Source organism: Melozone crissalis, unplaced genomic scaffold (genome assembly GCF_028551555.1).
Source record: "Melozone crissalis strain CALT ecotype California unplaced genomic scaffold, PUWL_Pcris_2 ptg000361l_1, whole genome shotgun sequence".
Classification (NCBI taxonomy): domain Eukaryota; kingdom Metazoa; phylum Chordata; class Aves; order Passeriformes; family Passerellidae; genus Melozone; species Melozone crissalis.
The window spans coordinates 544,804-668,420 of NW_026536104.1; the positions used below are offsets into that span (position 1 = coordinate 544,804).

Genomic DNA, 123,617 nt, shown 5'->3' on the forward strand with positions numbered 1-123,617 from the left:
ATTTATGGCATTCATGGGATTTATGGGATGGGGTCCATGGGAAAAGGGATAATGGGATTTATGGGAATTCTCCGCACATTCCCAGAGCTCTCAGAATTCCCCAATTCCCGTTTTTTTTTCCCAGAGAACAGCGAGGATTCCCTGGAGCAGGAGCAATGGGAGGAGAGGCTGCTCCAGGTGGGGATCCCGCAATTCCAGGGATGTGGGGAACGGGAATTTCCCCGGGATTTCGCCTTTTGGAAAAAGGCGGGAAAGTCAAATTCGGTTTGCTGGGAATGTTTCCCGTGGAATTTGGGAGCTGCTGGAATGGGGGAATTGGGGAAATCTGGGATTCCGGAAGGTTCTGGGAATTCCAGGAGAATTTGGGATGGGAAAACCGGGATTCCAAAGGGATTTTGGGATGGGAAGTGAGGATTCCAAAGGGTTTCTCCGTGGGGATTTGTGGTGGGAAATCAGAATTCCAAAGGGAATTTGGGATAGAAAACTGGAATTCCAAAGATTTTGGGATGGGAATTGAGAATTCCAAAGGGATTTTCCAGATAAATTTGGGATGGAAAACCGGAATTCCAAAGGGAATTTGGGATGGGAAACCGGAATTCCAAAACAATTTGGGGTGGAAAATCCAGAATTCCAAAGGATTTTGAGGTGGAAAACCAGAATTCCAAAGGGAATTGGGGATGGGAAGCCAGAATTCTAAAGGAATTTTGGAATGGGAATTGGGAATTCCAAAGGGATTTTAATGCGAATTTGGGATGGGAAATGAGAATTCCAAAGGATTTTGGGATGGAAAACCAGAATTCCAAAGGGATTTTCCATGTGGAAATTTGGGATGGGAAACCGGAATTCCAAAGGGAATTTGAGGAGGAAAACCGGAATTCCAAAGGGATTTTCCTTGGGATTTTGGGATGGAGAATCAAAATTCCAAAGGATTTTGGGATGGAAAACCCAGAATTCCAAAGGGAATTTGAGGATAGGAAGCCAGAATTCCAAAGACTTTTTCCATTGGAATTTTGGGGTGGGAAATGGGAATTCCAAAGGGATTTTCTGTGGGAATTTGGAGTGGGAAAATTGGAATTCCAAAGGATTTTGGCGTGGAAAACCTGGAATTCCAAAGGTTTTTTCCAGATAAGTTTGGGATGGGAAACCGGAATTCCAACGGGAGTTTGGGATGGAAAATCCAGAATTCCAAAGGGATTTCAGGATGGGAAACCAGAATTCCAAAGGGATTTTCCTTGTAGAATTTGGGATGGGAAACCAGAATTCCAAAGGGATTTCACATGTGGAAATTTGGGATGAGAAACCAGAATTCCAAAGGGATTTTGGGATGGGAAATGAGAATTCTGGAGGGAATTTGGGATGGAAAACCAGAATTCCAAAGGGATTTTCCATGGGAATTTGGGATGGGAAATGGGAATTCCAAAGGGATTTCAGGATGGGAAACCAGAATTCCAGAGGGATTTTCCATCGGAATTTGGGATGGGAAATCAGAATTCCGAGGGATTTTGGGGTGGGATAACCGGAATTCCTAAGGGATTTTCCATGTGGAAATTTGGGATGAGAAACCGGAATTCCAAAGGAATGTTGGGATGGGAATGGGGAATTCCAAAGGGACTTTATTGCAAACTTGGGATAGGAAATGAGAATTCCAGAGGGATTTTGGGATGGGAAATCCAGAATTCAAAAAAATTTTGGGATGGAAAATCCAGAATTCCAAAGGATTTTCCATGGGGAATTTGGGGATGGGAAACCAGAATTCCAAGGGGAATTTGGGATGGGAAATGAGAATTCTGGAGGGAATTTGGGATGGAAAACCAGATTTCCAAAGGGCTTTTCCATGGGAATTTGGGCTGGGAAATCAGAATTCCAAAGGGATTTTGGGGTGGGAAACCAGAATTCCAAAGACCTTCCATGGGAATTTGGGATGGGAAATGGGACTTCCAGAGGGATTTTCCTTGGGAATTTGGGATGGGGAACCAGAATTCCAAAGGGATTTTTCTGTAGGAATTGGGGATTCCCAGCTGGAATTCCCAGAATTCCCACCTTCCCCCCCATTCCCTGTCCCAGTTTTTCCAGGATTCCCTGGAATCCCTCCCGGATAAATCCTGGATTTGTCCCTTGGTGACCGAAACCTCCCGGCGGCTCCGCGGCTCCGACGGATCCCAGCGGGAAAAGGTGGGGGAAAATGGGAAAATTTGGGAATGGGGAAAATCTGGGAATGGGACAAAATGGGAGTGGGTAATCTGGGAATGGGGAAATTTGGGAATGGGGAAAAATGGGAATGGGAATGGGGAAAATGGGAAAATGTGGGAATGGGGAAAATCTGGGAATGGGAAAATTCTGGGAATGGGGAAAAAATGGGAATGGGGAAAATGGGAAAAATCTGGGAAATCTGGGAAAAATGGGAAAATTTGGGAATGGGGAAAATTGGGAATGGGGAAAATCTGGGAATGGGGAAAAATCTGGGAATGGGACAAAATGGGAGTGGGTAATTTGGGAATGGGGAAAATGGGAATGGGAAAAATCTGGGAATGGGGAAAGATGGGAATGGGAATGGGGGAAAATGGGAAAAAATCTGGGAATGGGGAAATCTGGGAATGAGAAAAATCTGGGAATGGGAAAAGGGAATGGGGAAAATCTGAGAATGGGGAAAATGGGAATGGGGAAAATCTGGGAATGGGGAAAAAATGGGAATGGGGAAAACTGGGAATGGGGAAAATCTGAGAACTGGAAAAAATGGGAATGGAAATGTGAGAATGGGAAAATGGGAATGGGGAAATCTGGGATTGGGAAAAAATTTCCCATAATTCCCAATTTTGAAGGATTTCAATCCCCAAATTCTCAATCCTGAGAAACTTCAGTCCGAAAAATTCCAAACCCCAACAAATTTCAATCCCAAAGTTTTCCCACAATTCCCAATCCTGAATGACTTCAATCAAAAAATTCCCAATCCTGAGGAGTTTTTCAATCCCAAACTTGTTTGTTTTTTTTTTTTTCATTTCCCATGCCAAATTCCCATGGAAAATCCCTTTGGAATTTTCATTTTCTACCCTAAAATCCCTTTGGAATTTTCACTTCTCATCCCAAATTCCCATGGAAAATCCCTTTGGAATTTTCATTTTCTACCTCAAAATCCCTTTGGAATTCTGGTTTCCCACCCCAAAATTCCCTCTGGAATTCTAAGACCCCTTTGGAATTCTCATTTCCCATGCCACATTTTCTTTGGAATTCTGGTTTTCCCATCCCAAATTCTCATGGAATTCTGAAGATCTTTTGGGAATTCTGGGTTTTCCACGCTGGATCTCTTTGGAATTCTCAAATCCCACCCTAAAATCCCATGGAAAATCCCTTTGGAATTCTGGGTTTTCCACCCCAAAAATCCCCATGGAATTTTAAGAACCTTTGGAATTCCGGGTTTTTTCCGTCATTCCCAGTTAAAATTCCCAATTTTTTATTTAGTTTTATTCCCTTCCAGGTGTTCCTGTACCGGCTGCTGGGGCTGTCGCTGTCTCTGTGTCCGCGGGCGGGGCCGGTGCGGGAGCAGCTCCAGGAGCTCCTGGACAGCGCCCGGGGCCGACAGGGAGGTCAGGAACCCATGGGAAAATCCTCTGGAATTCTGGGAATTCTGGGGGTTTTCCTGCTGGGAAAGGGCTGGGAGGCGCTGATTCGGGAATTTATGGGGATTTATGGGGATTTATGGGAATTTTTGGGGGTTGGGAATGGGATTTTTTTGGAGGGGATGGGGAGGGGAAAGGGGGGAATTCTGGGGAAATTTGGGTTGGAATTGTGGAATTGCCAAGGGAATTGTGGATAAAATCGTGGAGTTCTGTGGAGTCCCTAGTAAAATTTTGGGATTCCCAGCTGAAATCCTGGAATTCTGTGGGAATCCTTACTAAAATAATGGAATTCCAAGGAATCCTGGGTAAAATCGTGGAATGTTGTGGGGTCTGACTAAAAACCTGGAATTCTGTGGGAATCTCCACTAAAATCCTGGAATTCCATGGAGCTCCTTCTAAAATCCTGGAATTCTGTGGGAATTCCATGGAATCCTGACCAAAATCCTGGAATTCCTTGGGATTCCCAGCTGAAATCCTGGAATTCTGTGGAAATCTTTCTGAAACCCTGGAATTCCCTGGGATTCCTGGCTGAAATCCTGGAATTTCATTGAATCCCAAGTAAAATCCTGGAATTCTTGGGAAATTTGGGATAAAACCGTGGAATTGCCAAGGGGATTGAGGATAAAATAATGGAATTGCCAAGGGATCCCTTCTAAAATCCTGGAATTCTGTGGGATTCCCAGCTAAAATCACAGAATTCCAAGGAATCCAACTGAAATAATGGAATTCCAAGGAATCCTGACTAAAATCTTGGAATCTCTCCAAGATCCTGGAATTCCTTGGGATTTCCAACTAAAATCCTGGAATTCTGGGGAAATTGTGGGTAAAATCCTGGAATTCCTCTGGATTCCAATTAAAATAACGGAGTTCCAAAGAATCCCCTCTAAATTAACCCTGGAATTCCAACTGGAATCCTGCAATTCCCTGGAAATCTCTCTAAAATCCTGGGATTCCCTGATAAAATCCTGGAATTCCAAGGAATCCTGACTAAAATCCTGGAATTCTTTCTAAAATCCTGGAATGATGTGGGATTCCCAGATGAAATCATGGAATTCTGTGGAATCTAAGATCTTGGAATTTCCTGGGATTACCAGCTAAAATAATGGAATTCTGTGGGATTCCAATTAAAATCATGGAATTCGAAGGAAATCCCAGCTAAAATCCTGGAATTCCTTGGGATTCCCAACTGAAATCCTGGAATTCTGGGGAAATTGTGGGTAAAATCCTGGAATTCCCAAGGGAATTGTGGATAGAATCATGGAATTCTATGGAGCCCCTGCTAAAATTCTGGAAATCTGTGTGAATTCCATGGAATCCTGACTAAAATCCTGGAAATCCCATCTAGCCAAGAATAGAAAAGAAAGAATCTAAAACAAAGTTGTGTCCAGGGACTCAGTCCCCTAGCTTGCACTGGTGATTGGCCCTTAATTATAAACATAGAAAATGAGCCAATCAAGAAACCCCTGTTACATTCCACAGCCTCTGATAATAATTGTTTACCTTGTCTTCTGAGGCCTCTGGCCTCCCAGAAAATGCAGAAATCTGAAAGAAAGGATTTCTGTGAAAAAATGTCTGCGACACTGGGGAGCTGGAGGATTTGTCCCAGAGGTGAGCAGCCTTGTTCCCTGGTTTGAATTCCCATGGTTAAATGACATTCTAAATCTCTGTTATATCTTCACCTTGTAAGTTGTCTGTTTTAAAGCTTTCTTAGAAAACTCATTCAATTTTAAAATCTTATTTACACCTCTAGTTCACCTTGTCTTCCTATACAGGTCTTTTCAAAACTGGTAACTTCAATAATTTGTTGTGTCTCTGTTTTTGCTGAACTTGTGATTTCCAAATTGAATTGGTACAAGGTTTATTTGCTGCTGCTGTTTTAGTTTTCCGCAATGGAAGATAAAACACACAGCAAGACAGGATTTTTCAGGCTTTTTTTCTGACTAAAATAATAAGCCAGCTCCAATTGCTCCTAACCAAAAGCTGGTGATGCATTTCATATTAGCCCTTCTGGGCAGAAGTGATCCACCCTGCGTGCTTGCAGACTGCCTAGCACCTCTGGGTCCTGCACACAAATTCTGATGGATATTGGGATTTTTCATTGCAAGATTCTTACCTTGCCTGAGGTAATCTCTTTTGTTAAGCAAGAAGGGACATTTAGAGTTGTCACTGTGCACAAGAGGTTTCTCACTTCTCTAACAAAAATAAACTTGCAGTTCTGATGGCTTAGATACACAGTCTTCCATATTGACCTAGAGCTCCAAGAAGTGATAGGGGTTTATTTCTTAATAGTTTCAGTCAGTCCTGCTTCCCAGCTACTAGTTATGCTACTTGTTTTTATCTATTTAGGGCCTGATTCTGATCTGTGGTTACTAACACTGTTTTCTTAAACAAATGGAATATTCATTGAGCTACTGTTCAAAGAAGGTGAGAAGGAAGGGAAGATCACTCTGTTAACTAGTTTGAAAAGTTAAAACTAAAACTGACCTTTATTTTGCTAGTTCAATATTTATTAGTCTTTTGTAAACATTATGTGTGGGCAGCTCAGTCTCACCTAATTCAAATGAGATTGTTTGATTGAGATTTACTGATGAGCAGATCTGAATGCTGATTTTAAGTATTCTGGCACTGAAACTATTTCCTATGGTGTAATGGTAACCATAAATGTTAGCCCCATAGGTTAATAATATTATACCACGATCGCTTTACAACCACAACTATTTTTTTAAAATTCATTCCTTCTATTCAGGAGTTTGTATTGTATATAAATTGTATCTATATTGTATATATATTGTATATATATTGTATATAAAACAATCTGTCCTCTTAATTTGATATGGTTCCTGGTTTCCCAATGTTTTGATAAAGTTGCAAAATGTTGTTCAAGAATTACGGCTGTCCACATGACCTCTGTTTCATACTGAATAGCTTGATTTGAGTGATGTTGCTCTGAATAGCTTTCAGACTTTCCTAGACCCAGAGTTTAGCTAATATTGCCATAAGTAAGAGTATCATATGAACATAATTAGGTGTATCAAACTCCAGATGAGTTGTGTGAAACAAAAAGGTGTATCAGATGATTTCTGAACTTGAGGAATTTAAGCATCCCAGACATAGTAAAGAGAATGAAAGAATGGCAATTGAGTTTAGCCAGATTTCTAAAACACTTCTGTCTCCCTTGGGTCAGTCTGCTTTGGATCCCTTCATCGCATTCTGTAGGAAAGAAGTAATTTTGTGCCTGTATCCATTTAATGGCAGGTACCATGGAGTCCACGTCCTTGATTAGAGCTTCTGTGTGGTATTTCTGTGCATATAAGAAATACCTCACACAAAGCATGGACAGGATTTGTTTAGAATAGTGTAAAACTGGCAGCAGCACCTCTTTGCTGGCACTGATGTAATACTATGTAATGGTTTTCGCAAACACACCTTCTGATAGCTGTTTTAAATGATTTTCGCAGACAACTCAAAAATCTGCAAGATGAATACTTTAGCATTTACCAATCAGGGCTTTAGCCTTCCACTCAGTAGAGTGGTGTGGGATTTCAGTTTTTTCTGGATGCATTCCAGTGGTAGTGATTTCCTCTGTGGGGTTTATATAGTCCTTGTAGTAAGGTAAATGCTGAGTTGCCAAAAGCATACTCTTTTCAAAACAGGAATACAGCTCATCCAGCATAAGGCAAGATTCAGCAAATTCCTGCCTGGTATAAACTTTCTACATGGAGAAAATTCCTTCATGCAGGAATTTTCATGCTTTTTCCATAAGAATCTGTTGTACAAAGTATAATATTTTTTTTATTGAGTGGGTGAAATAGGGGCATGGCTATTTCAGAAAACTTCATAATTCAAAGATCTGAATTGCCACAGGTTAATCATATATGATAAAAGAATATTTCCCATTGTCTTATTCCAACTGTAAAATGTAAGCAGCTTAAAAAGAAGCAACAGCACATGGAACTCTCTAGAAGTCAAGACAGATTCAGCAAATCCGACAGTAGGACTGGAGAAATGAAATATGTTTCTAAAACATATTTTTCTGATGGTGAGAGATTGTCAGAAAGTGGGGAGACGTGGCTAAGAGTAAAATGACAGAAAAAGAGAGGAGGAAAGAAGGAGACTGAGAGATTGTCTTTGAAACATCTCACATTTCACTTTGCAGGGCACGCACACATCCCTTTTCCCGATCTTGTTTGCACTAGATGGACTCTGAAGCAGAGAAGACTTCCTAAAAAAGGAAGCAGTGGCTTCCCCCTTACACACAGGCTGCAGCCTATAGGATCTAAGGGGCTGAGTGATCTCTGCACCTCTCTGGCTTGCACACCTTCCCCTGAAGAGCTGGCCCATGCTCCAGGCCCAGGGCTTGTGCTGGTAGGGAGCTGGAGGGCACTGGGGGACTCAGGGCTCCAGCCGTCTCCACTGGCTGCAAACTTTTAAAGGACTTGTTCTTTTCCCACACAGTTTTTATTGCTGCTGTCGTACATGGAACGAGTATCAAAGGCTTTAGATGCCTTTAAAATGCAACTCAAATACTGTACAAAAAAGTCTGGTACAGTCATGGATTAGAATTTCAATCCATTTCAATAGACAAGACTCCAGGCAATTACCAATTCGGTTTCAATACAAAGCAAATGGATGCTGAGACATTTAGAGGCAGTGAAGGAAAGCAATACCATGCTGCCATGGGGTCATGTAGAAATAAAACTGTTTGCCTCTGTCTTAAGAAATGTTGACAGATTTCAACACCCCTAGGGAAGGAGTGGTAGACGATGGATAGAACAGAAAGAAACTTGTCTTAAGCAATAAGTTGGAGCCCACCAAAACGTGGTTGCCTAGTGATGGTGCTTTGTGAGATCCGACAAAATTATGCTGGGAACTTCAGAAGTGAATTGATGTAGTCTCCAAAGAGAGGAGGTTTTCAGTTGCAGGCAGCTTTTTACAATGTGTCTGTCTGTGACTGGACTAGTGTTCAGAGATGGAGGGCCAACATCATAGCATCAGATACTCATCCAAACCCAGACAGCACATGAAGATGTGAATAACTTTTTTTAAAAGTTGATCTGCTTTTCTACAGAAGGTTGTTTTGACACTCATGTTTTTGATGGATCCCTGGTTCCTAGCATTTGTTGTACTCCTTTACCTGTACAATTTCTTCTGTCCTTTCATTGCCACAGCTGTACTTGTTGGCACTGGTTTTTATTTAGAAAGTGGGAAAATGGAAGGGTCCATGGCTCAACCCGCTCCTTCTGTTCCTTTACTCCCCCACGTGGAAGCAGAGACAAAATTAAATTGCAGAGCATGAGAATTGCTGAAGAGCAAAGTGCTAAGGCAAGATTATAATTGATACAGAACAAAGTTGCCATATGGTGGAGTGATGTTATGCCAAATATTTTTGCAGCCTTTCTAAAAGTGGGAGCATAACTTTGCAAACAACTAGGAAATGCCTACAAATTGCCTGATGTGAATTGCTTTTCTTCATTTAGCAATTTTTTTTAGGAGAACAGAATGGTTTTGCTCAATTTTAGCAGTTAATTTGATATAATGCAATTGATGTAAATCATGTAGTTAGCTTGATTTATGTAATTTGTACCAGCAAAAAATTGTTTATAAACCAGGCCCAAAGTGTCTTTCTTAACACGAAAAGTACTTTTCTGACAACTGCTGCTGTGAAGTAGAATACATATTGCCAGGCAAACAACATTTCAATTGTATTTTTGATTTCTTTATGGTTGGGGTAGAGAAAAGACTTGAATTATTAATTACAGAACTGTGACATTTTGTGGTAATTTCTTAGCAGATTTGGGAATTTCATTTTCAGAAAAAAAAAAAGCTATTATGTTCAAAAGACATTTGGAGAAATAGAATGTTGTTTTCTCACTAATGTATTTCCAGTAAACATGGAGATTTAATGATTTTCAGAGATCTATAATTGTATGCTGACAGTTCCTCCACTGAGGGAAGACCACTTGACTGAGGAACAATTGTCCCACATGTGGATGATTCAGAATTCCTTTTGCAAGAGATTTTGTGGCTTCTGTGGGCATTTATTACAGCATTTTAAAATCATGTCTTAAGACAGTGACATTCACTGGATAGTTCTTCTGTCTCAGGATTCTCTTGCAGTGAATCTGTAGCAATTTCTGTGGGATCAATGGCATTACACTGGTACAAAACTGCTGTAAGAGGAAAACCAGATTAGATGCATGAAGTTATTTTCACAGTATGCCTCTCTATTGTCATCAGCAAAGGCACAATAATTAATATATTTAATAGTTTTAAGTATTTGAAAAAGAATGGCTGCTTTTCTTCGTACGGAATGCTTTGAATAACACATCTAGCAAGTGCTAGTTTAAGAATCTCTGAAAACCAGCGTATGAACAAACAGCTTAGGGTTTCTGCTCTCTACTGCATGTATATAGGTCTTCTGAGGGGCTCCAATAGCAACAACATGCAGTATGCTCCCAGTCACACCTCTCCTTTCCATATGCACAGAGCTGCCATATGTTTCTTCAGTTTCTCTGTCAGCTTTGCTCTTCTTGTTCCTGTTAAATGCAGAGCCTGGAAGCTAGATGTGATTTGCCTCTGGAGCAGGACAGAAGTAGTAAATGTGACCCTCTGGGAGGGAAACTCATTATGTGAAAAGGCTGCCCAGTGGCACAAATCAGCCCCCATGGAGTTTGGGAGGAGTGTTTCACACCCTTGAATCTCTGCCAACACTGGTTAAACTGAGAGTCAGTTATAAGCTTGTTGCATACATGCTCGTCCTAAAGAAATGTTTTGGGTTTTTTTACCCCAAGATTACTGTGTCCTTTCCCACTGAATAGACCAAATCCCATTCCACTATCCGGACAAATTGAGTAATTTGGTTTCTTGCATTCTTGAGACGCTGTCTTCTTGCTGTGCTGCCTCAGCGCCTTTCTCTGGGGAGCTGTCACAAAACTCCAGCTAATGCAAGTTAGGAAAGCAAAGTTACTGTCAGGGCTAGTTCCTAGGGTTGTTACTGTCCCCAAATTCTGACTCCATCCAAAATCCTGATGATGCAGTTCATTTGGCTCAGGGCAAACACACACTTTGTTTTGCATAACACAGACATGATTACATTTTCCATTTGGTAAAGTCATAGAGTAGCTCCAAGTCTGCTAAAAATAGAGACATGATTCAAGTTGCAAACAAGATGGAAGGGTTTCAGATGGCTCCATTACACACAGAGCAAGCATAGTGAAATTAATAGGAAAAAGCTGGTTTGGGGACAAGGGCTGCACTCCCTTTTTCGAAGTAAATGCATAGTCGTGAGGCTGTGCAAATCAAGAGTTCCACTGTTGCAAGTAGAAAGAGTCTGATTTACTTAAAATGCAGGCTGTTGCAGGCTTTACCCTCCTGAAAAGAAACCATTTTTCCTAACTCACTGACCCATTTGTTTATCTGCTGAGTTGCCAAAAATGCATTTACAACAGATGTTTGCATGCATAGTGTGTCTATCTACTGCATGCTTTTGCATCTTTTCTTAGGGGAGATTGAGGCTATTTTAATTGCTAGTTTTCCACTCTCTGTCCCATTACCCATAGCAGCCTCACTGACCTCCGCAAAAAGAAATGTACAATTTAATTGCAGTTATCACTCTTTAAGCTAGGAGCATGTGAATAGGGTGTTCTTCTTGTCTTTTGGTGCAAGGGTCCAATATGCCAAGTAGTATTTAATGGATAAATAGGAACTGCATCTGTCAGGCCAGGATATCAAAGCCTTTTAAAATAATGCCAACATTAGTTTTACAGGGAGGGAAAGACATCACTGTTTGTTCAAAACTGCAAAACAAGGCCTGAAGAAGAATTGTGAGTGGCAAGTCCCAGGCTCATTAAAAAAGAAGAGATGCTCCTTAAAAGACACTCCTGGTTTGCATGTTCGGGTGCTAGGGCAGTAGACTCTTTGCTCTCTGAAATTCCAAATCCCATTTGGGGATCTGTCTGGGCTATTTGTGTGAGTAAGTCATTCTGAGTCTCACACCTCTAAAATGAGGATATTAGCCATGTCCTAGTCTAGAGGTCTGAGTGGTTAAATTCAGGTAGGAAAAGAGAGGAGGTGTCTACATCTTGTTATGGACATGAGGCTAGAATACGGGTTTGGTGGTGTGTTTGCACTAGAAAAAACACAGAATCACATAATTATTTGGGTAAGAAGGTGCTTTAAATATCATCTTATTTCAACCCCTTTGCTGTGGGCAGGGACATCTCCAGCTAAATCAGGTTGCTCAAAACCCCAGCAAACCTGATCTTGAACACTTCCAGGGATGGAGCATCCATAACTTCTCTAGGCATGGTTTCAGTGCACTGCTAGGCATTCTCTTTCATTGTCTCACCCTCATGATGAACGATTGCTTTTCAGTCTAAATTTATGCTCAATTTAAAGCCATCACTGCTTGTCTGACTGCTACATGTCCTTGTAAAAAGTCCCTCTCCAGATCTCTTGTAGGCCTTCTGTAGGTACTGGAAGGTGCTCCCTTGGAACATTCTCTTCTCCATGCTGAAATGCAGTCTACTTTCTGCATAAAGCTTGGAAGTTTTAAAATGAACTGGACAGAGATCTGGAATTTTCAGGATGAGAGGACATAGCCTCAAGTTGTACCAGGGGAGGTTCAGGTAGACATCAGAAGGAATTTCTTGATGGGAAGGGTTGTTAGACAATGGCATGATGTGCTCAGGGACATGGTAGACACCCACCACCCCTGGAGCTGTTCAAGAAAAGACTGGATGTGGCACTTGGTCTGGTTGTGTGCCATGGTCTGGTTGGCATGGTGGTGATTGATCAAAGGTTGGACTAGATGGTCTCAGAGGTCTGTTCCGAACTTAATGATTCTGCGATTTTCCAGAGACTGAGAAGAAGGTTCCCTCCTCCTCTCACTGTCTCCAGTGTGCTGGTCTGCCTTGCTTTATCTCCCCTTAGGAGCTGCGGATCCTGGTGAGGGAAATGATCCACTTAAAGTAAAATGAATCTTAGGTAAAGAGTAGCTTGTAAAATAGCATATTCATATAGATGTAATCATTGCATTCTATGATTAACAGTGAACATTATACTTTCTGCATAATAAATATTTTAAAATCAGGTATCTATTTCTATAGTATCAAACATTTGAGTTTTCAGAAAGATGAAATCCTGGGCTAAGATTTTATTACATCAAAATAATATTCATAGATGCTGCTGTTCATAAGCATTCAAGTATAATCAGTGTGCTTTTATAGATGTTATGTATGTTAATTTCTTCACTCTGTTCACAGTAGTTTTGGTGTTGAAAGAAAACAATAAGAAAAGCAAAAATGTAAATATTCCAATTTAGGTATCGGTTATTTTTTTCCTCACTGATGCACATGAATAAAAACTATATTAACAAAATAAGGAAAAAAAAAAAAGCCTGAAAACATAGAACAATATTCTGCAGCACACACAAGGTTTCCATTGGAACTTTAATGAGGTTTATTGGTTTCTGATTTGTGCCAAAGCTCAGGTTATGACCAACCCTGACTCCTTGCTGTTCCTGTGGCCCAGCAGTGCCTCACTCTGCCTGTGTAGTTATCCATTTTTTTCTGTCCTACTCATTCTCAGGTGGCAACCTGGCTCCTGGGAGCCTCTGATCTACCTGGGCTACAATGCCTTGTTCTTTCAGTCTCACCTGCACAGGGGGTCTCCTGAGCGTGGCTGACACAGCAGACACCACCAGACACCCCAACACACTTGTAAAAGACAGGCTGGTGTCAAACTAATCAGTTTGCTCAGGGGCTGGACCTAGGTGTACGTTGGTGGAGCACAAGGACACCAGCTGGGGAGTGCTAGTGTGGGGAGTCACACCAGTTTGAAACTGGACTTAAATGGATGCCAAAAGTTTGGTTTGCAGGGCTGCATTTCTTCATTGGCAAAAAACCTGCAGGAAAGTACAGTCTGTCTGCTCTGCTACCACAGAGCCTTTGCCTTACTGTGTGCTGCCTTTGGAGTTTGAATTGTTTGTTGACTTACAGGGATATAGCAAAATCCAGATTAAAACAAACACCAAGTGTTGCTCCGTTTGATCTTGTCATTTCCTGTTGCGAGCAGTAGATAATGATGGAATAATTTGTTACTGTGTTCGAACTCTGCAGTATTGAGAATTCTCCTAATCTAGTTTAGCCCATAGTTCGTTCATGGGAAAAGAACAAGAAATTTTCCAATGATTCTCTCATTTCTCTTTTAAAGAATGTTGAACCTGGTTCTGTGCTTGAAAGCAATTAGTATTGAGACTGCTAGGAATAAATTGCTGATACCCTCGAATCCTCTTAATTGCTATGCTGATCAATGACACGCCTGCTTAATTGGGATGATTGTCAGGCAATTAATCCTGTGCAATGCATTTCAATTACTCTAAACAATATATTAATGGCTTACCTCTGTTTAAATGACACATCTCCTGTTGTCTTCTGCTGCTGTAAGCTTCTCACAAGAGCTATAGAGAGAAAGATGGAAGCTTGAGAGGAGACATGTCCTACTTATGCACCCCTTTGCTTTCTTGCTGTTCTTCTCCCACTTCTATATCACTCAACTTTATCCCAAATATTTAATACAAAATTATTATGTGTACTTCAAACACAATTCACAAACTACAGTGAAGTATTTTTCCTCATCCCTGATACCCAGAAGAACCACTTAATTAGTTGTTTTCTGTTTACACTGGGTTCTTTGTGCTAACCAGCGTGTGCTGTTACATGTAGCTTCTCGCTTTGTTTTCTAATGGTATAAAAATGTGTAATTGGACAAGCCAAGGTCTTAACTATTAGAAAAGAATACTAATCAAGTATATTAATGTTCTCCTGTTATTAGGGGAGCTCATTTAAAAAATGTCAGTGTCTTAATGATGAAAGAGAAAGTTGTCTAAAAAAAAAAGTAAAAGTGCATTTCATTTTAATTAGCTCTAATTAGAACATTAATAGATTTTAAGGACTAAAGGAGTCATTGTGATCTTTAGGGCTAGCTCCACAGGACACAGTGACATTAAAGAAACCAGATGCAGCCTCTGATGGTGCATCAGTGTGCACGCAGCAGATATCTGCTGCTTCCTGGTCATCTAGACCCATTCTTCTGTCAAGAGGGAGGATGTGACTTTCACCTCTTAAGTAAGATATCCAAACCAATTTAAATTGACTGTGTTCTAAAGATACCTAAGCTAAAAAGAGCCATAGACTAAAAAGAGGATTGAGAATGACTAGGTCAATATGGTGGATAGCAAGCCATAGAATAGATTAATCCTACTGTGTGTCATATATCTCACAAATAAGGAAATAAGGAGTGAGCCTTCAAGCCACTGCCATAGCCTGAAGGTGCCTGAAGTTCCATACAGAGTATTTTGTCCCTGAGAACTCCCCGTGCTGCTGTTCTCTCTAGTGTAAGTGGCCAGGGCTGCTTTTGTCTGACCAAACATTTTCATACTGACACAGTGGAAACATTCAGTGAAGGAAAGCCCCCTGACTGTGCAGGTGCCATGCCTGCTGCTGCAGGTCCTTTGATGGAGGACTTGGTGATGTGGGAGTGCATGCTGGTAGCTCCTCTGCTTGGGATTATATGGCTCACATTTCTTCGGGTAAGAGGCAGCTCCTTGGCTTTTACTTTATACCTAAACCCTGTGCTCCTAAACCTCTTGTTGGTACCCACACTGTAGGTTTGCTGACTTCCCCCTGACACAGGCTGGTACACCCAGGTCCTTCACAGAATGACACAATAGTTTGGGTTGGAAGGGACTTTTCAACTCATCCAAATCACCTGCAATGGCTAGGGACATCTTCAACTACTTCGGGTTGTTCAGAATCCTGCCCAGCCTGACCTTGAATGTTTCCAGGGATGAGGCATCCACTATACCTCTGGGAAAATTCTTCCCTGTATCGAGTCCACCCAGAGGCAGAAATGGCCATTATCTTTTTAACTCACTGGAGGGAGAAAGGGAGCTATTTTCCATACAAATATATAATGATCAGGAGCAATTTAGTACTTTTTTTTCAGTAGGAAAAACAAAGTCACCTGCTGTCCCAGTCTGGGTTCATTCAAACCTCAGTGCCCTGCATATAAAAAGACTTAAATTGAGGCTGCTGTAGGTGAAAATTCATCCCTGATTTTCTTATTCTCTACTGTTACAAATCCTGAAGCACACAGTAGTTGTGTTTGTGTGAGAGAGGAAAGGTACCCTTAGTGTTTCCCCTGCCATCCCTCCAGCTCAGCAGGGAAACCTCTCTCTGGTTCTCACCTTTCTCATGAGTTCATAGGAAGGACAGTGTCAGTGTCACATCCTTTTTCACAATGCTGCCCAGTTGCTTGCTCTAAAAGTATGATAAGGGTATGGATTATTTTGGATTGCCTCTTTGAAGGGTTGTCCTGGTGTCAGCCAGGACAGGGTTGATTTTTACAAGGAGGGGGCATGGCTGGGACCTGGAGATTATTCTATATCACCTCATGTCATTGCTGGGGATGGGGGAAGGGCCTTCTTCTGGGTCACTGTAGCATGGCAGAGGAAGGGGTTGGGTATTTGGCCTCTTTATTTCACCCTCTTCATTAGTATTCTTGCTGCAACTGTTTGTCTTATGTCACCGCTGTTTCCAGTAAATTGTTCTTATCTCAGCCTGTGATCCTCAACTTTTGTGCCTCCAGTTCTCCTGTCCATCCTGCTGAGGGAGAGGAGAGGGAGTAAGCAGCAAATGGTTTGGAGACTAAACTGGAGAGCACCATTCCTAAATCATTACATGTGTGTATTTCTTCACATGAAGAAAGATTCCATACATAAATCTGGTGTTTGGATTCAGCCTGGCAAAAGGAAGGGACATCAGGTTTAGGTTTGGAAGATCCTCATAGGAAGTCTTCATGTCTCTGGGTTTTTTTTTTGGCCTCATCCTCAGTTTAACACTCCATCATGATTCTTGATAAACTTATAGCTAAATTATCTGTGCCACATTTCCAGGTTTCACTTACCTAACTCTGTCTTTTCTGAACAGCAAGGAATTTGATATAACCCAATTTGACTCAATTAAATTCTGCTTTTAGAAATCTTTATCCTGCCTATTTGCTGATGTGCGATGTGAAGTATGTAAAACAATGGTAGAGTGACTATTTAGCTTTGCTTTGTTAGGTCACAGATCACATAGCTTACATCTTCAGCTTTACAGTAACAGATAATAGCTCTGGTGTATATTGTTAAAAAATACAGCTTAAAAAATGCAAATAGAAAAAAATGGGTTGATTCTTTATTAGGGATGTTCATTTCTGTGCATCCCTTTCATAAACATTTTATATACGTATTTGTTTCTGCTTATCCTCTTACTGATGCATTTCTGTGTAATTTGTGATGAACAGGCAAATGCATTGTTTTCACAGCACTTACGTGTGTAAAATAAGATTTGTTTTTTTGCTATAGATTAAACCTCTGGAGAATTGTAAAGACAGACTTCAAGATTTCTACCTTTGCTACACAGCTTTGCAGCCCCCAGTCTTATTATTGTCTTTATATGTATAATCACTACCTCAGGGACAAGCTTCCTTCCAACTAAGAGAGTGTAGTTGCTGAATCTGTATTTTTAAAGAAATCTTTCTTTTCCTGACAGTTACTCCAGAGTAACTGGAGAGAAAAGAACAAGAAAGAGAAAAGGACCAGTGTTTTCTCAGATGTTGATTTGGTGACAAGGGCAGGAGACGGAGGAGGTTAGAGTATTTATGTGTTCTTTTAGGGGAACAGCGGAGAAAAGGGAATAGTGAGAGGTAAAAGGAATAAAAAAAACACCCCAAAAGACCAGAAGGATATTGTGTGGATGTGTAGAAGGTAAGACAAAAGGAACAGGGATGAAATTGCTGTGACACTTCAGGGAAGTTGACAGTGGGAGCCAGTATTGATTGGCCACTGCTGGGGCAGAAGGGCACTGAGACAAACTTCCATGCCATAGAGGGATGGGGTGGTCAGCTACCAAGATTTTTGGTTCAGCTTTGGTTCTCTATGATGTTGCTGTCACAAAAGCCCGTTTCTTTTGCTTGAAGTGCTTCTCTGTATGCACAGCACTAGGCTGCGTGGGCTGGCCCTGAGCAGTGAGTGTGAGCCACCAGGGCTGGAATTTATGTGCAACAGGAGATGGTCCTAGCAGGGAAGACAAGTGAGGATGTGTGGGGAGGAGGAATGGGGGCCTGTGGGCTCCCTGCATATGTGTGTGTGTATGCTTTGTATCTACCCAGCGCACAGGGAGGGCAATCTCCAGCCCTGTCTTTCAAAATTCTTCTCTCTGAGGAATGGGACAGTGCTTCAAGCAGACTTTTGGTGGCTGTCTTCATGAATAATGCTAATTGCATCATAATACAAAAAGTTTAAAACTTTAGCTTTTTTACAGTAGGAAATGGATGAACAGTGCATCAGAAACATCTGTCAGGTTATAGAATAAAGGCTTAATTAGCATTTTTGTGTGGTGCAGAATAATTCATGCTGGGACATCAAAATTTTTCTTCTCAAATGCACAGGAAAAACACATTTTTTGGTCTTGTTATTCTCAGGCTGGAGGGAAGGAGAAAACAGAGTTGTACCATGCTAGCACCAGTGAAAGTCTGCAGGGTGCAATGCAGTAGTATGTGCATCTTCAAAGTGCTTTAGAAACAGGAACTAACACATTGATGTTGCAGTCAGATTCTGTGGCTAAGGGTAATGCTGCAGTCTTATCCAGAGTTCAAGGGTGTGATTTACAAAAGCACTTAAATGACTTTGTAGCACAAATTCAATTCAGTGACACTTAGGATTCTGTTGCCTAAACCCTGTCTTGAGTTGGCGCTGAAATAAAGATAGCAGAAAAAGAAAAAGAAGAGAGAAAGACCTCTCTGAATGATCTGTACTCTGGAAAATCTGTCTCACTGTCACATTGCAAATTCCATGTGGTTTTGTTATTACAGAATTGCATGTATGGCTATAGAGAAAGTAGCTGCCTATTGAGTCTGGGAAATGAAGTGTATTGCCAAAGACAATAGTTGGAAGGAGCAGCTATCAGTAGGAGGAGGATCTTGAGCAATTCAGAACAGAAGTCAGTGTAGGTATTTATTCTCCTAGTCTGCTTTTAGCTCCTTCAGCTGTCTCTGACTCAGTGTGCTGAAGCTGACTGACTGCCTCCTTTCATTGACTAGGCAGGGAACTCCAGTCCTTCACTTTGATCTCTTGAATCATTCCTAAGCTAGATACCTAACATGGGCATGCATATATGATGAGAAAACCTGCCAGAATGTATACTTTTACCTGCAAGGCTATGTTACAAAATTGGAAGAAATAGATGGAAATCCCTAAATGAAGGTTGGATACTTGAAAAAAACCCAACTCTTCCAGAAACCATTAGCTTTATGAAAGAATCCTTGTGTTAAATACTATGGCTCATGCCTTGTGAATATTAGAGTCGTATTAGAAGGACAAAATGTTCCCTTTGGCCTTAAAATGAATACAAAAATAATTTTAAGTTCCTCTCGGGTCCCTTATACTCCTTATGTTACATGCTGGCCTATAGGGTTTAAGGAACAGAATGCAACAGATTCATGCTGTGTCTTGTCTCCACTGTGGCAGAGAAGTTTAAAAAAATATAGATAATCAAGAATTTATTAACCCCTTGGTCTCAGTTTTATTTTCCCTCCCCTTTATGTACTGTAGACACATACAACATTTTAATTGAATCAATTATAAGTATGATGGGCTAGTTAATAGGATTTATATGCTTTGTATATCCTTCATAAATTCTGAAGCGCCATAATGCATTGGTGTTATAGATAAACTATATGAAGAAGCTGGTAAATTGAATAATAGGAAGAATAATAGGAAAACAGTAATTGAAAAACCTATAAACTCCATTAATGTGCGCCCTTCCTTTATTAATTTGTAATAATAATGTAGTGGCTAAATCAGTCAAAGATATTACAATAGCTGACTTAAAATGTTCTCTTCTAAAGAGATTTTTTTGCAATTTTATTCTAATTCCCCATACTGAGTGAATTAAGGATGGAGTCAGTTAGATATTGTTCTGTGTTACACCCAACTGATTTTGAGTGGAGCCATATTAGTGTAATTGGTAGCAGAATTTGGCCCTGAACTCTCAATTCCCATGCGAGGAAGGAGAGGGGAGAGACCCTCCCCAGATTTGCCCGTAGTTTTTTAATTTGAGACTTGCGCAGAAGGAAAGCCTGAGCCCAAGTACCTCTGTACCCACGGCAGCATCCATAATGCATAAGCTGTTAAGTGCTGTGAAGAGTGCTCTGCTTGTTGGATAGCTGCAGAATAACATGGCTAACAGATGTTGTGCTTCTAAAGCAGTTGAACTCCTGAGTGTGTTTTTCTCTTCTGATCTGCAGCGCACTGTGGCTCCCTCGCTGGTGCATACACAAGGCAGACAGATTAGCGTTAATTAGAGATAGGCTTTGCTCATTTTTCCTTGCCAGTTTCAGTTTTTTGGGAAAGAAAACATTTCTCTCCTTTGCAATTTAAAATAAAGGCATTTTAGAGTATATGTGGAGGGGGAGGGGGATTAGGCATTACTCAGTGATGCTTAAATTGGCTGGTCCAGGTCTGGGAGTCAGCTGTCAAAGTCCCAAAGTGGATGAAGGCTGGTGGGGAGGATGGGGAGGGCAGGGCCAGGCTTGGTGCTGACTTCAGCACAGGAGTCCCAGGAGGGGAGCCACAAGAGCCAAGGAGACGTGCCATTTTGCAGCACGGCTTCCTGAGGAGAAGCATTAGCTGATTCTTCCTTCTAGGACATTGCTGAGCTTTATTAAAGCATTTTGCATTGCTGCTTATAGTGAGAAAGGAAAGGGAGCTCTCTCCACCTTCTGACCCCCCTCCCTCCAGCACCAATGCAAGGGAGGATTTATTGCTTCATTAGCAGCATGATCACGCTTCACAATGAGTATTAAAGTATTGGCTTACTGAGTTATTTAGGGAATGAGTCTCCCCCCAGCTATTCCTCTCTCCCACTGCCACTGCACCCCCATTATTTCATGTGTTTTTGCCATTTACCCATCATGATCAAAATATCACTGTTTCCCTTTCAGTAGTGATAGGACACTGGCAATAGAACAAATATTTTTGGGTTGACAGTATGTTGCAGAATTGTAATGTGGGCTGGGTAAATTGAAATCAAAGCAAAACCAGATTCCACTCATTCTTCAGATTCCCAGGCAGACTGAGACATCTTTTGCCGTTCATCAATCTTTTAGCATGGGCTTAGTGATCATTCCCAGACAAAGGGGTGTAAGTTCCCAGATGGTGAAGGCTGTACTGACTGCTTCAGTTGTACTTGTTTGTTTGGCATTTTTTTCCCATCTCCACAACTCTCCAGTTGTGAGAATATGGCAGGGCCTCTGCAGTGCCTGCATTTACCTACCCCCCTTTTTAATGACCCCTATGATGTGGTATTTAATCAAATCTCATAATTCACTCTATCTAGTGTCCTCCTGAATATATCAGTGACAGAAAAGAATGTCAGCTTTTGCAAAACAGTTATTGTGGTAGGCTGGTGAATGTTGCCTTCTTCTCTCATTAATTTCAATTATGTTCTGTTAGGTTTCCACAACAGCTGTCCAGCAGTGAGGCTCTGTAGGCCACCATGCCTTGGCGCTTTAAATTGTGGTTATGTTTAGGAAAGTGAATTCTTATTCAGCCTGTCGGTTGCCTGTGTGCTTTGAGTCATATTTGCTTACTTTACTGACACAAACACATTGTTTATTACCACTACAGTCACAGTGCCAATATACCTCCAAGCTGCAGGATGACCTGTAATCTGCTCTGTCTCATGTAGCCTCAACAACATTGTCAGCAATGCTTTAATTGTAGACGATATTTTGGCCCTGGTGCTTGGAACAGATGCAGCTTGGCCTCCATCCACAAAAAAAAAATTGTAACAGTGTGGTTTTTTCTTTATCTGTAAGGAGGCAATTCACTACTTGGTACTTGTTGGTTTTGTCACAAGTGATCAGCCTTTGATAACTACCAGAGCTGCAGTCAGAGAAGAGAGGGTTCAAGTCACTTTGGTGAACCTCAGGGCTGTTCAGCAGATGCATATGCTCGCTCTCTGAAGCCTCTTCAGAGGCAGCGTCCTTGTCGGACTTGCTGCATTTGTATGAACCAAATATTCTGAGCTGCCTACCTGTTTTCCCGGTTTGGTTTTCTTTTTCCCTTGGACTTGTAAGACTGCTGTGCACGCCGAATTTTACTATCAAAGGGTACGATGCTTGTTTTGGCTCTGTAGTTGATACTTCTTCTGGTTGTGTAGTAGCGAATGGATTTATTTTTAACTTTCAGCCAGGCTAATTTGACAGCGCTATTTCAGTTTAACAAATTAACACTTTAATTTGTCATTGCTACCATCCCTTAGAGGGATGGTATGCCTCCAGGTAAGAGGCTCCAGGTAAGAGGCTCCAGGTAAGAGGCTCTTTGGGCAGTATCAAACTTTATTATCCCCAAGAGCTCGGATAGGAAAAGCAAGAAATAGCAGTGCTGTTCTCGGTGAAGGATTTTGATTTTCCTTCCTAAGCATTCAGCAGGAGGTCCGACTCTGGATTTGTCTCTTAGTTAACACCTATGTTAACCCCATTCAGAAAACTATCCTTGATTCTCCAGAAAGAAAACGATATCATCAGATCAGTTTTTTTCATTAATATGAAACTACTGTCATTTTGTAAAGTTCAGCAAAAACTGTGATCCAGTAATGTACTTCTATAGACAGACAAATTTATGTTCTCCTTTTTCTTACTTCCTTTTAAGTAGCCTTAAGAGTATAGATTAATTAATTTTTTAATATAGAAACAATCCATAGTAATAATTTGATTCTTGCAATTTTTGTGCCCTTTCCCCAGTCGTTCCCTGATCACTATAATGTAAGTTCATTTGCTTCTATCAGTTACATCTTTTTTGCTTGTACTGTCAGATTAATTCAGAAATATTTCCATTGTAGGAGGTATTTAAACCTTCTTTCTTTAGATCCATACCAGATAATCAGGGCAATTTGATTAAAATGGAAGGCTGACTTTTGATTCATGTTTCTTTTTTTTATGATGAGGGAAGAAAGTTCAGGTCATCTTTCAACCACACATAATACTAGTCAAAAAACAATATGATAATCCTGACTCCAGTGGTCTTCATCTCAGCAGGAACTTAATTCTCTTTATCTACGTGTAATTCCTATTTAAAATATGAATTAAAACAATGCAATTTAAAAAATTACAACTGTTCACACAAAATGCAGAGACAATTATGCTGAAGAATCTGTAGAGACATAAATATTCTGCCAGTGCAGCAGAAATAAAATGTGTCCATAATTCCCTTTAAGAAAAGAGAATGAAAAGTGATACAGCAAAATGGGCAGAGGACAAAGCACTATTTTGATGTGAGATTTTTGGAAGGTACTTAAAAATTCTAGTTGGGTGATCAGCATAGCAGCCAAGAATTTTTTGTCCTGAAAAATGTAGATTAAGGCATGGTCAAAGGTAGATTGCTTATTTCTAAGCACTTGGGAGGCAGAGCTGGACAGCACTGCAGGCAGTTCTGCATGCAGAAATGGTCAAAAGACAAACAAAAGACTTGCTTCAGTAGCTTTCTTACTGTCCCTGGAACTGGGATGTTTTTTTCTCAAACTGGATGGAAGCTTTTGGGTTTTACATTTTTATGAAACTGAAGTTGTTTTAAGGGACAATCAGTTCCTGCAGGTAATAACTTAATTATTCCTTTAATTTCTTCAACACGTCAAGAAAGGAACTAATTGATGCCTGAAAATATGACTGACTTCTGCCTCTGAATTTCTGTGCATTTCAAAAATAACTTCTTTTTAAATTAATTTTTGTTGTGCATGATTCTAGATAACCAAGACTTATGGAATACAAGTCAGTTTTTCAGAATTATGTTTATATATTCACTTTAGTTACAGTACAGTTCAGAAGAGGACTGCTGGGATGATGTTTCTCTTTGGTTTCTGTTTGGGTTAGATCTGCTGGCTTACCAGTATAAGTTGAATGTCTGCCTTCCCAGAAAGGGCCAGAAGACCTTTGGGGTTGTTGGATTGCAGTACCAGATGCAGTCAGATGAAGGGACATTTTCCTAATTCCCATCTATGGACAGAAGAGAATGGCCAAAGCAGTGTGGCCAAGAGGGCAAGGGAGGGGATTCTGCCCCTCTACTCCACTCTCCTGAGACTCCACCTGGAGCACTGCATCCAGCTCTGGGGCTCCCAGCATGAGAAGAATGTGGACCTGCTGAGGCAAGTCAGAGGAGGCCTGCCAAGGTGATCAGAGGGCTGGAGCATCTCTCCTAAGAGGATAGAGATGAGGTTGTCCAGCCTGGAGAAGAGGAAGCTTTGGAGACACCTTAGAAAACCTTTCTGCACCTTAAGGGGCCTGGAGAGAGACTTTTTACAAGGGCATGCATTTATAGGCTGAGGGGAAATGGCTTTAAACTGAAAAAGGGTAGGTTTAGATTAGATATTAGGAAGAAATTCTTTACTGTGAAGGTGGTGAGGCTTGAAACAGGCTGCCCAGAGAAGCTGTGGATGTCCCATCCATGGAAGTGCTCAAGGTCAGGTTGGACAGGGCTTTGAACAACCTGGGCTAGTGGACAGTGTCCCTGACAGGAGGGTTGAACCAGGTGATATTTAAGGTCCCTTCAAACTCAAACCATGCTACAAAGCTATGATCTTACGACACTGGAGTAGTTACCTGATAAATAGGATTTCTTGTATTTCCCATTTTCAGGATTTTGGAGGAATATTTTGTTGCTTTAAGAGTGACTGACCGTGCGTTGCCAGTGCGGCATGGCACGTGTTTGTGCCTGCTCATGTTCAGGAAAGCAGTTAAGCGCATTCCTAAATTAAAATATGTGAGTAAAGTTAAGTATGTGCTTCACTGCTTTATAAAAAGTTATGGCTGTCTCAATCTTGGCCAGTGAAGACTAATTTTCTGACATCTGGGCAAGCTACAAAGGCCTGTCCAGCTGGGAGTTGCCATCTCTCATTTCTGCTGTGATTCAGACGTGTCTGCAAGAGGTCAATGTGGCTGAGGGACTGCAGATTGCAGATTTTCTAGTGATGCCTGCATTTTCTCCATTACACCTGGCACAAACAATCAAATAAATGCAAACCAGAGAAGCAAAATAAATCAGACAGAAGCCTCAGAGGTAAATGAAGAACCTTTGTTTTCCATTTAAAACGGCTGGAAGCAGTAGTCTGTATGCCAGACCTTGGATCTCTTGAAAATGACTTATTCTCAGCATAATTTGCCACCTACATTAGACTGAATGAAAATCCATCAGCAAAAAGCTTCCAGATAGAGACTCTGCAACACTTGGATTTAGTTCCAAATTTCAAAGGTCATTTAGAAAATCCAGGTCAGGATACAGAGCTGAATTTCAAATGTCCCTGAAGTTCATGTTTGTTCAGACCTAAGCCTAAAGATCTGGACCGACATGATAATGCAGATTTAAAACCTGAGCTTGTAGGTTTATGCGGAATCATTTATACAAACCCTTGGTTACTTTTTTTCTCTATGGTATTATTTACCACACACAAGGGCATGTAAAATAACTACTTAATAATTATGAACTGCTAAAACCCTTCATTATGCATTGAAAATGTGTGAGTGCAAATTCTCTAAACGATGTGGAAGTTGGACTGTTGGGAACATTCAGCTTGTACATTACCAGAGTGTAGGCTACTCTCTAGTACATTTGTCTGATATACAAGACAATTTCATCTCAGCTTGGATGAGATACAGAAGTGTAGGCTCTGTGGAATATGAAGCGGGCTTGGTGGAGCAGAGGGAAATTCATGTTATGTTCAATGTGCCTAGTAAATAATGAGATATTAAATTATAATGTGTTCCAGGAGTTTTCAACTGTATTTTCTCTTTAATCATTTCATTACTCAGAGTCCTTTGTTTCTGACTTGTGTCTTTCATTAGTTTTTTAGTACTTGAGTGTGTGTGTGGGGAGCTCTGGGTCCCTGTGGCACCTTTGCTGTATTGATCCCTCAAGCAAGGAGATTTGTCCATAGCAGAATCACTTTTTTTGTTTCCTGAGCTACAGATTTCTGCTATGGGCATGGGCTCTTGGGCAAGCCCATGAAGACAGGCTTCACCCACAGCAGCCACCATGTGTAGCCAAAGCTCCCTTGGACCCTGTCCCACTTCCGTGGCCCTGCACTCTGAGCGGGCCGATGTGAGGCCTTTTCCAGAGACACTGGCAGCAGAAGTGACCTGGTGTGAGTGCAGGGCTGGGAGCAATGGAAAGGGCTCTTGTAGCCTCATGTGAGCAAGCAATGACCTGCTCACTGTTCCTGTCCCTTGGCATCGCTGCCTGAGCATTGGATCAGCAAAGCAGGATCGGTGCCTTCAAACAGATGGGCCTGGGCACAGTCTGAGCCAAGGGAAGCAAATATGTGAACCACTTGTGGATGTTAAGGGCAGGATTCCCATTCAATGTTCTCAGCATTGTAGCAGGTATTAGGGTCCAAGCATTTAAACAGTAGAAGTGACTTGAGCTTATTAAAAATGCATGCTGGATAATTAGATTCCTCAAAGTGAGAAGGGGAAGGAAGTTTCTGCAGGTGTGCTCACCAAGCAGCAGAGGATTTGGGGATGTGCACTCTGGTTTGTACCAGTGAGTCAAAGAAGCCCTGGTATGTGAATTTGTGACCAAATTTGCCACAGGAATGCAAATAGGCATCTAATGCATGGCCTTAGTGAGATTCAATAGCAGATTTTTCAGGTATTCCCCTTTAATTACCAGGTGCTAAAGTGTCTATTACAGGAAAGCAAAAAAAGTGCCTTTATTATGTTTCCATAAACAAGGTCCTGATTTCTTGGACTGAAGCCTCAGGGAGCATTACAGTGTGCCAATTGGTATGGGCTGGTGTACTGGTGGTTTTGTTTGACCTTTTGATGTTCAGAGGAGCCTAAAGTTGTTGGATCCCTTGTTGCTCATAATTTTCTTATGTTTCTTTGAAAATCTCCTCTTTAATGTTTGCTGTAAAATAAAACCTGTTGACATTGGCTATGTTTATGGTACCAGTCTGCAAGAGCTCTCCTTTCTGTGCTTCACAGTCTGGACACACAAAGAATTTGTCCAAATATGGGAACTTACTTAACTTACTGAGTAACCTGCCAGATTATTTGTGAGAACACTTACTCGGGGGCAGTTGTTTCATTTCCATGCACATGCCACTTTTATTTTTCTTAGTGTGAGTGAATGGGCCAGCATACTGGTGTAGTTGTCAAAGCCAAAACTGGAACAATTTAATCAAGTGTAAATAAAAAGCCAGGAAATCTTTGCAGTCTTGTATTTTAGTGTGGGTCCAGGGTTGCCTCCAAATAAACTTATATAATGGCAGTGAGAATGCAGAAATGTTGCAGAGATTCCAAAACTGGAAATTTTAGACCATGTGCTGCTGGTTGAGTGCTGTGATGTACAGTGGTGTTGTGTTGTCTTTAACATTAATATATAGGCACACATACACTGTCATTAGGAAAATGTGCCCATAGAAGGCACTCAGAAAAATGTAACTGTGCTTATGACTTATGCAGGATCAATAAAGTTCATTGTTGTGCAGTTCAAATGGCTTCCCTCGATGCAGCTCTCTTTACAACAGCTTTGAACAATAAAGCCCTTGTTGGACGGTTCTGAGAAATTATAATGAATTTTCAAAGATGCTCATATTTAGTTAAATATATATATATTTATATACCCACACATGTATACCCATACATATGTGTACACTTATGTATTTATATTTATATAAACATTAAAGTTTAAATGTATAATATATATTCATAATATATGATTATAAACATAATATATTTTAATACATATTATCTATATGTTTACAATATAAATATAATAATAATATATTAATATACCCACTCATATGTCCCCATACATATATATGTGTACACTTATGTATTTATATTTATATAATACAAAAATTTAAATATATGTATAAATGGAAACATTTGATAAATAATAGAAAGCCAGCACAGAAAATGGCAAATGTCTTTTAATTTGGTTATTTTAATGCAGGGTGTTGTCAAATAAATATGCACCTTTATTTCAGAAGATCTGTATTGCTTTGCTTAGGTAAAAAAATATTTGCAGTACTGCTCTGAAAAGTAACTTGACACTTGAAAATGTAACCTAGAACTAGCAAAAGGAGTAAAAGAAAAAGCGTTGGCCTGCCAACCTCTTAGCTTAGCACCTGACTCAAAGACGCCCTACATTTAAAATATTTATTTTTTTTAAATGCAGACTCATGGATTTATTTATAACATGACTATCTCCATGTCTTCCTTCACATTTTGTTCCTTTTGTAGACAACTCCTAACTGTGCTCTTGCATACTATATGGTGGCTTGAATCTTTCACAAAGAGTGCGGTCAAAACCTAATTGTATGAAGTTATCTGGGAGGCAGTTGTGTCAGTCTTTTAGAGGTCAAGACTCCTCTGTTTGGCAGAGGTTCTTGACTGCATTTGTTGTCTCTTCTGCACCCCAAATCTGCAGTCGGGTGTCAGACAGTGTGTGCCCTGTTCATCCTGGGTTGACGACCTGTATCATCCAGATTCAGTGCCCTGCTTGCATGGCCCTGCATCTTCTGCAGAGAACAGAGAGGGAGTTTCCCCAAGAACTGCTGTTGATGGATGGGCCGGACAAGTGTCAGTAACCTTTTCCTTGGCACATCAAACACAGCACGTGCTGGGCTGTGAGTTCTATGAGGCAGTATTACAGTCACCCCTGCCCACAGTTCAGTTGTGTGGTTGACAAATTCTCTCCGAACACTTCATGCTGCAATACTCCATCCTTTTTCAGTATGGCAGGAAGTCAAATCTCTATGTGCGTACCTCTAAATACAAATGCATACAAATAATAGGTGAATATTTTCATTTGATATTCTGTTCAGCGAAAGAATCAGTCAATTGATTAACCTATTATTCAGTCCATTATTCAGGATTCTATCACCATGAAGTCACAATTATTTAGGAAACTTTGATGAATTTTAAATCTGTTCCTGGCTTAAGACTATCAATTAAGCTATATAAAAAGAAGCAATTAGTCACTTTACCTTTTAAGAATTTTTATTGAAGTTCACACAAAGATCTATCTCTGTTTTGAAAAGATTATAGCCACGTGCCACTGTGTTTGTCTCTCTTAGGTCTATTATTTCATGTACTGTTTTCATTTAATTCCATAAAATTGCTGAAAGCTGTGAGTACTCAGCACCTTCCCAAACTGGGCTACTTCAGTTTCATTGCCTAAGTTTGCATTCAGGCATTTCCTTCAGGTAGAAGTGTTTTGATAAGCTGGGCAGTGGTTTCTGGCGGGAATGTTAATCTTTGCAAGTGCCACCACTGAGATTTCGGTCTTTGAGGGCTACCCCTTGTGGTAATGAAAGAGCCTGTGTTTCAATAATCCTATCATCTCTGCTGGCTGGAGTTTTAACTCCTGGTATGGCCACTTAAGTCTAACAGGTCAAAGAGGCCAGATGAAATGAATTTCACTGTTTTGCTAGACTGGCAGGTGATTGATAGTTCTATAACTCATTAGCAAATAAAGTCAAGCATCAAAAGCATGCTAAGGTAGTCACACAAGAAAGGTAATGCACTCGGCAATTTTTCCACGAATTGTTGGGAAAGCCAGGTCTCCACAGCAGACTTTACTGAAGGTAAGTATGTATGAGAATTTCTAGAACATTTGGAGCTATAGTTGCAATAATGAAAGTTGATAGCGGCAATGAAAGAAATGGACAAATGCAAGCCCTAAATCCTTGTAGCGTGCGAGCATCACTGCTGACAAAAAGCATTTTAAAACTGAGGAAATCTGCAATATATCCAAGGGTGCAAGATAGTTACTATTCAGTGAGCATCACATTAATGCAGAAACAGCACCATCACTCGTAGGCTAAGAGCCAGTTATGACTGTGGAGTTACTCATCAGCGTGCTCCGACTGACAACATTGCTAGGCCAGGATCTCTGCAATAATGGCAATAACAAAAGTTGAGGCAGTCAAAATATATTGAGAAATGCAATCAGCAAACACCATCCCTGTGTTTTAGATCAACATGAGGAAAAAAAATAATAATCAGTGCCCAATGTCAGAGTTCAGAGTGGGTGGAAATCATTGTTAAATCTGGCTGTCTAGAAGTCATAGGAGTCATCCAAATAGAGTCACCAAGGACTGCTTTGATTGTTTTAACTTCTACTGAAAGGAAATTTGGGTCAAAACTCTTGAAGATGTGAGCTGGTGTAGTTGAGTTGATGCTAGAAGTTTTTTATTTTGGTAAGAACAAATTCATAAAAAAAGCACGCTCTTTTATTATGATGATGCAAAAATATGAGAATGAAGCTGTGAGATGTTTAAACTTTTTTTTTCTCAGTGGCAGAAAATGTGCTCTGCTCCTCCTGAAACTGGTGTAACTGCAGCTGAAATATGGTTTTTGGTAAACGGGCTTAAGAGTAGACAGCCTGGATAGACCCCAGAGAAGAGTAACAGGAAAAGAGGATTAGAAAACCTGCTTATGGAAATCAGGTAAAGGAACTGATTTGTCTAATTTAGCAAAAAGAGGCCTGAGGGGAAAATTCATCTTCCAAAACATATATGAATGATGGGAAGGAACAGTGAGCAATTGTGGCACTGGGACACTCATTCAGGGCTCCTTATTAAAGATTTTTAAAAAAGTGGTTAAAGGAAGCTTTGCCAGGGCTAGACTGGAAGGGCTTGATCCCAGCTCATAATCCAAAGAATGGGGCCAAAATTTCCTTGGAATTCTTTTCCAAGTCTTTTTTTTTTTACAATCTTAGAAAGCATAAGGAAAAGGCTTTTCAAGACACAAACCCCACATATCAGGTTGTACCAATGAAAGGAGTCCAGGTGTGTTGAGGCTCAGGCCCTGCACAAGTCAGCCCTGATGCGCCATTGTATTTTTTGAATGACCATATCATAGATGCTGCAACAGCTGTTACTGATTTTCAGAAAAGTGTCTCTGAAGTGTGCATAACTGAGGAACAGCAAAGAAACAAGACAAGAAAAATATTAACTGTTCAGAAATACCTTTGAGAAAAGGGACAGCAAAAAGTTTTAAGGACAGCATAGTACAAGGCAACCTGAGTAGAAATGAAGGGAACAGCATGGATAATTTAATCAAGAAGGCCAAACTGTTGGTTAAGCTGCAGTAAAGGATTCTACCAGCTCAGCTATTAATGCTTTAAGACTTTGACTGCTCAGAAATTACTATTACTGCTCTTGCTTTACATGTACAGTACAAAAAATATGACAAACATTCAGAAACTTGAGAAAACTTCAGATGAAGCTCATATCACTAGGGAAATGCTTGTGGGAACAAGATGGCTGATAAATTATGGAACTCTTCTGCAAAGCAGGGAAATAGGAAAAAATCCCAGAGAATAATGGGGAATGCAGCATGATAGCCAAAATATCAAAGAATAGAGATGTAAAAAGTGATAGCACTTAACAAAGTAAGCAACTATGTTACACTTCTGTTGACAGGCAAACTCTTCCACATTGATATATGAACCAAAATGAAAGAAATGGCAGTGCTGCAGCCTGGATTTTGATATGGAAAATTAACCAGGCAGATAATTTTTCACACAAGGTTTAATCATCAAGAGAACATCCAACAGCTTCAAAAAAACCTTCACACTTTTTCTGAAATCACGTGACAGATCTCTTTACAAATAACTCTGAAACATCTTGATGTGTCACAGTGTGTCGCAGACATTTTTTCACAGAAATCCTTTCTTTCAGATTTCTGCATTTTCTGGGAAGCTGAGGGCCCCAGAAGAAGAATGTAAACAATTGTTATCAGCTGCTGTGGAATGTAACAGGGACACCTTGATTGGCTCATGTTTGTATGTTTATAATTGAGGGCCAATCACAAGAGCAAGCCAGGGGACCGAGTCCCTGGGCACAACTTTGTTTTGGATTCTTTCTTTCTATTCTTAGCTTAGCAGCATCTGCAAACTTCTCTTTTTATTCTATTTAGTATAGTCATAATGTATTTTATATCATATATCAATAAATACAGCCTTCTGATCAAGAAACAAGATTCATCGTCTCTCTCTCACCAGCAGCGACCCACTCAGGCGCTGTAACATCTGGTGACCCCTCGCGTCAGAGCAAAAATTAATTTGATAAGACCAGAGGAGCAAAATTGCTGCACTGGGTAAAAATCCTGTATGTGTAGCATTTGATGGTTGCTTTGAAGTGACCACAAAGAGAACCTTCTTCTGGAAAACCTTCAGGAAAGATGATGGAAAAGAGCAGCAGACCTGTGGAGCTGGCCAGAGCAAGCTGGACTCTTTCAAAAGGTACTGTGGGCTTTTCTATCCCTGATGAACCAGCCCTTCGTAGTCTGTGGCTGTTTGTATGGCAGACACATGCCTTGCCAGAAGAGATTCAATTCTCCCCTTCAGAGGAGAAACTTATAGCCCTCTGGAACCATTGGTCTAGAGAAGATGGTTGCTTTTTGTCAGAAACAGATCTCTATAAATTCTTTAGATGGGCAAAGCTTTTTGGGTTCTTTACTGATGTCCTGTACGCTTTAGATGCTTTTGTCTGGGAGTGCATGGACTCCATTTTCCAGTTCGTCTGGAGCCAGGGACGTGTCCTGCCTTCTATCTACCTAGCATTTATACAGCTTTTCCCACTTCTGAAAGGCAGAGCAGCTTGTTTCCAATGGATTTCTAATTGTTATGGCCAGGCACCGTTTCCCCCCTCCTTGGCAGAAGACCCGGTGGGTGATGACTTTGGGCTTTTCCCCCCGCCCTGCTTCGCGGCGGGGGGGGCTGAAACTTCGCTGGGCGAAGAAGTTTTTTTCACTCTTGCTCCGGAGCATGCTCAGATGGAGTTTTCTCCTTCCCCCCCTTCTCTCTCTCCGGGGGGATGGGAGTGGCCGCTCAAGCCAGCGCCGGCCTCTCAGACTCCGCCTTCAGACATGGGGGCGGCACCGGTCTCTGATGTTTCTCCGGTCCTGCCAGAGCCGTCACTCCAGGAGATCCCGTCTCCGCCTCTCCAGGCTGTTCCGCCCGCGGTTTCACCGGCCTCCCCGCCCCCTGAGCTGTTGCTAGGCAACGACGAGGATGCGTCTCCAGCTTCCGGCTCAGCGTCGGAGAAGGCAGAAGAGACAGCACTTCCTGTGCTTGAGCTGTTGCTAAGCAACAGCGATGCTCCGCCGCTTCTCCCGGCTCCGCTGCTGCCTGTGCCGTGCCTGCCGCCGCTTTCAGAGCCAAGGGACGCAGCAACAGCGTGTTCCCGCGCATCCCCGCCGCCTCAAGGCGAGACAGTTCCTGTTCAGGATGGGGCTGAAAACGGCGCTGAACCTGCGGGACTCTCCGAGCAGCCCGCGGCTGATCCCACTCTCAGCGCGGTTCCCTCCCCAGTTCCGGCCCCCCCCTCGCCGCTCGGACTGGCCGCTCCAGCGGCTCTGGCGTTGTCGGAGGCTCTGTCCTCCGTGTCGGCGTCAGAGACTGCCATGGCACCGGCGGCTGGTTCGAGCCCGGACCGTCCCGGACCGGCTGCCCCAGCAGCTGCCCCGGCCGGGGGTCTCTCCTTCGGTGGAGCGGGGGCTGCCCGCCAGCTGACTCTTGCGGCAGCCCGGCTGCCGGCTTTCAAGCTCGGTGGTTTGGGGGGTGGTGTTTCGGTTGCTGTCCCATGGAGGCTGCCGCCTCTCCTGCGTCCTAGTGGCATGGGGGGGCAGGTGCATCCCGAGAGCCCTGCCTCTGATCCCCAGCCCGGAGGGGATGGGGATGGTGATGCCACGGGGCAGATGAGAGACAAACCCGATGCATTGCAGGGGAAGATGGCACAGCTGGAGGAGACCATAGCTGGTTTGCTGTGGGAAACAAACATCTCCAGACCCCAGATGGGATTGCTGGGGAAGGCTTCTATTTCCTCACTGCTGGCATGCCTCAGTGGTTTTGGGGAAAGGAAGCGTCTCACTACCCGTGCTGCCATTGTGCTGGCAGCAGGGTTCAGGCCTGCGGGAATGCAGAGCCTCTGTCATGGGTTTGGCCTGGGCCATTGGGCTGAGAAAGTTTCTGGGCCAGGGCCAGCATTTGGCCTCCTGATGTTTCTGGGGGTTGTGGTCTATCCGACAGGCCCTGGTCCCCCTTTGTGAGCCAGTTTTGGGGTTCCTGGTCCAGCATGGGCCAGGGCCCCCAGGGCCTTTCCTTCTCTGGCACTGCTCTGCTCGGCTTCTGCTCTTTTGCTCTTCAATCAAAAAAAAAAAAAAAAAAAAAAAAAAAAAAAAAAAAAAAAATTTAAATTAAATAAAAAAGATTGAAAATAGCGGGCAGCAGCTCTGAAGCATTGAAGGGCCAGAAAGGACATTCCACAAACTGTTTAAAATTGTGTTATGACTGTCAATGGTTTTTTGATAACTATTGATAGGATTCCTTTTGCAGCAAGTTTGTTTTCAGGACCGAAAAGGACTCTCAGATGTCCAAAAGAAACAACTTCAGCTGATGGACTGTTCCTGAAACTCAGCTGCATGGACTTGAATTCTCTTTGCATTGTTTTTTGCATTTTCTTAGATTGTAGGATTGTTTTTAGTGATTTGTTAGTATTGTATATTTTACAGGTGAAGAAATTTCCTGTTCATTCCACATCAGCATTTTTCTTTTATTTTATACAATTTAGAAAGGTGAGATGTCGCAGACATTTTTTCACAGAAATCCTTTCTTTCAGATTTCTGCATTTTCTGGGAAGCTGAGGGCCCCAGAAGAAGAATGTAAACAATTGTTATCAGCTGCTGTGGAATGTAACAGGGACACCTTGATTGGCTCATGTTTGTATGTTTATAATTGAGGGCCAATCACAAGAGCAAGCCAGGGGACCGAGTCCCTGGGCACAACTTTGTTTTGGATTCTTTCTTTCTATTCTTAGCTTAGCAGCATCTGCAAACTTCTCTTTTTATTCTATTTAGTATAGTCATAATGTATTTTATATCATATATCAATAAATACAGCCTTCTGATCAAGAAACAAGATTCATCGTCTCTCTCTCACCAGCAGCGACCCACTCAGGCGCTGTAACAACAGTGTACCTGTAAAAATATTGAGGTGCTAAATCAGTGTAATCTTGAGCAAATGATTTGATAATAGATAAATGTCAAGCATTGTGGCATGATCTCACCTCTGGCATTTGACTGGCCATTAAAAGAAAAAGTAGATGGACACAGCCCAAGCACCATATGACTCAGAAACTCACTGGAATCAGATTTTGCTGGTTGCAGAAGTCCTTGAAACGGCAAAAAAAGCCCCAACATCCCCACACACATTCAAGACATCTTAGCATTGTAAATATGAGCTGGTTATCCAACAGGTGTGAGTAACCAACAGATATTGCAGCAAGAACCCCCCAGGTCCCAGCTCACATGTTATCTTAGGAGGCAGAGCTTACAAATCCTAATGCACATCCTTTGCAATAGATTATGGATCAGTACAGATGTATAAAAGGATCTGCTGTCAAATAGCCAGAATGTGCCTCCACTTGAAAGGCAATTGAGTTTCAAGGGTCTACAAGTGGAAGGCTAACTGACAAATCTTCAGCTCAGAAGTTACTTCTGATAGATAGAGTGCCTTAAAAATATGAGGCATTAAGTGGAATTAATTTATAGCAAATAGTAGAATTCATCAGAGTTTTCAGATAATTGTGCTTTATCATTAATGCTATTTAGCAAGGAAAATGGGAAATATTTGCTGGGAGTTGTGAATCAAAGCAGAGCATCAGCTGTGACAGCTCTGCCATGGGGCAGTTGGAGGAGCACAAGAAAAAGGCCCACAGAAAGAATGTTTCTAATTGAACTTTATGCAGTGTGGGAAATAGTGCAATATTTAACAATTCTGGGAATATGTAGAAAGCTGTCCAAATTAAAAAAACCCAAAAACCTGTCAAGGCCTCGTTCTGGCCTGAAGCTACTTTGGATGGTACAGGAAAGAATAATGCAGGAGTTTTAGAATCTCTTGTGTTTCTACAGTTCTCGCAGCTGTAAGAGGTTTGTGTATGGAATGGAAGTATTTCATCACTGAATAATATATTACAGAGGGTAACTAGCTGTTACTAGTTCATTTAAGAAAATATTTTCAAAAGGCACTGTGTGCCAAAATTGCAAGAATAAATATATTGTATTGTAAAAAAAAAATATTAATAATTGCTTCCTGGAGATGAGCATTATAGGTTTCAATTTGTAGCTACAAAGCAATGACACTTTCAGTGCACTCAGAAAATTGTACATTGTCTATTTAGTCAATTGAAGACTTTGAAAATCGATATGGGTGTTCAATTTTTATCTCCACACAACTGTTGAAGAGTTAGGTAAAACCACTTGCTTGGACATGACTCCGGAAGGAAAGTACTGATCCAAAATGGTTACTTACAAGCAAAAAAAATTCACACACATTCCCCCAAACTGCTCAAATGTGTTCAGCACAGTCTTTCTATAAGCTAGCAGAATTACTCAAATACTTTTAAAAAGGAGTAGAAAACTGAGCAGAAGCTTTAAATCAGTACAGTCTGGGCAATCACAGACTCCCTTGTCACTTCCAAAAATGACTTGCTTGGAGTAAATTGAAGAGTTTTGATAGTTCAGATAGCTGTACAATTCACATGTTCAGAGTGGTGATCACCTTCAAATTTAAGCACTTAATTTAAGAGCTTCAGTAATTTTAAATTGCTGTGTTTCACTGAGTGGCAGGCAGAGACTCAAGTGCGACACTATTTTAAAAAACTTTGTGTGTTCTGCTTAATATTTTTCTTTCAGGGAATCCAGAGAGGATTTCTGTAGTCAAGCATGGAAAATGGAGCAGATTTCAAGATTACTGTAGAAAAGCAGGAGGCTGTGCCTTTTAAAAAGCAGGGCAGAGGAGTTCTTCTCCGGGGAGCGTGCAGCTCCGAAGCTGCGCTTGCCCTTTTCTGTGAACTGTTTGGCCAGTCCTTGTGTGGGCTGCTGCAGGAGGTACAAAGAGAGGTAATGACGTTTGCATGGGCATCAAGAGACTTCTCTGTCTATTTGCTCTCCTGAAAGAGCCTGCCCAGGTTAGGTTTGTTTCCATTAGGCATTTCTGCTTAACACTACTTGCACAGAAGCAGATAGGAATGAGAGTTTACTGCTGTTTGAACGCTTCACCACTTGTGGATTCGGATATTTTTACCTAGCTGTGGGTTTCTTCATTTGTTATTTTGGTTTTACTAGGCTTCAGTTTGATGTCACGATAAATCCTTCCTGTGTGCTTTTAACTAGCCTGGTACAACATTTACTGATTAAATACTTGGCCGAGGACTGTGCTGAACACTGTAAGTGGTTGCCATGAACTTTGTCTCAGCAGCTGGGAGAGGTGCAGACGATACCACAAAAACCCTCACAGCCCCATATCCCGATCAGATGTGTGGAGCAGGATTTTGGAGTGTTGTGAGAAAGTCAGGCTTCAGAGCTGGTTATTCAGGGGTGCCTGGGAGGAGGCGCAGCTCTTTGGAGCAGGAAGGTGGCACTGCAGCCTCCTGCAGCCTGGCTCACCACGGGTGCTGCTCTTCAGGCTGGAAGGGAACGGGGCAGGGAGCCACAAACTACAGCCTCCAGAAAACTTGCAAATGAAATGTCAAGAATTTAATATTACCTGAAGAGCCTAGGAGAGATTCATTGGAGCTGATACCTTGTGACCTCTCATTTAGCAGGACAAGACCAAAATTAGTCTCCTGTGAGGTAAATGTAAAGAATATCTTTCACTTCCAGAAAATTACAATCCAGCTCAAAGACATTTTATTATTCAGGGTGCCACTTTAAATGCTAATTACCACTTTAAATGCTAATCACTATTTGCAGGCTCATTGCAGCTTCAGACTGGCTTCTTCAAAGGAATGAAGGGGTATTTCACATTCATCTATGCCTGAAATTTGAAAATCCCAGCTCCAAGGTGTACAAGGGGCACAGGCCAAATTGAGTGAATTTGTCAGCCGTTATTTGGGACAGAGTTAGGTTGCTTCCTTGTTTTTATTTAAGGAAAATCAGTAGTCTTTGCCTTGTCTCTGAATTTTCACTGGCTTCCTCTAATTTTTCAAAATGAATGTCTATCTCACTGCCAATGTTCACTTCTTGTGCTCTTTCTCTGTTAATAAACTTGCATGTGTTCATTTACCAGTTCAAATTCTTTATACTCAAAGTTGCTGTCCATAGAAGAGTTCTTACTGCTCCAGTTATTTATTTTATGAGTCCTGGAAGGACTCAGTGAGCTGTGATTACAGCTTGTCACTGAATGAACTGAATTGTGTAAGAATGTGGTGTTAACTTTTGTAAGTGGTATCAGACAGTTGGGTTACAGTTCACTTTTGATGCCACCTCTGTAATATTGAAGGGCAGTGGGCTTACCTGACAAGCCCTCTCACTAGCCTGGACCTGAAGGCAATGGAAAGACTTGCATGTGTGAAAAGACCAGTAATTTTATATAAAGGAGGCTTATAATGCGTTCTGCAAAAATGATTTCTTAGATTTTTTTCAAGTCTATTAGCCTTGCCTGTTACAAGAAAGATGCTGGAGCTATCTTGTCCAGCAGCCTTTTAATTTTAGGATCCTTGTTTGAGTTTTCCAAGAAGTCACATCAGGTACACAGCTGTGAGGGCAGAATTGTAGCTCTGTATACCCACAGCTGGAAGGAATACTTGGGGTTTTCCCAGGGATATGATTTTGTCAGGGAAACTGCACTCCTTACCAGTAAAATTGTGAACATTTTCATTTTTCTCATGGGAAAAAGTAGAATAAAATTAATTCCAAAGCTGAAAATGTTGAATGGCATTCCCAGACTCACCAGTGGCTTATATAACGGGATCTGTCACTTCAGAAAATTCATAACCCAATCTCTCTGCATAGTACAGGCAGCCTTATGATTTAATGGCCTAAGAAAATTCAAGAATGCCAATGTGGACACCCCTGTGTTTCACTGCAGGAAAGAATTACAGCACAGTTCATAGGAATTCTATTGTGCAAGAACTAGCAATAGTATAAAAAATGCTGGTATTCAACTAATATGCCTTTCTTTAACACTGTGTCTCAATTGAATGAAGGAAAAATACCCAAACAAAGCTGTACTGTGTTTTGATTATTAAAAAATCATGGTTATATTTGACATTGAAAAAATTTCCATTGAAATAATTTAGTAAGTGTATACTACCAAATCACAGAAAATACCATTCCTATAAATAAAGATAGCAGCATGAGAGGTGGCTGAATCAGTGTGAAGAATAACAGGGGTTTACTGGCAAAAGAGTGATATTTTGAATACTCATAATTTATTTACTCAGTCTGTCTTAAAATTTCAGCCCATCAGTTACACATGAAACTGAATACCATAGCGTAGGAGGGGACTAAAAGGCAAGTATTCATTTCCAGCTCTAACATCTCAGTATTTAAAAAAGACCTACTCCTTAGCATAGTGGTAAGACAGATGGATAAGTGTTGGGAGATATGAGATTTATAGTTTGACATTATTTAACTGCTCTGTAATTTGCTTGTACTAGCACCCTCGAGACACATTTTTTCAGAAAGTCTGATTTTTCTGCATTTATTCTAGTAATGGTACACTGAGAGTTGTTAAGGAAATTAAAGTCCCATTTCAGGCCTCAGTTCAGCAAAGCATTTAAGTAATTCTTAACTTAAAGTACATCTTAAACCAAATCCTATTTAACAAAGGGGAAAAAAAGGCCCACAAGTCTTCAGAGAGACTTCTTCACATGGTTAAAGTTAACAGCATGGGGTGTTTTTTAAAGTGAACTTAGAAATACTGCCTGTTTCACAGACTGAAGAGACTGCCTGTGCAAAGGGACATGATAGATGAAATTAGCTGTTGTCCAGAAAGCCTTTATGATGTGGTGAAGGAGGAACGAAACATGATTCAAAATTTTGATCAGAAGATAGAATGAATTGGACTTACCATGCTTTGAGTCAAGATTAAAAAAAAAAAAAAAAAAAAAAAAAAAGTTGTTTTGCAAGGAAAAGAGCAATCTTGCAGTGACAAACTTATTGGGCATTTAGGTGTGTTCTCCTGAGACATCATGACGTTGGAGGCTTTACTGAAAAGCTAGAAAAAAGAGCTTTTCTAATGAATGGAGAGACTTCTATCAAACTGGCAACTAAATCCCTTGTTATCTTTCTGTCTTAGGACCATCTTTTGGTAGAACGGTCTCTGCTCCCTGCTCCCTGCTCTGGAGAACTTTAGTGGGCTATATTGAGAGTTAATGGCTGTTTTGTCTGGTACAGTTCCAGGCCCTGGTAAAGGTCTTGAATAATGTGGATAGATGAGTATTAGATCTGGTCTTGTGGAGCATATGTATTTCTAGGTCTCCTCACAAGATTCTATGATACAGCTTTCAGTTTTCCAAGTAAAACACCAATAATAAATATTTATGTCCACCTCACCTCCCCAGTAAATTGGAAACTGTTATTTACAGTCATTAACCCAAATACAGTTACTTACTTCATACAGGTGGTCTTCCTTATGAAAATTCTATGATATGCACCAGGAAAATACCTGGTGGTCTTGTGTTTTGCCACCTGGTGTGATGCAAGATTAAAATCCAAAATTTCACCTGTGAAGACACTCAGATGACAAATAGCAAGGAAAAAGAAAAAATTACTTTTTGTCTAAGTAGGCTGTTTTCTAGTTGTTCATGAATGAAATTAAAAATAGCCATCAAGTAGAAAGCACCAATCACGATGACAAAGACTTTTTTCCACTCACTAGTTTAGATCATTAGGGAGATCAAAACCTATCTAAACCCCAAGTTTTGTTGGAGGAAAAAAGGCAATTTTATCATGTTTAATGAAAATTTCCCTGTGACAGAAATTCAGTGCTGCAAAATGTGTTATTTTTCCATATGACAGCACAAAACATGACATAGGGAAAATTCAGACTCAATAAATTTCTTAATTAATTATGTATCTATATTTCAGCATATGACTTGAAGTATAGCACCCTTACAGAAACAGTATAAATGGGTCTGTTGTGAGTCTAAAAATCCACTCATTAATGTGTAGCTAATGACAAAAAATGCTTTTCTTTATGTGATAGCAAATTGTTATTAAGCAGAATAAAGTTAATAGGCTAATATTGCACTGCACAGTTAATTTCACCACATTCTTATTTTAACTTCAAGACATTCAGAACTTCTTTGTACCTTTTATTAAGTTTGTCTGAAGAGGGCAGCCTTTCCTAATACACTTGGAATTTTCTTAATTTGACAAGGTTACCGTATGCTGAACAAATTGACAAAGGACAAGCTTGCAATCTGAAGTTTGCCTCTTATTAGTGCCTGTGTTTTCATTGAAGTTTCTCTCCATGTATATTTATCAACCAACTGCAAAGGATAGTATTATTTTAAATATTTGACCCCTCTGGTAAAATACATTCCAATTTCACTTACTCTCAATGCTAAATGAAGGAAGACTTTCTGTGATATTTCTGAAAAGAAATTTTAGGAGAATGTTATTAGGAAATTTCTGGAAATATGGGTGTGGTTTATTCTTTCTGAAGTCTAAAAATAAGTGTTATTCACATGCATTTTTAAATGCTAAGACTGCATGTGAATAGAACAGGAAAATATCTGTCCCTTTGTGCTGACAGTCCTCCTAATCTTTCATGATTTTCATGCTGAACTCCTCTCCAGGCTTCAAAAAAAGCATTAGCCTCAAAGTAGACAGTGATGTTACATTTTCTTTTATTTTATAGTTTAATGATAAGGAAACATTAGAAAAAAAAAATCTTACAGCAAATTCATGCATTGCCATGTTAGCAGGAAAGATGAATGGCTACTCTGCATTTAGCAATTAGTGTGATAGATTTAAGGGCTCTTAGAAGAATTTATTGCTCTGGTGTGCCTCGATCACGGAGCAGGGAGGGGCATTTGAAGAAGCCGGGATGATAAACTCTCGCAGTTACTGCTGCTCTCTCCACTGTGTTGCATCTCTCCTCTTGCAGTGGCAGCCAGGTTTGAAATCCTGTCTCACCTTCTGTGGTGTTGGGGTTTAGATTGCACAATGGGAGAAGGAATGCTCCTGAGCACAGGGAGCGAGCACAGGGGTTTGGAACAGGGAGCGCCCGGCAGCTGCTGCTGGTAGAAGAGGAAGGTAGGTCGAGACAATAGGTGTAGGATTTCACAGCATTTACATAAACGAGCATCCTGTTTGCAAAAGAGTATCACCTGCTTGATTAGAATCCCGATAAAAACCGTGTTCAACACATTGCTTGGGCAGTAAGAGTGGTGGTGTGAGTCCTGTGCAGAACAGTCAGCTAAGCAGTTCTCTCTAGAAATACCTACAACAAAATCACTTCATGTACCCAGGAGCTCAGTAAGTTTGCTGTGGCGGTTGGCAGCCAGCAAACTCTGTGCCACATCCCAGCCACAGCAGCTGTCGCCCATGCCAGTTAGATTGTGCCTGCACTGACTGCAGTCAAACTGCACTACACTGTCACTCCTTCCGTTTCTCAGCTTTTCTCACCTCATGATTAGCTAATACCACTGCCAATCTAGGCAAGAGATCTCTTTTTTTAATTTGGTGACTTTTTAGGGTCTTTTGTCCAAAGTAATTTTTCCTTTTGTCATTAGGTTCAAAGCAGCAAACAATTGAATTTATTCCTCCCATGAACTTCTACTATTATTTAAAGCCATCAGCTGTTTAGGCTACCAAACTCATTGCAACCTCATTGCCTGACAGAAAGCTTGCTCAAAATCTTATCATTACAAGACTATTTACCTGTTTTTGCAATCCTTGAATATCATTCCCATTCACTGATCTAAACCTACCATTTTTTCTGACCTTGTCTTTCCTGCAGCAGTCGCTTAGCCAGAAGTTGAGGCAGATTGCTTCAGTGCCTTCCGAGCAATGACTGGACTGATCTGAAAAGTGTGGGGCTTCTTCATCTTCCCATTTTAGCATTGGATTGCTATGAAACAGCAGAAATTTCATTGTATCTCTACTTGAAAAGCGTCATATTTCTTACATAATAGTCTCATACTTGTCCTGTGATGTTCCAAGATGTCAGATGCTCTTCTTACAGGCCAAGGACCCACTAGATGATTGCCAAATCCTCTAAGAAATTACACTTTCATTGTCTTTATATCATCATTTTTCCTAGAGACAACACCTAACTAAAAGTGATTGCTTGTTTTCATTTTTGTGACTAATCTTGGAAATATTGTCTCTTTGTCAGACACCAATATTCACCATCACTCACTGTTTCCTGTGTTTAAAGAGTATGTGTCTGTAAAAGGTATGAAAGCTGGATTTTTGAGGTTGAAATAGGAAGAAACATAAAAACAACTCCTACGTTTCCAATACATCCTGGTTTTGAAATTGGAAATGTGACTTTCTCTTTCTGCTCTTAGGAAATATTATCAAAATTAGGTTGTAAAAAATTTGACTAAGCTTATTGTATCCGAGTCTTAATAATTTAGTAGGAATTGCCAGCATTTTTCCTGAATGTCTAATTGCCTTTAAAAATTTGATTCTTCTGGGAATGACTCCTTAATCTGGAAAATAACCATTTGTTTTTCACTTTTATCTCTCACCATTAAAGGGATCATTATAGTACCTCCTCCACCTTTCTATGATTGCATTGTTTGCAAATAAAGATTTTTATCTTTGCATTTTACTGAGCCTTCATGATTCATGTCCTTGCCTCCCAGTCCTGAAACACATGTAAAATATTCTGATTATTACATCTACTGTATGCCATATTTTACTTTAATTTCTGCATTGTTGTCTTTTGCATTTTCTTATCAAGGCTATTCTCTGTTCTAGCTTTATTATAATCTTCAATGTAAGCATTAATAAAAAAAGAAAAAGTCCCCCCATGCCTTTATGAGAGCATTCATTGTCTTTATATTTGCATTTGTTCTTCCAATGTTTTTTGATACTCTCTATAGTGCATGTCTGATGGTTTCCTACTCAGTACCAGTTTTCAGTGTGGTCACTTTGTTATATTTTAATACCTCCGATCCAATATTACTCAAAGATTCTGGGTCACTTTTCATATTTCTTGTCTGCTATTAAAATGGAACAGATAATCTTTCTCAGATTAGCTGCTCAAATAGAACAGCTCTCATTACAATCAATTTATTTTACGTTCTTGGTGTTATTCCTTTATCTCAAATCAACACAGACCTGTTAATTCCATTTTTACAGGCCTATGCAGGCTTCTGAAGAAAGCTGGGTCTTTTGGTCCCACAAAACTAATCCCATGTTGCTCTCTACCATAGCCAAGACTGTCTGTGTCGTAGAATCATAAAACCACAGAATATCCTGAGTTGGAAGGATCCCATCAGGATCATCAAGTCCAGCTCCTGGCTCTGCACAGAACCATCCCCAAGAGTCCCACCGTGTGCCTGAGAACACTGTCCAAACACTTCTTGAACTCTGTCAGTGACTTCCCCTACATCTCCTGTGACTTCCCCTACATCTCAATTTTCCTGAGTAAATGAAATGCCGGGGCATTCATTTACTCAGGGAAATGGTGAGAGTCTATAGGATAGAAAAGATGTCAAATGTTCCAAGTTCTTCTGATAACACATCTTATACCTCCTTGAGCATTCTTTCAACAGGAGTGGGTGTCCTGGTGATATCCAGGACTGTGGCATTCACTGACTCCTTGTTTAAGTTACTGATTGATGATAATAGAACATTGCTTGGCATAATACTGCACTTAGTTCCACAAAGGCAGCTGCTTTAGAAAGCCACTTTATGACTAAATTTTCTATCATATGGCTGTGTTGTGCTCCCCTACCTTCTCTGTAGCACTTGGGGGAGTTCTTGACGTCAAACAATTGAATGTGTCGATTTTTTTTTCTTTTTTTCTTTTTTTCCAGCTGATTTCTCCTCCTTACCTAATTGCATGTTTCTGTGTCTTGCAACTTTCTTACAATTTCTTAATTGTACATTTTATGGGGCAAGAATGCCAACTTTATGTCAACTCCATCTGGAAGACTTGAAGGTTGTTCCTAAATCTCTTTGCAGCTTATCTTCAAACTCTCTCTGGCTTTGGAAAAAAGTGCTGACTGCACGAGAAATCATGATGTCTATAGCATCTCCACAGATTTCTTTCCAGATAAAGTTCCTAAGAAATATGTTATTGCTTCTCATCAACAGCAACAGTTGTTCAGGTTGTTCATGATTTCAAGGATGCTGCACTTTGTTTGATTGATACAAATAGGAAAGGAGAAGGAATTAGTGGTAACAGTATTGCTGGCTCGAGCTTGACCAGTCAGTTCTGCTAAGGTAGATGTGGTTTGAGATGGATTTCTAATACACAATTTTTAATATCAGTTCTTATTTGATTTGTGAGGTATAAAAGGCCTGTGGAGTTCATTACCATTGAAATACATACTTTGAAACTTAAAATACATTAATTATTACTTTTAACAATCAAATAGGATATGGGAGTTCGTGTAGGGAAAGTCTGGGGTTTTTTTAGCACAAAGCTCCTGGTTGTTAAGTGTAAAGAGAGTTTGTGAAGACATGATATTTTTATCTCTGGCTTTGTCTAGAAGGTTCCCTCTTTTTCTTCTTTAATGTCTTTATTAAATAAGTAAACAGGGGTGGACAAAGAGAAAAAAGAGAGGGAATCACAGTGTCAGGAAAACCCCTGCACCATGGTTCAGAGCCCATGTCAAATTGTTAGGTGTCAAGAATCCATGGATGGGGCTGGGTGAAGGACATCTACTACTTTTGGCAATTTCACCTCAAAAATTATGAGTCACTGTGTTGATGGTTGTGACCAAACAGTGGATATGAAATGTGAGTACTTTGAGTGAGTGCCTGAGTTTCTATAAAAGTGTCTGTGGAATGCATTTGCTTCATCAAAGCCCAAACCCACAGGTTCAGAGAGATGTACTCCTATGGTTGACAGCTCAGTCAATATCTCTCCTGCTCTGTCTCTTCCTGTCATAACATTGATTTCTGTGAGCTAGAGGAAGTAATCCCTAATGACATTGTGTAACAGCGCTAAGGAAAGATTGTTTTCCCACTACACACTTCTTCATGCACAACTTATAAATGCATTTCATTACTTGCAAACTTTACCTCTTGCAACTCTGGTACATTTTATGTTCTGCCATTCTATCCAGATTGGCTGATTTCTTAATGTTTTCTTCCTGATTTTACACTTTTATGGAGCACCATACTTGGTGATTCCCCTGCATCACCTCATCACTGCAAAACAATGATGTCACTCCGACATATGCTATTCTCTCAGCTGCCAGGTAAGCTAAGGGATGCATCAGGCACCCTTTGCATGGAGGAGAAGACCATATTGTCACCTCACCTACCATCCTTCCACTGCTGTCAATATCACTGTGCTTTGCTTCGTGTCCTAACCCCATGATCAGCAATGTTTGCTGTTGAGGGGTAAAAAATGCTGCATGGCTGTAATGAAATTACATTCCTGTTATTAATCTGATTATATAACCTTTTCCTGTCTTCTGTCTTCCTTTTTTCTAACAAAAAAAAAAAAAAAAAAACATCACTCTGCAATTTTGTAGAGCTAGCATCACTAGGAAGCAGGCAGTTTTCCAGGAAATTTTGGAGGATTTTTAACTTGTATGGTTTTGAAGAAACCACGGATATTTAAAGTACTTGGAATTTGTCTAGTCCTATGTTCAGAGCACTAGCTATGAATTTCCAGCATGGTATTGGTATTGTTGAAAAATGGGCAGAGGTTTTGAAGGGAGCAAGGAATTGTGTGTATTTATTGCACAGAAGTGAAAATGGCTTCACGGGTGAGCGGCACTTTTGTAATGAACAGGCTTTACTGGGGTTTGCCTCCCTGTGGAGCCAGGTGTGGCACCAGATTGGAAGCACAGAGCTACCCTTTCCACTGAGCTGACTTCTCTGATCCCTTGAGATGATGTTCGTGAGGAAGAGGCTGTAAAGGATTTAGTATTATCAAGTCTGTGAGGTCTCACCTCACACAGAGAATCACCATGGCCTAAGGGTGTCTGGAGCCAGACCAGAGGCAAGTATGGATTGATATGTAGGCATGGAGTCTGTGTTGTTTCATGAGATATTACTGGTTCAAATTTCAGACCCTGTAATTCCTCTAAGCACCACTTTTGATCAGATAGTATCAGATAAACTGTCACCATTTCTATTTGCCATGTATATAGGAATTAATAATGTGTAATTTTCTGTACTGCATTGTGATGGGATAAGCTCAAGAAGTGAAAAGAAATAAAACTCAATACTTCAAAAACCAGCTCCCACTGCTCCAGTCTGCTGTGGTTAATGTCAAAAGGACTTTGCTCATTATTCCTTCCTGGACAGTCATAAAGGATATTATAGCCCTTTATAGTATGAGAAGTTAAAACTTTATTTTTCACTCATGTTTTCTTCATAAATTCCTGCTGTGAAAAAAAACCAAAACAAGTTAACCCAAAGGCCTGTGTCTCATAAGAAGCACCCCCTGAATATTGTTTCTTTTTAACATAACATTGCTGGTTCCTCTTTGCAAAAGTCACATATATATAAAACTCCATTAAAAAAAAAGAAAACAAACTTCAGAGAAAGAACTTCAGTGCCTTCACATCTTACAGAGTTATTAGCTGTCTTTGTAACTTTGTTCAGGAAATTACTTTTTTTTAATTTAAGAGAAAATCAGGAAAATTCTGTAGCAAATACAAGGAAAAAAGAATTCTAGATATTGGACAGCGCACAATATATCCTCAATTTCATATTCATCTATACATAAACAACTGGAATCTACATTCTTTAAAGAAGCAGCATCTTTTGTAAATCAGAGACCAGCTGAATGCCATCAAGGTTTTAGGCCAGAAAGCCAAAGAGCCCAGGAATTGGTGGTAGATCAGGTGTTTCATGTAACTGTAATTGTATTCTCAGAGTACTACAGGTGTATGTGTAAGTGGATTTTCTTTGAAGAAAAATGGTTTTGGTACGTCTAAGTATTTAGTATACATTCCATTTCTTTTCATATTTTATTTTCTCTATTTATAAAGAAAATAATTTTCTCCTCTTCTTGCCCAGCCAAAAATTTCTAAGTCCTGCAAGTCAAGACAGTGTTTCATGTCTTTACCAATGAGCTGCATTTTGAAGAGTAACCCAGTTTGTGGGAGTTCACAAGGCAATTCACAAGTACCCTGAGTGCATAACAAATTTGCTACCATAATAACCCTTTGAGAGGTAGAAGAGGGCAAATTGCCTAGGTCCCTTGGTAGCAAGGAGAACAGGGACTGTGGGTAGATTTAATTTCACCTAACATTAGCCATCCCCAGTTAGATGTCTCAATTAAAGTGCCTGCTTAGCCTTTCTCTCCAGTGAGTGGATGGAAAGAGACAGGTACTTCCAGACAGTAAATCATCCCATTTCAGGATGCTTTTCCAGACTAATGGGATGAATTGCCATGCTCATCACAAGACTTTATAAGTTTATTTGGGTGTAGAACAAGTTATAAACGTTGCCTTTGTTATCAGAATATATACTCCTTTTTTTGCTTTTAGAGGTATTGTCAGAGTAATGACATTTGTCATTCCGGGCTCTGCTTTTTTTCATAAATTTGAAGTGTGGCCTTATCTTGGAGCTCTCCTTGACTGACTGAGGAACTGTTTAGGGCCTGTGTATGCTCTTGGCTTGTATTGCATGCAGTCACTGCATGCAATAAGCTCATGGAGGAGCTTGTACAGCCTTATCTCAAGAATGAAATAGTAACATGTATTTCCCTGAACCCTCCTGTTGAGCCATGCTCCATTGTATTGACTTCCATGTATTCTTTTAAAAGTTTTTATTTTCCTGGTTTCTTGCTATGTTATATACTGTGTTCAGTGGTAGGAATCTTCTAAGAAAACAGTTTTCTCGTGAACTGCATATAAAAAAAGCATCTTTGCACATATACTGCATCATTTGCTCTTCTTTTATCTGTGCCACTTCAGGAGAGTGAGAAGTACTTTGTTTTCTTGGTCTCACTAGGATTTGGAGGCAGTCTGATGTTTCATTCAGGCTCAGGTTTGGCTAAGTGCTTGAAGCATTGCACCTGCATCTACATCAGATTTTCTCCTCTCACACTGACTGCTGCCTGGGCAGCAGTGTGCAGACCACCAGCTTCCCTCTCCATTTTTTCCACAACTTCCATCTCAGTTACAAAGCTCACACATCCAGTTTCCAGTCTTACTGCCTTTGGAAGTACAGTCTACTGTGAGTCTTAGACCTTTCTAAAATTTTCAGCAAAACTTTGTGGTCTTTTAAAACAACAGGTGCTCATCTGCAGCTCAGTGAGTTTGACCTCTGTTCACAGGTGGAGGGAATGAGGGAAGGGCCAGGACATGAGGAACAGCTTGGACAGCAGGTAATTAGGGCAGTCAGTCTTAATTAGTTTTTAATAGTTGGGGAGGAGCTTTTTGTATCTGCATATGGCTGAGAGGCAGCTTAGGGAGCAGGAATGAGCTGGGGAAGCAGAATGGAAATAAAGGTAGCTAAGAGTGGGACTTGCTGGAAGCTCTGGAGGTGTTGATGGCTGTTTGGTTTAGGTTGTTTCAGTGATGCTGTTAGGGAGCCCTGCACGACCAGGGAGGAAGTTTATGTCCAGGGCTTGTGCTAAAGCGCTAATTGTGCCACAGGGAGCATTCTTAAATATCCTGTGTTTGTGCTCCTTCTTTCTCAAAAGGAGGAGTGATGTGGGAGGTGATTTTAACTGAAGAAAGGGATATGGTTTAAAGGGCTGGATGCAGCCTGTGTTCTCCCTGGTAAAATAGCTTGGGAAAATGCAACACCTTGAGGTCTTTGAGGTGCAAGCTGCATGCAAAAGCTGCTTATCCAGCAGTGAATATGGTCTGGCTTATGGCCTATTCTGTTAGATATCAAGAGACAGAGGTAGGTGGGTGTCTAATTTCTACTGGTTGCAGCAAAATAGGGGTGGAGGTGTGTGCATTTGCAGTTTGCTCACCCATAGCTTTTTCACTTGCTTTAAATATTTTAACCATTGAGATGAGCAGGGTTTGTGATCTGGCCTTCAGATTTTTTCCTGTTGCCCTTTAGAACTGGGACAGAAGCTTAGATGAAAGTATTTTCCAGATATTTCAGAATCTACTCTGAATAGTCTGTGTGAGCAGTGCAAGCCTTTGCTGTATGATCCGGCAATCTGGTTGTCTTGCAACATGCAAGTGAGCCTGCTTCTTGGTCTGTGAATGGAGAAGGGCGGGGGGAAGGGAAAATAAAACTCTTTTATACTACTATTTGCAGTTTTTTAAAAATACCATCTTAATCATATTGGAAGATGAAAGTCATCTAATAAGTACTTCTGAAGTGCTAGTATTTTCTTTTTTGTAATGTTAAAAAAAGAGAAATTATCTTCTGTCCTTGTCTTGGAAAGTATTTGTTTGCTGGATGTTTGTCCTGGAAAGAGTTTGCCTGTTTCTCTGTAATATTGCAGTACTGTTTCTCTGTGGGATATTTATCTTTCGGATGTCCTTGAAACTGAGACAGAAAAGTTCAAAAGAGTGATTGCTGTGTAGGAAATGTACCTACTAAAGGTATTGGAGTGAGTAATGAAACCCCAGACTGGTATTTATGAGTTTAGACAGGAGGAAGATGCAGCTTTATTGGATGATACTAAAGGCAGACATCATTACATATATATTAATTAAGAAAGGTGTGTGGTGCTGGTGGGAAGGGATCTTGCTGGAAAACGGTTTCCAGGTGCTTCTAGAAAAAACCCCAGCTATCCCATTATTCAACTTGTTGTTCAGAGATTGGCTGGTCATTCTTCTGAAGCAGATGGAGATAGTTTTTCTCGAAGCTGAGACCAGCATAGAGTGCACTTCGTCTTTTCTGAAGTATCTATCAAAAAAAAGTGTTGTTCTGTTACATGGTGGATCTGTTCATTAAAAATGCCCATCCTTTTAAGGGTGTCTAGCAGAAGATAAATACACTATACAGTAATGCTAATAATTAAATTTGTAAAATTACTGCTTTTTGATAGACTAACACACAAATACAATTCCAGCAGTGGCTGTTTTTCATTAGTTAGAATGACATGCCAGCTTTAGAATATGTAATGATGTATAAGCCCTGGTGGTTATAATTGGCATAGAAATGTACTATATCCTTGGGTGTTAAAAGCCATAAGCTATTTATTTTCATACTTACAAAGACTGTACTACATTGTGGTATAAATCTCACATGGTTGTCACAGTTACATTTTTTTTTAGTAATTTATGTCCATATGGTTCAAATATGAATCTGTCCCCCTTATTAGCATCCTGCTGGTCACATAATGTACTGATAAATTAATATCTTATGTCTGGAAAGCCTGTTTGAATTCAGATCTCATGCAAAAGAAACTTAAACCCACCTGGTCTTCCTGATATAAGTAGCCTTGTTGTTATGCAGACTTTGTAATACATGAGCTTACACAGTATAGTAGTGATATGCTTGCAAGAAACTTGGTTATTTGCTGTGGTATCCAGTGGGTTTGTTTGGTTGTTTTTCTTTCTTTCTTTTTTTTTTTTTTTTAAGCACCACATTCACATAAGTAAGGAGTGGACTGGAAGCTCTTCTATTACACCAGACTCTAGCTTAAACTGGGTGTAGATGGTGTTGAAGTTGATGATATAAAATAGTTTTGAAACCAGAGATAATGTGTAACAAAATAATTGATGTAGTTCTATTAGATGCCATAATGCATTGATTTTTCTTCAGTATCAAAGGCAGTTTGATTTTAAAGTCTGTATGTGACACTCATGATATGGATGTGAAAGTATGGCCTTCGTTCTTAGGGCTTTGGGGGAAGAAAAATAGAGAAATGGGTGAAAGAAATGTAGAGATAAATCATAAAGGCTGTTTTTCTTTAAAAGAAAGTTGGTATATAAATAATCCACTGCGTATTCCAAAAATATTCAAAAATGAAACTTAGGTAAGGTGAAGTGATTCTGAAAGAACAAGTATTTTGTTTTGACGCCCTCCTTTCAATCTTCCAAACCATAAGAAACACCGTGTGTCCCTGTTCTCCACTTGAACAGTGAGCCATTGACCCCAGCCGAGTGTGACCTTGCTGCCAGTTCTTTATCTGCTGGTTGATCTGTCTGTCAAATCTGTGTCTCTCCAATTTGTGAGAGACAAGGCTCTGGTGTGGGACAGTGTCAGAGGCTTTTCACAAGCCCAGAGAGGTGATGTCAGTTGCTCTTCCTTTACAGCATGTTTGCTTAATCTGAGTGAATTGTCTGCCTGATGGGTAGTGCTTTGTACCCCCGGTTTAGGTTGGGGTTTAGCATTTAAATATGCAGTCTAGGAGACAAAGCACAGATTGAAGTGAATATTGAGGTCCTGAGGTTCGAGGCTGAACAGAGCATTGGTTGCAAATTCATCAAGCTTCCATCTATGTGATTTTAGTGCAACTGTCTCATATTTGTGGTTTCTGGGGCTCTTGCTTAGGGTTTGGGTTTTTTTTTTAATTATAGCTATTTACATGGTTGAGATTGGTGAAGTTGCCTGTGTGTACGACAGACGTGGGGGTGAATACTTGACATGTCCTTCTTTTATTTTGCAGAGACCTACAGCCAACAAGACTTCTGGTGCTCCTTCCTACAGCAGATGGTCCAGTTCACAGCCCCATCAGGTAACATGCCCTTGTCAAAAAGGATATGCAGCTCCGGTTGACACATGCATCCTTTTAAAGTGAATTTGTGAGGGGATCTGGGAGCGTTACCTACCTGCACCAGCCCAACTGGGTCACACTGCTCTCTGAGGTTGTTGCAGGATATCCTGCGGCAAACTCTTGGATGCAGCTGCTGCTCATGGAGGATCTTGTACAGCTGTGCCTCCTCTAGTGCAGCGGTGCCTCTCTGGTTTGTCAGGGGTGGTTATTGTGCCTGGATCCCCCTGCCCTTTGCATCCTGTCACTTAAGCTACAAGTGTGGGTGTTTGATGCCCTTTGGCAATGCATGAAGTCTGTTCTCATATGCTAGCCTTCCTCCCCCACTGCCCTAGGGTTTCTTTGTGAAGTGGCTGCAATGATCAAAACTTCAGGAGAACTTGCCGAAGCCAGAAACTCTTAAGCGATAGCCAGGAAACAATATTCTAGTTAATGATTCTTTATAAGAATTTGAATGGTATTCAGGGTTTCTGTTACTTACCAAAATTGAAAGACTTTTTTGACTATACACTAGGATATGACTTGCCTTTGTTATTAAAGAACAATGTATTTCAACTAAAGCAACTTTGTCTTCAAAAACTCTTCAGGTGTCTCTTCAGTAATGATTGCATTGGCTTTGCTTTCTTCCAGCCTCTACTTTTGTTTTTTCATACCTCTTCCTACATACGCATTAAAAAAAACCCACAAAAACCCCAGTAACCCAGAAAAACCGAAACCACCACTCCCCTGTGGTAGACAGGGAAAGGCGCTGCGGAAGATCTCGCGATGTCACGGAAAGGCAGGACCCTCTGTTCCCCTAAGATAAGACCCTCTGTTCCCCTTAGATAAGAAATTAACATAGGAATGTAGCCTCCCTCAACCGAATACCAGTAGCTTTCCATCCCCTACTCAGTAACTTTCCACTCCTTACTAACCATAGATGGTAAAGACAGACCCACTTTGACGTAGAGACCCCTTAGACTATAAAAACCCAAGAGACGAGATAATAAACGCCTTTGGACCGTCCATCACATTGATGTCTGCGTGTGTCATTGGCCCGAGTGGCCCTGGTGAGTGGGCCACCGTGCTGTTCCTCTGAACCAGGTCGCCTGCCTTGCATCAGAAGGCAACAGAATTTTCATTTGGCAAGCTCGTGTGTGAGGTGGCAGGTGTCCAAGGATCCTGCACTCCGTACCCCGCGTGGTTATTTTTTTGCTTATGTGCTATTATTGGAACCAAATTATCCCATATTTAAACCAAATTATATTGTCAATATTTCAAGTGTGTCCGATTTTATATATTTTAAGCTATTCAATTAAAATTCCTGCTACCTCTAATATTGTTTGGTTTTTTTGATGATGGGATAATTGGGCAAATATAACAAACTGAACAAGAAATGGGGAGGAGAAAGGGGGAGAAAGAAATCTGGAAGAGGTCTCAGAGAGAGAAAGAAATAGGAAAGAGGTAATAAAGGGACAGAAAGAAATAGGAAAGACGTCTCGTGGGTGAGAAAAAGAATAGGGACGAGGTCTCAGAGGGAGAGAAAGAAATCTGAAATGGTCTCAGAGGGAGAGAAAGAAGGAACAAATGCTCCGGCCCGGACTCCGCAGCTCCCAGGGTCACCCGAGGGCGCAGCGCCTTTTACAATCCCAGCCAATCAGAGGAGGCGCTAACCAATTTCCAGCCAACCAGAGCTTTTCTCTTCGATGACTCACCGGTTGCCAGGCGGACCCGCAGAGCCCGGCGGCCCCGGAGCGGAATTTGGGGCTCGGGCCGGGGGACGGATCCGCCCCGGGGGGGTCCCCGAGCCCCCTGCCCAGCCCTGGGGCCGATCGGGGGCTCCCCCACCCAGCAGCCGGTGCTGCGGGGCCGAGCGGTGGGAAAGGGGGGTCCGGGCTGGAGGGGAGGGAATGCGGGAGGAAGAGGAGCGAGAGGAGGAGCGGGAGCGGGAGCGGGAGAAGCGCGGCGCTCGCAGCGCCCGCACGCCGAGCCTGCAGCGCCCCCTGCCCCGGGAGCAGCGCCCCCAGCCCCGAGCCGCAGGGGAGGGCGGAGGCCGAGCTCGCCCCGGCTCCAGCCAGGGGTCTCCGGGAGGATTTTTTGGAGAGTGTTCGGAGCCGGCAGATCCGGGACTCGAGCCCCGGGTATCGCCGGGCTCCCTAAGAGGAGCTTTTTCGGGGGGAGAGGAGCCGCGATCGCCCCTCGGAGGGTCCCGGGGGTCCACGTGGGGATGGCCCGGTACCGACGGGGCGGGACATTGGTTTTGGGGATCCCCGTGAGAGCCGGGGCAGTGGAACGGGGGACCCCCGGGGCGGGGAGAGGGGAAGGGGCGATACCGGAGCTGGGGGACCCCCGGCAGCCCGGAGATGAGGCGGGGACGGGACCCCCTGACCCTGACAGGGGCGTGTCCTGGGGTGACTTCAGGATGCTCGTACCCCATCGGTCTGTTTAGCCCAGAAATGAGTTCTGCACCTTTCAGGCCGGTTCTGAGAGCGAAGGGGAGGAGGAAGAGCAGCAGTTCGTTTTCAGATACTGCGCTCACTCCTCCCCATTCCGGCTCCTGGACTGTTGTGATGCCTTAAGGAGCTGGAACACAGCCCAGACAGAATTAAAAGGAATAAATTTGATTTTTATTGAAGTGCTTTCAAATGCCACACCCTGGCAGTACCGGAGCCACAGCTGTGGCTCTGCCTAGATGGCCCCAAGATAGGAGCAAAAGAGAGTCACGAGATCTCACATTTTTATAAGTTTTAGTCCATTTGCATATAGGAGTTAACAGCCCAATTAATAACTTCAAATTATGAAGTTTCATCCTCCTTGCTTGCTTGCCTGCTCTCCTCTTTTCACATTGTTTATGCTTTGGGGCTGAAGTTTGAAGAGATTATCCTTGAGTCTCCAGGTAGAACAGGATTGTTTTGTCTTCACCACCCTGAGAAAAGATCCCAGTAACACTTAATATAAAGCTAAGAGCTGCACACCAAAACACAACAAAAAATCTTAAAACCTAAGGTATCAGAATTTTAGCAATGTTTCCTTCATAATTGTGGCCATTATTAGAATTTACTTCAAAGAAGTCTGACATACTATGTCCTATTGCTTTAATATAAGCTCTGTATTAGAAAATATGTTTTTCTCTGTGTTACATGGCATTTGCAGCAGCAAAAGCAGTTGCATAACATTGTAAAAGCACAAAGAGGTACAGCACGTATGCCACTGTGGGCAAAGTGAAAGGATTTTTGACCTACACTCGGACAATCTAAAGAAAAATTACTATGATAAAAGACCTTGGGAAATCTGAACCAGCAATGAACAATGAGTAGAGAACAAAATGCCTGCACAACAGTCTAATGGGGAAACCTCTCAAACTTTCTCTGGGGAATTGGAACCCTTGGGTGTGGGTAATGTTTCTCTGCAATGCTTGTACACTGATGTGTGCAGCATGGGGAACAAACCAGAATCAGAAGTCAGTGTGCAGCTGCAGGGCTGTGACCTTGCTGGGATTGAGAGGATATGGTGGCAGGGCTGACAGGACTGGAGTGCTGCAGCTCTGTAGGAAGGGTGGTACAGGAAGGCAACGAGGCAGGGCTGCCCTCCTTGTGATGGGGAGCAGCAGGAATGCACGGAGTTCTGCTTTGGGATGGCTCAGGAGTCACAAGAGACATGAAGGGGGAAGATTAGTGGGCAGACCAATACAGTCTGCTCTTTTAGTTGGTATCTGCTACAGACCCACGATCAGAAAACAAAAGTAGATGGGGTCTTCCTCTAACAACTGGAAGAAACCTCACATTCACAGACACTGGGGAAAGTCTCACAGGGGGCGCTTAAACCACATGATGCCTGCAGCTGGTAGAAGTAGAGAGGGATTTTTAGAAAAATGCAGAAAAACGTTTTCATATTTGATGCATATTTAGAAAAATTCCTTACCTTTTGTATTGTTAATCTGTTTCCACTTGGCTGAGTTACTAGAGTTTTATAAATATCATTTTTTCAAGCAAGTATTTTTTTTATAGAAAGTGCTTTTTACAAATTATCACTTGAAGTTTTATCGGTACTGTACGCACGCAATTAGCTGAAACTGAATAGAACCTTCGATGATCTGATTCAAAGAATGAAAAGTAGGGAGTGTCCCTAGATTTTCAAATAAATCTATTAATTTTGCTTTTATCTGGAATTATTTCAGCTAGATTTATGATTCCACTTGCAGATATAACGACCTGAAATTACTAGTAAAGAAGATTTCCCTGTAATCTTAAGAGTCAGCTGCAATTTCATTTCTTTTTTTTTTTTCTGCTGCCTAAACAGAATAAACAAAAGCCTGTCTTTGGTCCTCCCTCCTCAGAAGGTAACGTAATTTGCCATCTCTGGAAAAGGAAAAAGTGTCACTGAAAGCATCTGCCAGAGCTGCCCAGGGCCTCTTGCAAAGCCTGGAAGCTCTTTGCTCTCCCTATGGCAGGCATCTGTCTCCAGTTCAAGGCAACATTCTGCCCCTCCACTGCAGTCTAGGTGCCTGCAGAGAGCAGGGGAGGGACGCGGCAGGGACTCCTTCCCAACTCAGAGCAGAGTCACAGGGCAGAAAGAGCTGAGGATGTGGAAGTAAATGAACATTTAGTATGTGCTTAATTGCACAGTTCTCACAAAATCTCAGAAAAAGATCCTTTGAGAGCCTTGTTGTCTTTTTCCTTGCACATGTATTCCTGCACCCCAATTGCTAGCAACTCATGTCCTGGGAAAGAATACTATTTTGCAAGTGACTTCTTAGCTGTTAAAAGAAAATAGTAGAACAGATGATGCTGTTTCACCCCAGCAGTGAACAAACTGGTAACACAGGTCAATTTAATTTCACTGCAAGTAATAGTATGATTTAGCCATTTTTTTTTGTTATGAAACCCTGTATGTCAGCTTGAACTTAATTTTCATGATTGAAGTGTAGTTTTTGAAATGCTTTTGTAAAAGTGTTCTGTTCTTCACTGAGATGCTCAAGTCTACCAATCAGTGAAATTTGAAGCACTTGATAAAATTGCAAAGCTCCTGTTAGTCTAGTATAGGCTGTTAGTAGTATAGGCTCCTTTTTGATGGCCAACTTGATCTTCCAATCACTTCAGAGTATGAAGTCCTCAGTGAAGAACTGAGCTTGAACATTCTACATTAGAAGTAGTTGTACTTTTTGGCCAACATACTCTTAGGGTTAGATTAAAATTTAGTGTTAAACTATGATTTTAAGAAGCTTATCACTAATGAAAGCCAGCTAAGACTTGGACACATAAAAGGCTTTATAAAGGAGATTTGTAATTCCCAAATTCACATGAAAAATAATCACGTTAGTTTAAAAAGTTATGCTATTGCATTCATTAATAATTCATTTATTGTTAAAAGTTAAACTTTACACACAATGGCTAGTGAAAATTCACTGTCAGTACTTTAGCTAAGAGTGCCTTTAAAAGAAAAGTCCTGGGATAAGGTTACTTAGGTGGTAGAACCCAAGTAACCTAATCTGTCAGTCTCAGAAGAGGAAGTTTTGGATGAATGGATCAAGCACAGGACAGTTTTGAGACACCATTGGTTCAATTTTGGCTGAAACTTAGAAGAAGGTTCTGACTATCAGCACAATCAGGCTTTGAAACAATTTTCAACAAGAAGAATGGGAACAAGCAATCTAATGACATTCAGATACTACTGGGATGGCTACACAAAACAACTGTAAGATACCACTGCCTGCGGTGGCCTGGAACAGATGTCTTCCTGTTCTCTGTTTTCTGTATAGTTTTACTGCCCCTCCTTAGAGGGCAGTAAAATTCTTTTACTAGGAATTTACATTGATGTAAAGCAAATCCAAGCAAAATTTTCATTTGCTGCTCAGCAAAGAGCTGAATGAAATATCACAATCTATATATTTGTGATATAGTGAAAACAATTTAATACCTCTTTTGCATTAGCCTCCATGAAAAGATCAACTGCAAGCAGACACAATTAACACCAGCAAAAAGGGATAAGGTCTCGCTATGTAAAAAGAATAGCAAAGGTTACATAGTGCTGAAATAACATAGATGTTCTCAGATCATCCATGCTAATAAACTTAATTCATCTTAGGGGACTTAACTGATTAAAATAGACTCAGAGGGCTTAGTGGTCTTTGAAAAATTATGGAGGATAGATGAAATGCTGGAGGACTGAAAAAGAGCAAATGGATTGCTGTTTTTAAAAAAGGGAAAACTTACAGTTTGGTCTGCTTTATTTCACTCTCTCTCTGATAAATCCAACACTGTTCAAAAATAAAATGGAGGTGTATTATCACATTGGCAGATGTCACACACTTGGTGAGACTGTAAATATCTTGAGGAGTGGGATTAAAATTCAGTTAGGTCTCACATAGATTGAATGGTGGTCTGGGGAAGAAAAATGACTTTGCAGTAGGGACAGGGGAAAGTGTTACACACAGGCAGATATACCCAACTGCACAAGTATGGAAGGGGATCAATTAATTACACAGTAATTATTCAGAGAAAGATCTCAGGGCTAAAGTGGAAAGTGATGAGTCAGGAGTGAATATGACAACAACCTTACACTGTGAAAAAGGCAAGTGAGAGAACTGGCATATATGAACAACAGTACAAGTGACAAGACAGCAAGCACATAAATAAAAGAGGATAAATAAATATATTTATATAAATAAAACTTGTACTGTTTTGTAGTCTAGAAGACAGTAAAATTTGGGGTATTTAGTGTGTCATGAGAATAAAAGGGAGTAAAAGAGGAGAAAGTAAATAACAGTATTCCTGAATTAAGAGCTGTAAATTCTCCTGATGTTTGGAAAAGCAACATTCAGGTGGCTGTAGCTTTTTTCCTTTAAGTTTTTGCCTTGAGTTAGTCACAGAGAGGAAGGTTTGGACAGACAAGCGTCAGTGATGGAGTTAATCCGATGTATTGAACTGTCAGCCATTAGGTGAGCTAACAATCACTGGGCAATTGTGAGGTAAATTAGCTAGATCAAGAGGGCACTTGTAAAATTTATTCATTTTATTTCCCATTTGTGAAAGCTAATGCAGTTCACACAGGGAATCGTAACTCCTTCACCTGTAGTAAGGGAGCAGTTCCATCTTCAGAGCGAGGGAAGCAGGGTGTCAGTGGGACTAACTGTGTTTAACATAGGGTTAGAAAATTCAATAAAGAAAAGCAGCGAGGCTGCAAACACATTAACTGGCATTCTCTCAAGATTTTAACCCTACATTGTCTTGACAAAATGTAATTGACCTCACGGAATTTCCACCCCTGTGTGCTACCTTTAGAGCGGCTCAGAAATCGGCCATACCTGAAGCTGCACCGACAGCGAGAGATTTGGCGGGAGGGTGTAAGTTAAACTTCGCCTCAGCGCGACTGCAGGAGGGGCTTCCTAAATTGGTTTTGGAGGAGAAAAAAGAATTTTTTTTTTTTTTTTACTCATACTTTATTTAAGACAGGGACTAAGAATCCCACAAGTGAGGCGGCGGCGGCCCCCGTGTGGGAGGGGGGCGCCGCAGGTGCCGTGAGGGGCGGGCGCCTTGGGCCGCTGCGTGCGGGCGCAGCCTGAGGGCGCGGGGCCGCAGCCGCCCCCGGCCCGGCCGAGCCCCGGAGGAGGGCGGGCGATGTGGGAGGCGGCGCGGCGGCGAAGCCGCTCAGCTCCGCGCCCGCCGGCTCCGTGCCCCCGGCAAAGTTGTGCCCGAGCCGCCCGCAGGCTCCCGCTCCAATGCAGGCACCGCCCGGGCCGGGAGCGCGGCGGGACGGGGCGGCTGCCGCCACAGCCTCCCGCTGCCGAGGCGGCGTTTGCGGGGTTGTTCTGTGGGCTTTCTTGGGGTTTGGGTTTGTTTTTCTTGTTTCCCGGCGCACTGAGCATCTGCCTGGCGCGGTCCCCGCAGCAGCCCTTCAGGGGCTGGGCTTTTCCCGTTCGCTCTCCTCGCGGAGCTGTTCAGCGGGATGCTGTTGCCCTCTAGTGTCTGCGGGAATTGGTTATGGCTCTGTTGGGGCACAAAATTAGTCAGCCTAGTGCAGTAATTATTCATAACTTAGGGTGGTTGTAGCTGCTTGGATTCCCCAAATCCTGTCAGAAATTCATGTGTGCTGCTGCTCGGTTCAGCTGTCATGTGCAGCCCTCGGGAAATGGCAGAAAACTTGTATATTACTCATTTCGATGCCTGATACGCTGGATAATTGCTTCAGGTTTTGGTGTGGTGGGGTTTTCTCTTCCTAATGGAATGGTAAGTGAAAGAAAGAGGGTTTCTCTCACTGTCAGCATCCCCAGTCAGGTGTCATGGAAGAAATGGTTCTGAACTCTGCCTTATTATTAACTCTTTACACTTGGCAGTTGTGGGAGAAGGGAGAGGGGAAGTAATGGTATGGTCATGGACCAGACGGTGTGCTGGACATTTATCTCAGAGACCTTGAGCAAATCATTTACTCTTTAGATAGTGATGTTTTTGCAATTGCTGAAAAGTAACAGCGTTTATCTCAGAAAAATTGTGTGATGTCAAGAGCTTTAAGATATTTCTATACAAAGTGTTGTATGAAGGCAGAGTAATTTGAAGACTAAACTAAACTTTTGTGTTCTGTTGAAGTCTTTACAACCTTCTTTTAAACTATTTTAAACGTTGTATATTTAATATTTATAAATATTTTTCCTTGACAAACTGTAATGCTTGAATCCCTATCCTGTAAGGGTCTCTAGTACTGCATTAAGCAATGCAGCATGGAGCTTAGGATACCACAGGTACAGTAGAAACTACAAACTGCTTACCTGAAGGACTTGAAAAAGAATTTCTATCCATCAGAATTGCTGTGCTGCCTGAACCGTTCCCTTTTTTTCTAACAGCTGTGAGGGAGTGTAAACCTTTCAATAATCACACATTCCAGGGTTTGTTATGTGATACTAAAGGGTTTCAAAGGCTTCCCTTGACAGCTCATGTCTCATATCACCTTTTTACGAGTTGAAAATCTTTTTGATATGCAGTTGTAAGGTCTCATTCTCAGCCTGGATTTACTCATTTGAGCTGTTAATGCTTGAATATTTTAGTCAGTGGAGTAATGTTGTAAGTAGGGGTACTCAGAGGTTATTTTGGTGTTTTCATAACTGATTTAAAAGTCTGAGCCTTGCTCTTTACCCCAGGTTTGGTTGTGTTCGGTTGTGCTTTGCTGCTTCCTACCATATCCTTTGTATATCCAAAGATTTCCGATTTAGTAACACTAAAATGATTTCAGAATATTTCCTGTGAAGTTGTATTTCATAGTGAGTGGCCAGAGCAGACCTTTATGTTTAGAGCAGTTACGCAGCATTCTAATCAGTAGAGATTTAAATGTCTGTAGTAATATGCTAAACAATATGCCTCCTTTTTTTCTGCTCTTTGTTTAAAGCATTTAAAACTCATTTTCCATGTAATGCATCCCCAGCATGTCACCAGCACTGTGGTAGTGTCCAGGCTGGTAAAGAACAGAATGGGAATATAGTGATGGGGATTATTAGAAGAAAGTGATTAAAAATATGTCTCTAGATAAATGTAGTATACCTCAATAATACTGATGACTACTCAGTCCAGAACTTTTTAGTAGTTCTTGATGAAAAGGGTTTTTGTTACCCTTTAAGAGTATGTTTTTTACCTTTAAGTATGACCCAACTTTATTGTTTCTAATCAAGGGTCGCAGTAAACAGTTGCCCTAGCACAGGCCTGAGGTAAGACTAAACCAGTGTTTTCTTACTGGGCTTTGATAAATTTGATCTGATAAATTGAGAACAATTTCTTGCTTATTTATGGGTATTTTAGTTGAGCCCATTGTTTTAATCTTGATATTAGGACAGCAGAAAAAAGTTGCTTGTCATTTTAAAAATTGTGTTGATACTCATGATTCAACTTTATCAGACATTTTTTAAGATTGTGTGCAGTTTTATGTGCCTGTGCAGTTTCTGGATTGAGAACCTCTGTGAAGAATTTAGTAGGCTGCATTTCCAACCTGCATTGTCTTGTGGAAGAGTTTCCATGAGGGTTATCAGGGGGAAATGATTTACAGAAGCCAAGAGTTTGGTCATTTATGCTTAGCAGTGAAACAACAAACTAAAGAAAGCTGCAAGTGGTAGGAACTCGCTTATGGTGTCCTTTGGGTCTTTGGGGTTCCTCACAGTATTTGTTCTATCATCAGTGCTACTTTGGTAGTGAATTTAAAAACCCTGAAACCGCAAACAGAACAAGTTATAAACCCCCCAAACCAATCCAAATTGAAGATCCCTATTCAAATGCATCTGTTTCATGCTGGCTGCCTGCAGATGCCTGTAATTGTGACTGCCCAGCAGTATGTTCGGAATGGTAAATCTGCTGCTTAACAAGGTGATATTTCTTTCCTGTACCAGCGAGATTTTCACATGAGCAGGTTCTGGGCTGCAGAAACCATTTCTGCAGCAGATGACAAGAGCATTGAGCCTTTCTGTCTGTGTTCATAACAAAATGCAAAACTTGCTTCCATGACTCAGCTTTCTCTCAGCAAGATCTTCTCCATAGAGAGTCTGTAAGTTAAAAACCAAATTCTGAATATTCAAAGATGCTAATTTTCACCTTAAGAGATCATTTTGATACCTCCTGCTTTGAGCAGTAGAGGTAAAAGGTCCTGGTCTGAATTTTAACACAGTGGCATGAAAATGTAAAATAGGAGATGAAATGCAGGTTCTTCTAAAGAAATAAAGTTCTAGATAGAAAAACAAACAGGCAAATTTTATTGCTTCAAACCATGGCAAAATACCACACAAGTTATTTTATAGGTAAAATTTATTGCAACATCAGCATTACAGAACTTTGGATTTATTTAAATCTGATTCCTGTTTTCAGGTGATTTGAAGTGGTTTGGGGTACAGGTGGGACCATATTCCTCTGTCACTGAATTCCACATGACTGTAGAAATCAAAAAGAGCTGAGACTGCTGATGCAGGCAGCTCTATCTATGGTCAGCTCTATCTATGGGTGTTTTTCATTGAAACAATGCTAACAAGCTTGAACTCTTGTGAAGACTTTCTAGACTCTGTTTTTTTTTTTTTTAATTTAAGCCTTTTTCTTATACTTAGATATTTTTTATTGATGTTGATGTTATCACGACTTCTCCTTTCTTTGGTAAATATTGCATTCTTTGGTCATGAAAGGAAGACTCCTCAAGCACTCCTCTTCTGAAATGCTGCTTCTCACAGCTTACTCACTGTAGGTGCATTGAGAATTGCACTTTTTGTCTGGTTGTACTGTAGGAAATGAGAGCAAGCAGGGAGCATCTTCCCTGAAGCCACTTCTAGAGATGTGGTAAAGGTCACTGTCATGATCTCCATAGGTCCCCCAGTGTGTGGTGTGGTGAATCCCAAGGATGTCACTGTCAAGGGGGTGCGTTGTGAGTTGTTTTAGCATGCTGCTGTAATACAGCACTAGAGTATCCAGCAAGGATTATTGCTCAGGGGAAAATGCTGCTGTCCCTCGAGGAAAGCAACTGTACCTGGTCAAGACTTTGAGACTGTTGATATTGCAAAATGCATGTTCTCTTTGACATTTTTGTTTTCTTCTTTCTGTGTTCTTTGGAACTCCTGCCATGCAAACCAGTCCTTAAGCAAGTGAAAATTACCTAAGCCTCAAGCTGATACTAGAGAGTGTGAGAGTGTGCATTTAAACCTCGTTCCTTGCTCTGTTGCATCCCAATTGCTGCCTGCCTTCAGCAGGGAGTGTGCCAAGTCTGGCTGTGTCCTGTGCCTCAGAGAATTCCTCACTCCTCACAGTCGAACCTCACATCTGTCTTGGCAGGTCCAGCCACTCCTCCTTACAGCTGCACTCTGTAGCCCCAGGGGGCACCTGCAATTAGGAGCCAGGATACAATGACAGGGCTTTTCTTGAAGAAAACACGGGTGTCTGGGCTGGCTCCAGATTTTCCTCTCTAAGGAATGGCATTAGGAACCGTGTCCTTGCTGCAAATGTTTCTTGGGTTGCAACCCTTGTGAAATATCCTGTTCAAACAGCTCTGTCTCATCAGCCCTTCCTTGCTATGAGCTTAGGTCAGTGTCAATTCTCATTTTTTCTGTACATAGACCAGCCAGATCTGTGGTTATCAAAGAGAAATAGGTGTGTGTACAGCTTTTCTACAGAATGCAGTCAGTGTTAAGTTTAGGCACTAAAATTATGTGTTTCTTGGCGTTCAGGCAGCTGAATTGGAAATGCGAAATGAAGAGAACCCTTCGTGTGTGTAATGAAAAATCATCTGTCTGGAAACCTCTCTCTGGTGTTAACTCATTCAGGATAAAGCTTCTCTTTGTCACCTGACTTGTTACCATGTTAAATAGCTCTGTTATGCCATCCAGACTGATATTCGTGAAGCTAGTGTGGCAAGGATTGGACGTTGCAGTTATTAAGAATGTTGAGTTCTTCTGAAGGTTCCTTCATATCGTTACTTGCTCTTTATACATAAGATAAAACCCAGGAAGTTGGAGTTATGTTATTTTGGTCTAACACTAATTAGTGAGCCTGGGTGAAAGGCAGGTCTCCTGCCCAAAAGCTTTGAGCAGGACTTTGTGCTGCTGCAGGGAAGGTTCAAGGCTGAATTTAAGGCTTCCCAGAAGAGGAGGGGTTGATAAACAGTTATCTGTGAGTAGAAGGTGAGGAGACTAAAATCCATCTAAAGCAGAATCTATCCAGACAGAAGGAATCTTGCTCTGAATCTTAACTATGAATGAGACAGCTCTCGGCACTTGCTGGTCATGCTGAATTTTGCAGTTTTGATGAATAGAATGACTTGGAGTTTTTCTCCCTTCATCTGATTTTTCTCGTTTATTATTACTTTATGCTCATCATGACACTAGGAAGATCTGTCTTCAGGGTTTAATTAAATTTCTGGACGTTACATGGGTATTGTTAAGTATATAACTTTTTTTAGCCTTTTTGAAAATCTGGAGTGAAAGACCAATTTGCTTACAATGTAGGATTAAAAAAAAACCCAACCAGGAATGGAAGGATTAACCTCTCAGTATGGAAATGACCACATCAATGCCACACTTTATCCTAATCCCATTTCCAAACGGGCCTGGGTGCAAACTACACTGAAGTTACAGTGGCATGTTCCAGATCTTGACACACTAAATATTTTTCAAAATCTGCTTTGAATCTTTGTTTATGACTTATGATCATTATTTTATGCTTGTCACACCAGCCAGTTGTTTTACTAGGGAGTTTTGACAGCAGTTGTACTGCTGGTTTGAAAAATTGCTCTTTCCTTAAGTACAAGATAGAACATAAGTATATCCTTAGGTGATCTGCATGTTAGGTTCAACTTTTGATTTATTAATTTCTCTTCTCAAATGTAAGAGCTTGATTGTTTTATGGGTTTTTTTAATACAAAGAAATGCTTCTAACAGCTTACAAATCCACAGTCCAGAAAAATGCTTTGTTTTCCTCTAATGTTGCAGGAAGCAAGTTTTGCTTAAAAAAATTCCTCTAATAGATGTAATACAGAGTGTATCAGTACATGTTTGTACAGCAGTTAAGATGTGCATGTTCTTGCTTCTTTGAAAAACTAATACAAGATAGAATTTGTTGAATCATGTTGCCCCAGCTTTTTACAGGTTATAAATTTTCTTCAGTACTTTGGTTGTTAGCAGTTGTCTACTTGGAGTTAACTTTTATCTTTAGGTTAAAAGAATTTCTAAAACACTGTAAATACTTTCCTTTTATGTCTTGCTTTTCAGTGCCTCTGCCTGCTTTATTTGATCCTCTGAGTTGAGGAACCTGTGAGATTTAGAGACCTTCAAATGCACATGGCAAGTAGTGGGAGCAGAAAAAAATGTTATTGCAAAATGTTGAGCCATTGGTCTCCAAACCTCTGGCTGGCAGTGATTTCTTTGCTCCCCATTAGTTTAAGCAGGTGATTCTTCACAAGGTGGTGTCTCATTTAAATCTCTGATTTTCTTTTCTTCTAGACTGTACCTTCAGTAAAGCTCTGTGGAAGATAGATGTGTGTGCTGCAATGGTGACATAAATATTTCAGAGGACTGGAACAAGTTGTTGGGAATCTGTGTTTGTTTTTCATGCTGCTGTTGAGAGCTGTCTAAGGCAAGTAAACACCATGAGTTTTATCCTGAAACTTCACAGACATTTTCAAAGAACAGTAATTTTGCTGGCCACTTTTTGTATGGTGAGCATAGTTATTTCTGCCTACTACTCGTATAATGGCTACAAACAGGAAAATGAACTCCCTGAAACCTCTTCAGAAGTGGAATGTGGTGATGCTCAACTGTTGCCTTACAAGCTGATGGAGGCGAAGACCACGAGGCCTGTTGATCCCCTGAGGACAGATCTTGTAGTGCTGGTGTTTGTGGAAAGCCAGTACTCAGCATTAGGCCAAGATATCGTAACCATTCTGGAATCTAGCAGGTTTCAGTTTCACACTGAGGTTGCATCTGGGAAAGGTGACCTCCCAGTGCTTATAGACAAGAACAAAGGCAAGTACGCTCTCATAGTGTATGAGAATATCCTTAAGTACGTGAACATGGACTCGTGGAACAGAGGCCTTCTAGATAAGTACTGCATAGAGTATGGTGTGGGTGTGATCGCATTTCACAAAGGCAGTGAGAACAGCTTGCAGAGCTTTCAGTGGAAGGGTTTTCCTTTCCATGTCCACAGCAATCTGGGTATTAAGGACTGTTGCATTAACCCTCATTCCCCACTGCTCCATGTGACTAAACCTTCTAAGCTTGAGAAGAGGCCCTTGCTTGGAAATGACTGGGCTGTTTTCCAGATTAATCACACAACTTATCAACCAGTGATATTTGCAAAAGTAAAGACGCCAGAAAACCTTTCTCTACCTGCTGCTCTCTATGCCACAGTAATTCATGACTTGGGGCTCCACGATGGGATTCAACGAGTCCTTTTCGGCAATAACTTGAATTTTTGGCTGCACAAGCTGATTTTCATAGATGCCATCTCTTTCCTCTCTGGAAAGAAGCTCACACTGTCCTTGGATAGGTACATTCTGGTTGACATAGACGATATCTTCGTTGGCAAGGATGGAACAAGGATGAACACCAACGATGTGCAGGTAAAGTATGTGCACAAAATAATGGTCATTACAGCAACGTGATTTTTTTAATCTGAAAGTGGGTAGTTGTTCATACTTGGAACTTCAGGGCTCCACCCTGGAGCTGTTCATATTTAATGCACGTGTTGAGAGTTTTACAAGCAGGAGGTAAATGCAGTCAGCAACAATAAATGTCAGCATAAACTTTGAAGAGTGGACAGGGTTACTGGCTGTTTGAAATAGTTTGGGATGTCAGGAGTTGCTTGCAGCATTTCACCTCTTCATCTCTGTTTTATGGCACTTGCTTGCAAGGAGGGTTTGTGTTATTCATGGTCTTAAATGCTCATTCTGTCACTAAATGACTTGACAATTTCCATTTTTATGTTTAGAGTTGTGCATTCCTGAAGGTCCTTTTCCACTCTCTTGTGCTGTTCAAGTGAGGTGATAGTTGTTGGTCAGTAGCGCTAACATCTTAACATTATTTCTTCCTGTAAGTATTTCTGCTGTGCTTTTTGGGGGGAGTGTTGTCCCAAATCAGGTAGTAGGTGGTCGCCTTTCTTAACTTGGTCTAGAAGCCAATAATCTGTATCATAGTGATTGTTGCCCTATTTGTGCTAAAAATAAGGGAGAATGTTTTCTTAGAACTTGGTTAGTGGAATGAGGAACTGCAAGAAGGAAAGACGAGGACAGCACCGCGTGCAGTGGGTTATTTTTGTTTCATTTTTAACCATGTTTTTGGGTTTTTTCAGTGTTACTATACATGTCAAGCTACAGCAGCTCTGCATACAGTGCTTCCTTAAACAAAAGGCTCGACCCTGCAGTTCAACTTTTAATTTGCTTTAAAATTGCGGCATACGCTCTTTTCCGAAACATCCTCTGTACATGCAATTGTAAATGAGATTTGCCTCCTTGTTGAGTTGGTGCTTTCCTTAGGCAAACAAATCAGGTGGGAGAGAACAGAAATCAAGGTGAAGCTTCCTAAATGGTTTTCCTGTGGAGAGTACAATGGCAGCGTTTGAATTAGATAAGGGAGCATGCTTGGAGAGTCTGCTAAATGCAAACTCAGGTTGCAGGAAAAGGGTCAGATCTGACAAACATCTCTGGCAGAGCGTGTGTTGTTCTCCAGCAGCACCACTTTCTGGTAACAAAGTGAGTGAAACAAAGCCTGAATAAATCCATCACTGTGTTGTGCAGCAGCAGTCGGAGACAGGATGTTTTGTATTGTTTCTCTTTGTAAGTGACACCTTAGGGTTGTCATTTTAAAATAAGTTAGGGTATTAAATTGCCAGAGTTATATACCAGAAACAGGAGACTATTGAGACAAATTTGATTACAGCAGGTACAGAAGGATAAACCATATTGTTTGGGAAAATAATTTGCAGTATGTCAGAAAGCAATCTTGCCAAAATAAAACTGTCAAGTTAAATAGAAGTTATATCAAAGTGGAAATAACTTTTAAGTAGGATAATTTCTTTTATACAGGACTGTGTTCTGAAACAATGGAACCTAAAAAAAGTGTTCCCTTCGGATTCTTCATCTACTTGTAGTTAAAATGTTGTATTAAACATGTTGTTAGGGCTGTCAGATGCAATGCATCTTCATTACTATTAATATCAAAGGAGTTATCCTTGGTGGCACAATGACGTGTGGAAGGAATGAAACAAAATCAATTTGCAGTAGTTGGAAATACATGATTGTAAAGTGTATTTGCAGATAAATGACATCTCATTAAACAGGAGTTTTACTGAGTTTTGCTGCAGTGACTGTGATGGAGAATTGGGTGCTACTAGTGTGAAAAGAGGTTCTAAATGTAGACTTTGTATCCTTTCAGTACTCGAGATTTGCTCATTTCCACCAAGCTTACATTTTAACTACTGGCACTACAGAATTAAGGAGGATTGTCTTTTGTGATTTAATTTTGTTTGACATATCTCCTTGATAATATTTTCTGGGTATACTCAACAGCTGCTAGGGCTGTGAGCTGGGGGAGAGTCAGGTGAGTGTTTCTACCAGTATTCTATTAATGCTAATCAATCTGAAACTTCAGGAGTCTCCCAAGAGCCACAAGACCTCTAGGGTTGGTTCTGGCTGCTCTGTGGATAGGATGGAGTTCAGAAACTGGATGGTTAATGCAGAACCAGTAGCAAAACTCAGGTGGTCATCTGCTCTAAACCCCCTGCTCAAGCTGGGCCATGGCCAGGTGCCTTTTGAGTGCACCTGGACAGAGGTGAGATCTCTCTCCAAGGAGAGAGATCCTGACTGCATGTAAGATCATGGTTTCAAAGGAATTTCTTCTTTAGATAACTAAAATAGATTTCCAGAGTGGCCAGGATAATTAATATGTGAGGGCTTAACCCATTAAAGCTTAACTCCTCTCTCCTTTAAACTATGTGAATTGGAGTTAAGTACATAAAAAAATTACTATTATAAGGTTTAGTGGTAATATTTTAGCAGTGTTATATATTGAGCTCATAAGAAGTCAGATTAAAAGCAGGCTTTCCAAAATGAGTGTCTTCTGTACCTCTAAAGAGGAGGCAAAGTGGTGCTACTTCAGCTGGAGTACCTGTAGTGTCAGGAACACAAGTGTAAAGAGTCCTTCTGAAAATGTTTTACAAACTTCGTTTATCCACCTAAATTCTGTTGTAAATGCTTTGTTTTGTTAAACAGCAGATTAAGTTTATTCTAGTTTCACCACAGCTTCTTCAATTACAAACAAAACAAGGAGGACCCCAACAACTTGAAACAGTGGTTGAGATTCTTTGAATAAGTACCTGTGAGAGACTTGCCAGTCTGTGTGTAACAGCTGGGCTGATGGAACACAGTTCTTCGATGTGAGATAAGGAGTAGCTGTCACTGTGCATCAACAATTACCATCCATCCTTATATTTATGTACTTTATCTTCCTCTGGTAAAATAGAGATAATGGAAGAGAATGTTTCCATGGTCTAATTGCCTCCCACTTTGAAAATAAGCTTGGTAATAATCAACTCAACATTCATTTTTCAGTGGTTTTTTCTCTCCTATTGTCTGTCTGGCAGGAGGGACCATTAGGCTGTGACAATGTTGTATTTTATTTTCCTTGTTTCTTTTAGAAAGACTTAAGAGCATGTGCCATGCAAATAATTCATTTAAATGGACATACAGAGAGAAATCTATCTAGATATCCACAGAATAAGTTTATCTTAATAGACCGTGATTGTCCTGGCTGACAGTCTACTAATTTAATATCTTCTTTTGTTAGAGTTACTCTTGGTGAAATTTTTATTACTGTAAAGCATTGAGATTTTTCAAGGGAGAAGCAGATGATGAAAGAGGGGAAATTAAATGTGGGTTTTTCTCCTGATGACAGTTAATCTGTGCTGGTGATCTAGGCCATGCACCTTTCCACCTTTCCCTTCAGTTCCCCAGTATGTGCACTTGCTGGAGTTCCTTGAAAGTTAATCACGTTTTTCAAATGAAAAATTAGAACACTACCAAATTATTTTGTCCTAATAATTAGCTGTTTGAGCTCCTCTTGACTGCCTGGTCCTTTGTGTGCTTTTCAAAAGAAACTGAATTGAAGTCAGGATGGGGATCTCTTCAGGTAAGCCTAACCTTTTTCTCTACCTGTAGTTATTCTTTATAATTGCCAAGGAAAAATCTTCATATTAACCATATCCATTGTTGGAAGGGGCTGATAGATCCTTATGTATCATTCTGGTTTGGGAGTGCCTGGGCGGTGCATCTGTTGGTGTACGTGTGCATGGCAGTGGGCAGTACAAGGCTCAGGCTGCAGTCTCCCAGCACTAGCACTGGAGAAAAGAGCTGTGATAAACGTTGTTCTGCTAATGGAGAGGGTGCAGCCAAAAGGAATCAGTTCCTAGCCCTTCAGTCTCCATCCAGTCTCTCATCTCGCCTGCATGTTGAGGTTTATAAGGCAGACTCCTCTAATGGAGCTACTCCTGTAAATTCCCACAGTAGACATAAACACAGAAAAACAGCTGATCTTCAGGGAGGCCCTGGTTAAGTGAATTGCACCTTAAAAGTATGTGGCCTTGTTCATAAATTGTTTCCAGAGTGCCTGCCATCAAATATAAACATTTGTATTTGGTTGGATCAGTCCTCTTCCATTTTCCATAGCCAGTGCTGTCGCTTCTTTGTTGCTTTCTTAGTCACATTGGTGGCCTAACCTTTTGTTTCATATAGTTCTGTTTAATAACAGATTTCCCCACTAAGAGCTAATTGTATATTCCCTGTATTAAATTCATCCACATTACTCACCACTGCTTAAATTATTGCAGTTTTTTAAAACCCATTAAGTATCTTTTCACCCTCTGCAGCATGCATGGAAAGGAACCAGAACTTCCCAAGGCAAAGCAGACCACTTGGCTGTAAATTTTAAAAGTGCAGTCATTCGGCTGTTCAGCTTTTTGTGCACAAGAATGACCTAAATATTTTCCTTGGAACAGAATTTTCTCTATATATTGTGTTAAGGCAGAAGGACTAAAAGGTTCAGGCAGAAAGCTTGAATTGTCAAGACAAAGGATGGTCCCTGTCACAGGAGGAAGTCTAACTCTCTAAGTTGATTGCTTCTTTATCTGTAGGATCACGTAGAAGGTTATCAGAAAGAAATGACAGATGTGTCATCACATGTGTCAGCTGCAGAACCACTGAGCCATAAATCTTTGCTTCGGGGACGTTAAAAAATCTTTTTAATCACATCTTTAAATTACATGAGACATTAATGATGATGAACTTCTGTTGTGCTAAATCATTCTGGGTTCCCAGTTGGTTAGCTGTAATACCTGTATACCATTGTGGAATGTGTCTGCTGTGTGTGTGCATACCTTCTTCCTTAATTTGACCTGAAGCTCCTAAGCTGTTTCTTACTCACTTGTTGGAAATAGCAGGTAAAAAGTGCATTCAGTTCTTCAGAAGTGCCAAGGAGAAGGAAAATGACTGACTGGGATATCTCTGTGGCTGTCTGATGCCCTAGCGAGACTGGTTTACTTGAGCATATTGTGTCAGCTGTAGTAGTGTGGAATATTGCACACTGTGAGACAGTAGAGAGATAGAATTAAAAAAAAAGTTCTAAAAATTGTCTTACATATTTTATGGGCTGCTACCAGCATATAGTACATTCTACCAGTCAGTCTCCATAACATCTAACTTCTAAAAGCAGTTTGGTTTATGTGCCAGCCTCTGTGAATTTTAGTCTAGTAAGATGAACACAACTGCTGCTCAATAGAGCCCAGCTCTTTCTGTTAAAATCATACTGATGTTTGAAGTTGAAAGCATGATAAAAATCCTCTCCCAAAGCAAGAGGACTGCAGAGGGGTCACAGGGATGCAGGTGTGCTGGTTCTGCTCTGACTGTGACACTTCTACGGCTGCCAGAGCAATGCTGGTAATTCCTCGTGCACCTCTTCCTCCTGTTCTGCACCTGTGTGAGCTGGACACCTCCAAATCCATGGAATAAGCTTGGTGCTGAGTTTAATTTAGCAGTTTACCCATGGTGGATTATGACAAAAATCATGCATGCAGTTTTGGGATTGCAGCCCTCATTCCTGTAAATTCGGTGGTTTCCATTAGTTCTGCTTTTGATGAAATTCTTGTTTGTTTCATCAGGTATTTTGTGTTTGGTTTTCTTTGAAAAATGAATTTCTGTATTTTTTCCCCTCTGTTTAGTTTTGCAGTACTGGAGTAACTGAATCTGATGGAGTTTTTTTGTTTGGTTTGGTTTTTAATTGTAATGCTCTGACGCTGTACATGAAAACCTAAAAATGTTTAATGCAGACCTGAGTCTTGAGACAGCAATATGTCAAGGATTGCACCATCTCCTGCTGTTATAAATTCAGTGGCAGGTAGCTAAGAGAAGAAAAATGAATTTGAGTTGCAGTTTTTTATTGTCAGAGAGACTGCAGAAAGTGTTTCTTGGCATAGTAAATCCCATGAGGTCTTTGAGGGCAAAGAGGCTGATTTGCTTCAAGCTCTTGTACCCCAGCACCTGATCTGACTATTAGTTATACACTCCTTGGTTTCTTCAGGATAGAACCAAAGGAAATCGTGGCTTCTGTAGATCTGCTGGTGCTTTACCAAGTAAGATGGTGTGCAGTGTGGGTTCAGTCATTTGCATCTTTCCAGAAAATCAGAGTAATTTGTTTTGATTTCTAAATTCCCCATATTTCTCTGTGGTGGTGAGCACTTTGCTATCCATAGGCTTAATGTGACAATGGTGTTTTCCTGTTCTCAATGGAGTTTTCAGATTCAAGAGCTCTTTTAAATGAAACTTAAGGAATGACACTCACCTGAGATCAAGTGATCTAACTGAATACTTGGTAATGCTGTTTCTGGTTTTTCCCTTGACTTGCTATATTATGTAGAGATATATTTACTCTTGAGCATAAGGCTTCCTGTGCAAAGAAATCCATAAGAAAAGCTTTTGTCCACCCAGTGTGCCAGCCTGCACTGAGGTAATTCTTGCTTCACAGCCACACGGTTAGCAAAGTCTGTCTTCCTCTGTGTACTGAAAAATACACACTTTAGGAATGCAGGTGAGTATTTTCATGGGCATGTGAAAAATATAAAAATGCAGGTGATTCTGCAGACTTTGAGTGTTGTCAGCATAACGTAAACTCTGCAGTGGTTGGGTTGATCCATCTGGCCATGGAAACACGAGCTGCTGTCCTGTCAGTCCCTCTCTTTCCTTGGATTGTGAGTTCTGTTGGTCAGAGGCTCTTCTTGTTCAGCGAGCACCTCAATAATACAAACAATAATAATGCATTACAGCTTCCTGCAGAGCTGCCCTGATTCAGCAGCAGTGTACGAGTGGCTGCTGCAAGATTTATTCTGGGCTTTTTCAGTGACAAGTTAGCCATCCGCTTCCTGCTGCTAACAGAACAGAATAAAACTTTCACGGCCAACAAATAAAAACCAAACTGCAGACAGATCTAGAAATCAAAGCCATTAACTGTAAAACATGATAGCAAAAGTGAGCCTTCCTCCCTCCTGCTCTTCAGTCACATCAGGGGGCGCAGTCTGGCGAGGAGACAGAAACGAGAGTGGAAGTCCTAATCCAGTGGGACTCCTAATTCATTTGTTTCCTTCACAGTACAGCAGCATGGGAAGTGGCCTTGCTTCTCCTGTTCAGCCTGGAAGGGCAGTGCAATGACATGACTGATTCTAGGTGACCATGCTTACAAAACCACGTGAAGGAAAAGCAGTTGGTTGGCAGTTTATGTGTAGCCCCTCATGGAATAACAATTCCCTATCTATTTCCAATTCCAGTTTATTTTCTGTGCACAGACCATAAAAACCTTACGACCAATTTTTAGAAGTAGTTACTCTTTAGGAGATTCCTTCTTTCACTTTGCAGTTCTGGAGATGAATTACTGTTGCTCCTTAAAGTGTAGCTTCATATCTGAGATAAGTAATAAATTAAATTTAAAACCACTTTATATTGCAGAAATTATACTGCAATCCATTTGAAAATAGAAACAGTGGTGAGGAGAAATAAAAAAGCCTGTGACTGTGCAGAAGAATACTCCTCAAATCCATTCCAACACAGGTCAGTAAATCCACATGACAAAGGCTCTCCAGAGGAGACAGGTTTGATTTGGTTTAGAAATACTGGTTGCATTTTTGTGGAACTGATAAGCCACAGCTCTTCCTGAAGTTCCCGTTATTTGCCTTTTAGTGTTAGCTATCCTAGGAATAAGCCAGGTGTCTCTTCTCCATTTTAAAGTGGACTTGGACTAAAGATACCTCTGAGTTGTCTTCAATAGAGTGCTAATGGCACTCAAAAGGAGGCTGAAAATCAATTCTGCATTTCTGTAAAAAATGTTATTTTATGCTGCAAGATGTTCCTCTTATCCCTTGTCCTTTCCCACTGCCATTGTTAAAGGTAACAGAAATGTTGAAAATGGTAATCCTGAGACTCTCCTAAAACAAGATGAACACTAAAATGTATCTAAGTTTGTAATGTAAGCTGAATTTAAGTTCAAACAGACTATGAAAAATATTTTACATCAGTAGTGAAGTACTTCATCTTACTGACTGAGGAGATTGCTAGCAAGATTGTGCTCAGTTCTTCACTACTAGATTAGAAATATTTGGAGAGTGCTTAGAGACCAGAATAGTCAGGAAACATCTGAGGAAAAAAATGAAAAAATAAAGGCTAAAGAATGCAGTAAGTAATGATGACCAAAGCAGAAAGCAATAGGCTGCAGATGTCTGCAGGGTACAAACAGTGAGGATGGATAAAAATATTTAATGTAAGGCACAGAGATATTTAAGTGTAGGCTGAATAGCCAATAAAAGCAGCAGAACAGAGGCTAATATCCAAAAGGAAGTTGAAGGATTATGTAAGTCTTTAAAAATTAGATTTGGAAAAAGAGTATGAAATATGCTATTGCAAGGAATATAATATTGGCAGGGATTTGTATTAAGATATGTTCTCAATCTCGTGCAGTAAATCAAATGCAGTGCTCAGTTGGATTCCTGTGTGTTGGTTTGAGGCTGCAAGTGTAGACTTTGCCAGCTGGGATTTTTATCTAGGCATATCTAGCCTTTGTAATCTTGTTTTTTAAGAATGCAAGCACTCATGAAAGCAGGTAAGGTGTGCATTAACACTTCTAACAAAATCATCCCCCCCTTTTTTCACAGAAGTCTTGGGATTTTCTGCAGTTACATCCTTTAGACTTGCTGCTATGTGGAAGCCAATAAAATTGTCAAAGTTCTTATTAACTTGAAATAAGTTTTTATGTTATTTCTGTGTTGGCTGCATATAGTCAGGAAAGTATGGTTTGAGAAAAGAGATGTGTTTGTTATTTTGTGGAAACTTTCTTTTGGTTTTTTTTTTTCATACCAATGCTGATGTAGCTGGGGAATTTCATTCAACAGCTTTAGAACCACTCATAAAGAGAAGGAGAAAACCATAAATTGTGACCCTTGACTGGTGAGCAAGCTGAACATTGAATTCCCATCTGTATCTTACCTGGCACTTCAGACAGAGTGAGATAATGAAAATTTTTTTGTTAAAGATAGTTTTTTTCTGTCAGTAAAGATGAAACAGAAAAAGAGCTTTTGGTTTTTCTTAGCTCATCTGAAACATAGGGACAGAGGTAGATAGCTGTTTTTATTCACAAAGAGTATTAGAAGCAGAGGAATCTTTTTGGCTCTATTAGGAAAAAAAAGGTTGGGTTGGAGCCCTCCCAATGCATCACCTGGATGTGGGTGGGGTCATGAGATCAGTGGTGGGACCATGGGGTGGTTGGTGGGACCATGGGGTGGTTGGATTGGATTGGATTGGTTTGGGTTGGGTTGGAGCCCTCCCAGCGCATCACCTGGGCACCAGGGGGGACCATGAGATGGTGGTGGGGTCATGGGGTGGGTGGTGGAACAATGGGATGGGTGGTGGGACCATGGGATGGCTGGTGGAACGATGGGATGGGTGGTGGGACAATGGGGTCATGAGACCAGTGGTGGGACCATGGGGTGGGTTCATTGGGTTGGGTTGGGTTGGGTCAGGTTGGGTTGGAATGCCCCCAGGGCATCACCTGGACATGGTAGAGTCAGTGGTGGGACCATGGGATGGATGATGGGTCATGGGATGGTGGTGGGACCATGGCATGGTTGGGTTGGGTTAGGTTGGGTTGAGTTGAGTTGGGTTGGTTGGGTTTGGTTGGGTTGGAGCCCTCCCAGCGCATCGCCTGGGTGTGGTGGGGGGGTCATGAGATGGTGGTGGGGTCATGAGATGGTGGTGGGGTCAGGGGATCAGTGGTGGGGTCAGGGGATCAGTGGTGGGGTCAGGGGATGGGTGGTGGGACCATGGCATGGGTGGTGAAATCATGGGATGATGGTGGGACCATGGGATGGGATGAGTTGGGTTGGGTTGCGTTGGGTTGGGTTGGGTTGGCGCCCTCCCAGCGCATCACCTGTGCACGAGGACGGACCATGAGATGGTGATGGGACCATGGGGTGGATGGTGGGACCATGAGATGGTGATGGGACCGTGGGGTGGATGGTGGGATCATGGGGTCATGAGATCAGTGGTGGGACCATGGGGTGGATGATGGGTCATGGGATGGTGGTGGGACCATGGCATGGGTTGGGTTGGGACGGGTTGGAGCCCTCCCAGCGCATCACCTGGGCACCAGGGGGGTGTGGGGTCATGAGATGGTGGTGGGACCATGGGGTCAGTGGTGGGACCGTGGGGTCAGTGATGGGGTCATGGGATGGTGGTAGGACCATGGTTGGGTTGAGTTGGGTTGTCTTGGGTTGGAGCCTTCCCAGCGCCATCGCCTGGACATGGGGTTGGGTCAGCAGTTGGACCATGGAGTAGGTGCTGGGACCATGACATGGTTGGGTTGGCATGGGATGGGGTGGGTTGGGATGGGTTGGGTTGGTTGGGTTGATTTGGGGTGGGTTTTGGGGTCAGTGGTGGGACCATGGGGTGGGTGCTGGGACCATGGGGCGGTGGTGGGATCATGGGATGTCTGATGGGACCACGGGATGGGTGGTGGGACCATGGGGTCCGCAGTGGGACCATGGGATGGGTGATGATGGGACCATGGGATGGGTGGTGGGACCATGGGGTGGTGGTGGGACCATGGGATGGGTGATGGGATCATGGGGTCCGCAGTGGGACCATGGGATGGGTGGTGGGACCATGGGATGGGTGCTGGGACCATGGGATGGGTGGTGGGACCATGGGATGGGTGGTGGGACCATGGGGTGGTGATGGGACCATGGGGTGGTGGTGGGACCATGGGATGGGTGATGATGGGACCATGGGATGGGTGGTGGGACCATGGGGTGGTGGTGGGACCATGGGATGGGTGATGGGATCATGGGGTCCGCAGTGGGACCATGGGGTGTTTGGGTTGGGTTGGAGCCCTCCCAGCACCATCACCCACCTGCACATGGGGTCAGGGGGTCAGAGGTGGCTCATGTGACCCCAGTTGGCCCCCGTGGCCATGTGGTGACCATCATGACCATGGTGGTCCCACATGAGCCTGGTGACCCCCCTTGACCACATGATCTTAATGGAACCCCATGACCCCATGACCTTGATGGAACTCCATGACCATGATGGCACCCCAAAATCCCATAACCATGATGGACTCCCATAACCACATGACCCTGCTGACCTTCCATGACCACATGGCCTTGATGGACGCCCATAACCACATAACCCTGATGGACCCCCATAACCACATAACCCTGATGGACCCCCATAGCCACATGATCCTGCTGACCCACAATGATCTTGATGGACCCCCATAACCACATGACCTTGATGAACCCCATAACTCCATGACCCTGCTGACCCACCATGACCCTGATGGACCTCCATAACCCCATAACCCTGGTGGACCCCCATAACCACATGACCCCATAACCCTGATGGAACCCCATAACCACATGGCCTTTATGGAACCCCATAACCTCATGACTCCATGACCTTGATGGAACCCCATAACCTCATAACCTTGATGTACCTCCATAACCCCATAACCCTGATGGACCCCCATAACCACATGACCCTGTTAGACCTCCATAACCCCATGACCATGATGGACCCCCATAACCCCATGACCCTGATGGAACCCCATGACCCCATGACTTTGATGGAACCCCATAACCCCTTGAGCCTGATGGACCCCCATAACCACATAACCATGATGGAACCGCATAACCCCATGACCCTGATGGAACCCCATAACTCCATGACCATGATGGAACTCCATAACCCCATGACCCTGATGGAACCCCATAACTCCATGACCATGATGGAACTCCATAACCCCATGACCCTGATGGAACCCCATAACCACATGACCATGATGGAACTCCATAACCCCATGACCCTGATGGAACCCCATAACTCCATGACCATGATGGAACTCCATAACCCCATGACCCTGATGGAACCCCATAACCACATGACCATGATGGAACTCCATAACCCCATGACCCTGATGGAACCCCATAACTCCATGACCATGATGGAACTCCATAACCCCATGACCCTGATGGAACCCCATAACTCCATGACCATGATGGAACTCCATAACCCCATGACCCTGATGGAACCCCATAACTCCATGACCATGATGGAACTCCATAACCCCATGACCCTGATGGAACCCCATAACTCCATGACCATGATGGAACTCCATAACCCCATGACCCTGATGGAACCCCATAACTCCATGACCATGATGGAACTCCATAACCCCATGACCCTGATGACCTAACATGACCTTGATGGACCTCCATGACCCTGATGGACCCCCATAACCACATGGCCCCATAACCCTGATGGAACCCCACGAACCCATGACCGTGATGGACCTCCATAACCCCATGATCCCATAACCTTGATGGACCCCCATAACCACATGACCCTGATGGACCCCGTAACTCCATGACCCTGGTTACCCCCCATGACCACATGACCTTGATGGATCTCCATGGACCCATGACCTTGATAGAACCCCATAACCACATGACCTCATGACCATAATGGACCCCATAACCACATGACCCCATGACCCTGATGGACCCCCATAACCCCATAACCATAACCATGATGGACCTCCATAACCCCATGACCCTCATGGAACTCCATAACTCCATGACCCTGCTGACCCAACATGACCTTGATGGACCTCCATAACCCCATGACCCTGATGGATCTCCATAACAGCATGACCTTGATGGACCCCAAGGACCTTGATGGACCCCCATGACCCTGATGGAACCCCATAACCCCATAGCCTTGATGGACCCCCATAACCCCATGACCTTGATGGACCCCCATAACCACATGGCCTTGATGGAACCCATAACCCCATGACCGTGGTTACCCCCCATGGTCTTGATGGACCTCCATAACCACATGGCCTCATGACCGTGACGGAACTCCATGATCCCATGATCCTGATGGACCCCATAATCCCATAACCTTGATGGAACCCCATAACCCCATAACCATGATGGAACCCCATAACCTCATGACCTCATGAACTTGATGGAATACCATACCCTCATGACTCCATGACCTTGATCGACCTCCATAACCACATCACCCCATGACCCTGATGGACGCCCATAACCTCATGACCCTGATGGACCCCCATAACCCCATGACCCTGATGGAACCCCATAACCACATAACCATGATGGACCCTCATAACCCCATAACGATGATGGACCCCCATAACTCCATGACCCTGCTGACCTAACATGACCTTGATGGACCTCCATAACAGCATGACCTTGATGGACCCCAAGGACCTTGATGGATCCCCACGACCCTGATGGAGCCCCATAACCACATGACCATGATGGACCCCATAACTCCATGGCCTTGATGGAACCCCATAACCCCATGACTCCATTACCTTGATCGACCTCCACCACCACATAACCCCATGACCCTGATGGAACCCCATAACCCCATGACCTTGATCAGCCCCCATAACCACATCACTCCATGACCCTGATGGACCCCCATAACCACATGACCATGATGGACCTCCATAACCCCATGATCCTGCTGACCCACCATGACCTTGATGGACCCCCATGACTCTGATGGACCCCCATGACTCTGATGGACCCCCATGACCCTGATGGAACCCCATAACCACATGACCATGATGGAACTCCATAACCCCATGACCCTGATGGAACCCCATAACTCCATGACCATGATGGAACTCCATAACCCCATGACCCTGATGGAACCCCATAACTCCATGACCATGATGGAACTCCATAACCCCATGACCCTGATGGAACCCCATAACTCCATGACCATGATGGAACTCCATAACCCCATGACCCTGATGACCTAACATGACCTTGATGGACCTCCATGACCCTGATGGACCTCCATAACCCCATGATCCCATAACCTTGATGGACCCCCATAACCACATGACCCTGATGGACCCCGTAACTCCATGACCCTGGTTACCCCCCATGACCACATGACCTTGATGGATCTCCATGGACCCATGACCTTGATAGAACCCCATAACCACATGACCTCATGACCATAATGGACCCCATAACCACATGACCCCATGACCCTGATGGACCCCCATAACCCCATAACCATAACCATGATGGACCTCCATAACCCCATGACCCTCATGGAACTCCATAACTCCATGATCCTGCTGACCCAACATGACCTTGATGGACCTCCATAACCCCATGACCCTGATGGATCTCCATAACAGCATGACCTTGATGGACCCCAAGGACCTTGATGGACCCCCATGACCCTGATGGAACCCCATAACCCCATAGCCTTGATGGACCCCCATAACCCCATGACCTTGATGGACCCCCATAACCACATGGCCTTGATGGAACCCATAACCCCATGACCGTGGTTACCCCCCATGGTCTTGATGGACCTCCATAACCACATGGCCTCATGACCGTGAGGGAACTCCATGATCCCATGATCCTGATGGACCCCATAATCCCATAACCTTGATGGAACCCCATAACCCCATAACCATGATGGAACCCCATAACCTCATGACCTCATGAACTTGATGGAATACCATACCCTCATGACTCCATGACCTTGATCGACCTCCATAACCACATCACCCCATGACCCTGATGGACGCCTATAACCTCATGACCCTGATGGACCCCCATAACCCCATGACCCTGATGGAACCCCATAACCACATAACCATGATGGACCCTCATAACCCCATAACGATGATGGACCCCCATAACTCCATGACCCTGCTGACCTAACATGACCTTGATGGACCTCCATAACAGCATGACCTTGATGGACCCCAAGGACCTTGATGGATCCCCACGACCCTGATGGAGCCCCATAACCACATGACCATGATGGACCCCATAACTCCATGGCCTTGATGGAACCCCATAACCCCATGACTCCATTACCTTGATCGACCTCCACCACCACATAACCCCATGACCCTGATGGAACCCCATAACCCCATGACCTTGATCAGCCCCCATAACCACATCACTCCATGACCCTGATGGACCCCCATAACCACATGACCATGATGGACCTCCATAACCCCATGATCCTGCTGACACACCATGACCTTGATGGACCCCCATGACTCTGATGGACCCCCATGACCCTGATGGACCCCCATAACCCCATGACCCTGATGGAACCCCATAACCACATAACCATGATGGACCCTCATAACCCCATAACGATGATGGACCCCCATAACTCCATGACCCTGCTGACCTAACATGACCTTGATGGACCTCCATAACAGCATGACCTTGATGGACCACAAGGACCTTGATGGATCCCCACGACCCTGATGGAGCCCCATAACCACATGACCATGATGGACCCCATAACTCCATGACCCTGATGGAACCCCATAACTCCATGACCATGATGGAACTCCATAACCCCATGACCCTGATGGAACCCCATAACTCCATGACCATGATGGAACTCCATAACCCCATGACCCTGATGACCTAACATGACCTTGATGGACCTCCATGACCCTGATGGACCTCCATAACCCCATGATCCCATAACCTTGATGGACCCCCATAACCACATGACCCTGATGGACCCCGTAACTCCATGACCCTGGTTACCCCCCATGACCACATGACCTTGATGGATCTCCATGGACCCATGACCTTGATAGAACCCCATAACCACATGACCTCATGACCATAATGGACCCCATAACCACATGACCCCATGACCCTGATGGACCCCCATAACCCCATAACCATAACCATGATGGACCTCCATAACCCCATGACCCTCATGGAACTCCATAACTCCATGACCCTGCTGACCCAACATGACCTTGATGGACCTCCATAACCCCATGACCCTGATGGATCTCCATAACAGCATGACCTTGATGGACCCCAAGGACCTTGATGGACCCCCATGACCCTGATGGAACCCCATAACCCCATAGCCTTGATGGACCCCCATAACCCCATGACCTTGATGGACCCCCATAACCACATGGCCTTGATGGAACCCATAACCCCATGACCGTGGTTACCCCCCATGGTCTTGATGGACCTCCATAACCACATGGCCTCATGACCGTGACGGAACTCCATGATCCCATGATCCTGATGGACCCCATAATCCCATAACCTTGATGGAACCCCATAACCCCATAACCATGATGGAACCCCATAACCTCATGACCTCATGAACTTGATGGAATACCATACCCTCATGACTCCATGACCTTGATCGACCTCCATAACCACATCACCCCATGACCCTGATGGACGCCCATAACCTCATGACCCTGATGGACCCCCATAACCCCATGACCCTGATGGAACCCCATAACCACATAACCATGATGGACCCTCATAACCCCATAACGATGATGGACCCCCATAACTCCATGACCCTGCTGACCTAACATGACCTTGATGGACCTCCATAACAGCATGACCTTGATGGACCCCAAGGACCTTGATGGATCCCCACGACCCTGATGGAGCCCCATAACCACATGACCATGATGGACCCCATAACTCCATGGCCTTGATGGAACCCCATAACCCCATGACTCCATTACCTTGATCGACCTCCACCACCACATAACCCCATGACCCTGATGGAACCCCATAAACCCATGACCTTGATCAGCCCCCATAACCACATCACTCCATGACCCTGATGGACCCCCATAACCACATGACCATGATGGACCTCCATAACCCCATGATCCTGCTGACCCACCATGACCTTGATGGACCCCCATGACTCTGATGGACCCCCATGACCCTGATGGAACCCCATAACCACATGACCATGATGGAACTCCATAACCCCATGACCCTGATGGAACCCCATAACTCCATGACCATGATGGAACTCCATAACCCCATGACCCTGATGGAACCCCATAACTCCATGACCATGATGGAACTCCATAACCCCATGACCCTGATGGAACCCCATAACTCCATGACCATGATGGAACTCCATAACCCCATGACCCTGATGGAACCCCATAACTCCATGACCATGATGGAACTCCATAACCCCATGACCCTGATGGAACCCCATAACTCCATGACCATGATGGAACTCCATAACCCCATGACCCTGATGGAACCCCATAACTCCATGACCATGATGGAACTCCATAACCCCATGACCCTGATGACCTAACATGACCTTGATGGACCTCCATGACCCTGATGGACCTCCATAACCCCATGATCCCATAACCTTGATGGACCCCCATAACCACATGACCCTGATGGACCCCGTAACTCCATGACCCTGGTTACCCCCCATGACCACATGACCTTGATGGATCTCCATGGACCCATGACCTTGATAGAACCCCATAACCACATGACCTCATGACCATAATGGACCCCATAACCACATGACCCCATGACCCTGATGGACCCCCATAACCCCATAACCATAACCATGATGGACCTCCATAACCCCATGACCCTCATGGAACTCCATAACTCCATGACCCTGCTGACCCAACATGACCTTGATGGACCTCCATAACCCCATGACCCTGATGGATCTCCATAACAGCATGACCTTGATGGACCCCAAGGACCTTGATGGACCCCCATGACCCTGATGGAACCCCATAACCCCATAGCCTTGATGGACCCCCATAACCCCATGACCTTGATGGACCCCCATAACCACATGGCCTTGATGGAACCCATAACCCCATGACCGTGGTTACCCCCCATGGTCTTGATGGACCTCCATAACCACATGGCCTCATGACCGTGACGGAACTCCATGATCCCATGATCCTGATGGACCCCATAATCCCATAACCTTGATGGAACCCCATAACCCCATAACCATGATGGAACCCCATAACCTCATGACCTCATGAACTTGATGGAATACCATACCCTCATGACTCCATGACCTTGATCGACCTCCATAACCACATCACCCCATGACCCTGATGGACGCCCATAACCTCATGACCCTGATGGACCCCCATAACCCCATGACCCTGATGGAACCCCATAACCACATAACCATGATGGACCCTCATAACCCCATAACGATGATGGACCCCCATAACTCCATGACCCTGCTGACCTAACATGACCTTGATGGACCTCCATAACAGCATGACCTTGATGGACCCCAAGGACCTTGATGGATCCCCACGACCCTGATGGAGCCCCATAACCACATGACCATGATGGACCCCATAACTCCATGGCCTTGATGGAACCCCATAACCCCATGACTCCATTACCTTGATCGACCTCCACCACCACATAACCCCATGACCCTGATGGAACCCCATAACCCCATGACCTTGATCAGCCCCCATAACCACATCACTCCATGACCCTGATGGACCCCCATAACCACATGACCATGATGGACCTCCATAACCCCATGATCCTGCTGACCCACCATGACCTTGATGGACCCCCATGACTCTGATGGACCCCCATGACTCTGATGGACCCCCATGACCCTGATGGAACCCCATAACCACATGACCATGATGGAACTCCATAACCCCATGACCCTGATGGAACCCCATAACTCCATGACCATGATGGAACTCCATAACCCCATGACCCTGATGGAACCCCATAACTCCATGACCATGATGGAACTCCATAACCCCATGACCCTGATGGAACCCCATAACTCCATGACCATGATGGAACTCCATAACCCCATGACCCTGATGGAACCCCATAACTCCATGACCATGATGGAACTCCATAACCCCATGACCCTGATGGAACCCCATAACTCCATGACCATGATGGAACTCCATAACCCCATGACCCTGATGGAACCCCATAACTCCATGACCATGATGGAACTCCATAACCCCATGACCCTGATGACCTAACATGACCTTGATGGACCTCCATGACCCTGATGGACCTCCATAACCACATGACCCTGATGGACCCCGTAACTCCATGACCCTGGTTACCCCCCATGACCACATGACCTTGATGGATCTCCATGGACCCATGACCTTGATAGAACCCCATAACCACATGACCTCATGACCATAATGGACCCCATAACCACATGACCCCATGACCCTGATGGACCCCCATAACCCCATAACCATAACCATGATGGACCTCCATAACCCCATGACCCTCATGGAACTCCATAACTCCATGACCCTGCTGACCCAACATGACCTTGATGGACCTCCATAACCCCATGACCCTGATGGATCTCCATAACAGCATGACCTTGATGGACCCCAAGGACCTTGATGGACCCCCATGACCCTGATGGAACCCCATAACCCCATAGCCTTGATGGACCCCCATAACCCCATGACCTTGATGGACCCCCATAACCACATGGCCTTGATGGAACCCATAACCCCATGACCGTGGTTACCCCCCATGGTCTTGATGGACCTCCATAACCACATGGCCTCATGACCGTGACGGAACTCCATGATCCCATGATCCTGATGGACCCCATAATCCCATAACCTTGATGGAACCCCATAACCCCATAACCATGATGGAACCCCATAACCTCATGACCTCATGAACTTGATGGAATACCATACCCTCATGACTCCATGACCTTGATCGACCTCCATAACCACATCACCCCATGACCCTGATGGACGCCCATAACCTCATGACCCTGATGGACCCCCATAACCCCATGACCCTGATGGAACCCCATAACCACATAACCATGATGGACCCTCATAACCCCATAACGATGATGGACCCCCATAACTCCATGACCCTGCTGACCTAACATGACCTTGATGGACCTCCATAACAGCATGACCTTGATGGACCCCAAGGACCTTGATGGATCCCCACGACCCTGATGGAGCCCCATAACCACATGACCATGATGGACCCCATAACTCCATGGCCTTGATGGAACCCCATAACCCCATGACTCCATTACCTTGATCGACCTCCACCACCACATAACCCCATGACCCTGATGGAACCCCATAACCCCATGACCTTGATCAGCCCCCATAACCACATCACTCCATGACCCTGATGGACCCCCATAACCACATGACCATGATGGACCTCCATAACCCCATGATCCTGCTGACCCACCATGACCTTGATGGACCCCCATGACTCTGATGGACCCCCATGACCCTGATGGAACCCCATAACCACATGACCATGATGGAACTCCATAACCCCATGACCCTGATGGAACCCCATAACTCCATGACCATGATGGAACTCCATAACCCCATGACCCTGATGGAACCCCATAACTCCATGACCATGATGGAACTCCATAACCCCATGACCCTGATGGAACCCCATAACTCCATGACCATGATGGAACTCCATAACCCCATGACCCTGATGACCTAACATGACCTTGATGGACCTCCATGACCCTGATGGACCCCCATAACCACATGGCCCCATAACCCTGATGGAACCCCACGAACCCATGACCGTGATGGACCTCCATAACCCCATGATCCCATAACCTTGATGGACCCCCATAACCACATGACCCTGATGGACCCCGTAACTCCATGACCCTGGTTACCCCCCATGACCACATGACCTTGATGGATCTCCATGGACCCATGACCTTGATAGAACCCCATAACCACATGACCTCATGACCATAATGGACCCCATAACCACATGACCCCATGACCCTGATGGACCCCCATAACCCCATAACCATAACCATGATGGACCTCCATAACCCCATGACCCTCATGGAACTCCATAACTCCATGACCCTGCTGACCCAACATGACCTTGATGGACCTCCATAACCCCATGACCCTGATGGATCTCCATAACAGCATGACCTTGATGGACCCCAAGGACCTTGATGGACCCCCATGACCCTGATGGAACCCCATAACCCCATAGCCTTGATGGACCCCCATAACCCCATGACCTTGATGGACCCCCATAACCACATGGCCTTGATGGAACCCATAACCCCATGACCGTGGTTACCCCCCATGGTCTTGATGGACCTCCATAACCACATGGCCTCATGACCGTGACGGAACTCCATGATCCCATGATCCTGATGGACCCCATAATCCCATAACCTTGATGGAACCCCATAACCCCATAACCATGATGGAACCCCATAACCTCATGACCTCATGAACTTGATGGAATACCATACCCTCATGACTCCATGACCTTGATCGACCTCCATAACCACATCACCCCATGACCCTGATGGACGCCCATAACCTCATGACCCTGATGGACCCCCATAACCCCATGACCCTGATGGAACCCCATAACCACATAACCATGATGGACCCTCATAACCCCATAACGATGATGGACCCCCATAACTCCATGACCCTGCTGACCTAACATGACCTTGATGGACCTCCATAACAGCATGACCTTGATGGACCCCAAGGACCTTGATGGATCCCCACGACCCTGATGGAGCCCCATAACCACATGACCATGATGGACCCCATAACTCCATGGCCTTGATGGAACCCCATAACCCCATGACTCCATTACCTTGATCGACCTCCACCACCACATAACCCCATGACCCTGATGGAACCCCATAACCCCATGACCTTGATCAGCCCCCATAACCACATCACTCCATGACCCTGATGGACCCCCATAACCACATGACCATGATGGACCTCCATAACCCCATGATCCTGCTGACCCACCATGACCTTGATGGACCCCCATGACTCTGATGGACCCCCATGACCCTGATGGAACCCCATAACCACATGACCATGATGGAACTCCATAACCCCATGACCCTGATGGAACCCCATAACTCCATGACCATGATGGAACTCCATAACCCCATGACCCTGATGGAACCCCATAACTCCATGACCTTGATCAGCCCCCATAACCACATCACTCCATGACCCTGATGGACCCCCATAACCACATGACCATGATGGACCTCCATAACCCCATGATCCTGCTGACCCACCATGACCTTGATGGACCCCCATGACTCTGATGGACCCCCATGACTCTGATGGACCCCCATGACCCTGATGGAACCCCATAACCACATGACCATGATGGAACTCCATAACCCCATGACCCTGATGGAACCCCATAACTCCATGACCATGATGGAACTCCATAACCCCATGACCCTGATGGAACCCCATAACTCCATGACCATGATGGAACTCCATAACCCCATGACCCTGATGGAACCCCATAACTCCATGACCATGATGGAACTCCATAACCCCATGACCCTGATGGAACCCCATAACTCCATGACCATGATGGAACTCCATAACCCCATGACCCTGATGACCTAACATGACCTTGATGGACCTCCATGACCCCGATGGACCCCCATAACCACATGGCCCCATAACCCTGATGGAACCCCACGAACCCATGACCGTGATGGACCTCCATAACCCCATGATCCCATAACCTTGATGCACCCCCATAACCACATGACCCTGATGGACCCCGTAACTCCATGACCCTGGTTACCCCCCATGACCACATGACCTTGATGGATCTCCATGGACCCATGACCTTGATAGAACCCCATAACCACATGACCTCATGACCATAATGGACCCCATAACCACATGACCCCATGACCCTGATGGACCCCCATAACCCCATAACCATAACCATGATGGACCTCCATAACCCCATGACCCTCATGGAACTCCATAACTCCATGACCCTGCTGACCCAACATGACCTTGATGGACCTCCATAACCCCATGACCCTGATGGATCTCCATAACAGCATGACCTTGATGGACCCCAAGGACCTTGATGGACCCCCATGACCCTGATGGAACCCCATAACCCCATAGCCTTGATGGACCCCCATAACCCCATGACCTTGATGGACCCCCATAACCACATGGCCTTGATGGAACCCATAACCCCATGACCGTGGTTACCCCCCATGGTCTTGATGGACCTCCATAACCACATGGCCTCATGACCGTGACGGAACTCCATGATCCCATGATCCTGATGGACCCCATAATCCCATAACCTTGATGGAACCCCATAACCCCATAACCATGATGGAACCCCATAACCTCATGACCTCATGAACTTGATGGAATACCATACCCTCATGACTCCATGACCTTGATCGACCTCCATAACCACATCACCCCATGACCCTGATGGACGCCCATAACCTCATGACCCTGATGGACCCCCATAACCCCATGACCCTGATGGAACCCCATAACCACATAACCATGATGGACCCTCATAACCCCATAACGATGATGGACCCCCATAACTCCATGACCCTGCTGACCTAACATGACCTTGATAGACCTCCATAACAGCATGACCTTGATGGACCCCAAGGACCTTGATGGATCCCCACGACCCTGATGGAGCCCCATAACCACATGACCATGATGGACCCCATAACTCCATGGCCTTGATGGAACCCCATAACCCCATGACTCCATTACCTTGATCGACCTCCACCACCACATAACCCCATGACCCTGATGGAACCCCATAACCCCATGACCTTGATCAGCCCCCATAACCACATCACTCCATGACCCTGATGGACCCCCATAACCACATGACCATGATGGACCTCCATAACCCCATGATCCTGCTGACCCACCATGACCTTGATGGACCCCCATGACTCTGATGGACCCCCATGACTCTGATGGACCCCCATGACCCTGATGGAACCCCATAACCACATGACCATGATGGAACTCCATAACCCCATGACCCTGATGGAACCCCATAACTCCATGACCATGATGGAACTCCATAACCCCATGACCCTGATGGAACCCCATAACTCCATGACCATGATGGAACTCCATAACCCCATGACCCTGATGGAACCCCATAACTCCATGACCATGATGGAACTCCATAACCCCATGACCCTGATGACCTAACATGACCTTGATGGACCTCCATGACCCTGATGGACCCCCATAACCACATGGCCCCATAACCCTGATGGAACCCCACGAACCCATGACCGTGATGGACCTCCATAACCCCATGATCCCATAACCTTGATGGACCCCCATAACCACATGACCCTGATGGACCCCGTAACTCCATGACCCTGGTTACCCCCCATGACCACATGACCTTGATGGATCTCCATGGACCCATGACCTTGATAGAACCCCATAACCACATGACCTCATGACCATAATGGACCCCATAACCACATGACCCCATGACCCTGATGGACCCCCATAACCCCATAACCATAACCATGATGGACCTCCATAACCCCATGACCCTCATGGAACTCCATAACTCCATGACCCTGCTGACCCAACATGACCTTGATGGACCTCCATAACCCCATGACCCTGATGGATCTCCATAACAGCATGACCTTGATGGACCCCAAGGACCTTGATGGACCCCCATGACCCTGATGGAACCCCATAACCCCATAGCCTTGATGGACCCCCATAACCCCATGACCTTGATGGACCCCCATAACCACATGGCCTTGATGGAACCCATAACCCCATGACCGTGGTTACCCCCCATGGTCTTGATGGACCTCCATAACCACATGGCCTCATGACCGTGACGGAACTCCATGATCCCATGATCCTGATGGACCCCATAATCCCATAACCTTGATGGAACCCCATAACCCCATAACCATGATGGAACCCCATAACCTCATGACCTCATGAACTTGATGGAATACCATACCCTCATGACTCCATGACCTTGATCGACCTCCATAACCACATCACCCCATGACCCTGATGGACGCCTATAACCTCATGACCCTGATGGACCCCCATAACCCCATGACCCTGATGGAACCCCATAACCACATAACCATGATGGACCCTCATAACCCCATAACGATGATGGACCCCCATAACTCCATGACCCTGCTGACCTAACATGACCTTGATGGACCTCCATAACAGCATGACCTTGATGGACCCCAAGGACCTTGATGGATCCCCACGACCCTGATGGAGCCCCATAACCACATGACCATGATGGACCCCATAACTCCATGGCCTTGATGGAACCCCATAACCCCATGACTCCATTACCTTGATCGACCTCCACCACCACATAACCCCATGACCCTGATGGAACCCCATAACCCCATGACCTTGATCAGCCCCCATAACCACATCACTCCATGACCCTGATGGACCCCCATAACCACATGACCATGATGGACCTCCATAACCCCATGATCCTGCTGACCCACCATGACCTTGATGGACCCCCATGACTCTGATGGACCCCCATGACCCTGATGGAACCCCATAACCACATGACCATGATGGAACTCCATAACCCCATGACCCTGATGGAACCCCATAACTCCATGACCATGATGGAACTCCATAACCCCATGACCCTGATGGAACCCCATAACTCCATGACCTTGATCAGCCCCCATAACCACATCACTCCATGACCCTGATGGACCCCCATAACCACATGACCTTGATGGACCTCCATAACCCCATGATCCTGCTGACCCACCATGACCTTGATGGACCCCCATGACTCTGATGGACCCCCATGACTCTGATGGACCCCCATGACCCTGATGGAACCCCATAACCACATGACCATGATGGAACTCCATAACCCCATGACCCTGATGGAACCCCATAACTCCATGACCATGATGGAACTCCATAACCCCATGACCCTGATGGAACCCCATAACTCCATGACCATGATGGAACTCCATAACCCCATGACCCTGATGGAACCCCATAACTCCATGACCATGATGGAACTCCATAACCCCATGACCCTGATGGAACCCCATAACTCCATGACCATGATGGAACTCCATAACCCCATGACCCTGATGACCTAACATGACCTTGATGGACCTCCATGACCCCGATGGACCCCCATAACCACATGGCCCCATAACCCTGATGGAACCCCACGAACCCATGACCGTGATGGACCTCCATAACCCCATGATCCCATAACCTTGATGCACCCCCATAACCACATGACCCTGATGGACCCCGTAACTCCATGACCCTGGTTACCCCCCATGACCACATGACCTTGATGGATCTCCATGGACCCATGACCTTGATAGAACCCCATAACCACATGACCTCATGACCATAATGGACCCCATAACCACATGACCCCATGACCCTGATGGACCCCCATAACCCCATAACCATAACCATGATGGACCTCCATAACCCCATGACCCTCATGGAACTCCATAACTCCATGACCCTGCTGACCCAACATGACCTTGATGGACCTCCATAACCCCATGACCCTGATGGATCTCCATAACAGCATGACCTTGATGGACCCCAAGGACCTTGATGGACCCCCATGACCCTGATGGAACCCCATAACCCCATAGCCTTGATGGACCCCCATAACCCCATGACCTTGATGGACCCCCATAACCACATGGCCTTGATGGAACCCATAACCCCATGACCGTGGTTACCCCCCATGGTCTTGATGGACCTCCATAACCACATGGCCTCATGACCGTGACGGAACTCCATGATCCCATGATCCTGATGGACCCCATAATCCCATAACCTTGATGGAACCCCATAACCCCATAACCATGATGGAACCCCATAACCTCATGACCTCATGAACTTGATGGAATACCATACCCTCATGACTCCATGACCTTGATCGACCTCCATAACCACATCACCCCATGACCCTGATGGACGCCCATAACCTCATGACCCTGATGGACCCCCATAACCCCATGACCCTGATGGAACCCCATAACCACATAACCATGATGGACCCTCATAACCCCATAACGATGATGGACCCCCATAACTCCATGACCCTGCTGACCTAACATGACCTTGATGGACCTCCATAACAGCATGACCTTGATGGACCCCAAGGACCTTGATGGATCCCCACGACCCTGATGGAGCCCCATAACCACATGACCATGATGGACCCCATAACTCCATGGCCTTGATGGAACCCCATAACCCCATGACTCCATTACCTTGATCGACCTCCACCACCACATAACCCCATGACCCTGATGGAACCCCATAACCCCATGACCTTGATCAGCCCCCATAACCACATCACTCCATGACCCTGATGGACCCCCATAACCACATGACCATGATGGACCTCCATAACCCCATGATCCTGCTGACCCACCATGACCTTGATGGACCCCCATGACTCTGATGGACCCCCATGACTCTGATGGACCCCCATGACCCTGATGGAACCCCATAACCACATGACCATGATGGAACTCCATAACCCCATGACCCTGATGGAACCCCATAACTCCATGACCATGATGGAACTCCATAACCCCATGACCCTGATGGAACCCCATAACTCCATGACCATGATGGAACTCCATAACCCCATGACCCTGATGGAACCCCATAACTCCATGACCATGATGGAACTCCATAACCCCATGACCCTGATGACCTAACATGACCTTGATGGACCTCCATGACCCTGATGGACCTCCATAACCCCATGATCCCATAACCTTGATGGACCCCCATAACCACATGACCCTGATGGACCCCGTAACTCCATGACCCTGGTTACCCCCCATGACCACATGACCTTGATGGATCTCCATGGACCCATGACCTTGATAGAACCCCATAACCACATGACCTCATGACCATAATGGACCCCATAACCACATGACCCCATGACCCTGATGGACCCCCATAACCCCATAACCATAACCATGATGGACCTCCATAACCCCATGACCCTCATGGAACTCCATAACTCCATGATCCTGCTGACCCAACATGACCTTGATGGACCTCCATAACCCCATGACCCTGATGGATCTCCATAACAGCATGACCTTGATGGACCCCAAGGACCTTGATGGACCCCCATGACCCTGATGGAACCCCATAACCCCATAGCCTTGATGGACCCCCATAACCCCATGACCTTGATGGACCCCCATAACCACATGGCCTTGATGGAACCCATAACCCCATGACCGTGGTTACCCCCCATGGTCTTGATGGACCTCCATAACCACATGGCCTCATGACCGTGAGGGAACTCCATGATCCCATGATCCTGATGGACCCCATAATCCCATAACCTTGATGGAACCCCATAACCCCATAACCATGATGGAACCCCATAACCTCATGACCTCATGAACTTGATGGAATACCATACCCTCATGACTCCATGACCTTGATCGACCTCCATAACCACATCACCCCATGACCCTGATGGACGCCTATAACCTCATGACCCTGATGGACCCCCATAACCCCATGACCCTGATGGAACCCCATAACCACATAACCATGATGGACCCTCATAACCCCATAACGATGATGGACCCCCATAACTCCATGACCCTGCTGACCTAACATGACCTTGATGGACCTCCATAACAGCATGACCTTGATGGACCCCAAGGACCTTGATGGATCCCCACGACCCTGATGGAGCCCCATAACCACATGACCATGATGGACCCCATAACTCCATGGCCTTGATGGAACCCCATAACCCCATGACTCCATTACCTTGATCGACCTCCACCACCACATAACCCCATGACCCTGATGGAACCCCATAACCCCATGACCTTGATCAGCCCCCATAACCACATCACTCCATGACCCTGATGGACCCCCATAACCACATGACCATGATGGACCTCCATAACCCCATGATCCTGCTGACACACCATGACCTTGATGGACCCCCATGACTCTGATGGACCCCCATGACCCTGATGGACCCCCATAACCCCATGACCCTGATGGAACCCCATAACCACATAACCATGATGGACCCTCATAACCCCATAACGATGATGGACCCCCATAACTCCATGACCCTGCTGACCTAACATGACCTTGATGGACCTCCATAACAGCATGACCTTGATGGACCACAAGGACCTTGATGGATCCCCACGACCCTGATGGAGCCCCATAACCACATGACCATGATGGACCCCATAACTCCATGACCCTGATGGAACCCCATAACTCCATGACCATGATGGAACTCCATAACCCCATGACCCTGATGGAACCCCATAACTCCATGACCATGATGGAACTCCATAACCCCATGACCCTGATGACCTAACATGACCTTGATGGACCTCCATGACCCTGATGGACCTCCATAACCCCATGATCCCATAACCTTGATGGACCCCCATAACCACATGACCCTGATGGACCCCGTAACTCCATGACCCTGGTTACCCCCCATGACCACATGACCTTGATGGATCTCCATGGACCCATGACCTTGATAGAACCCCATAACCACATGACCTCATGACCATAATGGACCCCATAACCACATGACCCCATGACCCTGATGGACCCCCATAACCCCATAACCATAACCATGATGGACCTCCATAACCCCATGACCCTCATGGAACTCCATAACTCCATGACCCTGCTGACCCAACATGACCTTGATGGACCTCCATAACCCCATGACCCTGATGGATCTCCATAACAGCATGACCTTGATGGACCCCAAGGACCTTGATGGACCCCCATGACCCTGATGGAACCCCATAACCCCATAGCCTTGATGGACCCCCATAACCCCATGACCTTGATGGACCCCCATAACCACATGGCCTTGATGGAACCCATAACCCCATGACCGTGGTTACCCCCCATGGTCTTGATGGACCTCCATAACCACATGGCCTCATGACCGTGACGGAACTCCATGATCCTATGATCCTGATGGACCCCATAATCCCATAACCTTGATGGAACCCCATAACCCCATAACCATGATGGAACCCCATAACCTCATGACCTCATGAACTTGATGGAATACCATACCCTCATGACTCCATGACCTTGATCGACCTCCATAACCACATCACCCCATGACCCTGATGGACGCCCATAACCTCATGACCCTGATGGACCCCCATAACCCCATGACCCTGATGGAACCCCATAACCACATAACCATGATGGACCCTCATAACCCCATAACGATGATGGACCCCCATAACTCCATGACCCTGCTGACCTAACATGACCTTGATGGACCTCCATAACAGCATGACCTTGATGGACCCCAAGGACCTTGATGGATCCCCATGACCCTGATGGAGCCCCATAACCACATGACCATGATGGACCCCATAACTCCATGGCCTTGATGGAACCCCATAACCCCATGACTCCATTACCTTGATCGACCTCCACCACCACATAACCCCATGACCCTGATGGAACCCCATAAACCCATGACCTTGATCAGCCCCCATAACCACATCACTCCATGACCCTGATGGACCCCCATAACCACATGACCATGATGGACCTCCATAACCCCATGATCCTGCTGACCCACCATGACCTTGATGGACCCCCATGACTCTGATGGACCCCCATGACTCTGATGGACCCCCATGACCCTGATGGAACCCCATAACCACATGACCATGATGGAACTCCATAACCCCATGACCCTGATGGAACCCCATAACTCCATGACCATGATGGAACTCCATAACCCCATGACCCTGATGGAACCCCATAACTCCATGACCATGATGGAACTCCATAACCCCATGACCCTGATGGAACCCCATAACTCCATGACCATGATGGAACTCCATAACCCCATGACCCTGATGGAACCCCATAACTCCATGACCATGATGGAACTCCATAACCCCATGACCCTGATGGAACCCCATAACTCCATGACCATGATGGAACTCCATAACCCCATGACCCTGATGGAACCCCATAACTCCATGACCATGATGGAACTCCATAACCCCATGACCCTGATGACCTAACATGACCTTGATGGACCTCCATGACCCTGATGGACCTCCATAACCCCATGATCCCATAACCTTGATGGACCCCCATAACCACATGACCCTGATGGACCCCGTAACTCCATGACCCTGGTTACCCCCCATGACCACATGACCTTGATGGATCTCCATGGACCCATGACCTTGATAGAACCCCATAACCACATGACCTCATGACCATAATGGACCCCATAACCACATGACCCCATGACCCTGATGGACCCCCATAACCCCATAACCATAACCATGATGGACCTCCATAACCCCATGACCCTCATGGAACTCCATAACTCCATGACCCTGCTGACCCAACATGACCTTGATGGACCTCCATAACCCCATGACCCTGATGGATCTCCATAACAGCATGACCTTGATGGACCCCAAGGACCTTGATGGACCCCCATGACCCTGATGGAACCCCATAACCCCATAGCCTTGATGGACCCCCATAACCCCATGACCTTGATGGACCCCCATAACCACATGGCCTTGATGGAACCCATAACCCCATGACCGTGGTTACCCCCCATGGTCTTGATGGACCTCCATAACCACATGGCCTCATGACCGTGACGGAACTCCATGATCCTATGATCCTGATGGACCCCATAATCCCATAACCTTGATGGAACCCCATAACCCCATAACCATGATGGAACCCCATAACCTCATGACCTCATGAACTTGATGGAATACCATACCCTCATGACTCCATGACCTTGATCGACCTCCATAACCACATCACCCCATGACCCTGATGGACGCCCATAACCTCATGACCCTGATGGACCCCCATAACCCCATGACCCTGATGGAACCCCATAACCACATAACCATGATGGACCCTCATAACCCCATAACGATGATGGACCCCCATAACTCCATGACCCTGCTGACCTAACATGACCTTGATGGACCTCCATAACAGCATGACCTTGATGGACCCCAAGGACCTTGATGGATCCCCATGACCCTGATGGAGCCCCATAACCACATGACCATGATGGACCCCATAACTCCATGGCCTTGATGGAACCCCATAACCCCATGACTCCATTACCTTGATCGACCTCCACCACCACATAACCCCATGACCCTGATGGAACCCCATAAACCCATGACCTTGATCAGCCCCCATAACCACATCACTCCATGACCCTGATGGACCCCCATAACCACATGACCATGATGGACCTCCATAACCCCATGATCCTGCTGACCCACCATGACCTTGATGGACCCCCATGACTCTGATGGACCCCCATGACTCTGATGGACCCCCATGACCCTGATGGAACCCCATAACCACATGACCATGATGGAACTCCATAACCCCATGACCCTGATGGAACCCCATAACTCCATGACCATGATGGAACTCCATAACCCCATGACCCTGATGGAACCCCATAACTCCATGACCATGATGGAACTCCATAACCCCATGACCCTGATGGAACCCCATAACTCCATGACCATGATGGAACTCCATAACCCCATGACCCTGATGGAACCCCATAACTCCATGACCATGATGGAACTCCATAACCCCATGACCCTGATGGAACCCCATAACTCCATGACCATGATGGAACTCCATAACCCCATGACCCTGATGGAACCCCATAACTCCATGACCATGATGGAACTCCATAACCCCATGACCCTGATGACCTAACATGACCTTGATGGACCTCCATGACCCTGATGGACCTCCATAACCACATGACCCTGATGGACCCCGTAACTCCATGACCCTGGTTACCCCCCATGACCACATGACCTTGATGGATCTCCATGGACCCATGACCTTGATAGAACCCCATAACCACATGACCTCATGACCATAATGGACCCCATAACCACATGACCCCATGACCCTGATGGACCCCCATAACCCCATAACCATAACCATGATGGACCTCCATAACCCCATGACCCTCATGGAACTCCATAACTCCATGACCCTGCTGACCCAACATGACCTTGATGGACCTCCATAACCCCATGACCCTGATGGATCTCCATAACAGCATGACCTTGATGGACCCCAAGGACCTTGATGGACCCCCATGACCCTGATGGAACCCCATAACCCCATAGCCTTGATGGACCCCCATAACCCCATGACCTTGATGGACCCCCATAACCACATGGCCTTGATGGAACCCATAACCCCATGACCGTGGTTACCCCCCATGGTCTTGATGGACCTCCATAACCACATGGCCTCATGACCGTGACGGAACTCCATGATCCCATGATCCTGATGGACCCCATAATCCCATAACCTTGATGGAACCCCATAACCCCATAACCATGATGGAACCCCATAACCTCATGACCTCATGAACTTGATGGAATACCATACCCTCATGACTCCATGACCTTGATCGACCTCCATAACCACATCACCCCATGACCCTGATGGACGCCCATAACCTCATGACCCTGATGGACCCCCATAACCCCATGACCCTGATGGAACCCCATAACCACATAACCATGATGGACCCTCATAACCCCATAACGATGATGGACCCCCATAACTCCATGACCCTGCTGACCTAACATGACCTTGATGGACCTCCATAACAGCATGACCTTGATGGACCCCAAGGACCTTGATGGATCCCCACGACCCTGATGGAGCCCCATAACCACATGACCATGATGGACCCCATAACTCCATGGCCTTGATGGAACCCCATAACCCCATGACTCCATTACCTTGATCGACCTCCACCACCACATAACCCCATGACCCTGATGGAACCCCATAACCCCATGACCTTGATCAGCCCCCATAACCACATCACTCCATGACCCTGATGGACCCCCATAACCACATGACCATGATGGACCTCCATAACCCCATGATCCTGCTGACCCACCATGACCTTGATGGACCCCCATGACTCTGATGGACCCCCATGACCCTGATGGAACCCCATAACCACATGACCATGATGGAACTCCATAACCCCATGACCCTGATGGAACCCCATAACTCCATGACCATGATGGAACTCCATAACCCCATGACCCTGATGGAACCCCATAACTCCATGACCATGATGGAACTCCATAACCCCATGACCCTGATGGAACCCCATAACTCCATGACCATGATGGAACTCCATAACCCCATGACCCTGATGACCTAACATGACCTTGATGGACCTCCATGACCCTGATGGACCCCCATAACCACATGGCCCCATAACCCTGATGGAACCCCACGAACCCATGACCGTGATGGACCTCCATAACCCCATGATCCCATAACCTTGATGGACCCCCATAACCACATGACCCTGATGGACCCCGTAACTCCATGACCCTGGTTACCCCCCATGACCACATGACCTTGATGGATCTCCATGGACCCATGACCTTGATAGAACCCCATAGCCACATGACCTCATGACCATAATGGACCCCATAACCACATGACCCCATGACCCTGATGGACCCCCATAACCCCATAACCATAACCATGATGGACCTCCATAACCCCATGACCCTCATGGAACTCCATAACTCCATGACCCTGCTGACCCAACATGACCTTGATGGACCTCCATAACCCCATGACCCTGATGGATCTCCATAACAGCATGACCTTGATGGACCCCAAGGACCTTGATGGACCCCCATGACCCTGATGGAACCCCATAACCCCATAGCCTTGATGGACCCCCATAACCCCATGACCTTGATGGACCCCCATAACCACATGGCCTTGATGGAACCCATAACCCCATGACCGTGGTTACCCCCCATGGTCTTGATGGACCTCCATAACCACATGGCCTCATGACCGTGACGGAACTCCATGATCCCATGATCCTGATGGACCCCATAATCCCATAACCTTGATGGAACCCCATAACCCCATAACCATGATGGAACCCCATAACCTCATGACCTCATGAACTTGATGGAATACCATACCCTCATGACTCCATGACCTTGATCGACCTCCATAACCACATCACCCCATGACCCTGATGGACGCCCATAACCTCATGACCCTGATGGACCCCCATAACCCCATGACCCTGATGGAACCCCATAACCACATAACCATGATGGACCCTCATAACCCCATAACGATGATGGACCCCCATAACTCCATGACCCTGCTGACCTAACATGACCTTGATGGACCTCCATAACAGCATGACCTTGATGGACCCCAAGGACCTTGATGGATCCCCACGACCCTGATGGAGCCCCATAACCACATGACCATGATGGACCCCATAACTCCATGGCCTTGATGGAACCCCATAACCCCATGACTCCATTACCTTGATCGACCTCCACCACCACATAACCCCATGACCCTGATGGAACCCCATAACCCCATGACCTTGATCAGCCCCCATAACCACATCACTCCATGACCCTGATGGACCCCCATAACCACATGACCATGATGGACCTCCATAACCCCATGATCCTGCTGACCCACCATGACCTTGATGGACCCCCATGACTCTGATGGACCCCCATGACCCTGATGGAACCCCATAACCACATGACCATGATGGAACTCCATAACCCCATGACCCTGATGGAACCCCATAACTCCATGACCATGATGGAACTCCATAACCCCATGACCCTGATGGAACCCCATAACTCCATGACCTTGATCAGCCCCCATAACCACATCACTCCATGACCCTGATGGACCCCCATAACCACATGACCATGATGGACCTCCATAACCCCATGATCCTGCTGACCCACCATGACCTTGATGGACCCCCATGACTCTGATGGACCCCCATGACTCTGATGGACCCCCATGACCCTGATGGAACCCCATAACCACATGACCATGATGGAACTCCATAACCCCATGACCCTGATGGAACCCCATAACTCCATGACCATGATGGAACTCCATAACCCCATGACCCTGATGGAACCCCATAACTCCATGACCATGATGGAACTCCATAACCCCATGACCCTGATGGAACCCCATAACTCCATGACCATGATGGAACTCCATAACCCCATGACCCTGATGGAACCCCATAACCCCATGACCCTGATGACCTAACATGACCTTGATGGACCTCCATGACCCCGATGGACCCCCATAACCACATGGCCCCATAACCCTGATGGAACCCCACGAACCCATGACCGTGATGGACCTCCATAACCCCATGATCCCATAACCTTGATGCACCCCCATAACCACATGACCCTGATGGACCCCGTAACTCCATGACCCTGGTTACCCCCCATGACCACATGACCTTGATGGATCTCCATGGACCCATGACCTTGATAGAACCCCATAACCACATGACCTCATGACCATAATGGACCCCATAACCACATGACCCCATGACCCTGATGGACCCCCATAACCCCATAACCATAACCATGATGGACCTCCATAACCCCATGACCCTCATGGAACTCCATAACTCCATGACCCTGCTGACCCAACATGACCTTGATGGACCTCCATAACCCCATGACCCTGATGGATCTCCATAACAGCATGACCTTGATGGACCCCAAGGACCTTGATGGACCCCCATGACCCTGATGGAACCCCATAACCCCATAGCCTTGATGGACCCCCATAACCCCATGACCTTGATGGACCCCCATAACCACATGGCCTTGATGGAACCCATAACCCCATGACCGTGGTTACCCCCCATGGTCTTGATGGACCTCCATAACCACATGGCCTCATGACCGTGACGGAACTCCATGATCCCATGATCCTGATGGACCCCATAATCCCATAACCTTGATGGAACCCCATAACCCCATAACCATGATGGAACCCCATAACCTCATGACCTCATGAACTTGATGGAATACCATACCCTCATGACTCCATGACCTTGATCGACCTCCATAACCACATCACCCCATGACCCTGATGGACGCCCATAACCTCATGACCCTGATGGACCCCCATAACCCCATGACCCTGATGGAACCCCATAACCACATAACCATGATGGACCCTCATAACCCCATAACGATGATGGACCCCCATAACTCCATGACCCTGCTGACCTAACATGACCTTGATAGACCTCCATAACAGCATGACCTTGATGGACCCCAAGGACCTTGATGGATCCCCACGACCCTGATGGAGCCCCATAACCACATGACCATGATGGACCCCATAACTCCATGGCCTTGATGGAACCCCATAACCCCATGACTCCATTACCTTGATCGACCTCCACCACCACATAACCCCATGACCCTGATGGAACCCCATAACCCCATGACCTTGATCAGCCCCCATAACCACATCACTCCATGACCCTGATGGACCCCCATAACCACATGACCATGATGGACCTCCATAACCCCATGATCCTGCTGACCCACCATGACCTTGATGGACCCCCATGACTCTGATGGACCCCCATGACTCTGATGGACCCCCATGACCCTGATGGAACCCCATAACCACATGACCATGATGGAACTCCATAACCCCATGACCCTGATGGAACCCCATAACTCCATGACCATGATGGAACTCCATAACCCCATGACCCTGATGGAACCCCATAACTCCATGACCATGATGGAACTCCATAACCCCATGACCCTGATGGAACCCCATAACTCCATGACCATGATGGAACTCCATAACCCCATGACCCTGATGACCTAACATGACCTTGATGGACCTCCATGACCCTGATGGACCCCCATAACCACATGGCCCCATAACCCTGATGGAACCCCACGAACCCATGACCGTGATGGACCTCCATAACCCCATGATCCCATAACCTTGATGGACCCCCATAACCACATGACCCTGATGGACCCCGTAACTCCATGACCCTGGTTACCCCCCATGACCACATGACCTTGATGGATCTCCATGGACCCATGACCTTGATAGAACCCCATAACCACATGACCTCATGACCATAATGGACCCCATAACCACATGACCCCATGACCCTGATGGACCCCCATAACCCCATAACCATAACCATGATGGACCTCCATAACCCCATGACCCTCATGGAACTCCATAACTCCATGACCCTGCTGACCCAACATGACCTTGATGGACCTCCATAACCCCATGACCCTGATGGATCTCCATAACAGCATGACCTTGATGGACCCCAAGGACCTTGATGGACCCCCATGACCCTGATGGAACCCCATAACCCCATAGCCTTGATGGACCCCCATAACCCCATGACCTTGATGGACCCCCATAACCACATGGCCTTGATGGAACCCATAACCCCATGACCGTGGTTACCCCCCATGGTCTTGATGGACCTCCATAACCACATGGCCTCATGACCGTGACGGAACTCCATGATCCCATGATCCTGATGGACCCCATAATCCCATAACCTTGATGGAACCCCATAACCCCATAACCATGATGGAACCCCATAACCTCATGACCTCATGAACTTGATGGAATACCATACCCTCATGACTCCATGACCTTGATCGACCTCCATAACCACATCACCCCATGACCCTGATGGACGCCTATAACCTCATGACCCTGATGGACCCCCATAACCCCATGACCCTGATGGAACCCCATAACCACATAACCATGATGGACCCTCATAACCCCATAACGATGATGGACCCCCATAACTCCATGACCCTGCTGACCTAACATGACCTTGATGGACCTCCATAACAGCATGACCTTGATGGACCCCAAGGACCTTGATGGATCCCCACGACCCTGATGGAGCCCCATAACCACATGACCATGATGGACCCCATAACTCCATGGCCTTGATGGAACCCCATAACCCCATGACTCCATTACCTTGATCGACCTCCACCACCACATAACCCCATGACCCTGATGGAACCCCATAACCCCATGACCTTGATCAGCCCCCATAACCACATCACTCCATGACCCTGATGGACCCCCATAACCACATGACCATGATGGACCTCCATAACCCCATGATCCTGCTGACCCACCATGACCTTGATGGACCCCCATGACTCTGATGGACCCCCATGACCCTGATGGAACCCCATAACCACATGACCATGATGGAACTCCATAACCCCATGACCCTGATGGAACCCCATAACTCCATGACCATGATGGAACTCCATAACCCCATGACCCTGATGGAACCCCATAACTCCATGACCTTGATCAGCCCCCATAACCACATCACTCCATGACCCTGATGGACCCCCATAACCACATGACCTTGATGGACCTCCATAACCCCATGATCCTGCTGACCCACCATGACCTTGATGGACCCCCATGACTCTGATGGACCCCCATGACTCTGATGGACCCCCATGACCCTGATGGAACCCCATAACCACATGACCATGATGGAACTCCATAACCCCATGACCCTGATGGAACTCCATAACCCCATGACCCTGATGGAACCCCATAACTCCATGACCATGATGGAACTCCATAACCCCATGACCCTGATGGAACCCCATAACTCCATGACCATGATGGAACTCCATAACCCCATGACCCTGATGGAACCCCATAACTCCATGACCATGATGGAACTCCATAACCCCATGACCCTGATGGAACCCCATAACTCCATGACCATGATGGAACTCCATAACCCCATGACCCTGATGACCTAACATGACCTTGATGGACCTCCATGACCCCGATGGACCCCCATAACCACATGGCCCCATAACCCTGATGGAACCCCACGAACCCATGACCGTGATGGACCTCCATAACCCCATGATCCCATAACCTTGATGCACCCCCATAACCACATGACCCTGATGGACCCCGTAACTCCATGACCCTGGTTACCCCCCATGACCACATGACCTTGATGGATCTCCATGGACCCATGACCTTGATAGAACCCCATAACCACATGACCTCATGACCATAATGGACCCCATAACCACATGACCCCATGACCCTGATGGACCCCCATAACCCCATAACCATAACCATGATGGACCTCCATAACCCCATGACCCTCATGGAACTCCATAACTCCATGACCCTGCTGACCCAACATGACCTTGATGGACCTCCATAACCCCATGACCCTGATGGATCTCCATAACAGCATGACCTTGATGGACCCCAAGGACCTTGATGGACCCCCATGACCCTGATGGAACCCCATAACCCCATAGCCTTGATGGACCCCCATAACCCCATGACCTTGATGGACCCCCATAACCACATGGCCTTGATGGAACCCATAACCCCATGACCGTGGTTACCCCCCATGGTCTTGATGGACCTCCATAACCACATGGCCTCATGACCGTGACGGAACTCCATGATCCCATGATCCTGATGGACCCCATAATCCCATAACCTTGATGGAACCCCATAACCCCATAACCATGATGGAACCCCATAACCTCATGACCTCATGAACTTGATGGAATACCATACCCTCATGACTCCATGACCTTGATCGACCTCCATAACCACATCACCCCATGACCCTGATGGACGCCCATAACCTCATGACCCTGATGGACCCCCATAACCCCATGACCCTGATGGAACCCCATAACCACATAACCATGATGGACCCTCATAACCCCATAACGATGATGGACCCCCATAACTCCATGACCCTGCTGACCTAACATGACCTTGATAGACCTCCATAACAGCATGACCTTGATGGACCCCAAGGACCTTGATGGATCCCCACGACCCTGATGGAGCCCCATAACCACATGACCATGATGGACCCCATAACTCCATGGCCTTGATGGAACCCCATAACCCCATGACTCCATTACCTTGATCGACCTCCACCACCACATAACCCCATGACCCTGATGGAACCCCATAACCCCATGACCTTGATCAGCCCCCATAACCACATCACTCCATGACCCTGATGGACCCCCATAACCACATGACCATGATGGACCTCCATAACCCCATGATCCTGCTGACCCACCATGACCTTGATGGACCCCCATGACTCTGATGGACCCCCATGACTCTGATGGACCCCCATGACCCTGATGGAACCCCATAACCACATGACCATGATGGAACTCCATAACCCCATGACCCTGATGGAACCCCATAACTCCATGACCATGATGGAACTCCATAACCCCATGACCCTGATGGAACCCCATAACTCCATGACCATGATGGAACTCCATAACCCCATGACCCTGATGGAACCCCATAACTCCATGACCATGATGGAACTCCATAACCCCATGACCCTGATGACCTAACATGACCTTGATGGACCTCCATGACCCTGATGGACCCCCATAACCACATGGCCCCATAACCCTGATGGAACCCCACGAACCCATGACCGTGATGGACCTCCATAACCCCATGATCCCATAACCTTGATGGACCCCCATAACCACATGACCCTGATGGACCCCGTAACTCCATGACCCTGGTTACCCCCCATGACCACATGACCTTGATGGATCTCCATGGACCCATGACCTTGATAGAACCCCATAACCACATGACCTCATGACCATAATGGACCCCATAACCACATGACCCCATGACCCTGATGGACCCCCATAACCCCATAACCATAACCATGATGGACCTCCATAACCCCATGACCCTCATGGAACTCCATAACTCCATGACCCTGCTGACCCAACATGACCTTGATGGACCTCCATAACCCCATGACCCTGATGGATCTCCATAACAGCATGACCTTGATGGACCCCAAGGACCTTGATGGACCCCCATGACCCTGATGGAACCCCATAACCCCATAGCCTTGATGGACCCCCATAACCCCATGACCTTGATGGACCCCCATAACCACATGGCCTTGATGGAACCCATAACCCCATGACCGTGGTTACCCCCCATGGTCTTGATGGACCTCCATAACCACATGGCCTCATGACCGTGACGGAACTCCATGATCCCATGATCCTGATGGACCCCATAATCCCATAACCTTGATGGAACCCCATAACCCCATAACCATGATGGAACCCCATAACCTCATGACCTCATGAACTTGATGGAATACCATACCCTCATGACTCCATGACCTTGATCGACCTCCATAACCACATCACCCCATGACCCTGATGGACGCCCATAACCTCATGACCCTGATGGACCCCCATAACCCCATGACCCTGATGGAACCCCATAACCACATAACCATGATGGACCCTCATAACCCCATAACGATGATGGACCCCCATAACTCCATGACCCTGCTGACCTAACATGACCTTGATGGACCTCCATAACAGCATGACCTTGATGGACCCCAAGGACCTTGATGGATCCCCACGACCCTGATGGAGCCCCATAACCACATGACCATGATGGACCCCATAACTCCATGGCCTTGATGGAACCCCATAACCCCATGACTCCATTACCTTGATCGACCTCCACCACCACATAACCCCATGACCCTGATGGAACCCCATAACCCCATGACCTTGATCAGCCCCCATAACCACATCACTCCATGACCCTGATGGACCCCCATAACCACATGACCATGATGGACCTCCATAACCCCATGATCCTGCTGACCCACCATGACCTTGATGGACCCCCATGACTCTGATGGACCCCCATGAGCCTGATGGACCCCCATAACCCCATGACCTTGATCAGCCCCCATAACCACATCACTCCATGACCTTGATGGACCCCCATAACCTCATAACCGTGATGGACCGCCATGACCCTGATGGAACTCCATAACCCCATAACCATGATGGACCCCCATAACCCCATGACCCTGATGGAACCCCATAACCCTGATGGACCCCCACAACCTCAATGAACCCCCAAACCACCACCTCCACCACCCACCCCGTTCCTCACCTCGGCGTCCCCCAGGAACCGGGCGAGACACGGGAACACGCCGCCCTCCACGCCGAAGCGCTCGGCCGCGTAGACGTCGGGCGCGTGCGGGACGTCCGCGTGCGGCGCGAAGCCGCCGGCGCCCCGCAGGAACGCCCGGGGCCTCCTGGCGGCGCCGCGGGCCACCCGCGCCGCGCGGCCGCCCTGCTCCAGGAACTCCAGGCGCGTGTCGCGCCGCCACGGCCGCGGCGCCTGCGCCGGGTAGAAGGCTCCGGAAGCCCGGCGGAACACGGCGGAGACGCCGCCCTTGGAGCCGTCGGCCACGCCCAGGTAGAGGCGGCCGCCCAGGCGGGCGGAGGTGACGGCGTGGGGACGGCGCAGGCGGCCCTGGCCCAGGGACTGGCGGCGCACGAAGGAGGAGCCCGAGCGGCGCCGCACCCAGGAGCCGCCGCGCGGCTGGGCCACCACCAGGAGCGGCGTGTCGGCCACCACCACGGGGTGGCAGGACGCCGGGGACGAGCCCGGAGGGGACAGCGGGGACGTTGGAGATGTTGGAGATGTTGCAGACCTTGGAACCCTGGGGACATTGGAGATGTTGGGCACATTGGAGATGTTGGGCTGATGCGGACCTTGTGAAGTTTGGGGACCTTGGAGATGTTGGGGACCTTAGAGACCTTGGGGATATTGGACATGTTGGGGTGATGGGGACATTGGGGACATTGGAGATGTTGGAGATCTTGGGACCTTGGAGACATTGGAGACGTTGGGGACCTTTGGAACCCTGGAGACACTGGGGGCACTGGGGATATTGGGGAGCTTGGGGACATTGGAGACGTTGGGGACCTTTGGGACCTTGGGGACATTGGAGATGTTGGGGTGATGGGGCCTTGGGGACCTTGGGGACAGTAGGGACCTTGGAGAGCTTGGGGACATTGGGGACCTTGGGGACTTGGGGACCTTGGAGGCACTGGAGAGGTTGAGGACCTTTGAGACCTTGGGGACATTGGGGGCACTGAGGACCTTGGGGACACTGGGGACATTGGAGACCTTGGGACATTGGGGACCTTGGGGACTTTGGGAATATGGAGGTTGTTGGGCACATTGGGGACATTGGAGATGTTGGGGTGATGGCGACCTTGGGGACATCGGAGATGTTGGGGTGATGGCGACCTTGGGGACATTGGAGATGTTTGGACATTGGAGATGTTGGGGTGATGGGGACCTTGGGGACATTGGAGATGTTTGGACATTGGAGATGTTGGGGTGATGGCGACCTTGGGGACATTGGAGATGTTGGGGTGATGGGACACTGGGGACATTGGAGATGTTGGGGTGATGGGGACCTTGGGGAGATCGGAGATGTTGGGGTGATGGGACACTGGGGACATTGGAGATGTTGGGGTGATGGGGACCTTGGGGACATTGGAGATGTTGGGGTGATGGGACACTGGGGACATTGGAGATGTTGGGGTGATGGGGACCTTGGGGACATTGGAGATGTTGGGGTGATGGCGACCTTGGGGACATTGGAGATGTTTGGACATTGGAGATGTTTGGACATTGGAGATGTTGGGGTGATGGGGACCTTGGGGACATTGGAGATGTTGGGGTGATGGGGACCTTGGGGACATTGGAGATGTTTGGACATTGGAGATGTTGGGGTGATGGGGACCTTGGGGACCCTGGAGATGTTGGGGTGATGGGGACCTTGGGGACATTGGAGATGTTGGGGTGATGGGGACCTTGGGGACATTGGAGATGTTGGGGTGATGGGGACCTTGGGGACATTGGAGATGTTGGGGACCCTGGAGATGTTGGGGTGATGGGACACTGGGGACATTGGAGATGTTGGGGACCCTGGAGATGTTGGGGTGATGGGACACTGGGGACATTGGAGATGTTGGGGACCCTGGAGATGTTGGGGTGATGGGACACTGGGGACATTGGAGATGTTGGGGACACCGGTGACCTCGGGGCCCTTGCTGTCCCTCAGCCCGGTTCCCACCATTCCTTCCCTGCTGCTTTTCCCCATTTCCCAGCACTTTTCCCCATTTCCCCCCATTTTTAAATTATTTTTCTCCATTCCTCTCCCTTTCCCCCCATTTTTTCAATTTTCCTTTGGTCTTTTTCCCATTTCCCCCTTTCTTTTCCATTTCTCTCCCATTTTCCCCCTGGTTTTCCCCATTTTTCCCCCAATTTTTTCCCATTTTCCCCATTTTCCCCCATTTCTCTCACTGTTATAATGATGAGCACCCAGAACCTCCCCCTCATTTTTCCCTCATTCTCCCCCATTTTTCTTTGTTTTTCCCAATTTTTCTCTGGTTTTTTCCCCATTTTCCCCCAGTTTTAAATTTTTTTCATTTTTTCCCAATTTCCCCATTTTTTTCCCCGATTTCTCTCACCATTGACCACGCTCTGTGCCCGGAACTTCCCCTTCATTTTCTCTTTATTTTTCCCCATTTTACCCCATTTTTTCCCATTTTTTCCCCATTTTTTCCCAATTTTTTCCTTTGCTTTACCCCATTTTTTCCCCGTTTTTTTCCCAATTTTTGCCATTTCTTCACCATTTTTTCCATTTTTTCCCAATTTCCCCGTTTTTCCCCCCAATTTCTCTCACCATTGATGACGCTCTGAGCCTGGAACCTGCCCCTCATTTTCCCCCTATTCTCCCTGATTTCCCCCCATTTTTTCCCCGTTTTTTTCCCAATTTTTGCCATTTCTTCACCATTTTTCCCATTTTTCCCAATTTCCCCGTTTTTCCCCCTAATTTCTCTCACCGTTCACCACGCTCTGTGCCCAGAACCTCCCCCTCATTTCTCCCTCATTTTCCCTTTGCTTTCCCCCGTTTTCCTCCCGTTTTTTCTCATTTTGTCCCCATTTTTTCCCCAATTTTCATTTTTTAACCGTTTTTCCCAATTTCCCCATTTTTTTCCCCAATTTCTCCCACCATTGACCACGCTCTGAGCCCGGAACCTCCCCCTCATTTTTCCTTTGTTCTCCCCATTATTTCTCCATTTTTTCCCCATTTTTTTGTTGATTTTTTCCCCGTTTTTTCCCCAAATTCCCCGTTTTCCCCATTTTTCCCAATTTCCCGGTTTTTCCCCCCATTTCTCTCACCGTTGACGACGCTCTGTGCCCGGAACTGCCCCCGAGCTGGCGCCGAGCTCCGGCTGCGCCACGAACACCCAGGGGTGGCCCCCGAGGGACGCGGGGGCGGCGCCCAGGGACGAGAACGGCAGCGTCTGGAACGGACGCAGCTCTGGGGGAAAAAACGGGAAATTTGGGTAAAAATGGGAAAATTTGGGGAAATTTGGGATTCTTGGGAGACCGGAACGGCCGCAGCCCTGGGGGCAGAAAATGGGGACAAAAATGGGGAAATTTGGTTAAAAATGGGGAAATTTGGAGTTTTTCACACCAAAATCTGGTTAAAAAGGGGAAAATTTGGGATTCCTGAGAGGCTGGAACGGCCGCAGCTCTGGGGACACAAAATGGGGACAGAAAGTGGGAAACAAAAATTGGAAAATTTGGAGTTTTTCACACCAAAAAATGGTTAAAAATGGGAAAATTTGGGGAAATTTTGGATTCCTTAGAGACTGGAACGGCCGCAGTTCTGGGGACACAACATGGGGGAAAAAAATGGGAAAATTTGGGGAAATTTGGGGAAATTTTGGATTTTTGAGAAGCTGGAACAGTCACAGCTCTGGGGACAGAAAATGGGGAGAAAAATGGGAAAATCTGGTTAAAAATGGGAAAATTTGGGGAAATTTGGGATTCTTGAGAGGCTGGAACGGTCGCTGCTCTGGGGACACAAAATGGGGACAAAAATCAGAAAATTTGGTTTAAAATGGGGAAAAAACGGGAAATTTGGTCAAAAATGGGAAAGTTTGGGTAAAAATGGGGAAATTTGGGGAAATTTGGGATTCTTGAGAGACTGGAACAGTCGCAGCTCTGGGGACACAAAATGGGGACATTGGGGACATTGGGGACACGGAGGCAGCGCCGAGGGACGAGAACGGCAAAGTCTGGAATGGACGCAGTTCTGGGGGAAAAACCACAAAATTTGGGTAAAAATGGGGAAATCTGGGGAAATTTGGGATTCTTGAGAGACTGGAACGGCCGCAGCTCTGGGGACACAAAATGGGGACATTGGGGACACCTTGGGGACATTGGGGACACAGCCAGGGACACAGGGACAGCTTGGGGACACCGGGGACATCACTGGGGACATTGGGGACAGCCTAGGGACACTCGCAGGGACAAGGGGACACAGCCAGGGACAGCTTGGGGACAGCCCCAGGGACACAGGGACAGTTTGGGGACATTGGGGACAGCCCCAGGGACACAGGGACACAGGTGCAGCTTGGGGACATTGGGGACAGCTTGGGGACAGCCCCAGGGACACAAGGACACAGCCAGGGACAGCTTGGGGACATTGCTGGGGACAACCCGGGGACATGGGGACAGTTTGGGGACATTGGGGACATTGCCAGGGACAGCCCCAGGGACACAGGGACATTGGGGACATTGGAGACATTGCCAGGGACACAGGGACACCCTCAGGGACACTGGGCACAGTTCTAGGGACAGACCCAGGGACACCTTGGGGACATTGGGGACACAGCCAGGGACAGCTTGGGGACACTGGGGACACAGCCAGAGACACAGGGACAGCTTGGGGACATTGCTGGGGACAGGGGAATGGACACAGGGACATTGGGGACAGCTTGGGGACAGCCCAGGGACAGCTTGGGGACACTGAGGACACCTTGGGGACATTGGGGACACATGCAGGGACACACTGGGGACAGACCCAGGGACAGCTTGGGGACATTGGGGACAGTTCTAGGGACAGACCCAGGAACAGCTTGGGGACATTGGGGACACAGCCAGGGACACTCCCAGGGACACGGGGACACAGCCAGAGACAGCTTGGGGACACTGGGGACAGGGGGATGGACCCAAGGACACAGGGACAGCTTGGGGACATTGGGGACATTGGGGACAGCTTAGCGACACCACCAGGGACACGGGGACAAAGCCAGGGACAACTTGGGGACAGCTTGGGGACATCACTGGGGACACGGGGACAGCTTGGGGACAGCCCCAGAGACATTGGGGGCACAGCCAGGGACAGCTTGGGGACATTGCCAGAGACACAGGGACACCCCCAGGGACACTGGGGACAGTTGTAGGGACAGACCCAGGGACACCTTGGGGACATTGGGGACAGCCTTGGGGACGTTGGGGACACACCCAGGGACACGAGGACACATCCAGGGACACCCAAGGGACAGAAGGACACAGTCAGAGACAGCTTGGGGACATTGAGGACACAGCCAGGGACAGCTTGGGGACATTGGGGACACCTTGGGGACATTGGGGACACATGCAGGGACAGTCCCAGAGACACGGGGACAGACCCAGGGAGAGCTTGGGGACATTGGGGACACAGCCAGGGACACCCCAGGGACACGGGGACACAGCCAGGGACAGCCCGGGGACACAGCCAGGGACAGCTTGGGGACATCGCCGGGGACACGGGGACAGCCCCAGGGAGAGCCCCAGGGACATTGGGGACAGGCTGGGGACATTGCTGGGGACATTGGGGACACGGGGACAGCTTGGGGACACTCCCAGCACAACCCAGTCCCATTTTTAACCCTTCAATCCCCATTTCCACCCCTCAAATCCCCTTTTTTTGACCTAAAACCACCAAATTTTCTCCCCCCAGTACAAACCAGTACATCCCAGTTGCCTCCCAGTTTGTCCCAGCCCCTCCCAGTACCAACCAGTCCCATTTTAACCCCTAAATCCCCATTTTTAACCCTGAAATTCCCATTTTCAACCCTTAAGTCCCCGGATTTTTTCCCTCCCAGTCCCTCCCAGTTTGTCCCAGTTCCCTCCCAGTATAACCCAGTACAAACCAGTGCAACCAGTCCCATTTCCACCCCTCATATCCCCCCATTTTAACCCTTAAGTCCCCATTTTTAACCCTTAAATCCCTTTTTGACCTAAAACCACCAAATTTTCACCTCCCAGTCCCTCCCAGTTTGTCCCAGTCCCATTTTTAACCCCTAAATCCCCATTTTTAACCCTTAAATCCCCATTTTCCCCCCTAAAATCCCCATTTTTAACCCTAAAACCCCCGGATATTTTCCCTTCAGTCCCCCCCAGTCCGTCCCAGTCCGTCCCAGTATAACCCAGTCCCATTTTCCCCTCTAAAACCCCCGATTTTTAATCCTTAAATCCCCATTATTAACCCCTAAATCCCCAAATTTTTACCTAAAACCTCCAGATTTTCTCCCCCCAGTCCCTTCCAGTTCCTTCCCAGTCCATCCCAGTATAACCCAGTCCCATTTTAACCCTTAAATCCCCATTTTTTTCCAGAAATCCCCGGATTTTTTCCCTTTAGTCCCTCCCAGTCCCTCCCAGTACATCCCAGTCCATCCCAGTATAACCCAGTCCCCTCCCAGTCCCATTTCCACCCCTAAAATTCCAATTTTTAACCCTTAAATCCCCAAATTTTTACCTAAAACCACCAAATTTTCATCCCCCAGTCCCTCTCAGTCCCTCCCAGTTTGTCCCAGTTCATCCCAGTATAACCCAGTCCCATTTTCTCCCTAAAAATCCCCATTTTTAACCCTTAAATCCCCATTTTCCCCCCTAAAATCCCCATTTTTAACCCTAAAACCCCCGGATTTTCCCCCCCAGTCCCTCCCAGTCCATCCCAGTTACCGTGCCTCTGGCACTGGAGCTGCTGGGGGCGGAGCTGCGCCAGGGCCACGCCCAGGTGGGGGAGGGGCGCTCGGCAGCGGCCCCCTGGGGGGGAGGGGCGGGCGCGGCCCCAGGCCAGGAGCCAGCGCAGGGCGTTCCCCCGGAGGTCACTGCGACAGAAATGGCACCAAATGGCACCAAAGTGGCACCAAAGGGGTGCCAGGGGTGCCAGGTGTCGCTAGGTGGCACCAAAGTGGCAAAAAACGGCACTAAAGGGGCCCTAAGTGGCATCAAATGGCACCAAAGTGGCACCAAAGTGTCATTAAATGTCACCAAAGGGTGCCAGGTGGCACTACGTGGCATTAGAGTGGCACTAAGTGGCACCAAAGTGGCACTAAATGGCATTTAAGTGGCAAAAAATGGCACCAAATGACCCCAAAGGGCACCAAAGTGTCGCCAAGGGGTGCCAGGGGGTGCCAGGTGGCACTAAGTGACACTAAAGTGGCAAAAAATGGCACTAAAGGGGCCCTAAGTGGCACCAGGTGGCACCAAATGGCACCAAAGTGGCAAAAAAGTGACAAAAAATGGCACGAAAGTGGCACTAAATGGCACCAGAGTGGCACTAAGTGACAAAAATTGGCCTCAAAGTGACCCTAAATGGCACCAAAATGTCACCAGGTGGTGCCAGGTGGCACCAAAGTGACAAAAGGTGGCCCTGAGTGGCACCAGGTGGCACTAGAGGGACATGAAGTTGCACCAGGTGGCATCAAAGTGACAAAAGGTGGCACTAAAAGGCACCAAATGTCACCAAAGTGGCACCAAAGTGTCGCCAGGGGGCGCCAGGTGTGCCAGGTGTCACTAAATGGCATCAGAGGGGCACTAAGTGGCACCAAAGTGGCACTAAATGGCATTAAAGTGGTAAAAAGTGGCACTAAAGTGGCATCAAAGGGGTGCCAAGGGGTGCCAGGTGGTGCCAGGTGGTGCCAGGTGGCACCAAAGTGGATTAAAGTGGCACCAAGTGGCACTAAATGGCACCAAAGTGGCATCACAGAGACAAAAAATGGCACTAAAGGGACATTGAGTGGCACCAGGTGGCTCTAAATGGCATTAAAGTGGCAAAAATGACACTAGAGTGGCACTAAAGTGGCAAAAAGTGGCACCAAAGTGGCACCAAAGGGTGCCAGGGGGTGCCAGGTGGCACTGAGTGGTGTTAAAGTGGCACCAAATGGCACCAAAGTGGCACCAAAGTGACATTGAATTGGCAAAAAGCGGCACCAAATGGCATCAAATGGCATCAAAGTGACAAAAGGTGGCACTAGAGTGGCACCAGGTGGCACCAAAGTGTCACCAGGGGGTGCCAGGTGTCACTACATGGCATTAGAGTGGCACCAAGTGGCACCAAAGTGGCAAAACTGGCATTAAATTAAAAAAATGGCATCAAAGGGACACTAAATAGCACCAAAGTGCCACCAAAGTGTGCCAGGCGGTGCCAGGGGTGCCAGGTGTCACTAAATGGCACTAGAGTGGCACTAAGTGGCACTAAATGGCACTAGAGTGGCACCCGGTGGCATCAGATGGCACCAAAGTGACAAAAAGTGGCATCCGGTGGCACTACATTGGCACTAATTGGCATTGAATTGGCACTACGGGGACATCAAGTGGCACCAAGGGGCATCAGATGGTTCCAGAGTGGCACTAAGTGGCATTAGAGTGGTAAAAAGTGGCATCAAATGGCACCAAAGTGGCACCAAAGGGTGCCAGGGGGTGCCAGGGGTGCCAGGTGTCACTGCATGGCATCAGAGTGGCACTAAATGGCACCAAAGTGGCAAAAAATGGCATTAAAGGGGTAAAAAGTGGCACCAAAGTGGCACTAAGCAGCGCCAGGTGGCACCAGGTGGCACTACATGGCATTAGAGTGGCACCAAAGTGGCACTAAATGGCATTAAATTAGCAAAAAGTGGCACTAAATGGCTCCAGAGTGACATCAAATGGCACTAAAGGGACACCAAGTGGCACCAGGTGGCACCAAATGGCACCGAAGTGGCACTAAAGGGACATCAAGTGGCACCAGGTGGCACTACATGGCACTAAGTGGTACTAGATGGCACCAGAGTGGCACTAAATGGCATTAAAGTGGTAAAAAGTGGCACCAGATGGCACCAAAGTGTCACCAGGCGGTGCCAGGTGGCGCTAAGTGGCACCAAAGTGGCAAAAAGTGGCAAAAAATGGCACCAGGTGGCACCAAAGGGACATCGAGTGGCACCAAAGTGGCACCAAAGTGACAAAAGTGGCACCGAAGTGGCAAAAATGGTACTGCACTGGCACTAAAGTGACAAAAATAGGCACTAAATAGCACCAGGTGGCACCCAAGTGGCACTAAGTGGCACCAGGTGGCACTAAAGTGACAAAACTGGCATCAAATGGCACCAAAGTGGCATTTAATTAGCAAAAAGTGGCATTAAATGGCACCAAAGTGGCACCAAAGTGACAAAAATGGCACCAGAGGTGACACCGAGAGGCCCCAAAGTGGCACCGAGGTGGCACCGAGTGACACAAAATGGCGCCTGAGCGCCACCGGGGCCATCGAGCGGCGCTTGGGGACACCGGGGTGGCACCCGAGGAACGGAAAGTGGCACCAGGTGGCACCGAGGGGACAAAAAAGGGACAAAACACTGGCACGGACCCTCCATCCACCCCAGTGTCCCCAAGGTGTCCACAACCCCCCCAGTGTCCCCAAAGTGTCCCCAAATCCTCCCAATGTCCCCAATGTCCCCAATGTCCCCAATGTCACCCACAGGTGTCACCCACAGGTGTCTCAGTGTCCCCAGTGTCACCCACAGGTGTCACCCACAGGTGTCACCCACAGGTGTCTCAGTGTCCCCAGTGTCACCCACAGGTGTCACCCACAGGTGTCACCCACAGGTGTCTCAGTGTCCCCAGTGTCACCCACAGGTGTCACCCACAGGTGTCACCCACAGGTGTCACCCACAGGTGTCTCAGTGTCCCCAGTGTCACCCACAGGTGTCACCCACAGGTGTCACCCACAGGTGTCTCAGTGTCCCAATGTCCCTCAGGAGCTCTCTGGGCAGAGTCTCCAGGTTGTTGTTGGCCAAACTCTTGCGGGGACACAAACGGGGACAGTGGGGACAGTGAGGGGACATTTGGGGACAGTGGGGACAGTGAGGGGACATTGGGGACAGTGAGGGGACATTTGGGGACATTGGGGACAGTGGGGACAGTGAGGGGACATTGGGGACAGTGAGGGGACATTTGGGGACATTGGGGACAGTGAGGGACAGTGAGGGGACATTTGGGGACAGTGAGGGGACATTTGGGGACATTGGGGACAGTGGGGACAGTGAGGGGACATTTGGGGACATTGAGGGGATTTAGGGACAGTGAGAGCGTTGGGGACATGTGGGGACACTCACAGGAATTGGAGCCCCCGGAGTCCCCGGAGAGACCCCGGGGAGACGAAACCGAGCTGGGAATCCTCGATGAACCTGGAACCAGTGTGGACCAGTACGGACCAGTAGGGACCAGTAGGGACCAGTACGGACCAGTTTGGACGAGTGGGGACCAGTAGGGACCAGTACGGACCAGTACGGACCAGTGTGGACCACTGTGGACCAGTGTGGACCAGTACGGACCAGTAGGGACCAGTAGGGACCAGTACAGACCAGTACGGACCAGTTTGGACGAGTGGGGACCAGTAGGGACCAGTACGGACCAGTGTGGACCAGTGTGGACCAGTAGGGACCAGTGTGGACCAGTGTGGACCAGTACGGACCAGTAGGGACCAGTACGGACCAGTAGGGACCAGTGTGGTCCAGTATAAACCATTATCGACCAGTGTGGACCAAAAAACACCATAAGATCCATTAAAATCCATAGAAAGCAGTATGGACCAGTATAAACCAGTACGGACCAGTACGGACTAGTACGGACCAGTATGGACCAGTATGGACCAAAAAAACCCCATAAAATCCATTAAAATCCATAGAAACCTGTATGGACCAGTATAAACCAGTATGGACCAGTATGGATCCAAAAAACCCTGTAAAAATCCATACAAACCAGTATAGACCAGTATGGAACCAGTATGGACCCGTCCCTCGCAGTTCAAACCAGTCCACACCAGTATAACCCAGCCCCATTCCCAGTATAACCAGTACAAACCAGTATCACTCACAGGTACTCCAGTCCCTCCCAGTCCCCCCCAGCCGCATTTCCAGTCCGAACCAGTATAACCCAGTCCCTCCCAGTCCAAACCAGTATGAACCAGTGCAAATGAGCCCCATTCCCAGTCCCTCCCGGTACAAACCAGTATAACCAGTAACACACTCACAGATATTCCAGCACCCCCAGCCCCATTCCCAGTATAACCAGTACAAACCAGTATAACCAGTACAACACTCACAGATCTTCCAGCATTCCCAGTCCCTCCCAGTCCCTCCCAGTATAACCAGTACAGCACTCAGAGCTACTCCAGCATCCCCAGCCCCATTCCCAGTACAGACCAGTATAACCAGTAAAAACCAGTATCCCCAGTACCTCCCAGCCCCTCCCAGTCCCTCCCAGTACAAACCAGTATAACCAGTATAACCAGCCCCTCCCAGTCTCTGCCAGTACAAACCAGCACAAACCAGTATAACCAGTGTAACCCAGCCCCATTCCCAGTCCCTCCCAGAACACACCAGTACAAACCAGTACAAACAAGTGCCTCCCAGTATAACCAGTATAACCAGTATAACCAGTATAACCAGTACAAACCAGTACAAACCAGTCCCTCCCAGTATAACCAGTATAACCAGTCCCCTCCCAGTACAAACCAGTATAACCGGCATAACCCAGTACCACTGCCAGCCCCATTGCCAGTCCCTCCCAGTACAAACCAGTCCAAACCAGTATAACCCAGTATCGCTCCCAGCCCCCTACCAGAACAAACCAGCATAACCAGTACACACCAGTCCCTCCCAGTATAACCCAGTATCGCTCCCAGCCCCATTCCCAGTGTAACCAGTATAACCAGTACACACCAGTCCCTCCCAGTATAACCAGTATAACCCAGTATCGCTCCCAGCCCCATTCCCAGTGTAACCGGCATAACCAGTACACACCAGTCCCTCCCAGTATAACCAGTATAACCCAGTATCGCTCCCAGCCCCATTCCCAGTGTAACCAGTATAACCAGTACACACCAGTCCCTCCCAGTATAACCAGTATAACCCAGTATCGCTCCCAGCCCCATTCCCAGTGTAACCGGCATAACCAGTACACACCAGTCCCTCCCAGTATAACCAGTATAACCCAGTATCGCTCCCAGCCCCATTCCCAGTGTAACCAGCATAACCAGTACACACCAGTCCCTCCCAGTATAACCAGTATAACCCAGTACCGCTCCCAGCCCCATTCCCAGTGTAACCGGCATAACCAGTACACACCAGTCCCTCCCAGTATAACCAGTTGTTATGGTTTAGGCCCGGCAAAGCCAAGGCCCCCATAAATATACCTTTTACCTGATATCTGCTGTGAGATGTGGCCAGGAAATAAGCAAAGCAGGCTCCAACTTAAACATAAAGAGAAGTTTATTAACTAAACTACACACACAATTACTAAACTACACACACAATTACTAAACTACACACACACAGGGAAAAAAACAAGGAGAATGAAAACTACACAGAAACACTTCCTTATCCTCCTCCCACCAAATTCCCAAACACATTTACATTTCCCAAAAAATTATCCACACTCGGTCTGGCACCACCCTTTAGAAAAAAAAATCAAATCTTCAGCTCATAAGGGATAGACGGAGTCCTTCCTTGTGCCACGGACTTCTTGTCACAATCAGCAATCCGCCCGGTATCTTGCTATCTCGTGACATCTCCTTTCCATGCCGAGGTGCTCTCACCACCTGGCATGGGATGGGGCAGGGGCCTGCCTTCAGGGCCTTTTAAGAATGCCTCGTCTCGTTCCAAGCAGAGTACAGTCACAATCCTGGGACCTCTGTCCCCCCCCCCATGTCTTCTATACCCCCTGGGGCCGAGGGGTCTCAAAACCAAACTCTCTTGACTCCGAGCCTCCGCTTCCCCCTGCAATACAGCCTCTGCATCACCAGGAAACAGTCCATGGAAATACAACAAAAAAAGAGTCCAGCAAAAACTGCCACTCCATCTTCCTCCATTCCTTCAACATCTCTCTTCTCCCTTTGCCAGACCCTCCTTACTGGCCTGATTTTCTTCCTTCATCTTCCACTCCTGTCCCTTTCCCAGGAAAGGCAATGTTCTGCGAAGCCTTCATTCCCCAAAGGGTTAAAAGTTCTCCCAGGCGGCCGGACTGCCCGCTGCCCCCCCTTTCTCCTCCCAGCCGTGCTGCCTGCCGGCACATGATATCAAGTTTCAAGATATACAGTTCGAGCACGGGCTGCATTCTCTGGGGGGGGGGGAATAAACCGGTCGCTCAAGGGTCTGCCACCCTTCCTCCCGGGCCTACCGTAAATGGGCCACGTGGCTCTCCCCTCCCCCAGCCCAGCCAGAAACTGGGCCGGGGGAGAGACTTCTTCACGCCGGAAATCCCAAGAGGACTCCGAAGGCCAAGAGCCCTGCTTTTAACCCCTTGGGTTCGTAGTCTCAAGAGGCGGATCCAAATGTCCCACTGGTCAAACTAAGTGCCCATCTTAAATTCCAATTACCCATTGGTAATCACAGCAAAACAAAATATCCCAGATGTCCCATTTCCGGTCAAACCACGACACCAGTATAACCCAGTATCGCTCCCAGCCCCATTGATTGCAACCAATCAGCGGCCTTGAAGGCGGTATCTAAAGGCCGCGCCATTTTGTCTTTTTTCGACTACAACTCCCGTCATGCCCTACGGC

At 45.6% G+C, this 123,617-nt stretch overlaps 1 protein-coding gene across 1 annotated transcript; it reads right to left on the reverse strand.

Moving 5' to 3' along the window:
* Window positions 1–59,703: 59,703 nt before the first annotated feature.
* Window positions 59,704–116,907, reverse strand: LOC128949976 (leucine-rich repeat LGI family member 4-like; the record flags this gene model as incomplete). Its single annotated transcript, XM_054294868.1, has 5 exons — window positions 59,704–60,051; window positions 110,033–110,545; window positions 112,972–113,019; window positions 113,167–113,282; window positions 116,759–116,907. Coding segments are annotated over 5 exons (1,174 nt in total), but the record flags the coding sequence as incomplete, so codon positions are not given.
* Between the last annotated feature and the right edge of the window lie 6,710 nt (window positions 116,908–123,617).